The 144,179-nt window shown below is 37.0% G+C and overlaps 1 protein-coding gene across 3 annotated transcripts; it reads right to left on the minus strand.

Moving 5' to 3' along the window:
- Nucleotides 1-6,688: 6,688 nt before the first annotated feature.
- On the minus strand, nucleotides 6,689-120,741 carry LOC131067396 (uncharacterized protein At2g39910). 3 transcript variants are annotated; one of them, XR_009111804.2, is made up of 10 exons: nucleotides 120,584-120,741; nucleotides 120,257-120,501; nucleotides 117,596-118,139; nucleotides 91,153-91,239; nucleotides 58,511-58,701; nucleotides 8,863-9,058; nucleotides 8,083-8,147; nucleotides 7,730-7,831; nucleotides 7,336-7,564; nucleotides 6,689-7,209 (listed from the first exon to the last, which is right to left on the minus strand). XR_009111804.2 is itself a non-coding variant. In XM_058002380.2 (10 exons), the coding sequence occupies exons 2-10, from the start codon at nucleotides 120,346-120,348 to the stop codon at nucleotides 7,172-7,174; spliced, it is 1,434 nt and encodes a 477-aa protein (XP_057858363.1). In that variant the 5' UTR covers nucleotides 120,349-120,501; nucleotides 120,584-120,741; the 3' UTR covers nucleotides 6,689-7,171. The 3 variants fall into 3 exon arrangements, 2 of the variants coding, with proteins under 2 accessions (XP_057858363.1, XP_057858364.1); XM_058002380.2 differs by having other exon boundaries at nucleotides 7,446-7,564; XM_058002381.2 differs by having other exon boundaries at nucleotides 7,408-7,564.
- Nucleotides 120,742-144,179: the final 23,438 nt, after the last annotated feature.

Here is a 144,179-nt window from a genome sequence, read left to right on the forward strand (position 1 = left end):
ATGGGGGTCATGTAGCACAATTCCATCAACTATGTATAGGGGTTATTGAGGTGGTTTAAGTGTTCTTAGTCTAGTAATAGACTTTGGGACTAAGTCAATGAGATTGGTTTGGTTGTCAGTGCTTCACTATCAACTATATTTTATATGAGTTTAATACCTATTGAGGTATGTCCCTAGGAACACCCTCTCGAGTCTAAGCTAATCTCAAAGCATAGGTGATCTAACCCACTCTCATTGAGTTCTCTCAAAGTCCTGTATGGTTTTGTTGATGAACTAATTCCATTCATTTGTTGACACCATAGCCTTGTAAATGAAATTCCAACTCTAAGAAATGGAGCAATCATTTTGAGACCTGACAGATTCAATAGTTCGAAGTATACATTTCGGTTAAAAAATTTTGATGCTAAGAAAACATCCTTTATAGCATTCAAGATGTTTGTAATAGTGGATCATTGGTGGCAACATCTTAGTACACAATGTGATAGATAATATCAACCAATTTAGACCTAGGAAGCTTTTTCCAATGCTTTACAGGAAGAATATCATCTCCTTAGACATTATGAGGATGAAAAATAAATTTTAATAGTTAGACCAATGTATTGGCAAAATTATGGAATCCTACACAAATGAGTTCCATTACTACTTCACATTCCTCCATGAGGACACTCTTGACCATGTTAAAGTTCTTAAGTTTATTAGTAGAACATTGCCTTCATTTCACACCATAATATAGTTACTTATATCAAACAATTTAGGTTATGAATTTTCTATGCAACTAAAATAGAATCCATGGCAAAGAATTAGTTTAACCTATCTTCATGCAAGGGAAATCCTCCCTAAAGAATAATTTTAAGCCTTTTGCACAATAATTTTGTGCTCACTTGGTGGTTGTACCTCATGCCCATAATTTATTCTTGATTACGCTCATCTTTGAGAACATTTTTGGAGGCTCAATACAATCCCTTGCTCAAAGACATTTTTCTAGCTTGGAATTCCAAGAGTGGGGCACCTAGCAGCCCTGTCCTCCTAGACTAATGTGCCCAGCACTCCTGTTCAGGGATTTTGTTATGTAACTAGGGATATGATATTACAAGGTATTTACCTATGGATGGAGATGTCGACATGCAGCACACATCCTTTATGTTTTTTTATTAGCAAAGCAACGTTAACTAGGTCGTTGACCCTTAACATAGTCAAAGACTATCAACAACACATTTAACAATATCAAGCAGCAAAAACAAGGGTGTTGGCCCATAATACAACCTGCAAGTAGTGAGAGAATAACAAACCAAGGGAGAAAGCCCCCAAACAACAAGGTCGGACAAGCGAATAAGAAATCCTATCAAACCAAAAACAACCCAAACCCAACTCAAGGAGGGGTAGAGACACCCAAGCCTTGACAAGGAGCGGTTTGAGGGAGGGGGGAAGACTTCCCCTTCTGCTTGCAATAAACCACAGTCCAGACGATACTATCATTAGGGCCATCAAGAGAGAGATCAAATAGGGAGGACCCTGCAGGGTTACAGTCAGTAGTGGCAACAGAGTGTTGTTGTAGGACCGCAGCAAGCTGCAACAAAATAGCGCTAGGTTGCTGCAGAGGAACAACATCAAGAGTAGAGTTGGTAGGACTAGAATGAGGTTGTGAATCCTCAAGGGAAAAAGGAGTTGCAATAGCATGACAACAACAACATCAGTAGTAAGAGGCACATCATCTCGGGAGGAGGACTCATCATCATGAGAGGAGCCAACTGAATAAGAATCACAAGCATAGATAGTCAAGTGGTCAACTGTAGCATCTTTCCACCAAGTAGCAACACCCTTATGACATGAAATAGAGCAATTTGAAGCCAAATGACCCATGGAGAAGTATTTTTGGCAGTGAAAGGGGAGGCCCTCAAAATCCAACAGTTGTGTCCAAGGCTTGTCCCCTACCATGAGAACCACATCCCCTAGGAGAGGTGAAGAGATGTCAATGTCGACTAAGATACGAGCAAAGGTAGAGTGGCCCATTGAGGACGTGGCATCATCAACCTTCAATAAGCGGCCAATAGAGTTACTAATGGCCTCATAGCAAGAATGCTCCTAGAGATGGAGGGGAAGATTTGGAAGGCGAACCCAAACTAGACACACGTTAAGTAGTTCAATAAGAGGGTTGAAAGAAGTTATCCAGGGCTTAACAGAGAGAGGGTGAACTCCTCAAGCCCATAGCTTGCCCAAAACCAAATCTCGATCAGCCAAAGAAGCAAAGACAACAATGAAAAATCATTTAGCACAAGGAAAGAGCTCAATACTATATGTTAATTATATTGGGTCATGTGAATAAATTATGTAATTAATTAAATTAGTTGAGTATGCCTTAATTAGACTTTACCCTTCCATATTATTGGGAAGAGGCATATATAAAGGAAGGTGATTATCATTGTAAGATACATGTGTGAAGATGATATTGCATTTGGGATCTCCTAGAGAGTGGCTTTTTCCTTAAGAAGTATTGTATGGTGTTGCCCTATCTTAAGGGTTTACTACGTTCAACATATATTGGATATTAGGGCATATTGGCCTACATACATCTCATGTCATGTGAGTTATATATTCTGTAATTTATTATTTCCATTTTTATATATGAAGTTCTTATCGCATTTTGGCCCCAAAATCAAAAATTAAACTTGAAAAGGTATGAGTTGCATATAAATATAACTCCATCTCTCATTTGAACATCTATTAATTACGAATTCAATTCCAATTGAGCATTTAATCAAGCATCTTAAAGGCAATTGAGGAGAAGTTTGCAATCAAGCATTCAAGCATTCAATTTCAACAATCATGATCAAGTTTTATGTATTCTTCAATGAAGGCATGCATTAACATCCATCAAGAAACATCAAACTTTGTGTGAGGCTTCAAGGTAAGGAGTTTTGTATCAAAGGGTATCATTTCAATCATTTCCTTTAATATTATTAGCCTTTGCGCTACTAGAGGTAAGCTCTCTTTCATCCAACATTGCAATAGCGAAGGTGTAAACACCAACACAGTGTTTGATTTAGGCAAGCCCGTATACAACATAACATTTTTCCTTCTTCTATCCACACAAGTTACAAATCAAAAAATCAAAAAATTGAAAAATTGTATAGAGCAAACTATGACATACATTTTTAGACTTTGAACAACGTAAATATGTCTTGGCTTTGGAGTGTAGCTCTAGTGTTCAACATTTTTTTTGTTCGAATTTAGGAGAGATGAATCTATAGAGCCCTCTAATTCATAATCTAGAAAACTCAGTTGACAAAAGTACCTTTAGGACTAGGGTGCCTAGCTCTAGTGTCTAACACTTTCTGCTACAAGTTCCTCTCTACATCCCATCTACAAAGCTCTACTATTTTGTTGCATTATTGAATTGTATCTTACTAGCTATGCTAAATGTTGTCAATTTCCTATCACACTACCTAGATCTTGCATATTTCATATCAGATCAATCCCAAATAAAAAAGAGGAAGTAATCATACACAACATCTAGCTCTCCTTTAGTACATATTATATATTAGTGGTTTTTTCCTCCTATCGATTTCATCAATAAAAACTAAATTGGGATTTGAGGTCTTCAGCTAGAAGACCCCATTTTCCCATCCATTCATTTTGGTGAACCCAACAATTTTTGCATTACTTTTTATTTAAATGTTCAGATCTGAAATCATTTTCATAAAATTTTCAAATTTAGAGGCATTTAATTCTAAAATTCATCTTTCATGTGCTTGAATTCGTTAATCAATCATTATTTTAGTAGTATTATATTGATTAATCAATTGCATCATTGCTATAATTTCATATCATTGGTTAATTGATTGCAATTGGCATTTGCAATAAATTGTCAATCAATTAAGGGCATTGCAAGCACAATCCAATTCCCCTATCCTTGCCTCTACCTTTTGTTTCTTGCTTTCTAGGAACAATTAGGTGGTGTTGGAGCTTGTACTTGTTTATGAGTTTCATACCCCGCATTTTCGAACATGAGATTCTTGTGAGGACAAGTTATAGACTCGTGGCTTCCTTTGCTTTAAATAGCAATGATGTTGAGCTTGAGTTCCATGATAATTTATTCCAACCATGAAACTTAGGAGAGCCATCTTCCCATAATCCAACCACCTATCTTGCCTAGCATTATTGAAAATCATTCCCCCCATACTTCTCATGATGAAGATGACCAACACAAATTTCTAATGAACAATTGACAATACTTGACAAGGAATGGAAGGTTGTCAAGAACTTGTGAATAAAGAAGAATTGATTGGAGAGGCAATCCCCTTGATTGAGGAATCTAAGAAAGTTGATACAAGGTGATGAACACAGTGTGGATGTTCTACGTAGCATATCTCACACAATGGATAAACACTATGAAGATAGCTAGTTGCATAGAAGTGATTGGATATTCTGCTCCTAAAAACCCAAGTTAAGATACCAATGTCCATGCCTACAACAATACAAAATGTTCCCACATGCACATCCTATATCTGACTACCACTACATAGAATGGTAATTCCATCCATGTTAGTAATGGGACTAATCCTATCAATCAATATGCTTAATTTCCAGCTTCAACCAATCTTCCTTTTTTTTCCCAAAACATGCATCAACCATTTCCTCAACCAATATTCCTTTTGTTTCTCAAAACAAATTGTATGGAATTTATGAGTGTTGAGAAGATGAGATGGCTAAAACTTCATGTAAAAATAGAAGATAAAGTCCATAATATGTAGAAATAAAAAGAAATTTGTGTCCATGTATGTGTGCAATCAATAAAATAGTTTTCAAGTAAAATAAAACAACTCAAGTAAATAAAATAGCTCAAAACGGATAATTCTCAACATTTTTTAGATAGATGTATTTAAGATATATACGTTAGTTATATAATTAATAAAAGTATAGTTTTAACATTTTTTGTAATGTCTATTGTGAAGATTTTCAAAGACTATCATACTACACCTTGGCAAGGTAAGAGAAGGCAAACAATCGATTTGGAAAAGCATTTGGCTAGTATTGATGAACCTCGGTTTGGATTCAAAAATAGATAAATGTTTATAAAACCAAGCCAAAGTAGATTAGATAAATAAAATTGTATAATCATGGATCTCTGCATACTAGCAACAGTAATATGCAGACCACATTAAAAGAATATTTAGGGATATAATAATGATATTGGTTATGGAATAACAGATATCATTATCACCTCCAAGAAATAGTGTCCTTCTGTAATGTCCCCGATTTTGGCCTGGAATTGTTTGTATTAGATTTTTGGAGAAATAAGGGAAAAATATTTAATTTAATATTATATAAGTTGTCTCATTATATTCATTTAAAAACATACGTGAGATGACTTTTTATTTTATTAAATTAATAAAGTGACCGAGTATAAAATAAAAATAATTAAGTCACTTAAGAAATAAAATAGTGTACCTACCCAAATCTTCTACAAGGAATCTTATGATGGGTTATGAAAAGAACAAATAGAAGAGGGTAATTCATGGTTGAGCATAAGTTGTTTGTTATCTTCTCTTGTATTGGGGTTGTGGAGCCAAGGCTGTCCGCAGATTTGGTCTTAGAGAACGAAACCTCCCTTTGATCTGCATAACTGAGGGGGTGAAAGATCCTTAAAAGGGTTGCTTTTGAGAGGGGAGACACCTCAGTCTTCCTAATTGGGCTTAATGAGTTTGTTGTAGCTTTTTTCGTGGTGGATAGGGTATTTCATGGCATCTTCAGACTTTTTAGATTGAGTGCCCTTTTGTATCAATTTACCTTGAGGCTAATAGGCGATATTGTGAGTAGATGGTTGGACGTCGAATTGCTTGAGGAATTGGCTTATTTGAGGGTCTGATAAAAACCCGACTTCAGACCATACAACCACGATTTTGTCCATATCTCATCTTTGAGGCATTAAGAGCTTAGTTGGAGGACATCGATTTCATTGGAAGGTCCCAGTCGAGGCTTAGGTTGAAAGCTGAAGGCGATTTCCTTTGTGACAATTTGAGAAGGTTTTGTGGCATAATCGGCCTCATATCAGTTTGGAATCAAAATCGAACTTGTGCACTGTTAACCATCGATTTGGTTCATATCTCCCCGATTTGGCATCCAAACACATCAATAAGGGAAGTGCTCCACTCGAGGAATAAGAGCGATCAGTTCGGAGGTGGTTTGGAGTACATCCTGCAGTCCAACATTGATATCTCAGACCTTCCTTGCAGCAGCAGGGACGATATAGGAAGTGGATCAAACTGGCACATTGGAGGTTCTTTCACATATGATATTGCTTGCTTCATCACAGCGCTTACCCCAGGTTCATTTTCAAGTTAGACTTCATTGTAATTATCAGTTTGAATGCATGAGATTAGTTGCAGTCCATGTGTCCTCAGAATGTCTGAAAATTGACCTATAATGACAATCCATGTATTTGCTCTTTGGTTGCCTATGTAATGTTCTTTTAGATGGCCAAATGAAATAAATAAGAAAGGAGTTGGGATTGCATCTATATCACCTTTACATATATGAATGTCTGAGGATGTATGCCAAGTGTTGGTTATAATGTCAGCCTGTTGTAAGTCAAGATTTTGATAACTTAGAATCATAAATATCACCAATAAATTGTTGCTTATGCATCCCTAGTGATCTATAGATTAAGGAGAGTTATTGAGTCAATTGATTATTCATGAAATGTTCATATTTAATGATCCATATTACAAACTAAAGCGCTGTCAGCGTAACGCACAAAACTTCAGAACAGCATAACACGCAACTAGGACAACAAATATTCCTTGTTTTACAGTTAATAATAGCAGGGGATATTACACCTTCAAAGTAGTCAAGTCACTTAATGGCAATCTATGCCTTTTTTAATAAAAGAAAATAGACCATTCCCACCGCTTGTGGTCTAAGAGAGTATTTGCATATTGGCATTTTCTTCAGAAGGCCCAGAGCTCCACTACAGGTTATACCACTTGAATTCCATCTTTTATGCACTAACAGATCTGTTACAAAACCCCTCAACTGGAACCATCAAAAAGAACCTGTAAGCCAGAATTGTGCAGTCATATTCTGGAAAATCTGTTACGAATTTAAAGTTAAATCCTTGCACTTTCTCCACAGGCTGCAAAAAAACTGCAGGCAACACTTCTCTTTTCCCATCTTAACAAAGCTCAGAACCATGAATAAGAGCATGAAAAGCTGTACACAACATAAACAAGAACACTTATTATATTTTAAAATTTATGACCTCTTGTAGTTTAGGCTAGTTAAAGTTGATTAAATTAAGTCAAGATTTCTCAATATGTGAAACTGAACTATAATTACTAGGATATGGTTAGGCTAGTTCTAGGATATGGTTTCCAAACTCCCCAGAGAACTGATACTATGTGAAAACACCTTCTAAGCTGTGGGGCAGGTCTCATTCAAATGCACACCCTTCAAAATTTGGGCCTCATGACTACTGTGCAGAAAATGCTTGTTATCTGAGCTAGGCAGCGATATAGAATCATCCTTGTACTTTCTCCAGGCCTCTTCAAATTGCAAGCCTTTACACCTTAAAAAAGTTCAAAAACAAAAAAATGATATTGTTAACATGTGCACTCAAATACAAAATATATAAATATAATTATGGAAACACAATAAAAACAAGAAAAGAAGCTTGTAACTCTTTATTGATGTCCAAGAACCTCTTGCATCATATGTCTGAGAGAATGCTTACAATTTAAGTAGTTCCAAGATTTGAACTACTATGTCACGTAATTCAGAACCAGATTTCCGTGTCCATGAAGTCTTGTGTGCAAGTACCAATTCCTCTACCAGCCTACATGCAGACAAGTGTAATTAAATCATAATATCCACTGAGCACTTGCAACAAACAGTTGGAACCAAACTTAATTTGTGTTTTGTGTTTCATTCTATACAAGAATTTGTTTCCTTCACATACTACAATTTAATTGTATAATTCAAGGATTACAGGAAATAAACAGTGGTGGATGCCTATTGGGTTGCACCAGGTATAAGACCATCCAAACAGTTAACATTCGTATAAAATAATTTACAAGCAGAAATCACCTTTCTATGTATGGTGTTTTTCGAATCCATGTCAACTTAGTAATGGTAAGAACCCTTTTAAGAACCTGCATAAAATACTTACTATTTAGTTTTCTTCTAATGGATGGCACTCAAATATCAACATATCAATATCAGCAAAGTACTCCAGAATATATTTCATCTTGACGATTCTTATCATTTGAAGCCAAAGAGAAAGGCTGAAAATATTCATCACTCATACTTCCCATTACAATGAAGAAACACTGTTTTCCTGACCTTTATTCTTTCCTTAAAGGGTTACTGTGGCAAATTTTAAATTGCTTTATACAATGACGAGATGACAAATAAGCAGAGAATGCTGCTCAAATATAGCTAACGATCATTCATTCATTTATATGCTGCAAGGCTTTATATGCAACTCCGTGCATATGGCCCTGCCTTCTCTGAAGGTACCATGCACAAGTTTAACAGAGGGGCTTTACCATAAGTTGGAAGATATGCATCCATTGAGCACCAGAGGATGTAGCAGACAATTTGGAGATTTTCCAGATTGCAAAAACCAGAGACATGCATTATGGAGACAATCAAATGCATGTATGCAACTTAAAGAAAGACTGAACGAGGCAATAGCAATCAAATTCTGCATAGGTTTTTTATGTTTGAATATAGGAAGCTTAAATACATAAAAATTTAAACTTAAAGTCATAACAGAACTATAGTAACGTTAGGTGTTGTATGCTACCAACAAAAGGAAATGAAAAAAAAAACCAGCATTTATAAACATTAGGCCATAAATCATACCAGTATCACTGTGGCATCATCTTTTGCATGCAACCAATGAAAAAGAAGAGGAAATAGGCGCTTGAAAAAAGCTAGAATAACAAGTCCCATGGCCTTGAAAAGTGGTTCAATTTGCTGGAGCCATATAATGCGGCGTTCCTTATCTTCACTGTGCCGTTCCATCTCCCCAAGCATTGCACCCAAGAGTTCTCTATACCTGTGCACTAGGAAAATTTAATTATCAAATCAAAACAATAAGTTTGCAAGAAAAATAGAAACCCAATAGTTGATTTTATGCATCACAATATGCATCCTGAATTGCAAACAGCTACTGAACCCATTAACAATCAAAGCAGTAAGGAATATTGCAAAACATTGTCTGTAAACTTTGTTCCATTTTATTTTGCTCAGTAAACAGGTATAGTTATATTAGTGATGTGGCCCTAAGTCCAGAATAGTGTACACTGTGTATGCATGTGAAAAAAGCCCATTCCCTTACATGAAACATTTTTGAGCCATATCACCAATAGGACCTCAACTTCAAGCCTACTGATGTAGCACTTAAATCAAAAACCAAATACCAAAACTAGAAAGAAAAGTAGCCAATCAGAAATGCACAAAGCATCCATGAATGAACACAAAGAACAGGAATGACACCAGACTTCGGAGAAATTCAAGAGTTCAGAAAAGCAAAAAATCAAAGTCGGCATCAAAGTTTGTACAGGTTTGGCAAGAATCCAGAACTCGACCTTAAAAAGATTGATCCAGGTTGCCAAAAATATCCAGAAGGGCTTACAAGAAATTAGAAATGGATTATAATCAATCTCACAACCTCAGGAGTTGCTTCATCCTAAATTTCTATTTCAGTTCATCCCAAGCCATCTGTAAACATTTCCCTTGACTTCAGGTTCCCTGCTTCTATCTGATGTGTCACCCTAATCTGTACCACACTTTAACTGCTTCGCTGTCACTATGAATGTTAACCAATAGAACAACAAATGTAAGATATTTTGATACTACGCGTTAATTCAAATGTAGTCATGAATAAATAAATATTTGCACAAAGGCTAATATACTTGATGATTAAATTTTGATTTACTTGATGGGTTCGTAAAGTTGTGTATGCACAAATTGCAATCCAAAATTTCTACCTCGGGAGTCACTTCATTGACAGCATGCGTGCACCCCAAAATATCTTCACAAACAACAACATTTGGCTTCAAGTTCCTTACTGTCACCCGATGTCAATATTCCACACACAATTTCCTAGTTGTAAGCATAGATGCTGGCTAAGCTTGCAGGACAGATACAAAGTAGAACATGTTTTTACTAAAAGAATGATTGTACAAAGTGTACAGCCAGAGTACCATTTTCTTGGCAAAGTATCCAGCTTTCCATGCCAAAACAAAGCATGGAAGATGGAAAGGTAGAGTTGGAAAAGGTTGACACTTTGGTGAATGTTCTTGATGCACTGACTAAGACACTGAGCACAGAAAAGTCCAGATGGTGTGCCAGTTCAATGGGCTTTGAGACCTAAGCTGTGATACAGTGACTACTGTAAAATCTTTGACAAGTGGGAGAATGTTGGGTAATGTGTCTCCCGGGATATTTTATTTAATTAATTTAATGGTCCCTATGTTGCTGATTTTATTTATTAAATGCTAAAACATAAGTTTCCAAATTGCTAAGACACATTGTGGGGCCTGATGGCAAGTTGAGCTTCTACATGTAATATGCAGAGAGCAAAATTGTGACACTTGTCGCAAGGGCGCTCATTTGGAGAGAAGCATTTGTGAAAACTTACAAATGAGTGCTATGGTGACATGTGACAATGTTTTGGAGTGATCTCTTGGCATCAATTTGGAAAGATTCTTTGTGGGACCAATTTGACCACTCAGATAGACTTGAAGTTAAATAGGAAGTTCTAAAATGGCAGTTGGCTAGATTTTCTCTACTTAGATGCCTAGCATGTGAGAATTAAATATTATTTGCATTAAATAACATTTGGAATCTTGCATGTTACAAGATTGGCAGGCTGCCTTCTGGGTTGGCTTGGACCTAAGAAAATTGTCGGTTAGCAATTTGCAGGCAAGCAGAGACTGTGGAGATGACATGTGGCATCCTTGGGCACCTAGGAAGGAGATGTATAAAATGTTTATGACTTAGTCATTTTGCAAAGTTGATTTTGTATTGTTCAGAGAAGCTGTTATATAGTCGTATTCACTCTAGAATTTTGTATCACAGTTGGAAGACACTTGCAATAGCATAGACTATATGCATTGTATTGTAATAGATTTTTACAGTAGTACAAATAGATTTGTGCTTTGGTGTGGTAGGTTTTTCCCTGAAAGGATTTTCCCTCGCAAATTCTTTGTTATGGTTTTATATGTTAAATCTAAAAACTAATTGTATGTGCATCTTACGAATCTGTAAGTTGTTTGATGTTTGCAAAGAAACTTTTGCATTCTCTCCTATGAGATTTGCATTAGGAAGGTTGTTTCCAAACTTTGGTTTCCTTTCAGTTGGCATCAAAGCCTGACCAGCTTTGTTATGCTTGGTGGGTTGTTGGATGTTTTGTGTAGATCTTGTTTCAATGGGAGTTTTGTAGGGAGAAGTTTCTTGACCTTGTTGCAGTTCAAGATGGCAAGCACATTAAGAAGAATAGAGATTGATAAATTCAATGGCAGCAATTTTGAGTTGTCGAAACTCAAAATGGAGGACATGCTTGTAGACAAAGACCTATGGGCTGTGATAGCTCAATCAAAACCTCAAACCATAGCATAGGATGTTTAGGATACAATGGATCGGATAGCCAAGGGTCTGATAAGACTCTGTTTGGCTGACTCTGTACTCCTAAATGTTCATTAAGAGAAGATTGCAGCTGAGCTTTGGAAAAAGCTTGGTGACATTTATCAAGGGAAATCCTCGGCAAATAAGCTCTTTTTGAGAAAGAAGTTGTATTATTTGAGGATGGAGGACAGAGGATCCGTTGCAGGTCGTATGAGTGCATTCAACATGTTGGTTGCCCAACTAAACTCTATTGGTATCATGATTGATGATCAAGAAAGATGTATGTTCCTATTATGTTCTTTGTTGGACGTGTGGGATCATGTAATGTCCCTTCTCAAATGACAGCTCACAAGACGACAAATTCTAGCCTGCCATATTCCCTAGGCTAGAATAAATAATTAATAAAAGGAATAGTTGAAATATGGCCAAAAAGCTAAAGTACAATGATTAAATATTATAATTATTCATTATGACTAATAAAGTGGCCAAATTAAGTATTAAAGTTATTTCTCCTAGGCAAATTCAGCAAGGGAGCTATTTAATATTTAATGAAGTTGTATTTATTCTTCTAAGTCGCTTAGAAGGAAGCTTCTAGAGACATCGACTGCTTTTCTTGGCTGGAGTTTTTTATAAAAGGATCAATTGGAGTTGAGGATTATTATTGATTACTTATTTTTATCTTATCAAAGTCTTGTGGAGCTCTGCAAATTCTGATTACAGGACGAAACCCGTGTCTCAGGCTGGATGTCGCCCCAGGCCTGAGTTTAGCATTTCTCACAGCATTCATCTATATTTTGGAGCAGCGATTCATAGCATCATAGCATCCATCACTATCACTGTGTTTGGAGGAGACATTTCCAGCAATCAGCATTCAAAATCTGTGCCAAATATAAGAGGAATCTTGGGCGGCAGAATTCTGGAACTAATAACAACAGCCTTCATTGTCTTTCTTTTCCTTCATCACTGCAATCAACCTCACTGCTATTATCTGATCTTGAAGGGAAGATAATATTAAGAGTTTCAGATTGGGTATGAGACATTACATCAATGAGTTCTCTGAAAATTTGATACATGCAGATTAGAAAAGCAGGTTGTAATTGTTGTCTATTGTTCCTGTACACAATAATAATACTATGCATATAAGTTTGAGAAAATTAAAGAAAAATGTTAGTTAAACTGTTGCATGCATTCAATTCCCAATAATTAGAGGAAAATTCAATTTCTTAGGAGAAAAACAATAAAATTTCATACTTTTCAAGAGAATCCTAGTTAGAATATTTCAGATCACCTTGTGATGACCATTGGAAGCACAACAACCACTTTCAAGATGGAGGATAAGGTTGCTTCAAGAAAAGGACAAGAAACGCAAATTAAAGTCTCTAGGGAGATCTAAGTCTCCTAATAAAAAGTCCAAGGAAAAATGCTGCAACTACGGCAAATCCAGTCATTTCTGGAAAGATTGTAAAGAAAAGAAAAAGAAAAACAAGAAAGCCTCTGGTTCTAATTTCGATAGATCCTCTTAAGATGATGCAGATGATTTTGCCACAGCCTTGGCAACACATGGATTGATCATTGGAGAATGTGTGGTTGATTGAACAAGTGCTTCTTTCCACGTGACCTCTCACAAGGGTTGATTCTCGAAGTATGAAGAATATGATGGTGGGAAGGCGTATCTAAGTGATGACTCTCACCTGAAGATTGTTGGCCATGGAAGACTCAAGATCCAATTCCCTAATGGTAGAGTGAAAGGGATTGATATTGTACTGCACATTCCTAGTTTGGCATGAAATCTTCTTTCAATTAGCAAGTTGAGCAATGTGGGAGTGCAGATTGTTTTCTCGTAAGGTGGATACAAGATGACCAAAGGTTCTATGGTGCTTGCTAAGGTTGTCCGATTAGGCACTCTATATAAGCTCGAATGCATGGTTTAGTGCAATAGTGCTTCTGTATAGTCCTAGAAAAGGGCTTTGGATTCTTCATTTTCACTGTCTGATCAAGTAGAGAAGAAGACTATTGTATCTACATTTCATGGTCGTGCTTTCTAGGTACCTAAGGGTGCTAATGAGATGAAGCTCCCAGCTAAGAAGACAATGTTGTGGCACCAAAGACTTGGCCACATTAGTGAAAAGGGTCTACGAGCCCTCAAAATTAAGAGTCTTGTTGAAGGCCTTGATGATTGTAATCTCGAGTTCAATTTTTGCAAACATTGTATATATGGGAAACAACCTCATGCTTCTTTTTATTCCAATTCTCATAAGCCTTCTAGGGTTTTGGAATATATTCATACCAATGTATTTGGTCCTATTAATGTGCCTTCTTTATCTAGCGAATTTTGTACTTAAGGACGGATAATGACAGCGAATTTTGTTCTGCAGAGTTTGATAGATTATGTAAGAATCATGGGATTGAGAGACATAAGACAACTCCATACAGCCCACAACAAAATGGAGTTGCGGAGAAGATGAACAAGACGCTGATGGAGAGGACTAAAAGTATGATGAGTGGTGCTAGCCTTGGTTGAAATTCAGACAGGTAGGAAAATTAAGTACTTAAGGACGGATAATGACAGCGAATTTTGTTCTGCAGAGTTTGATAGATTATGTAAGAATCATGGGATTGAGAGACATAAGACAACTCCATACAACCCACAACAAAATGGGGTTGCAAAGAGGATGAACAAGATGCTGATGGAGAGGACTAAAAGTATGATGAGTGGTTCTAGCCTTGAACAAAAGTTATGGGCTGAGGCCATAGTCACTGCCTGTTATTTAATTAACAATTCTACTACTCCAGTGCTTGTTGAAAAGACCCCTATGGAAGCATGGTTTGGTAAATAGCCCTCAATGAGACATCTCATAGTCTTTGGCTGTGAGGCAAATGCTCATGTGCCTAATAAGAAAAGATCAAAATTGGAAAACATGGTGGTTAAATGTATCTTCATCAACTATGGTGTCAATGTAAAGGGGTACAAGCTTTGGGATTTGTTGCGAAGAAGGTGCTCTATAGTATGTGTAATCTTTCATGAGCTTAACCTTCCATAGTTGATTTGCAGCTAGAGAAGGAAGAGAAATAGGAAGTCGTTCAGGTTCCACCCACTCTAGAGAAAGATGAACTACATACTTGTAATGTCCCCTTTTGGGAGGACACTAAATCTTACCCAATATACTTGTAGAATTATTGCAGGTTATCTATTTTCAGTCTGTTGTGGTAATTTGGACGGATTTAATTCGATGTTCTTTCCCTCTTTAAATGCACAGGTCTGCTGCTTATATCAATCTGATCTGCTGCCTATACTCAGATATATGTGTGTGTGTGTGTGAGAATCCTTTCTATTCCATCACGTCTGATTCTCTGGTTATTGATTTAATATTTCCTCTTCTTTTCCTTTGATGCCTGCTTTATTATTGTTCGCAGATTTGTATTTGTGTTCTGATCTCTTTGATAATTGTTCATATCATTCTTCCAGATTTTCTTATAATTCGGACTTAGGTCTGCTCCTAAATCTGCTTCTAATGCTTTAGATATTTTGTTCTATTCCTTAGATCCTTCCTTCTCAAATGAAAACTTCTCCACTTTATACCCTCCAATGTGAGGGAGAGTCACACCTCTTCATCATGTATGCCCTTTGGCAAGAGACACACCCTTAGCACCCTCTAAAAGAGTTAGACTCTTTATTATTTCTGCCCTTTGAAAGGACACAACCTTTCACAATCAGTTTTGCACTCCTTATTTAAATCAGATCTGCACTTCTGATTCCCAAATTATCCCCTTTAAATGAGGTTCTCTTCTCCCTTTTATATCTCATGTTTGAGGGAGTCTCAACTTTTCATTTCATGTCCTTTGCCCATTCATTAACTTAATTAAAATTTAATTATATTAATTATATTCTTTTATATTTTTATTTTTATTTTATTATTATCATTTACCATTAAATTCTATTTCAAAGTGGGGACATTACAGTCCACCCTACTCAAGATTGCTTGTCCTCAAGCAATGATCATTTTAACTAAATTTTCCCAATGCAAGGATTCCTAACCAACCCCTGAAGATTTGTAATCTTAAGATAAGTTCTCTCTCATCAATTGTAATCATAAGAACTGTGTTTGGTTGTTTCCTTGAGACAAACAAAGGTGAAATCCTCAATCATTGAGAAGAGGATTAGAAGCATGGCACACATGTAAGACTTTAATTGTAATATTCTCTCCTAATTCCTAAATAAACTCATCTTTCTAGGTCAATAGAAAAACAGAATTCACAATGATAGAAATCAGTAATCATAAATATTCATGTAGTAAATATGCCCAACACGGAGTATACACATAAAGCACAGAGCATACGCATGAAAACGCGAAGTATACACGAAGTAGACCCATGGATATATTTAGATACAAGCATACACATGTACATAAAGTTCACTTGCTCCACAAGAAACAGAAATGTCTAACCAAGACTAGATTCATCCCTTGGGCCAATCAATCTATCATTTTACCCACGAGAGGCAGGAGCGTCCAACCAGGACCAGAACCATCTCTCGGAGTAACTAATCCACAAGAGGCAGGAGCGTCCGATCAGGACCAAAACCATCTCTTGGGCCAATTCACTTTATCCACAAGAGGCAGGAGTGTCCAACCAAGACCAGAACCATCTCTTGGGCCAATTCACTTTATCCACAAGAGGCAAGAGCGTCCAACCAAGACCAAAACCATCTCTTGGGCCAATTCACTTTATCCACAAGAGGCAGGAACGTCCAACCAGGACCAGAACCATCTCTTGGGCCAATTCACTTTATCCACAAGAGGTAGGAGCATCCAACCAAGACCAAAACCATCTCTTGGGCCAATTCACTTTATCCACAAGAGGCAGGAACGTCCAACCAGGACCAGAACAATCTCTTGGGCCAATTCAATTTATCCACAAGAGGCAGGAGCATCCAACCAGGATCAAAACCATCTCTTGGGCCAATTCACTTCATCCTCAAGAGGCAGAAGCGTCCAACTAGGACCAGAACCATCTCTTGGGCCAATTCACTTTATCCACAAGAGGGAGGAGCATCCAACCAAGACTAGAACCATCTCTTGGGGTAATCATTATTCCATAATAAATCTCTTCCATAAGTCTGCTATTAAGTTTTCCATAATCTGATCATAAGATTGTCATAAAGTATCCACAAACTCTTCTCAAAAGTCTGTTACAATCTCTTCATATACTTCACCTTAGATCTCCATAATATTCTCTCTTTATCTAGTGCATATATTATATACTTGATTGTCTTCTTCACACAATAAACGTATGTTTAACAATCTCTCACATTGTCTTGCCATTGTCATTTATTTGTTGCCATGTTGTTGGACAGAATTAATATATCCCCTTCTCATTGATTATATTGCATAATCGATTTATCCTTACCCTACAGGCTGGCAAGATCATACTCTGATACCACTTGTAATGTCCCCTTTTGGGAGGACACTAAATCTTACCCAATATACTTGTAGAATTATTGCAGGTTATCTATTTTTAGTCTGTTGTGGTAATTTGGACAGATTTAATTCGATGTTGTTTCCCTCTTTAAATGCACAGGTCTGTTGTTTATATCAATCTGATCTACTTCCTATACTCACATATATATATGTGTGTGTGTGTGTGTGTGAGAGAGAGAGAGAGAGAATCCTTTCTATTCCATCAGGTCTGATTCTCTGGTTATTGATTTAATATTTCCTCTTCTTTTCCTTCGATGTCTGCTTTATTATTGTTCGCAGATTTGCATTTGTGTTCTGATCTCTTTGATAATTGTTCATATCATTCTTCCAGATTTTCTTATAATTCGGACTTAGGTCTGCTCCTAAATCTGCTTCTAATGCTTCAGATATTTTGTTTTATTCCATGGATCCTTCCTTCTCAAATGAAAAATTCTCCACTTTATACCCTCCAATGTGAGGGAGAGTCACACCTCTTCGTCATGTATGCCTTTTGGCAAGAGACACACCCTTAGAACCCTCTAAAAGAGTCAAGACTCTTTATTATTTCTGCCCTTTGAAAGGACACAACCTTTCACAATCAGTTCTGCACTCCTTATTTAAATCAGATCTGCACTTCTGATTACCAAATTATCCTCCTCAAATGAGGTTCTCTTCTCCCTTCTATATCTCATATTTGAGGGAGTCACAACTTTTCATTTCATGTCCTTTGCCCATTCATTAACTTAATTAAAATTCAATTATATTTAATTATATTCTTTTATATTTTTATTTTTATTTTATTATTATTATTTACCATTAAATTCTATTTCAAAGTGGGGACATTACAATACTCTTGTTGGACCTAATGATGAAGAGAGCTCTAATAACTCGGAGAGTTTTGAAGAGGAACAAGATCCTCGACCTCAACCATTGAGGAGGTCTACATGAGTTAGGCAGCAAGTGGAAAGGTTTGGTTATTCACTATTAGATTCCAGTTGCATATTTGCTTTGATTGCTAACACTAGTGAGCCTAGGCTATGGCTATGCATAATGCAGATTTCTAAATGGAAGCCATGAATGAAGAGATGGCTGCATTGAAGAAGAATGCTATATGGGATCTAGTACCTTTGCTTGAGGAACAGAAACCCGTTGGTTGTAAACAGACGTTCTAGAAGAAACTAGGACTGGATGACAATGTTGAGAAGCACAAAGCATGGTTGAATGCCAAGGGATATTCCCAAGTGGAAGGAATTGATTGTGGGGAGTTATGCTATCCTGTAGCTAAGTTGACATCCATTCGGTTCCTATTATCACTTGCAACAGCTTATGACTTGAAAATTGAGCGAATGGATGAGAAGACAACTTTCCTTCGTGGTGACTAGGAGGAGATTACATGTCACAGCCAGAACACTTCATTGAGAAAGGTAAAGATGATTTGGTATGCAAGTTGAAGAATTCTCTTTATGGCTTAAAACGATCTCCTAGAATGTGGTACTAAATGTTTGACACCTATGTGTTGTCCTTGGGAATTCTGAGATCTAAATTTGATCATTCCGTTTATTAGAAATCCAAGAATGGTCACATTCTCATTATTGTTTTGTATGTGGATGATATGTTGTTAATTAGGAATGGTAAAAGAATGATTTCAAATTTGAAATCTCAATTGTCAGCATAGTTTGAGATGAAAGATCTAGGCGCAACAAGGTGTATTCTAGGAATGGAGATCATAAGAGATTGAGCTAACAAAAAGCTTTGGGTCAGCCAAAGCAAGTATGTGAACTCTGTATTGGAGAGGTTCAACATGACAACTTGCAAATAGTTAGTTGTTCCAATTGTTCAAGGAAAGAAGCTTTCTATAGAGGATTCTCCAAAATCTCCTACTGAGATGGAGGACATGACCAAAGTTCCTTATGTGCGTTGTTGGTAGCTTAATGTATGCTATGGTTTGTACGAGGCCAAACATTGCCCAAGCAATGGGAGTCATTAGTCGATTTATGGCTAATCCTGGATGGGTGCAAATATCTGTGAGGTACTTTAGAGTATTCCCTATGTTTCCATGGTAATCCTAGTGGAACTCGACATTCTTTGAGTATCCGTGGATATGTGGATTTTGACTAGGCGAGTAACATTGATAGCAGAAGATTCACCAATGGATATATTTTGATGATGTCTGGTGGTGCAATAAGTTGGATGAGTAAGCGTCAGGTTGTGGTTGCTTTGTCCACTACTGAAACAAAATACATGGCAGCTACTCGAGCTTGCAAAGAAGCCATTTGGATTAAGAGATTGTGTTTGGACATTGGTTTTGATGTTGGATAGATTATTATTTGCTGTGATAGCCAAAGTGTCGTTTCCTTGGCTTGGCATAGAATCCTAATTTCCATGCCACAACAAAGCACATTGATGTGCAATTTCACTTTGTTTGTGATATAGTGGAAGATGGAAAGGTGAATTTTGAAAAGGTTGACACTTTGGTGAATGTTGTTGACGCATTGACTAGGCTAATTAGCATAGAGAAGTTCAAAAGGTGCGTCGATTCAATGAGCCTTGGAGCCCAAGTTGTGATACAGTGACTCCTATAAGGCCTTCAACAAGTGGCAGAATGTTGGGATTAAGGCGTCTCAACCTTAGAGAGTCCCAAGATATTCTATTTAATTAATTTAATGGTCCCTCTGTTGCTCATTTCATGTATCAAATGCTAAAATATAAGTTTCCAAATTGCTAAGACACATTGTATGGCCCAATGGTATGTTGAGCTTCTACATGTAATGTGCAGAGAGCGAAATTGTGACATTTGTCACAAGGGTGCTCATTTGGAGATAAGCATTTGTGAATACTTTGCAAATGAGTGTTATGGTGACATGTGGCAATGTTTTGGAGTTCTTGACATGGATATGGAAATATTTTTTGTGACATCAACTTGAACACTCGGATAGACTTGGAGTAGAATAGAAAGTTCTAAAATGGCAATTAGCTAGATTTTCTCTACTTGGATGCCTAGCATGTGAGAGTTAAATATTATTTGCATTAAATAATATTTTGGAGCCTTGCATGTTGTTACAGGACTGGTAGGTTGCCTTATGGGTTGGTTTGGACCTATGAAAATTGTCGTTTACTAGTTTGCATGCATGAAACAATTGTGGAGATGACATGTGGCATCCTTGGGCGCCCAAGTGGGAGATGTATAAAATGTTTATGACTTAGTCATTTTGCAAATTTGATTTTGCATTGTTTAGAGACGTCGTTATGTTGTCAGACTCACTCTAGAATTTTGTATCACGGTTTGAAGACAACTGCACGAGCATAGATTATGTGCATTGTACTGTAATAGCTTTTTACAATAAAATAAATAGATATGTGCTTTGGTGTGGTGTGTTTTTTTTCCCAAAAGGGATTTTCCTACATAAATTATGTGTTATGGTTGTGTTAAATTTGAAATTTAATGTATGTGCATCTTATGAATCTGTAAGTTGTCTGAGGTTTGCAAAGAAATTTTTGAATTCACTCTCCTATGAGATTTGTATTAGGAAGCTTGTTTCTACACCCTTCTTTCCTTTCAAAAATAACATAAAGAACCAAAAGGTGCTGAAATTCTAGAAAGTTAAGTACATTAACAATTCACTAACTCCATAATCTATTTGACAAGCCAATCATCATAGGCATAAGATTTATATTGAGAGATGCCAGAAAAGGAAATGTAGAATCATGCATAGTACATAGGTTCATTGAGAAACAAGTTTAGAAATCAGACGTATCAACAAGTTTGGGGATTAGGGCTCAAATGCACACACAAAAAATATTGAGAAGGCCGAGGGGGAGGGGCGCTTAGAAATTCAATTACAAAACAAAAGCCCTACACATATCTCAACTCCAAACAACAATCCTTAACAAGTTACCTTCAGCACTATGAACATATATTTGACTTCATCATTCACCCTTCTCAACGTGTACTCCACTCTAATTTTTAATTCATACCATACATCACAAGCCAGAATTGAAAGTCTTAAAACTGATGCTTTATACCTTCAATGCTCATAGCAAGATAAGCTCACTTAACTTTTCCATCCCTTTAGGACTTCACGTTTCTCTACTCAGTTCTACCACTTGCACACCTCTATATCTTTTTGTATGCTACACAACCTATATGTATTATGCACTACACAGTTATAACTTAACACACACACATGATATTCAGCAACACCCTTTTTTAAAAACACTCGAGTGACTAATATAAAGAATCGGACCCACATCTCGGTACCACATCACTTCATAATATTCATTCAACGCATTCTTACTTAATACCTGCTCCACGCACACTATCCATATGCTTCATGCGTTAAAGCCTTACCAGAGGTAGACGTTTCACGAATAGGTGGAAGGCATATATTGAGTGCTATGCATCCACTAGACATGTATTGAGTTTACCTTATTAACGATCTCATTGCGTTCCGATTCTAGGTTGGGTAAAGATCTCACGCGGTTTAGCAGTTATGAACCTCTCACACATATTTTTGATTCACTAATTACTTTACTACTAACTACATCCTGCGTGTAGTATAAATATAGCACCCCACTTTTTCATATGCTACGCACCACACAATATATATTTATCACATGAAATACACATGTTTCATCAGTTCATCCAACCTTATATTACATTCGTTATATGATATTTGAACTTCATTTAAAAATTCTATGGATGATGTGTCACTTTGTAAAGGACAAGCAGGCAAGTGACTTGGACAAGCAACCAACTCAAACTGACAACCAAGTAGTTCAAACACAGCCAAGTAGCTCAACCAGACAACCAAGTAGCTCAACCAAACAATTGATGAAGATCTAATGAATAATCAGCAGCTTGATGAGCATCTCATTCCAAATAAAATCCAAAAAGCCAAGCATAGTTCCCTATTACTTTGAGTAATCCTCCAAAATTTAACAACATTGATCATCATCCTTTGACATCAATGACAAAATACCCAACAATCTCCCCCTTTGTCATTGATGGCAACTCCATCTGCAACCAACCTAAAACAAAGAAGCTCTAAAATAACACTGCTCCCCCTTTGACATAAATGGCTGATATCAACCTGCATAACTGAAATGGGGCTGAAAGAATATGAAAATGAAAATTCCCACCAAGTCAAAACAACAATTCAAAAGATGGAGTGGAATCACTCCCAATTTCTCACTTTTGATATCATCCAGAATGCACCAATTGTTAGCAGCCTTACTTGCATCAACAATAGGTTTACGATCTTCACTAACATCACAACAATCTGAATTGAAAACTAAATTGTCTAGAGTTTGCATTTTTTAACCTTGTCATCTCCTTCATATGTTTTTTGAAATTTCTCCCAAATGTCATGAGTTGTATCACACTACATAGCCTTTACAAATTTTGTCTCTGACAGACCACATAAGATTGCATTCATGGCTTTTGCATTATTTTCAAAATCCTTCTTCGCATCAGCATCTATTGGAGGATTTGTAGGAATCGTATAGCCAAACACCACACTTTGCCAAACATCAAAGCCAAGAGACATTAGATAAGTATGAATTCAAACACTCCAGAATGCATAGTTGGAGCCATCAAATAAGGGTTCTCTATTCATAGCAAGACCTTCATGAGAACCCATGTGTGCAAACAGGATCAACCTCCAAGCATTTAAGCTCTACTTTCGAAGGACCTACTCTGATACCAATTGAAATGCACACAAAAAATACTAAGAGGGGGAGGGGGGAGAGATGAATCAATATTTTAATTTTTAAAACATGAAACCACATAGAATGAACAGCATAGAGTAAACATAAACACAAGAAAACAAGGTTTCATTAGCCAAATGGGCACCAACCCAAATTACATAAGTGAGCACCAACTCAATGAGAGCACCAACCCTCCTTGAAGCACCAACTTCATTTAGTTGAAGAGCCAACTTCAATTTTCACTTACTCAAAAGCACCGGAAAATTTGAAAAGAATTTTGCATCATACGCTCAGAACTTCAATTACAAAACAAAAGCCATACACATATCTCAACTCCAGACAGCAATTCTTAACAAGTTCTCTTCAACACTATGAAGGAACATATATTCGACTTCATCATTCACCCTTCTCAATGTGTACTCCAATCTGATTTTTATTTCATACCATATATCATAAACCAGAACTGAAAGTCTTAAGATTGATGCTTCATACCTTCAACACTCATACCATGATAAGCTCGCTTAAATTTTTCATCCCTTTAGGACTTCACGTTTCTCTACTCAGTTCTGCTACTTGCACACCTCTATATCCTTTTGTATGCTGTATGCCCTGTATGTATTCTGCACTACACAGTTATAACTTAACACACACACACACAATATTTAGCAACACCCTTTTTAAAAACACTCGGGTGACTTATATAAAGCATTAGACTCACATCTTGGTATCGCATCACTTCATAATATTCATTCAATGCATTCTTACTTTATTGGATGCCAAGAAATCCTAAAAAGGAGCCTTAGGGATGTCCCCAAAACAATTCAAAAAAGAGCAGGAGGAGAGAAGAGTGTCCCCAAATCATTTGAGATATCGCTCAGACCTTGAGGACGCATTGTTGAGCACACTCGATATCATTTAATCCAGAATGTTTGGCTTTTGACCATGCATCTTGCAAAGTATGTGCAAGATTTTATATTATTCCTAATGAAATCCATATCTACTAGGTCCTCTTTCAGAAAAGTTTTAGAATAAATGACCAAGAACATAATTAATTGCTAATTCTGACAGCAAACCAAGAGAATCATTCAACTCACATCACATTTTCTTTTAGCATTCAGAATAAAATCAAAACTATAACAATGTATCATAACTAAATCATATACCAATTTGCATTCAACAAAATGTTACCTAATCACAACAGAAATTAAATCATCACACAATATGAAGTAAAACAAACCTAACTTCTGCCACCAATCCTCCCACGTAAGCCCTTTCTCAATCAAACTAATGTACAAAACACACCCAATCCTTTAAACTAGCACTTGAATTAATATAATAATGCCTTTCATTGATTAATTGTTGACCACTTGCACATACACTATTCTGAATGCTAGAGAATGTCTCCTGCTTGCTTATGACTCTATGTTTATATGGATACTAGGAAGTGGCAATCCTATTCTTAAGAAATTCTAAAACAGATTTCCACTTTTCTATTCCTAAAACATAACCTTTTTAGAATCTTATGCCCCTACTTTAAAGTGTTGTTATGCTGAAGTCATCATGTACTCTTGGTATCTTATTCCCTCGTCACCAGCAATTTAGATTGGACAGCTCAAAAATCCATCACATGGATGTTATTGTGTTACAAAACAAAACAAAGTGCTTGCACAGCAAAAGAATATGTTGAGCAGCAAAGAGACTGCTCGCGCAACAAAGATCACTTGCAGGGCAAAGTTATTCATTCTTTCAGTAACAGAAATAAGTAATGTAGCAAAGGCAATAACTTGCAAAGCAACACAAATGACTTGAGCCAAAGGAGTTGTCTTATACTTCTTTAAACGTTTGAAGCCCACAAATGCAATTGTGCAAAACAGCTTAATCATATAAAATACAATTCATTAGCCCTTTGCAACACTTTCTACTTAAAAAGCAATCAATTAATCTACAATAATTCTAACATAAAACATAAATCACTTCAAGGATATATTTAGATGAAATGGATTAAAAAAGTATTAGTCAAGTGTATTTTCAGGTTACAGAGGCATGTCCAAAGATGAAAAAATCAGATAGATTTCAAAGGCATATCATCACCTCCTACCTAAAGGCATTGCATGTCCTCATACAATGACATATGGCCTGTCATCTCTGAGAGACAGACTACTCTGAAACATAAGTTTTTATGTAGGGTTATCTTGTCTCAGTGTAATAACCTTGTTCTTGTGTAATTTCTACCCATCACAGTTTTCTACTTCAGAATCTATAGGTATCTTAGTAATCTATTCTGGGATGGGATACCATAGTGGTGAATAATGAAACCTCAACCTTATCCATTCATGCTCCTGTTCTTCTGAGGCATTATTGTACAACTCTACCTTTCCATTGTAGCTTGCAACATGCAAGTTAATAGAAAACAGACCTTTCCTCTTTAATTATGAATTTATGATGGAAGTTCGTTCCATCTCAACTGACATACTAAAAAGGCTTCATGTGAAATAATATGCAAGGTGTGGGATGCAATAGCACTTCAATAACTAATCTTATCTACCATCATTTCTAACAATATCTCATCATTATTTCATCTTCACTACTGAATACCAAGGTTTCCTAGGTGCAAATCCCCAACGGGTTTCAGGTATTTTGGGATGAGGGGACACTTAGCGGAAGGATTGTCTCCACCACATCATGCTTCTATCTTGCCACATTGTGATTCACATCACTTCAGATCTTCCACATCAATTGATAGACATATGATCCATAATTATTGTACCTAACGCAATATGCAGTCCTGTTTGTGCTTTGATTCTTTTGTTTTTTGGAATGTGTTTTGATTGTTTTTTGCAATGTTTTCAAATGAGTGCAGATGAATAGTTAATATTGCAACAACTATTCAATTCAGAAAATAGACAATATGCTAATGGTCCATGCCCATTGGGGATGAGGGGACACGGAGACGGATTTCAGGGACGGGGGGACAAAGGGCCTAAGTTTGGGGATGGCAAGGGTACAGTGGTGGGGGGGTGGTGCTGGTATACATAAAGTACTTGAAAAACTAGTTGCGAAAAGATGTATAAGAATCACATTTCAAATGAAACTATGGCAAATAGCAAAATTGCATATACTAAATACTAAAAATTCTTGAATGCTAAATAAAATTTGACAAATGAAATTAACAAATTAGAGAGTATTTTATTATATCGAAAATATCATAAAGGTGATTACATCATTACAATGAGTAGCACTAGCATTACAATGACTAGCATGATATCAAAATAAGTACAAATATCAAAATGTCAAAATGAAGTGAAGGAAGGCCTCTAATTTAATTGTCAAAATAAGAAATTTAATTTTTTTTGCGCTTTTTGATGTTGGTGACAAGAAACGTCCAGGTGTCTCTGAGACACTCCAGAGAGGCCTAGACGTTTTGTGGTCTTTGACGTTTCTGACGGCGGTGGCGAGACAGCGGGAGACGCCCCTGTCCCCACGTCTCGGAGACCTCCCCGTCTCCGGAATGTGGGGCTCAGGGGGGGAATGCGTCCTTGTGGTTCACTACAATATACACAAAATTACAAAGTTGAAAATTCTAAATTTTTATTTCTTATTTGGAAATACAATTTTCCACAAAATAAGAGCAACCCAATTCCAAAATATTCATATCTATTTCCAACATACCCAAATAATGCAACAAAGAAATAGACTGCACTGGCAATAAAATTGGCAAACTGGCAATAGGAAACTTGAACGCCAACCTTAACTGTCTATCCCAAAGGCTATATTGAGGATAGAAAAGGAGTTGCAGACCCAAAACTCCCACAAACAACAAAACATAGATCCTCAAAAACCCTAGACACGCAACAAGGAAGTGTACAGCCAACTTATGGAGGTGTACAGCCAGCAAAAACAAGAAATATTCAGCTCTTAACTTCCTCCTCGATCTCACAATCTGCAACTGATAATATCCTCTCCAAAATCTGCAGCTATGAACTGATTTAATGCATTAGTTGATTCATCATGAATCTCCAATGTGTTTTCTAAGTGAAAACACCAATAAATTCTCCAAATTATATCTTTCAATAACGTGGAGAATGTCGCCTGCAAGGGTTTTCAACCTCACAAACCAAAGAGAAGCAATCTCCTCCACAAGAAATAGCAATATCAATATCAAACTTAGCATGCCAAATGAGCTTCACCAAATTCCCTTGATAGCTCTCCCAAGCAAATTCAACCCCTTTAACTTTTGTATTTTATTTAATAGCAGTCATTTTTTTTAATCTCCTAATGTAGCTTAAATAATAAAGGCTCATCCACTAAAAACAATCACCTTTTATTTTATAACTGACCTCTATAGTCCCTTCATTAAATAAATTAAAATAACGATAAAGTTGTATTTTTATGTAATGTCCCCTTCTCATTAGTCCTCAGATTTTCACAGGTTTGGCCTATCATCCGACCCTCATAGGCCAAGAGGAGTGTTTTGGGGGTCGAGTTGCACTGATTTGAGGCTTCACATTTCATGATTTATGAGTCTAAAGGTGAAATAAGGAGTTTACACGTATTACAAGGCATGTGCACTTCTAATTTTTATATAATATTATTTTATAAAGTGCAATTAATTTAATGTGTAATAAATAATAATAAAGTGTACCAACCCTCATAAGGAGATCTTCTAGAAGGAATGAAATGATTGGATAAGAATGAAATAAAAGGGGGAAAGTAATTCATTGTTGATCATCAGTTGTCTTGTATCTTCTCTTGTATGTTGACTTGTGGAGCCGGAAGGTTGTCTGCAAAGAATCATTTGGGAACGGAAAATCCCGGTGATTGGCATAACTAAGGAAGTGAAAGACCTTCCGAGGAGTTGCGATTGGGAGGGAGACATTTTCAGTCTTCCTAATTGAGCATATCGAAGAGTTTTGCTGTTGCTCATGGTGGTTGCATTGAACATTTTCAGATTGGCCATTTAGTCATCATTTGCACATCAAATTTGACCAAGGAGAGATAGCCGAGCCTATTGAGGAGGTTCTTGGAGGAATTTCACATGCTGGATACTCATAGTCTCAGTCTGAAGTAAGGGCCAATCTGCACAATCCAACCACGATTTGCTCATTACATTTCATTGAAGCATTAAAGTCCCATTTGGAGGTCAGCGATTTTGATAAAGGACTTAGGCGATTCTCTTTATGATAATTTGGAGGTGTATTAATGAGGAATCGGCCACCTATTAATTGCAAATCAGAAAATCGAACTTGACTGCTGCTATCACCTTCATTTTGGCACCTAGCACGAGCATTGGGCTTCTAAACTTCACTTTGAGGAGGGCGATCTATCCTAGTCTACAAGCCGATCATTTTGGAGGAATCTTGAGGAGAATTTGGCTGCCTTATTTCGTGTTCTCAGTCCTCATTTCACAGCAGCAGCGACGGCTTCAAGGGTGATTCGATTTGGCACATTAAGGAGTCTTGTTGTGGATATTGCTTCCTTCTTCAAGGCGATTTGTTACTGTTGTGACGTATTCACACATCGCCCCATTGCAAATGGGGACCCCTACGTTTTTTCGCTTTGTGGGGTTTTGCTTTCTAGGTTTTAGAGTTTTGTCTGTTGGCCTTTGCTTTTCGAGTGTCGCCAGGGGGATCACTAGGATGGCAAGCTTTGCTTGAGCCAGGGTGAGTGTGCGGGGAGGTTTCTTTGAGAGTCTTCCTTAGGGCCTGGTTTTGCTCTTGTCGCTAATTGTGTCTTGCTTGGTGAGTGAGTATCATTCTTGAAGGTCCGAGCTAGGTCAAGTTGGTGAGTGATGAAGTCTGGAATGTCATCCTGATCTTCAAATGTCCTGAAATTTGGCTAAGTCTAGAATGTCCTGATCCTGAAATTTGACTAAGTCTGGAAAACTGAAGAATCCTCCAAAAACTAGATTTTGCAATATAACTCCTAGAGGTCCGAAACCACTCTCAAACATCCTGACAGTATATATGGAATATAACTTAAAGTATAAGAAAGAAGAAAGATATAAGGAAATGAAGAAAGATATAAGGAAATGTCATTCCATTAAATGATCTTGACGGAGAGACCAAAATGTCAAATTTCGCTCCTGACCCTTCCAAAGGGTCTAGAGCGAAATTCTTCATAAGACATTCTACTTTGACCAAAACCTAGAACTAACGCATTCCTAGGCTTGAATGAAGGTAAAAACGCTTGTTTGAATAAGGAAATGTGAAAATGAAGTCAGGATTTGAGCCCAAGGATGATTTTCGCTCCTGATCCTGAAATTTGGCTAAGTCTGGAATGCCCTGATCCTGAAATTTGACTGTCTGGAAAACTGAAGAATCCTCCAAAAACTAGATTTTGCAATATAACTCCTGGAGGTCTGAAACCACTCTCAAACATCCTGACAGTATATATGGAATATAACTTAAAGTATAAGAAAGAAGAAAGATATAAGGAAATGTCATTCCATAAAATGATCATGACGGAGAGACCAAAATGTCAAATTTCGCTCCTGACCCTTCCAAAGGGTCTAGAGCGAAATTCTCCATAAGACATTCTACTTTGACCAAAACCTAGAACTAACGCATTCCTAGGCTTGAATGAAGGTAAAAACGCTTGTTTGAATAAGGAAATGTGAAAATGAAGTCAGGATTTGAGCCCAAGGATGATTTTCGCTCCTGACCCTTCCAAAGGGTCCAGAGCGAAATTCATTTTTCTCCACTTTGCTCTTTGACATGACCAAGTTTGTTGACTTCTGGGGCGTGATGGGAAGGTTTTGATGCACATTTGTCTTTGAGAGGAGATTTGAGGTGACAAAATGATGGAAATTAGCCTAAAGTAGGAATTTCGCTCCTGACCCTTCCAAAGGGTCCAAAGCGAAATTCTTGAAAACCTCATTTTCTCCCTTGTTTAGACCAACATTCTAGTTTTGAGGTGATGGGATGTGAAAATGTGAAGGATTTTGGCCAAGATTAGGAATTTCGCTCCTGACCCTTCCAAAGGGTCCAGAGCGAAATTCTTGAAAACACTCATTTTTCTTTTAGCCAAAGTCAGGACCAAGGTGGAAATGAAAGGAAAGTAGTCTATGTTTGCCTCCCAAGGAAGATTAGAGTTTGAAAAATCAAGAATCAAAGTCAAAACATGATTTTCGCTCTTGACCCTTCCAAAGGGTCCAGAGCGAAAATCCTTATATCTCTTGTTTTCTTCCTTGTTTTGGCTAGGCATTGGCATGATGAAGGAGGAATTAGTATGTTCTTGCCCTGAGAGGGAGTGGGATGCTTTAGAAAATCAAGTTTTTGCCTAGGAGATGAATTTCGCTCCTGACCCTTCCAAAGGGTCTAGAGCGAAATTCATTATATACTTCATTTGCTCCCTTGTTTTAGCTTGAAACCTTGCTCCTTAGATGAAGAATGATCTATGTTTGCTCCCAAATGAGATTGAAAGTTTCAAAATTGAACAAACAAGCCCAAATCATGATTTTCGCTCCTAACCCTTCCAAAGGGTCTAGAGCGAAAATCTTCTTAGACCTCATTCCCTTCCTTGTTTGACCAAATTTTGACTTGCAAGGTATCTTGAAAGGAAGAGTGGACATGTTTGGCCTTTGGAAATGTTTGAAAGCATTGAAAAATGAAGGATTTTAGTCAGGAGGGTGATTTTCGCTCCTGACCCTTTCAAAGGGTCCAGAGCGAAATTCTTGGAAACTCATATTTTCTTCTTGGAGATGGTCAAATTCTTGAGTTTTACGGCATGGTTAGAAGGACTTTGATGTGTTCTTGCCTTTGAATATTGGATTGAGGTAATGGAGTAGTCAAAACAAGCTCAAAATAGGAAATTCGCTCTTGACCCTTCCAGAGGGTCCAGAGCAAAATTCCTAAAATCCCTTATTTTCCTAGCAAAGTCAAGTCAAACTTGGGTTTTTTTGTAGCTTGGATGGGTGAGGAGAAGTGTTTTCTTGCCTTTTCAGGTGGATTCAAGTTGAAATGATGGAGGAATGAGCCTAAAACAAGATTTTTGCTCCTGACCCTTCCAAAGGGTCCAGAGCGAAAATCCTAAAACCCATCATTTTCTCCAAAATTTGTGCCAAGCCATGCCTAGACTAAGGTGAGGGATGCCCTTGAGATTGCCCTTGAATTGATTGTTGTCTCCAAAAATGATGATTTTGGGCTAGAGGAAGAAATTCGCTCCTGACCCTTCTAAAGGGTCCATGGCGAAATTGTACCAAACCTATCTTTTCCCTTAAATTTATGCCAAATCTAGTGAGGATCAAGATCAAAGAAGGCCTTAAGAATGACTCTAAATTGCCAATGATTATCAAGTTTGAGAGAATTGAACCAAATGATGAAAATCGCTCCTGACCCTTCCAAAGGGTCCAGAGCGAAAATTCTACAATCACCCATTTTCCTTGCCAAATCAAGTCAAACTTAGGTTTTTATAGCTCGGGTGAGTGAGGAGAAGTGTTTTCTTGCTTTTTGAGGTTGATTCAAGATGAGGTGATGGAGGAATAAGCTCAAAACAAGATTTTCGCTCCCAACCCTTCCAAAGGGTCTAGAGCAAAAACCCTAAAAACCACCTTTTTCTTCAAGATTTGAGTGAAGTCAAGCCTAGACTAGAGTGGAAGAAGCTATTTGGAATTCCTTGGAAAGATTTTTGACCACCAAAGATGCAAATTTTGAGCTAAAATTGGAATTTTGCTCCTGACCCTTCCAAAGGGTTCAGAGCGAAATTCTGGATAGGCCCTGTCCCTGGCTAGGTTTTTGAGCGAATTCTCCTTTTTGGGCCTTGTGCAGATCAAACCAATGTTGCCAAGTTGAGAAGTGGATTCAATATGAGGGAGTCCAGATGAAGTGAAGTGAAGAAAGTAAAATTTGGTGCGAATAGGCAAGCAAAAAGTGAATTTCACTCCTGACCCTTCCAGAGGGTCCAGGGCGAAATTCTTATAGGGCTTGTCCCTGGGGAGAATCTTGAGCAAGCTTCATTTTAATTTCTTTTGTTGATGATTTAAGGTGTAAAATACTATGTTGAAATGAATTTATTATATGACCTTAATCATCTTTTGGTTTGTCTTGCAGATGAAAGACGACCAGGCCAGGGCAAGGACGACCTTCTCTAGTCCAACATCATCAAGGACAACCTCTTCCAGTCCAGCATTTCAAGGAAAGATGAAAGAAGACCAGGCCAGGGCAAGGACGACCTTCTCCAGTCCAGCATCATCAAGGACGACCTCTTCCAGTCCAGCATTTCAAGGAAAGGTACACCATCCATCCTACACATCAAAGACTAAGGGGGTTGAAGCAAGAGTTAATTAAAGTTAGCTTCTCAGCATCACCAAATTGAACATCAACCAAGTGTCAGACAAGGTGGCATCCCAGTCATCACTCCTCCAGTCGGATTGGTCCACTTAAGCATGTCCAGATTCAATGTACCTGACTCATCAAAGATGACACTAACTTCGATGTACCTACCCCGATTATCCATTGGTCGAATATTCCAAAGAAGACATGTGTCCAAATAATGCAATTATTTCATTGGCCAAAATTGTGTTGGTTGTAACAAACCCTAATTAGGGTTTTCATTGTAAAATCTTCGCCATTGATCTCAAATTGATCTGAGCCATTGAATTGTATTGAGAGCACTATATAAGCCGTGGCTCCTCATTTGTAAAGGATAATAGCTAGAAGGTTAATAGTTAGTCAATAGTTAATAGCCGGTGAATAGTTAGAAATAGTGAATAGTCAGCTGATAGAATAGCAATTAGAGTAAATTAGGAGGACAAGGCAAGAAATTGTTGCCAGTGATTGTAAACAAACTCCATTTTCATTGAAGTTATGGTGAAGTGTGTTGTTTCGTTGCAATATGCATGGCCTCTTGTTGAATCTTCATTTTAGATGATAGATAATTAAATTGAATGAAAGAAGTTGTTGAATGCACCTGTGTGGAATCCGTCTAGTCCATACCACTAGCCTCTTACTAATTGTAAGTGCGCCCTGCGTGGTCAACTGGCATAAAATGAGTTTAATCTTAAGTTGTTACACGTCTATTGTTCATGCATTATCTTGAATGGTGATCAGTGTCTGATGGTGTACGATTTGAATGTATTGGAAGCATCCCTTAGAAGATCGACTGAGTTGATGTCGGATTGTTCAAGCCTGCTGGTGAGACTCAGCCCAGTAGGACTCCACCTAGTCGTTCATCCATCTTCTCGCATTCTAGGTAGTAGAGTAGACTTCCTGAACCCTGCAATTTTTGCCATTTGTTTGTCTTCCAATTAGTAAATAGGACTTGTGATTCCAGCAAATCAGACGTTCAAGTCATCGAGTGTAAGTCCCCTTGTGATTCCAGCAAAATCACATCATACCACGAAGAGCTTATCCACGAGTAGAGATCCTACATAACAGAACCTTGGAGTTGCCTCAACTGATCCTTCGGCGATATCTTCAGCAGTCGGGAAACTTTACTCAAGAGAGGATAAGGTACCCTAGGTATTTTATTCTGTGTTCGCATGTGCATAAAAAACACATCAACAGTTACCAGGTTCTTCCATCTTCATTTCATGTACTATTTCTTGGTTATGTGTTAGTGTCCATGGCTGTCATGTGTACTCAAACTAGCTGGAAGTTGTAAAGATGATAACTAAGAGTCATGGTTATTATTATTCATTGTAATTAGACCTTTGAATCTGAATAAAAGAGATAGAAGCTTGCATTTGGTCTAAATTCCATTGTATGAAACATCTGAGGACGCATACCAAGTGTTTGTCAAAATGTCAGTTAGCTGAAAGTGTTATCTATGAGTCTAGTTTGGTATAGAAATCTTCAAGTTAGTTGTATGTGCATCCTAGATTATCCTCCAATCATTATAAGACACTTATAATTGTTCATTAGTAGCTGTTAGCTCATGTTCCAAATCTGAGACAAACATATCAGCAGCACATATAAACCAAAATCAGAAACCATTGGCAATATATTCTTTGTTTGCAGTCTTCAATTGGACGGGATATTTCATTTAATTTAACTTTATTAATTAAAACTTATTGTTATTTTATTTAAAACCACTAGACTATATAGAATGCTGAGATAATCATCAAAATTAAATCCACCAACATTATTAAAAATAGAAAACCTGTCAACTAGCTCAAATAGTGCTCGAAATTGACTTACTAAAAATAGTAAGTATTGGAAGACTAACCCAGATTCACTCTAGAAAAGTGCATTGTGCTCATAATAACATTGAAAACTCATCTAAACATCAAATACTGCCAAACTGTTGAACCAACTGTCTCCTAAGTTCCCCAACCCCAACACATTATCCTACGGGAACAAAACTGAATAGGCTCATATTCAGACCAGGAAACTAATTCAAAGTAGAAAGAGGAAAAGTCTTCAAAAAAGTCGAAGGAGAGTGAGGGCACTCTTACCCAACTCTATAGTTTCCAAAATAATGACTCATTCAAAGCACGTAGTCCTTGGAGGATACAATACATGGAAGACATTATATACCTTGCTACTCTCAAGTAGCTCTAGTTCGTATACCAACTCTCCAATCTCCAATCCTTTTGGAGATCTAAAATGGTCCATAAAAATGTAGCTTCAACTTGTTTGACCCACTCTTCATGAGAGTTGTTTATCCTTTAGGCTGCAAACACAATTAAACTAAGTCTTTGTTGTGACGTATTCACACATTGCCCCATTGCAAATGGGGACCCCCTGCTTTTTGCTTTCTTGGGTTTGCTTTCTAGGTCTTTTAGGGTTTTGTCTGTTAGCCTTTGGAGGATGAGTGCTGTCGAGGGGATTATTGAATGGCAGGCTCTGCTTGAGCCAGGGTGAGTCTGCAGGGTCCCAGAATTAGGGTTTCCTTGAGAGTCTTCCTTAGGGCCTGGTTTTGCTCTTGTTGTTAATTGTGTCTTGCTTGGTGAGCGAGTATCATTATTCGAGGTCCTGTTGTGACCATTTCACACATCGCCCCATTAAAATGGGGACCCCCTCTTTTTTTGCTTTTGTTTTGCCTGTTCTTCTCTCTACTTTTAGGATTTCGAGTAAGTGAGTGAGTCGTCTGGACTAGGGTTAAGCTTTAGGAGTTGCCTTTTGATATTTCCAAGCCGAGTCCAGTCTAATTCTGAAAGATAATTAAGCATCCTAACTGAGATTGCAACTTTGAAATAGCTTGAGTCTGTCAGGAAGTTGAGTATGTCTCAGGATGGGTCCAGTCAAGATTTTGAAGGCAAATTCCAGTTAGGTCTAGGGGTTAGCATTTTAATGATGGAATTATTCATTTTGTCTGGGCAAATTCTAGCCAAAATTTTGGAAGCAAGGTAACCGATTCCTGGACTTGAGGACAACCTAACCCTGCATGATAAAGTGATTTGAAGACCTAATATTTTGATATTTTGGCCTATAAGGGCAAAATCGCTCCTGTCCCTCTCTCAGGCACCAGGGCGAAATTGATATTTTGTGTATCTTGGTTATTGACTTGTTTTAATTGTTTTGTGCAGGGTCGCCAGGAGATACAATCGAACGTGAATTGAAGATTTTGAAGATTTTGAAGACTCAAAATGACAAGTTTTTTTAAGTTTAAGACAAGTTCGCTCCTGTCCCTCACTGAAGGACCGGAGCTTGTTTTTCAAAGTTGCACTGTCCTTGCAGGACCAAGACAATTTTTTGATTAGAAGAGATCAAGGAGGGCATGTTTTGTCCATTGAATATAATTTGAGTAATTGGCAAACAAGGAAATATGCTAAAATGACAAAATCGCTCCTGTCCCTCACTAAAGGACCGGAGCTTGAATTCCAAGTTTGCCTTATCCTTGCAAGATTTAAATGATTTCGTGATTTGGAAGAGATCAAGGAAAGTACATTTTGCTCATTGAATATAACTTGAATGGAACACAATGGAGAAAATCGATCCAAATTGGCTAAGGCGCTCCTGTCCCTCTCTCAGGGACCAAGGCGAATTTCAAAGGAAGCTCCTGTCCCTCTCCTAGGGACCAGAGCGATTTTCCCTCAAGACAGGTTTTTGGCAAAAGTGAAGCAAGTTTTACGTTTGGGATGAGTAAAGGAAGGCGTAATCGCTCTATTGAAGATAATTTTGAAAGATTGCAAAACACAAGTGGAGCCTATTTTGGCCAAGGCGCTCCTGTCCCTCACCCAGGGACCAGGGCGAAAAATGCATTTACAAGTCTTCCCTTCCAAATTTGGTCGAATCCAGGCCAAGGCACAATATGAAGATGATATTTGAAAAGCTTCAAGGGAAAACAAAGTTGCAAAGACCGCAAAACTGGACGAATAATGGCCAAAGCGCTCCTGTCCCTCACCAAGGGACCAGAGCGAAATAGTCAAGTATGCCTAATTTTTAAGTGCCACTTTCATTTCCAACATTCAAGATGGAGTAAGCAATGACGTTTTTCGCCTTGAAGGCAATTGGAAGTTGACACAATCAAGGGTTTGCACCAAGAACTAAATGGCGCTCCTGTCCCTCTCTCAAGGACCAAGGCGATTTTCATAAAAACAATCATTCCCTTCCAAAGCCACGCCAAAGCAAGGTTGTACAAAGTCAAAAATGTCTTTCGAAGGGCAATGAACAAGGAACCAACCTTAAAAAATTGACTAACTTAAGCACAAATGCAAAATCGCTCCTGTCCTTCACTGGAGGACCAGGGCGAAAATCCTAAGAAGGTCAATTTTGCCTTGAGAAAACAAGCGAAACGTGCATACAACGAGAGATGAGGATCATTGCCTACCTCACATCATGAATTGGCGATTTGGAGAATGAAGTCCAAAGATAAAAGGTAGAGCGCTCCTGTCCCTCACCAAGGGACCAGAGCGAAATCTTCAAATTTGCCTGATTGCCTAACATTTTGGAGTACTACTTTCGTTTGCAAGACTCAAGATGAATTAAGGAACAACGTTTCACGCCTTGAAGATAATTAGATATTGATATGATTAAGGATTTGTGCCATAAATGCAAAATCGCTCCTGTCCTTCACTGGAGGACTAGGGCGATTTCTATAGAATCAATCATTCCTTTCCAAAACCACGTCAAGGTGAGGTCATGCAAAGTCCAAAATGTCTTTAGGAAGGCGATGAATAAGGAGTTAACCTCAAAATTGACAATTTTAAGCTCAAAAGCAAAAAATCGCTCCTGTCCGAATATCCTTGAAAGAGCTCATTTGGTATTGAAGAAACGAGTTTGGCATGCATAGAACAAACGAGGAAGATCATTGATTACCCCCAAACTTGAATTGGCGATTTAGAAGATAAAGATCAAGGGCAAAAGTAGAAAATCGCTCCTGTCCCTCTCCAAGGGACCAGGGCGAAAATGTTCCAAGGTATGCCCCTTCCAAAGATCACATGGATCAAACTCAAGATTCCAAGAGAAAACGCCATTTCGAACATCAAGGATGAAGTTTCAAACGTAAAAAATGAAAGATGGAGGACCAAAATGCATGGGCATTCCTGTCCCTCTCCCAGGGACCAGAGCGATGTTGATAGATGTCCCTTATTCCTCCCATGCTTAGACGCCAAATTTTTTGAATTGCATTAAATGCTAAGTCTGCTAAAACTTTGGAATATTTTTAATTAAAATGGGCATTTAATGAGTTCGCATAAGGCATTTAATAATTAATTTAGCCTTTTAAAAGATCGAAATTTTAATTGAACAGGGATTTAAATTAATTATTATTAAATTAAATGAAGGGAGTGCGCTTGGGGTTTTATTTTAATATTTTATAAAGGTCAGCCTCCTCTTTATTTAATTTTTGTTTATTTTCGCCTATTTTCCAAGTTGGCCTATGGGCAATTGCAAAGCATAAGCGCCTATATATGGGAGGTACTTTGAGGCATTTTAATCCATCATTCAATCATTGTTTACATGCGATTTGGAGAAGCAATAGGAGGAGCAAAATCTCATCCAAGGAGAAGTGCAAATTTCAGTCCAAGAAGGAGTGCGAACTTTGTTAGAGGTGGAGCGAGTTTCCTTCAAGGCGTTGAAGACCCAAAGGGTGGTGAAGTTGATGAAGGAGGCACCTTTGCTAGAAGACTTCGATCTTCATTTTGCCTAGCAAATTTCTTAATTTTTGCATTGCTTTTTAGAGCTAGTTCTCAAAGAGAGGTATGGCAAGATCTCCCTTGTTTAAATTTTGAAATTTTGAATTTCCAATTGCATAATCGTATTTAGGAAATGATAATTCAAAGATTTATCATGAAGTTTCCTAAATTTAAAGCTTAAACTATATTTCTACGTTCCAAGGTATATTGCTCGTTATGAAATGTTGTGTAGGTGTCAAGATGGCGACCCCAAAGGCAGGAGCATCCACCAGTCGTCCAGCCCTTATGAAGGAAGATCAAAGGAATGAAGAAATGGAGACCAAGATCGTGTCAAAATGGAGCAACATTGGAGATACCAACTTGGGAAACTTCAGTGTGAAGAAGTTTTGAGAGGTCCCTTACATTGGAAAGCCATCACCTGTCGCAAGAAGAATAAATGAAAGTGGCATTATCAAGGCGGCCGGCTTCCCCCCAGCAGTCCAGTGCCATGAGCTGATGATCAAGTGTGCCCGCCATTATGACCCACAGTCAAGATCGATCGTGTCCAAGGAAGGAAACACTTTGGCTTATCTTTCAGATGAGGCTATCAGTGAAGCTCTTCATCTACCAAAACATAAAGATATGATTTACAAAAGCTTGGAAGGAGCTAGATCCATGTACGAAGATGATCCAGACACTTGCTTGAGCATCATCAACAAGAATTGGTTACTCAAAAGTCGTCCTCGCCTGAGCAAGATTCCCAACACACCACATAGGATCGACTTCCAGGAGGAGTACAAAGATTTGATAACCTTACTCAATCGAGTTACAGGGGCTCCTCAAGCCTTCTATTTTGAGAAGTGGATGTTCTTCTTCATCCAAGTGATAGTTCAAGGAAAAGGAACAATTCATTGGGCTAGAATTATTAGCCATTGCTTGGACGTGCAGTTGAGAAGACTGAAGGCTACCAAGTCATTCCACATGAGCTCATACATCATATATGCCTTGATCAGGAGTTTTGAGTATGCAGGACTACCTCACAGAGGAGCAATTGGAAGAGGACCTGGAGAGGTCAGAGTTTGTGACTCTTATGTTCATTTGCATCATCCACCAGGAAGCAACTACAAGTTAGTCAATGATACTTTCACGATGAACATCACCAGGACACTGCAAGGCGGGATTCACAATCGGCTATCTCAAGAGGCACAAGAACTTGTAAAGAGGTATGGTGCTTGGTTTATCCAATTCCAGAAGTTTACATATATCAGAGTTCATGGGTGTCCTTCACCTCCATATATGTTGCCAAGATATCCGACAGACAGGATAGTACTACTTGAGGTGACTAGGCAGTTGGCAGCTTATGCGAAGGCATTCAGACACAGGCATGGAAATGGGATTCCTGTACCTATCATACTAGGGAATTCAGTTGAGGTAGGTCCTAATGTTCCAGCTTTAGATGATGTAGAAAGGGAGTTGGCCTTATATTCATTTTCATTCTTTTCATTGAGGGAGAATTTTGATCCTCATGGATATATAGAAGAGACAGTTGGTAGGAAATACAAGCATGAATGTCAGGTAGAGGACTTTTGGATGAATCTCTCAGATGATTTAGAAGTGAAAAGAAAGATGCATTCCAAATTGCCTTTGGATTTCATCAGGAAATGCAAAGTTTACAGAGTGGCCGATCAAGCTCAGGACAGTGGCAGGCACCTCCAGTCATCATATGATAGAGAAGACAAGGCAATAAAGATAGATTGGAATGAACCTGAGGTTGTGGACTTAAAGGCTTTGATGGCCCCAGTTTTGTCCTGTACTCGCAGATGGGTTGATGTGCAACACCAAAAGTTGAGAGAGCAAAACATATCTATGACTTTTACTTTGGAGGAAAGGACGGCAGAAGGAGGAGCAAGCGCAAGTGAAGGCCATCCTCATCCTAGATGCACAAGCGAAGGCAATCCTCACCCCAGAAGCGTAAGTGAAGGCAATCCTCATCCTAGAGGTGCGAAGAGGAAGGAAAGACCTGAAAAAAGAGAATCTTCCAAGAAGAAGCAAGAAGCCAATCGAGATCGCTCATCCGGCACATCTTCTCGACAGGAGAAGAGGACACTTGAGGTGGAGGAATCTATGGAATCAATGGTTCAGAATGATCAACATGAAGGAGGACAGGCATCTCAACGTTCATCAAGTCAATCTCCCCAAGTCAATGAACTACATGAAGACCAGAATGACGATGAAGCGACGTCTCCTCTCCGGAAAGAAGAACCACTACCTAAAGAAGTTAGAGAGACAAGGTCTGCCATTCCAGATTGGTTGAAGGAGAGACTAACAAGGGTGATTGTGATCGAGGACGAAGATAATGTGATTGATTTAGATAGCCTTGTCGGAAATTCTCAGGGAGTAACAGAAAAGAAGAAGGCCGCCAAAATGTCCAAGATGATCAGAGACGAGACAGGGTCCAAGAAGTTGCAGATAGCTACACCGGCAGTGGACAAGTACGAGGGTGAAATCCTTGTAGAGGAATATGATGTAGAAACCGTTGAGCTTGGTCCACTCACCACCGAGCAGGCATTGGATGAGGCAATTGATTCATTTGAGGCACTTAAAGACAAGCTTAGAGGAGAAATGGAAAAGAATAGAAAACTTGAGAGAGAGGTCAGTGCTTGGAGAGGCTACTTTAGCCACCTCAGTCAGCCTTTGGGACGACAGGATCCAGCAGTATCTCCTGTGCAAGCACTTCCCCTTGAGTCAGTTGGTGAGGCAGAGAGAGTTAAGAGCTTGGTCCAGCTTATGAGCTCTTGGATTGACAAATCCCATACAGTTGTCGTTGAGTTTGCAACAAGAATGATGCAGACCATTCATCGGGCTATCCAAGTCCTTGAGATCATCCACAACCTAATGATAACAGTAGCTGCCTTTGCTCAGACTAAAGATGTTATCATTCCTGTTCTTCAAGTTATCAGGCAAACACCAAGGAAGACCTTAGCACAAGAAAAGATAATGGATGGAGGAGCTCATAATTTACTCCAGTGGTCTACTTTACTCCAGATGAAGGAAGTTCTTTTTGAGGATACCAGCGCCAAATGCAATCAAGTGGAGGAGGTTATCCATCCAATCCAGGACAAGGTGTTTGGGGTTTTATGCACTATTCTTGGTAGAAGGATCGAAGTTGAGACAGATGTGGATCTTCAAGAGTTGGAAGAAAGGGTCAAAGTCATCTTTTGCAAAGATGAGAATGTTATTTCAGATGAGCAAAGAGATCAAATGTTTGCTACTATGCTCCTGATTGAGAAAATCAAGGAACTCGAACCTGAATGGGACGCAGCTCTTCTCAAGGCCTTTAATCAGATTATTCACTTGGAAGAACGAATGAGGAATCTTCCCGAGATTCCTATTGCTGAGATTGAGGGAATCGTGTCCAGATTCATTGCATATGCTAAAAGGAGCATTGGAAAGGGAATAAGGTTCTAGAAGAGAGGTTGTTATAGATGACATGGCACCTTAATTATCATTGGTCTATGTTTCCTAGATTTTTGTGCCAAATTAAATATTTGGCTATGCATTTAATATTGTGCAATAAAAAGGGAACTTTTGTAATAAAATCCTAATTAGGGTTTAGGTGTCAGAATCTCAGCCGTTGATCTTCTTTTGATCTGGGTCGTTCATTGTAATTGAGGATGCTATATATAACCTCATTCATTTTCATTTTGTAATTAGAAATAGAGCAATAAGAAATAGTTAGAAGATTAGAGCTTTTGAAGAGAAGAAAGTTATTTTGTAGCAAGATTGAGTTTTGAAGAAAGAATTTCAAGCAATTGTTGTCTATGTTGGCTTGGAGATCAATAAAATATTGAAGTTATGGTGTTTTATTGCATTTCTTGTGGCTATCTTCATGGTTGTTTGTTTTCTTGAATCATTCTCAGTCGAAGTAGTATTTAAGTTTGAAGGACTAAGTGTTGGGCTTGATTTTGGTGAGATTCACGTTCCAAACCACTAGCTTCTTACTGATTGTAGGAACGCCTTGCGTGGTCAACTGGAGAGACTTGAATTGCTTAAACCTTCAATCGTCATTGAGCTTTGGATATGTGCCTTTGTGGTAGTTTCTATGATCCTTGATGAATTGAAAATCATTTGTTACCTTAGAAGATCGCATCGATTTCAGTTAGGTTGTTATTTCATGGCAATATTGAAATTGGTAGAATCTGGCCAAGTCTAGCCTACATTAGGTCATTCATAGGATTAGATTAGAATTTATCCCTTGCAAACTCTACCCTTTGATCTTTTTGAGAACTTATTAGTTTAGAGAAATCTTGTTCCTACAGCTTGGAGGACGTAAGGCCCCTTGATGAAACAGCATTCACAACGACCACTGGTGCTTATCCACACGTAGAGACCCTACATAAAAGAACATTGGAGTCACCCCGATTGATCCTTTTTTGCGACGTCTTCAGCAATCAGAGACTTTATTCAAGAGAGGATAAGGTACCCTTGGGTATTTTATTCTGTGTATGATTGTGTACAAAATACACGTCAACAGGTCCGAGCTAGGTCAAGCTGGTGAGTGATAAAGTCTGGAATGTCATCCTGATCTTCAAATGCCCTGAAATTTGGCTAAGTCTGGAATGTCCTGATCTTGAAATTTGACTAAGTCTGGAAAACTGATGAATCCTCCAAAAACTAGATTTTGCAATATAACTCCTGGAGGTCCGAAACCACTCTCAAACATCCTGAAAGTATATATGGAATATAACTTAAAGTATAGGTGACATTTCCTGTCACTTATACTTAAATGTTATATTCCATAAAATGATCCTGACAGAGAGTTCAAAAAGTCAAATTTCGCTCCTGACCCTTCCAAAGGGTCCAAAGCGAATTTCGCTCCTGACCCTTCCAAAGGGTCCAGAGCGAAATTTCTTGTAAGCCTATTTTTGAGCCTTTCTTGGACATGAGACTTTATTCCTAGCATGATGAAAGGTGAAATCCCACTAAGCAAAGAAGTTTCAAGGTAAAAAATGAAGGATTTTGGTCAAAAAAGGGAAATTCGCTCCTGACCCTTCCAAAGGGTCCAGAGCGAATTTTCTCAAAACACTTTTTGCTATCAAATTTTGCTAAGTCAAGTCTGAGAAAAGGTGAAACATAGAAGGAATTGCCCCTGGGAGTAAGTTGAGATTGGAAGAAATCATCAAAAGATGAAGGAATTTAACCAAATGGTGAATTTCGCTCCTGACCCTTCCAGAGGGTCCAGAGCGAAAATCTCAAAATCCCCCATTGCCTAGCTTTGAGTGAAGGATTCATGACAAAATGATGAAGGAGTAAGCTTAAGTTAAAAAAATCGCTACTAACCCTTCCAGAGGGTCCAGGGCGAAAAACCCTAAAATCACTTTTTTCCTCCTGATTTGAGTGAAACTAAGCCTGGAATTCAATGAAAGAACCTATTTGGAATGCCTTGAAAAGGTTTTGGACTTTCAAAGATGAGAATTTTGAGCTCAGGAGAGAATTTCGCTCCTGACCCTTCCAGAAGGTCCAAAGCGAAATTCCCGAAAATGCAATATTTCCTTCAAAGTTTTGATGAGCTAACCCAGTGATGGAAGGAAATGAACCCCGGAGATTGCCTTGGAGGAGTTTAATGATCAAGCTAAGGTGAATTTCGGCCTAAAATGAAAAAATCGCTCCTGACCCTTCCAGAGGGTCCAGGGCGAAATTCACATTTTCACCTAATTCCCTCATGAAAAATGATATAAATTCGAAATGCAAGACTTTGAGTAGGTCAAGGCACACATGAACTCACCTTCCAAGAGATTTTGGAGTCAAGGAATGAGGTATTCAAGACCTAATTTGAAAAATCGCTCCTGACCCTTCCAAAGGGTCCAGGGCGAAATCATCAAGAAACTTCATTAAGCCTCAATCAAAACCTAATATTCCCAAATTTTCTCCCAATTTGCCAAAATTAAGACATTTGGGGTGGTTAGATCAAATTCGCATGATTTGAGGCCTTTATAATTGAATTAATTAATCCACCTTGGAGGCCTTGAAATTAATTTTCAAATTTTAAATGATAGTGAGCGCTCAAAACACATTTATTGGCTTTTACAAGCATGTCGGCCTCCTTTTGAGTGGGATTTTATCCTATTTTATTACTAAATACCTAGGTCGGCCTTATGCTTAATTAGGGTGAGCGCCCTATATAAGGAAGGAGTATTGTTCCAAAATGCAAACCATTCATTCATTTTTCTAAGTGCGATTTTGAGGAGCAGATTGGAGGAGCGAAATCTAGTAGATTGGAGGCGAATTTTTGCTAAGTGTTGGAGGCTAGAGAAGGTGAAGCTCTTTTGAAGGTTAATCAAGACATAATTCATCCAAGGAGGGCCAGAAATTAAATCTTTATCCAACAAAAATCTGATCTTCTTTCTTCATTTTTCCAAGGTTGATAGTTAAGCTTTCAAAGGAGGTATGAAGAATCAAATTTTTGAAGTTTCTATTCAAGACTTATTTTGATTTCATAGCAATCTTTTAAAAATCTAAGTCTTGCAAAATCTAATTTCATTCATAATTAATTTGAAAATTTAGAATTCTGGATTTATCATATCATTTTCAAATTAATATCTTAAATCATTCCCTTGGAAGGTCCTAAATTCTATGCTTTAAGGTATGATGCTCAAAGACTAACTTTAATCTTTTGTGTAGGCATCAAATGGCGACCCTCAAAGCCGGAGGATCAACTACTTGGCAGATGAAAGAAGACCAGGCCAGGACAAGGACGATCTCCTCCAGTCCAGCATCAACAAGGACGACCTTCTCCAGCCCAACCTCATCAAGGACGACCTCTTCCAGTCCAACATTTGAAGGAAAGACAGGGTGGCATCCCAGTCATCACTCCTCCAGTCGGGTTGGTCCACTTCAACATGTCCAGATTCAATGTACCTGACTCATCAAAGATGGCACTAACTTCGATGTACCTACCCTGGCTATCCATTGGTCGAATATTCCAGAGAAGACATGTGTCCAAATAATGCAATTATTTCATTGGTCAGAATTAAGTTTGTTGTAACAAACCCTAATTAGGGTTTTCATTGTAAAATCTTAGCGATTGATCTCAAATTGATCTAAGCCATTGAATTGCATTGTGGGCACTATATAAGCTCTGGCTCTTCATTTGTAAAGGCCAATAGTTAGTCAATAGTCAAATAATAGTTAGTCATTAATAGTTAGAAGGTGAATAGTTAGTTCATAGAGGCCAGAATAGTAGAATAGCAATTAGAGTAGATTAAGAAGAGAAGGCAAGAAATTGTTGCCATTGATCGTAAATAAACTCCATTTTCATTGAAGTTATGGTGAAGTGTGTCGTTTCTTGCAATATGCATGGTTTCTTGTTGAATCTTCAATTCTAGATGGTAGATAATTAGATTGAATAAAGAAAATTGTTGAATGCACCTGTGTGGAATCCGTCTAATCCAAACCACTAGCCTCTTGCTGATGGTAAGTGCGCCTTGCATGGTCAACTGGAATAACGTGAGCTTAATCTTAAGTCGTTACACGTCTATTGTTCATGCATTATCTTGAATGGTGATCATTGTCAGATGGTGTACGATTTGAACATATTGGAAGCATCCCTTAGAAGATCGCACTGAGTTGGTGTTGAATTGTTCAGCCTGATGGTGAGACCCAGCCCAGTAGGACTCCACCTAGTCATCCATCCATTTTCTCGAATTCTAGGTAGTAGAGTAGACGTCCTGAACCCTGCATCTTTTGTCATTTGTTTGTCTTTAGTTAGTTAATAGGACTTGTGATTCCAGCAAATTGGACGTTTAGGTCATCAAGTGTAAGTCCCCTTGTGATTCCAGCAAAATCACATCATACCGCGAAGAGCTTATCCACGAGTAGAGATCCTACAAAGCAGAACCTTGGAGTTGCCTCAACTGATCCTTTAGCGAGATCTTCAGCAGTCGGGAACTTTGTTCAAGAGAGGATAAGGTACCTTTTAGGTATTTTATTCTGTGTTTGGTCATGTACAAAATACACATCAACAGTCTTCCACCTCAAATGGACACTCAACATGGTGCTGGTTTGCATACATCTTCTACTGATTATGAGCATGCTGGATGTTATCTCCTAAAGATCTCATAATATTCAGACTATCCTCCAACAAATCTTTGGCCTTAGATGCTTTGATATCCCCAAAAGGCAAATCAATGAAGCTAGGAGCTTCATAACTATATAATCCCACAGAGGGAGACATCCTAATGGTTATGTGGTAGATGGCCTTACAGCAATACTCCCCTAAATTTAGCCACTTCACCCACACCTTACATTGTCTTGAAACATAGTTGCGCAAGTATCCTTCCACCCATCTGTTGACTATTTCAGTTTCCCATCTATTTGTGGGAGGTAACTAATGCTAGGAGTCAATTTTGTCTCACGTAATTTAAACAAATCATGCCAAAACAAACTCATAAACTTGTTGTCCCTATCATTGACAATGTTTTAGGCAGCCCACGAAGCCTAAATACCTCCCTAAAGAATAAATCTGCCACCTAAACCACTATAAACACCATGGACATAGCATAAAAATGAGCAAATTTTGTCAATCTATCCACCAGCACATAAATGTGATCCTTCCCTTGCACCTTGGGAAGCCCTGTTATAAAATCTATAGAAATGTTTTCCCATTATTGAGTGGGAATGAGCAGGGGCTACAACAAACCAACAAGGTAAGTATGTTCATTTTTATTTGGGATATTATATATGAAAGGCAACTTATGTATTAGCATTAAAAATTTAAAGGTTGCTATGACTTCGGTCCACAAGCAATGTTTATTAAAAGAAAATTTTGACAACTTAAACTAGACTCAGCAGACCAAAATTTTGACTCAAACTTGAGACTCAGCATAGACTTGGCATAAAACTCAGCAAGGACTCGGCCAAAAAAAAAAATCATAAAATTACACAAAAAATAAATAAATAACTGCACTTAGAGAATATTAAAGCTTTATTTGACTATCAATTTGTCATAATTCAAATATTACACGTCATATAATATTCAAACTCTCAATATTTGAAATTTCACAATTCATACTCATAGTTTCAAACTTTCAATGTATAACAGCATCATAAGTTTGTAAATGATGACATGTCAAAATGAGAAAAACAACTAAATACAATCTACATCTTCCCCTTTCCCCTCATAATGTAACAATTTTTCAGGCCTCGAACTAAAGGTTCTACAATATCAAAATGATGATGGATTGTTTCTTCTAGAGTGTCTTTGCTCCCCTCTATTGCATCCAATTCTGTTGTTTCTACTTCTTTTGCTGCTCCTCTCTCCAATTCTGCAAGATCTTCATCAATAAGGAGGACATCATCATTGTTTTGGTCATCAACAGCCGATTCACCAAAAGGATCAATATCATCCAAGTCAATGGATTCATGTGAAATGCCCTCTAAATTTCTGGTTTGAAGGTGAAGGTTGTATCGAACAAAGGCAAGATCATTGAGGCGTTGGTGGCTCAACGTCTTTCTCTTCTTTGTGTGAATGTTCTATACTTTGCAAAGTGAAGAAGTGGCTAGCAAATTGTATCACTCCTAGTCACACAAGGTCCTTGCCATTTCTGTGTTTTCTCATCAAAAAAAGGACCCAAGTATGGTTGTAGAGAAATTTGGTAATTTGTTTAGCATCTTTGACCACACTTTTGACCCATCCAATCTTCCCAATGTCCTCAATGACAAATCCAAGCAATCCTTCCCTTGCACCTTGGAAAGTCGTGCAATAAAATCTATAGAGATGCTTTCCCATTTTTGAGTGCGAATGGGTCGGGGCTACAACAAACCGACAAGGTAAGTATGTTCATTTTTATTTGGGATGTTATATTTATAAAAGGTAACTTATTTTTTATTATTAAAAATTTAAAGGTTGCTATGACTTTGGTCCATAAGCAATGTTTATTAAAAGTAAAGTTTGAAAACTCGGTCTCAACTTAGTAGACCAAAAGTTTGACTCAAACTTGGGACTCGGCATAGCCTTGGCAAAAAACTTGGCCAACACAGCCAAAAAAACCATAGAATTACACAAAAAATAAATTAATTAACACATTTAGAGAACATAAAAGCCTAATGTAACTATCAATTTGTCATAATTCAAATATTACACGTCATATGATCTTCAAAATCTCAATATTTGAAATTTCACAATTCATACTCATAGTTTCAAACTTACAAATGTATAACAGCATCATAAGTTTATAAATGTTTATATATGATGACATGTCAAACTGAGAAAAACAACAAAATGTAATCTACATCTTCCCCTTTCCCCTCCTAATGTAACATAATTTTTGAGGCCTCAAACTAGAAGGTTCTACAGTATCAAAATGATGATGGATTGCTTCTTCTCTACAACACCGGGTTATGTTGTTTAAGCCTGAAATCAGGTCCTAGTCTGCTTCAAGTCCTAGTGCGGGTGTTTCCACACGCATGGGTGCCAAAAAATGAGGCCCATAACTTCTTTTTTTTTTAAAAACAATTTTTAAACATTTTAAAACATAGAAAACCCTAATTTCGCCCTATAGTTGCCTCTTTCTGCTCATTGCACTCATTCTTGATCACTATACTTGCATTGTTCACATTTTTTTCTCTCCAAGTTGTTGTGAAGGCGGTTGCATTTTTCTTCTAAAGTGAAGGCTACGAAGGTGTGAGACATGCATCAAAGGCTTAGGAATTGTTAGAGAATGAATATTTAGCCATCAAAGGTGAGTGAATCTTCATTTTTTCCAGTTTTTAAAAAAAATTACAAATTTCAAGTTTTCCTTTTTTTTCCAGTTTTTAAACCGAAATTTTTTTCAATTTTTTTCAATAATGTTTTCAATTTTCCATTTTAGCTTCATTATTCATACATAATGGCTGCAAGTAGAAGTTCTAGTTCAATTGCCCATGCCCAAACTGAAGAGCCCCCTTTTAAAATTGCTAACGATTCGCCACTTTGGCATTATACAACAATGGTCAAGCAAATGTCTAGTGGTGGGAGTATTCTTTGGTGGTGTAACCATTGTGGCACAGAGTATACCAGCTCATACTATTGAGTGAAAGGTCACTTATGCGCCATTCTTGGATGTGGAATAACAAAGGGATGCCAAAAGCTCTAATCCTGGCATATTAGAGAACAAGAGTAAGCTGACGGGAGAAGCAACAAACCAGAGAATGATCATCCTCTTGCCAAGGCAAGCTCAAAGAGGCCTCCTAGTGTATCCACAAGACCAAGTGGTCCACATCCTTTCATCCCAATGCCACCACCTTCTAAACTAGAGATTGTTGTGGTTACATGAAAAAGAGACTCATTGGATAGGACCTTCAAAATGAAATTAGAAAGGTTCCAAATCAAAGCATTGCTCGTTGCATTTATGGCAATGAGCTTCCTTTCAACATCATTAGATCACCTTATTGGTGGGCGATGGTGAATACCCTTTGTAATATACCTCCTGATTATGTTTGTCCCAGGTATGAAAAGGTGCAAACCACCTTATTGGCGAAGGAGAAATCTTTTGTAGAAACAATTGAGAGTGATCAAAGATACATGGCCGGAAACAAGTGTGTCCATCGTTTTTATATTAGTGCCCCATAAAGGGACAATGTTTTTGAAAGAAGTGGATCGTGAAGGGCAAGTGAAAGATCCAAGTTTCGTTGCCTCAAAATGTTGTCCAAGTCAATAGCATTTTAGGGCAGCTGGGCCTATAGTTGAGGCTACATATAATCACATTTTTTGGGACCATGTGAAGTCTAATCACTCAATTTAATCAAGCAAAAGATTGGCACACAAATTGATTGGGTCAAACAAGTTTACACAAAAAGCGAGGAGATTCAAATGTTTGTGACTAATCATCACATGTCATAAGCCATATTCAGGACCTTCTCCAAGTTGGAGTTGTTGAAGGTAATTTAAATTTTATTTTTTTATTTTTGTAGTTGCCATATGACGTGTATTTTTTTATGCCATGTTAGGTTGTCAAAACATGATTTGCATCTCACACACTCCTCTTAAGACAACTCGTGAAGGTGCAAAATGCCTTAAGTTCTATGGTCATCAACACCTTGTGGAGTGTATGGAAGTAATCAAACACAAAAAGAGCCCAAACAGTAAGAGCATTGATCCTTGACGATGATTGGTGGGATCATGTGGAATATGTTTTGAATTTCACCAAGTCCATCATGAGCATGATTAGGTATGTTGATACTAATTGCCCATGTGTGCATGAAATTTATGATGGCATGGACTCCGTGTTGGAGAAAGTAAGAGCAATAATAGAGGCCAAGGAACATGACCCAATAGAAACATTTTTCACAATTTTGCAACAAATCATAGTTGAAAAAATTGCAATAAACTTGCAAGACTCGCAAGTACTTGTGCACCATTCATGGCCACAAGTCACTTGCGACCTAGTTTTTGCTTAATCTCGATACAATTTTTTCGCCCAAACTTGCCATAAATCAATCAACAAATCAATAAATAAGTCGCTAAAATGCCACCGAATGTTTTATTGAAACGCAGAAGTGCAAGAATGCAAGTTTTGAGAGGGTAGTGCAACCTACTAACCCCCATCCACATGGACAAAGGCACCGTGAATGCCCACGCCAAACAAAACCCCATTCACGGCCACGAGTTGTGGTTCCTAGAGGAACACAAACTGAGGTTAGGAGTGTGTAGAGTGACCATCAGCAAATTGACTAGAGCATAAGTTTTTAGAGCAATAGTGAATTTATATATTTTATATTAATAAATAATATACATTATATTTATATAATATATATATTGGCAGATTACTCTTAAAAGGCATAAAATAATTTGAATATATTTTAAATATAGTCTACTTTTAAACATTTTTTTTTTAAATTGTTTTTAATTAATTGTGTGATTTAATTTCTATTTTATTTTTAATTTTGAAAAATAAACTAATTTGAATATCTTAAAGTTTATTATTTGAAATTTTGTATCTTTTTGTTAAATATCAAATCGATATTTTGTAAGTTTGAAAAAATGAAAATAATTGTTATAACTTATATTAATATCTTTCAAGAATTATACTTATCATCTAAGTCACCAGGTTCGGCCGAATTTCAACCTTGAAGTTCGAAATTCGTCGAACTTCAAACAGTTTATAAAATTCGTCAAAACTTCGATCAAATTCATACCAAAAATTAGGGATGACGTAATTTCTGGAAAAAAAAATTTCCTTGCGTTTTTAGGGTTTCATCGAGTTTTTTTAATAAATACGGGCCATGGCGGAAAACATAGCAAAGTTTAGGTCGCGGACGCATCAGTTCCAACTTTTAGTCGACGGACCTTCGACCGCCGTTGCAGACTTGGACGAACCTTCAACCGCCGTTGCAGAAGCTCCGGAACATTTCGTCGAAGCTCGAATTGTTGCCTCTGCCTCTGTCATCAGTCCGTCCTCCTGATTATGTGTATTTTTTTTTTAAAAAAATTAGGTTTCAATGTTTCATATTACATAATATATTATTATACAATATAATATTATAAAATACACATAATACACAATGTTTATTTATAATTTTTATAATGTTTATTTATAATGTTTAAAATACACATAATACACAATAGGCTTCTCGTGTATTTATAATGTTTATTTTTTATTTTTTTATTTTATACACATAATATAAAATAGTGTTAAACTATTTATCAATATTAAACTATTTAGGCAATTTCATAGATATAATACATATATTTATTAAAAAAATTAAAAAATTACATATGGCGAATTTAATTCGAATTTTATACATTTCGAATTTTTTACTCATCGAACTTCATTCGAATTTCAAAGCTGTCGAACTTCGAATTCGAATTCGAACCTAGTGACTTAGCTTATCATCACTAATGTATATGTAAATGGTATCTAATTTTGATTTATATACGATGGATATCGGTCATATGTTCTATAAATCCAATAATATGTATTTTTTTGAAGACCATTTTAAAAACTTTATATATTCTCATTAGTTTGATAAATTTGTTGAGTTATTGTCAAGTTTCTCCCAGAGTTTTTAAATTTTTTGAGGACTACCAAGTCATTGCCAAGTCCAAGTTTTTCAACTATGGAACAAATTATTGTTGACCATTGGAACAAGATGACCACCCCTTTACATCTCTTAGCATTTACTTTGATGCCAAAGTTTTATAGCACAAAGATATTTGCATTGCCAGGGAGGGTGCCACCATATAGAGATGTAGTGGTTGCTACTAGCTATAGGGCTGCATTTAGAAAGATATATTTAGATGATGTAACTTGAAATATTGTCTCGAGCGAGTTTGGCAAATTTGTATCTTTGAAACATCATGATACTACAGCTCTTCAAGCCAGATATAGGATGGATGTCGATGAGTGATGGTATCTACATGGTCTAGGCTTCGTTTTCTTTTAGTCTCTTGCAATTACAATTCTCTCCTAAGTATGTATCTTTTCATTTTTTATTGTTATCGTTTTCCATCCAATGTTATCATATTAAAATATTTTTGTTTTATAATTTGTGTTTTCAGTTTTTAACTAAATGTTGTATGCAAACTCAATTGTTTGCAATTTCTTCTTCCTCTGAGAGAAATCAGAGTACATTCTCCTTCATCCAATCAGTCAAACGCAATCATTTGGGAGCAAAAAATGCAGATAAAACGTTATTTCAACAACTCAGATGAATTATTGAGCTTTAATTTATTTATTTCACTAAGGTTGCATAATTTTGTAATATTATTTTAAAAAGCACCTTAGTGTTAAAAAGTTTTAAATCAAGGATGCTTGATAAAGTGACTAAAGTGTTGAGAATATTTAGATAATGAAATAAATTAGTTTTCAGGGTAATAAGGCTTGTTTAAAATATAAAGTGATTTTTAAATCATTTTTTGGAGGCTTTCCAAGAAAGGTCATAAAAGAGGGTTGGAGGTCTCATTTGACACATTCATTGAAAAGCTTGTTTATTTCTCCATAAAGATTTGGAGATTTGTGCCTGTGGCCAAACTCTTACTAGAGTGATGAAAACCCTTATGGTTTCTTGAAGTTGAGGATGAAAACCCTTTATCTTCCATTGAACAGTTCAACCTAGGGATTGACAATGTGTTTCAAGGTTTTTGAAAATTGCTAGGCATATGGATTGAAGGCGAATTTGAGAATTGCATGGGGATAAGGATGGAAACTTGTTAAGTGACCGATATTTGAGATGAGTTTGCAGCGTTTGCATCCCATTTCAGCGGTCGCTTGTACCTTCTTAACTTGGCATGACAGATTAGGAGCAGTTTGATAGCCTTGTGGCTATATTAAGTGACCAAGAAAAGAGGCCACTGGGAATTTGGGAGCAAATCAACATGTTGCAGAAGTTGGACATTAGCCTAAGCTGGCAAATTGGAGATACCTGTGATCAGTGATTGTTGTTAGGTTACAGGAATCTTCTAAAAGGGTTGCTGAGTCTTTACCTTAGCAGTTGAAATGATTGGTGTAGCCTGGCTGGGTGATCAACTCTTACTTTCCTGAGTGCCATAACTTCGGAAGGGTACGAGAGTGTTCTCCAACACCAATCCTTGGCATGGTGAGCTCACATGCCTCATTTGAAGCTTTTTCATTTGCTGGCGACACTTTGGTTTATCACTTGTGAAGGATGTGATATCTTTGATCTATTGCAAAGCTTTATCTCTTTAAGTGTTTTGGTCAGAAAATTATTTTTTGTTACCTCTGTTATGAGCAGCAAACTGTGTAGATGATTTATGCTGTTTCAATTCTATTCACTGGATGAACATCATCATCATGTATAATGATTGAAAACAAGTATTATGCAACCAAATCTGTTCTAAACAAAGGTTAAATCAATTACAATTATAACTCCTTTCTTAAGACATTGCAGACCAAGTGTTTGAAATATGCAAACTGTTTGACAATATATTCAGTGAGAACGTAAAAAAATTTGGTGATAAATCAAGGGGGATCTTACATGCATGCACTTCTACCTCTACACACAACTATACACTAACCCATCGTCCATGTGTCTAGAAAATTTTAAAACATTTTCATTCCATTTGATAAGTCTGAACAAAAAGAAGGGGGAAATTTCCATTCCATTTCTTCCTTGAAGTTTGAAATTCGCCAAACTTAAAACAGTCTATAAAATTCGCCAAAAATTCGGTCAAATTCGCATCAAATTCGTACAGAAAAATAGGGATGCCATGTTTGCAGAAACCTTTTTTTTTTCTTGCGTTTTTTAGGGTTTCATCATATTTTTTTAATAATTACGGTGGCAAACATAGCAACACACATCAGTTGCTCGATTTGCAGTCGTTTTTTCTGCAGTCACAAGTTGCATTGAAGTCGCCAGTTGCATTTAGGTCGCGCGGACGCATCAGTTCCAGTCTTGCAGCCCGACCTTCAACCGCCATTGCAGCTTCAACCCGACCTTGGACCGCCATCGAAGCTGCCACACATTGTCTTGTTGGCTGTTGCAAAAGCTCCGGAAGCTTCCGTTGAAGCTCGAGCTGTTGCAGAAGTTGTCGCAAAAGACCAAGCTCTGCCTCTGTCGTCGGTCTGCCTCTTCCGCTAGTGCCAGTTCATCCTCCCGACTTGCATAGATAGGCTTCTACTCTGCTTGCGTGAGTGTTTTTTTTCATAATATAATATTATAATGTTTATTTTTTAGTTTTTAATTTAATACACAATATAAAATAATGTTGTTTAATATTATATAATTTATATTAATAGTTTTTTATTATATTGTTTAATATTATATTATTTGATTTTAGTGTTTAATTTTAGTATTTTATTTGTTTGGTAAAGTTAAAAAACATTAATACATTTTTATACTTTAAAAAAAAAAAAATGGTAGTGTAGTAATTTTATAAAGTTTAATAACCAAAAATAAAAACTAGTATTTTTTATTTTTTTGTTAAAAAATGAATATATTAAATTATTAATAAACTTTTATTATTCTTAGTATTTTTATTTTGAAATTTTGAAATAAATGTGATGTTTATTTTGTTTTTTAATTTAAAACTAAAAATGTATTAAATTTTTGTTTTTATGTTTATTAAACAAGAATGTAGTATTTATTTTGTTTTTGAAAGGTTCAAGCCGAATAAATTTTTTACATTGTTTTTAAGAGGTCATTTGTGAAATTGTTAAAAGTATTTCTATTTTGAAAGGTTAAAATAAATGTAGTGTTTATTTTTTTTATTTTTTTTTTCATTCCAAACATGCAGATTTTCATTTAATGGCCCCTCCCAAATCAACTTCTGAGGCATGGAAGCATGTGACCCGAAATGGAACTCACATCAAATGTAACCTATGTGAGGGTACTATGATTGGAACTTTAACAAGGCTTAGGGACCACTTCCTTGCTAATACAAGGGGTCCAAGTGGAGGTGTTCAAGCATGTAAAGATGCGACTCCAGAACTTAAAGCTATTCTAGAGAAAGAGTTGGTTGCTTCAATGGTAGGGAAAATGAAGAAGGCACAAAAGAAAAAGAGAATTGAAGAAGATATATCTAGATTCATATCTATCATGTCTTCCTCTTTTGTGCAATCCAAACCGGTGAGGGTATCAAAAGAGAGTGGAACACTGAACAACTTTTGGAAACCAGTAGAGAAACAGCAAGTGGATGATACAGTTGTTGATTTGTTTTACACAAGTGCTATTCCATTCAATGTTGCGAGAAGTCCACATTTTTGTAATGCAATTCACAAAATTGCAGAGTTTGGCAAAGGGTACACACCCCCAAGTTCAAAGGCTATCAGGACAACTCTTTTGCAAAGGTCAAAAGATAGAGTGACTGAGAAATTAGCTGTCAAAGCCACTTGGAAGGAAACAGGTTGCACTATATTGAGTGATGGATGGTCAAATATGTGTCAAAGGCCATTGATTAACGTTTGAGTGTCTTGTCCTGATGGTGTTGTGTTTTTGAAAGTCATTGACACCATGAACCACACGAAAACTTCAGAGTATATTTCCAAATATTAGAGGAAGCCATTCTTGAAGTAGGGGTGGAAAATGTGGTTCAAGTGGTAACTGATAATGCAGCAAATTGTGTGGGAGATGGGAGGCTGATCGTAGAGAAGTACCCATAGATATATTGGAACCCATGTGCAGCTCATTGTCTCGATTTGTTGCTTCATGACTTGGCTAAATTTCCATAGGTAAATGAAGCTATTCATAGAGGGAGAGCAATTGCAAATTTCATACAGAATCATCCTCTCACATTGAGTATTTATAGGCAGCATGCATCAAAGGAATTGTTGAGGCCTTGTGAAACAAGATTTGCTTCATTTTATATCACTTTGAAAAAAGTGGTTGAAGAAAAAGCAGCTTTGAGATCTGTTATTTGTTCCAATCAGTGGGAAAGTTCAGTGCTTTCTAAAAGAAGCTTTGAGATCTGTTATTTGCTTATATGTGAACCAATTGTTGAAGTGCTTCATATGGTTGATGGTGACACTCCTTGCCTTGGCATGCTTTATGAAAGCATGGACCGGTGTAAGGAATCTATTCAAAAAGCACTAAATAATGAAGAAGCGGAATATATGCAAATATAGGAGACAGATGATTGTAGATGGAAAATGATGCACACACCTTTACATGCAGCAACTTGCTTTTTGGAGCCTAAGTTGTTTGCTATTGATAGAAGGGGTGATAATGAAATCATGGCAGGGCTTTACCAAGACATTAGCTAGTATGTACCAGATCCAGAAATTGCAGCACTAATCAGAGAACAAAGTTGGCAATACAAGAGAGGAGAAAGGATGTTTAGATGGGCAGAAGCCAAATATGACTCGCCACGTATGCCTGGATATAGATGGTGAATCGCTTATGGATCATCAACTCTTGAACTGCAAGAGTTCGCTATTCGAATTTTGAGTCAGGGAGCAAGTTCATCAACTTGTGAGAGGAAATGGAGTTGCTTTGACCACATCCATTCCAAAAAGAGGAACAAATTGTTGATTGGAAAGTTGGGATATCTTGTCTATGGTTGCAGCGATTTGAAATTGTTGATGAACAAATCAGCAAAGAACACTTCTTTAGAACAAACTCTTGAAGGCATAGCAATGCCAGATACAGATGAGCCTAACTTTGTAGATGCTCAACTGAGTAGTGATACAGATGATGATGATTTGGCATCTTAGCAAAGTGCTCTTGATGACTTAAAGAGTTATTTTAAAGTTCTAAAGTCTTTGACTGTTATTGTACCTTTTTTACAAAAGAACATCTTTGCAATCGTGAAAGCATATGTTTCCTATGGTTTAGATTTTATAAATGTGTCATCATTTTGTAATTATTTCAAATCTATTTATCAATGTTAAACTATTTACGCAATTTAAAAAGATATATTACATATATTTATTAAAAATTTAAAAAAATTACATAAGGCGAATTTAATTCGAATTTTATACATTTCGAAATTTTTCCAAGTCGAACTTCATTTGAATTTCAAAGTTGTCGAACTTCAAATTTGAATTCGAACTTGGAGACTTAGGTGGAGACTATTTGTTCTAGCACATGCAAGAACTCTCACACATGCTTCTAGTGGAGTCTGAAGAAATAGATGTTTTGTATTAGCCCTCCCCATTGCCTATATATTGGACTCAATTTCCTTCAAAAACTCCTACTCTTTAATGAGGCATTGAGTTGAGTCGAACTGGTTTTGTATCTTTCAAAAATACACCTCCTTTACAATAGCACATCTGATTTCCCAAGCACAGCTTCAAATTAGCAATACCTTTAGCACAATACGTTCAATTCTTTATGATCTTGTGAGGATCATAAAAGAACTGAAAAAATGGTGCAAAGTAGGCAAGATTCCAAAACATCTTAAGGATGAATAACAAATTTTAGTTTAAAACTTGACACAATATGAAAGTTTTGTATGGGTACAACAGCTTCTAATGCCAATCTGTTATGTAGATTTATAGCTCTCTTGAACCAACCCATTGATACATAAGCTAGTTGGAGAAGCTATATGAGGTCCTAAAAAACAACCAAAACAGTATCAAACTTTTTAATAAATCATTAAAATTTTCAGACAATAGTTAACCCAAGATTTGTGTTAAGCTCAGCATTGTCGTACTGCATGCTCAAAGTTACAATACTGTTACTAAATACTTCTTAAGTAATTTGTGATTTATTTAATGCCATTAAATCTAAAATACACAGTAAAACTCACATGTGCACTGCATCCCTGAAACGAAAAAGATGCACTTATGCAACATGACGAGCAAAAGGACTTCTATCTCTCAGGATGTGTCCACTCCAAAAAAAATTAAAATATGAGATTTCATGCATATCACAAAACTCATAATCATCACTGCAACCGAACATATGAAAAGATACTCAAAATGTAGGAGGATTGGTGATGTTGAGTCATGATAATTAAGGTTCTGTAGCCTCTTCGGAATGTTTCAGGACTGTAGGTTTTCTATTATGAGTAACCTTGTTTTACCCATGAATAATAACTTAGTTGTATATTATATCTTGCAAGCAGTTGGACTATTGCTTATCAGTGTGTAATCTGAGTGTACTCTTGTATAGAAAGCTTGATTGGCTTGGCCATCTGGAAAGCAGGAAGGAAAATAGGTTTCAATCCATAGCCAGAAAACTTGACATATGTTACGATATTTAGATACTCATCTAAATGAGTTATTTCACCTAGAGAAAAGAATGATTCCATTAAATATAAGGAAATACAAGGACCTGTCATATTTACCAGTGTGCACGTGGATTCTTTCCCTCAATGCAAATTACAAGTGTCACAGAGATTTCCATTACTGATTGCCAAAATTGTTCACTGCCAGGTATGCTCCGACAAGATGCATCAAGAATTGCATCCTTGTACCATCCAAGCTCAGTAGAATTTAGATTATTTGCTAAATGTACAAAGGAACTCATTGCTTGTACCTGGTATACACAAAGAACATAACATACAAAACAAACATTCAATCTCTAAATGAATATTTGGGAAACCATTGACTAAAGGAATAATCGTATCCAAGTGATTATATTATAGTACTAGTTATTGCATGTACACATGTTTAAGAGTTTCACATGAACAGTCACAAATTTGCTATTGAATGGTAAAGATTACTTTTTGCTTATCGTAGGGAGTAATATTCAGTTTATGACACTCTGAGTTCTCTCTTGTAAAGTTGCAATAGTTAGAGATTCTACCAAGCATAGACCCCAAAACTATTCAAGCTAATTAAAATTATCATGACAATAACAATCCCTACCATAGATAAAACCAGCATCTGTACTAAGTAGCAACCACTGAAAAAGGAAGGTTAACAACAATGATGTATTAGAACTTACAATGATGTTCTAGGTCTGTTTTAATGGTTCAATAACACAATGAAACCAAGTATAGAAATTGGCACTCTTGAGTATTCAATCAATATGACGAGGCAATTTTAACAAAATGGATTTGATTTTTAGATTTACCAATAGGACGAGTACATCTCTTTGAGAGTGAGAGCTTTTCCAGGTGTCAAAATCTGAGTCTCTTAGTAAATAACCTATTGTATTTGAACCGTCATTTTGTTGGGGTAGCCCACACATTCATTTCTTAATATCTTATACACTCAATTACACCGAAATACTTGTTTGAATGGAACTGCAATTCATTAATGATCACTAATATGTTTCTATTCTACAACAGACAACTCAAAGCATTACAATTATTGTATGAAATCATACATTATAGAAAAAAAGTGTTTCATATGGAGATTCACAAAAAAATATGCAAGGACAATAAACAATGTACAAATATAAGAACAAAAGGAGTTCTTGCATAATTCGCTACAAGACTTCATTCTGTGTAGAGAAATCTGAAGCTGTTTGAACATTTCAGATGTAATTACCCAGCTAAATTATTCTTCCACAGCAGATTTTGACATACTGAACTGATCCAATAAAAATGGATTCTTAATTCCTGGAGAGGAGTTTTGAACAGGTACCAACTTTACCTTCCTTCCAAAGAGCTATTTGTTCTTGAACTTTGATAAGATAAGCTCAGTCAAAGTTCTGTGATAAGGAACATGATTTGGGGGCGAGGTGCAGGATTACCCATTAAACATTGAGTGTGGGTACCTGTTGTGACCATTTCACACATCGCCCCATTGCAAATGGGGACCCCCCCCCCTTTTTTTTTTTTTTTTTTTTTGCTTGTTTTTCGCTCGCCTTTCGCTTCGTTTTTAGGGTTTTGTTAGTCAGTCAGTTGTCTGGATTTAGGGTCAAGCCTTAGGGTTTTAATTGTCGTCTTTTCAGGTCAGAATCCAGTCAATTTTGAGAGCTTTTGAGCTTCTTTGTAGAATGCAAAATTTGAATGCAATGATTTCGCCAAAGTGGTCTATTTTCAATTGGAATTTTTGAGTGCTGAGCTTAAATTTGTCTAAGTATTGATGATGAAATGTGATTTTTGTCCAATTGAGTATTTTTTGACCAAATTTTGAGTTTTTTGATTTTGATCCCGGGCATGGGGAATGATTTGTTTTCGCCTTGCGAAGAGATTAAATGTGCAAAATCATGATATTTTGGCCTGTAGGAGCAAAATCGCTCCTGTCCCTCAGTGAAGGACCGGAGCTCGTTTTCAAATATCTTACCATCCCTGCAGAGTCAAGATGAATTTTGAATTGCAAGTGATAAAGAATGGCGTGATCTTTCCGTTGAATATAAATTGAAGAATTTCACGAACACGGAAGTACCTCCAGGAAGCAAAATCGCTCCTGTCCCTCAGTGAAGGACCGGAGCTACAAATCAAATATTGCTTTGTCCTTGCAGGATTTTGACGACTTGACAATTTGAAGATGTCCGAGGAGATATGTTTTATCAAATGAATATAACTTGAAGTGTCGACATGAAGGAGAGTGGTCCAGAATGCCAAAATCGCTCCTGTCCCTCAGGAAGGGACCAGGGCGAAGTACATTGTAGCTCCCGTCCCTCTCCCAGGGACCAGAGCGATATTCTTCATAGGGCATGTTCTGGACGAAAATCAAGCAAGTTATAAGTTTGAAGGCAAGAAACAGGGTGAAATGAACTCATTGAAGATAAATTGAAGATTACCAAATGTCAACAAAAGACCTAAATGCCTAAGTTCGCTCCTGTCCCTCTCCAAGGGACCAGAGCGATTTTTGTCTAAGACAAATTTCTTGCTAAGTTACAATCAAACCCAAGGCATGGATGAATGGAATGGAATGTTACGAATCCGTTGAAGATAGTTTTCGAAGATGATAAAGTGAAATAAAGCCCACAAGAGCAAGATCACTCCTGTCCCTCTTCAAGGGACCAGGGCGATATAATGGTTATATTGCCCTTCCTCCAAGTTCAGGACACTCCAAGGCGAAGAACAAGGTGGTGTGGACATTTTAAGACATCTCCATCAAGCACAAAGTTACAAAGGTCGCCAAGTTAAAGAATTTGCATCAAGACACTTAATTCGCTCCTGTCCCTCAGGAAGGGACCAGAGCGAAATTTGCATAAAGGCATAGATTTCGAAAGATTAACAAACACCAAGTGATTAAGGAAGATCAAGGGATCACGTTTTACCCGATGAAGACAATTGCAAGTTGAAGAAAGCAAAGACAAGTCCAAAACCTTGAAGTTCGCTCCTGTCCCTCAGGAAGGGACCAGAGCGATGTCTATTATATTGGCCAAATCTCTCAAAAATCACGTAAGGTCAAGGTTTTGCAAGGTCGTAAGGGGTCCAAGACATGATTAGAAGGTGATATACAAAGACTTCAAACGTTAAAAGATCCTCAAATTGAACAAGGAAGCTATATCGCTCCTGTCCCTCTCCAAGGGACCAGGGCGATTTGTATGGGATCCTTCATTTTCCTTCAAATTCATGCCAAGTCAAGGTTTTTCGAGATCACACAAGGTATAAGGTGTCTTTTGAAGATGATATGCAAGAATTTTGAACGTCAAAGTGTTACCAATTTGTGCAAGGAACTCATATCGCTCCTGTCCTTTGGACAAGGACCAAGGCGATTTCATTAAAACACTCATGATCCTTTAAATGCATGTCAAGGCAAGTGCACGTGAGATCAAGGACGTCCTTCAAGAGGCAATGAACGAAGAATCAAGGTTGAAAGATCACACATTTTGGCTAGAGCTTCCAGGTCGCTCCTGTCCCTCTCCAAGGGACAAGGGCGATAATTTTTCTAAAGTCTAAATGCCTTGTAAAAATCAAGTGGAACCAGCATGGAATGAACAAACAATGTTATTATTCGCCCTACAATGAAGATTAGAGATTAAAGATGCCAGGTCAAGGAGAAATTATTAAGTTCGCTCCTGTCCCTCTCCAAGGGACCAGGGCGATATTTGCCAAAACACATGTTATCCTTTAAAGATCACCGCAAAATAAAGTTGCACAAGGTTTGAAACGTCTTCTAAAAGGTGATGAAGGAGGAGTTGATATCAAAAATGGAGAATTTCAAGTGAAAATATTTGGATCGCTCCTGTCCCTCTCCAAGGGACCAGGGCGATAATACATCCAAAGGCACTCATGCACACATGCAAGTCGATCTAGTTTGAAGGACCTAGCGAAAATGGTAAATCCAACGTGGGGATGGAGACCTTGGACATAAAAATTGCAAGAATCAAGACAAAAGTGATGGATCGCTCCTGTCCCTCAGTCAGGGACCAGGGCGATAAGGTTAGTATTTTCCATATTCAAAAAATTTGGTGCTCAAGCAAACATTTTTTTAATTTATTTTAAATGCTAAGATCGATAAGTTTGAAAATCCTATTAAATTAGCATTTAAATATTGCGCTTAACATTTATTAATTATTTTGCCTTTAAAAAATCGAATTTGATAATTTAAAAACAAAGGCATTTAATTAATTATTGATTAATTAATAAAAAATCAAAAGGAGCGCTAAGATATGGAGGTCGGCCTTTATTACTTATTTAAAAAGGTCGTTTAAAAATTGCTTTATTTCACAAAAGTCGGCCTTGGGGTGAATGGTGAGATGAGCGCTATAAAGGGAGAGGTGAAAATCATTATTTTCACATTATCATTTTTCCGTCTCATATGCGATCAAAGGGAGAAGTGCGAATTTATATCCAAGGAAGTGCGAAATTGTGTTTGAAAGTGCGATTTGGAGTTTACAAAGCTAGGTGGTGCGAACTACTATCCAAAGTGGTGCGAGTCCAAGTTTCCATTTGTGCGAACTTGTCAAATCCATTGGAGATCACGTCAAAAACTTGAAGGGTGGCGAACTCGATAAGAGGAACGTGGCTTTGAAGATCACATCGAGGACATATCAAAAGGTGGTGAAATTGATATTTTAAAGGAGAGATTGCGTTGAAGACTATTTATACGTCAATTTTGCCTAAGCGAATCCTTTTTATTTTGCATTCTAGAGTTAGCTCTCGGTTTGAGGTATGGCGATGTTGGTTTTATTGTTTTAATTTTAGATCGTCATAGTCTAGATTTTGAAATTTTGAATTTTGAATTCCTAGCTCAATCGTTTTATTTTAGGAAATGATAACTCAAAGACTTATCATGAAGTTTCCTAAAATACTCTCTAATCCATGTTATTTATTGCAAAATCTAGCTTCTCATTATGAAATGTTGTGTAGGTATGGCAACCCCGAAGGCAGGAGCATCCACCAGTCGTTCAGCTCTCATGAAAGAAGATCAGAAGACCGAAGAAGTGGAGACCAAGATCGTGTCGAAGTGGAGCAACATTGGAGATACTAACTTAGGCAACTTCAGCACGAAGAAGTTTCGAGATGTCCCTTACATTGGTAAGCCATCCCCTGTCGCCTAGAGAATAATCGAGAGTGGCATCATTAAGGCGGCCGGCTTTCCTCCAGCTATTCAGTGCCATGAGTTGATGATCGAGTGTGCTCGTCATTATGATCCACAGTCCAGAACAATCGTGTCCAATGAGGGAAACACTTTGGCATACCTTTCAGAGGAAGCTATAAGTGAAGCTTTCCATCTTCCAGAGCACAGGGACATGATATACAAGAGCATAGAAGGAGCCAGATCAATGTACGAAGATGATCCAGATGCTTGTCTAAGCATTATTAATAAGAACTGGCTACTTAAGAGTCGTCCCCGTCTGAGCAAGGTCCCGAACACACCGCACAGGATTGATTTCCAGGAGGAGTACAGAGATTTGATTACCATGCTCAACCGAGTTACAGGAGCCCCTCACGCCTTCTATTTTGAGAAGTGGATGTTCTACTTCATCCAGGTGATCGTTCAAGGGAAAGGTACGATACATTGGGCTAGGATGATTAGCCATTGCTTGGACGTACAGTTGAGAAGACTCAAGGCTACTAAGTCCTTCCACATGAGTTCATATGTCATCTATGCCTTGATCAGGAGTGTTGAGTACGCAGGACTACCTCACAGAGGAGTGATTGGAAGAGGACCCAGCGAGGTCAGAGCCTGTGATTCCTATGCCTACTTGCATCATCCGCCAGGGAGCAACTATAAGTTGGTTAATGATACTTTCACGATGAACATCACCAGGACGTTGCAAGGTGGAATTCACAACAGGTTATCTCAGGATGCCCAGGAATTCATAAAGAGGTACGGTGCTTGGTTCATTCAGTTTCCCAAGTTCACTTATATTAGAGTGCATGGATGTCCTTTACCTCCATACATGTTGCCGAGATATCCGACAGACAGAATTGTGTTACTTGAAGTAACGAGACAGTTGGCAGCATATGTGAAGGCATTCAGACACAGACATCAGAATGGAGTTCCAGTACCTATCATTTTGGGCAATTCAGTTGAGGTATGTCCTAATGCTTTAGCCATGGATGACGCAGAGAAGGAGTTAGCCTTGTATTCTTTTTCATCTTTTGCTTTGAGAGAAAGCTTTGATCCACATGGACATTTAGAGGAGACAGTCGGCAGAAAGTTTAAACATGAGTACCAAATTGAAGATTTTATGATGAATCTCTTAGATGATCTTGAAGTGAAACGGAAAATGCATTCTAGATTGCCTTTGGATTTCATCAGGAAATGCAGGATTTACAGAGTGGCCGACCAAGCTCAGAACAGTGGCAGACATATCCAGTCTTCCTATGATCGAGAAAGCAAAACAATAAGGTTGGATTGGAATGAGCCTGAGGTCGTGGATCTAGATACTTTAATGGCTCCAGTTTTGTCTTGTACTCGCAGATGGGTTGACATACAACATCAGAAGTTGAGAGGACAAGACATAGCTATGACTTTCACTTTGGAAGAGAAACCAGCCGAAGGTGGAGCTAGTGTGAGTGAAGGCAATCCTAATCCTAGAAATTCAGGTGAAGGAAACCTTCGATGTGCCAGTGAGGGCAATCTCCATTCAAGAGGTTCGAAGAGAAAAGAGAGACCTGGAAAGAGAGAATCTTCCAAGAAGAAACAAGAGGCTAACAGAGATCGATCATCCGGTACTTCTTCTAGACCTGAGAAGAGAACAATTCAAGTGGAAGAATCCATGGAGTCTATGGTACAGAATGACAGGCAGGAAGAAGGACAGGCACAGCATGGTTCACCAAATGGATCTCTCCAAGATTATGATTTAGATGAAGATAAAGAAGACAATGAAATGACATCTCCTCCCAGACAAGAGGAAATAGTGCACAAAGAGATTCAAGTTCAAGAAACAAGATCGATTATCCCAGATTGGTTGAAGGAAAGATTAACCAAGGTGATCGTAGTTGAGGACGAGGATAATGCAATTGATTTAGAGAGCCTTGTTGGACATTCCCAGGAAGTGATCGAGAAGAGAAAGGCTACCAAGATGTCCAAGATGATTCGAGATGAGACTAGATCCAGAAAACTGCAGATAGCTACACCGGCAGCAGACAAATATGAAGGTGAGATCCTAGCAAAGGAATATGATATACAGACATTTGAGCTAGGACCATCCACAGCAGAGCAGACTTTAGACGATGCTACCGACTCATTTGAGGCATTGAAGGACAAGCTTAGAGAAGAAATGGAGAAGAATAGAAAGCTTGAGAGAGAGGTCGGTGCATGGAGGACTTATTTCAATCACATCAATGAACCTTTGGGACGTCAGGATCCAGCTAGATCACCAGTGCAAGCACTTCCACTTCAATCAATCAGTGAGGCAGAAAGATTCAGGAACATGGTTCAACGTACAAGTAATTGGATGGATAGATCTCATACAGTGGCCATAGAATTTGTAACAAGGATGATGAAGATTATTCATCAAGCTATCCAGGTTCTTGAGATAATCCACAATTTGATGATAACAGTAGCTGCATTCGCCCATACCAAGGATGTTATCATTCCTGTTTTGAAAGTTATTAGACACACATCAAGAAAAGTTTTAGCGCAAGAGAAGATCTTGGATGGGGAATCTCACAGTTTGTTTTAGTGGTCAACCTTACTCCATATGAAGAGTGTTTTCTTCGAAGACATCAGTGTTAGATGTGGCCAAGTTGAGGAGGTGATCAATCCGATCCAGGACAGAGTATTTGAGGTACTTCGTACCATTCTTGGCAGAAGGATCGAGGTCGAGACAGATGTGGATATGCAGGAGTTAGAGGATAGAATTAAGGTTATCTTTTGCAAGGACGCAAATGTTACAGATGAGCAATATGATCAAATGTTTGCCACTATGCTCCTGATTGAAAGAACAAAGGAACTTGAATCTACTTGGGACGCAGCTCTTCTAGATGCATTCGATCAGGTCATCCACTTGGAAGAGAGTATGAAGAATCTTCCCGAGATTCCAATTGCAGAAATCGAAGGAATCGTGACAAGATTCATTGCATATGCAAAAAAAAACATTGGAAAGGGAATAAGGTTCTAGATGAAAGGTTGTTATAGATGACATGGCATCTTATTTGTCATTGGTTTATGTCTCCTAGATTTTTGTGCCAAATTTAATATTTGGCTATGTATTTAATATTGTTCAGTAAAAAGGAGGCCATTTGTAACAAAACCTAATTAGGGTTTAGGTGTCATGATCTTGACCGTTGATCTACTTTCGATCTGGACCTTTCATTGTAACTGGGGATGCTATTTATACCCCCATTTTTCATTTCATTTAGTAATAGTCAATAGTTAGATTTCAGAGAGTTTATTGTATTAGAGAGATTAGAGTTAGAAGCAATTTTATTTTGTAGCAAGATTGAGTTTTGAAGAGAGGAATTCAAGCAATTGTTGTACATGATGACTTGGAAATCAATGAAATATTGAAGTTATGGTGTTTTGTTGCAACTTTCTTGGTTATCTTCATGGTTGTTTAATTTACTTGAATCATGCTCAATCAAAGTAGTGTGTTAATTTGAAGGACATAGTATGAGACTTGATCTTTGGTAGGATTCGTAATCCAAACCACTAGCTTCTTGCTGATTGTAGGAACGCCTTGCGTGGTCAACTGGAGAATACTTTGAGTCCCTTAATCTTCAATCATTATTGTATCTTGGATATGTACCTTTGTGGTAGTATCTTTGACCTTTGATGTATTGAATATCATTTTATTACCTTAGAAGATCGCATCAATTTCAATTGAGTTCTTATCTTATGGCAAAATTGAAGTTGGTTGAACCTTGCCAAGTCTTGTCCATACGAAGTCATTCTTAGGGTTAGGTTAGATTAGACCTCTTTCAAACCCTACTCCTTTGTTATTTTTGAAAAGTTTCTTTAGTTTAGTAAAACCTTGAACTTTCGGAATATGTAAGACCCCTTGAAGGAAACAGCAAATCACATCATACCGCTGGAAGCTTGTCCACACGTAGAGACCCTACTAACAGAACCTTGGAGTCTTCCTAACTGATCCTTTATGCGAATCTTCAGCAGTTAGAGACTATTTTCTCAAGAGAGGATAAGATGCCTATTGGTATTTTATTCTGTGTATGATGGTGTATAAAATACACGTCAACAGTACCAAAAGAAATGGCTCTTGATTTGAATTGAAAGGCATTGTATCAGCCTCCGGACAGTTAACGAAGTATTCAGAGGTAGAAAATGCAGAGATCACTGTCATGTTGTCATGGCTTATTCGATTATCAAGAAAATATTAAAGAACTATCATAATATCAGAGAACTACTTACCTAACAAAGAATTTTTCCAAGCAAAATGTAGTCCGCTAAAAAGTAAATCCTTTGCTCAAAGCACTAAGAAAGGGCTAGACAAGACATTATGGGAGATTGTCCATGAATCGGAATAATAACTCCTAAACATAAGGGAGATATGCAAAAATATTTGTGAGAAAGGAAAAATAAATATAGACACTGAAGTTATTGAAATGACTACGTTCGATGACTAGAAACAAGAGATTACTTTTACATCAATGGACATGGTAGGTTCAATCACTGAGTCTTGTTTCAGACAATTTGAGAGTGCACCTGCAGCATAGTAAAAACGGCAAAGCAAAGAAAATTGACTTCTAATTTACAATCCAAACACCATGTCAAGTATTCTTATTGTCATAAGTTTGGACAAATTGAAAAAAATAATGCCAAAAACGACAACATCATTCTTCTCATAAGAAACCATGAGCTCAAGCAATAGTGGTAATAGTGGTAGAGCAAGACACCAAAGAAGAGCAGACTTTTATGGTGTCTTCCCAAGATAATGGTAATGAAACCAATTGTTAGTTATTTGACTCTAGGGCATCTCAAAGATGTCAAATTTACTATGATTCAAGTTCTATGCAATAACCCTTACCTAGTTATCCAATTTGCTACAGAAATTACTACCAAACACTCACTCTACAGGCATGTGCATTATATCAGACAAATTGCACTTCATTACAACACTCAGCTGGTAAGGAATTTCATCAAACAGTTTCCCTTCATTCACTGGAGAAGATCATTAATTTACTGCTTATAAAAAATTTAGTTGCTGTTGATTTTATAGTTTATTTCAGACTTGCAATGGTTGCCAGAAAAACAGTTTACATATATCTTCGTTGGAGTACAATTTTGATTATATGCTTCTCAAAACAGATTCAAAGTTCATGGCAATTATTTAACAGTTAACATCATCTAATGACTATAAGTTACAACAGAGCATAGAAGTAAGAAATTTCTATTCTGGCCTTGATAAATCAAGCTGAATTACATTGGCAATGGAATTTGACTCCAAGGTTGCACAGTCCAGATAACTCAGAGTTCCAGGATCTATCCCAAATCAGCACCACTCCTCCAAACTGCTCGTATACCTTTACAATGGCTGCACCAATGTTCACAAGCTCTGACATAAAATTGGTGCCATTCTGTATAATTCCCAGGCCTCCTTTAGTGACTGAGGGTGTTCAATAAAGGAGTCTAAAAGCCTTAGAATATGCTAACAAATTCCATTCTCTTCTTTCCCAGACCTGTGTCTTACCAGGAAAGCATATCGACTCAGCACTTGAAGACTAATAAGCCATGACTTAGAAAAAAGGCTTCCATTATGAAGAAGAAACTCACACCAGGCAATGACTTCAACAGACAGCCATACAAAGAAGCCACTCAACAGTTTGGTGATCACACGGTAAGGAAAAGAAAGCCCAAGACCTCACACTATAATCAAATGCTCACAACTCGAAAGAGAAAGATCACACTTCCATCAGCAGGGAGAGGAAATGCCTAAAACAGCCCACAAATTGGTTCCTCTGAACTATGACAAGAGCCACAACCAGTGAAGGAACTCTTGATGCTGATAAACTCACACCAAGATACAAACAATCATCTGTCATTACCGCATTCAAGAATGAAGTCTTGATGGGAAATGGAATGCCCATTCGCTTCAGCATTTCACTTTAATCTCAGATGATTAGATAAAAACTTCCATTTGCTTCAACATTTCACTTCAATCTCATATGATAAAATCAAAACTTCCATTTGCCAAGAAAATTATATTCCTCCAGCAAAATAATAGTCACCAATCCTTTATGAAACCATACCCAAAAATAATATTTTTATTCCAAACTAATTGAAGTGTCACGTCAATATAGGCACCCAAACTTTGAATTAAAATATATTTGCAAAAGCTATCCATAAAAATTACAGCCTTATTTTTAACGATACCTTATTTTTTATTCCAATAAAACCTTCAGACCAACCCAAGCTACAAATAAAGCAATAAATCTCACAAACTGCAAATTTGTCTCAAATTGAAACTTCAAAAATTTGCTAAACTTATGTGTGAAATCTTTGGTGAGATTCCTGCATGAAACCTCGAGCCTGAATTGGGTTTTTCTCTAATTCCAAGAAATCCTAAGGGTTTTCGTCCTCGAAATCTGAATCTGTACACAAGCTCCTCTTTTCCAATAAAATAATTCCCAATAAATTCAATGCTTGTCTTTACTACTTTTATAATATTCTTTTGGCAACTATTTTTAAAATATAAATATTAAATTAAAATAATTTAATATTTACATCACAAAGTGACTTAAATAATATTTTGATTTTTAACTTTTAAAGTCACATTTTATTAAATAATTAATTAAATATTAATTTCCTCAAAATTATGTAAAGACAAATTAATAATTTAATTAATTATTTATTTAATTTTCAGGCTAGCAAAAAAACGACATTAAAAGCCCTCCCACCTAAGATTGCTTGACCTCAAGCAATCCAGCACCAAGACCACATATCAATCTTGGAGTCCAATATGATCTCCCGTTGCAAGTACTATGTTGCAAGATACCTGCAACTGTTAACCACTTATCCATCCCGGAAATCAATTGAATAATCATATGTATCATTCGGCCAAACTCATCAACCTATTTCAAGACCTTACCCAATGTCCGTTGTGCCACTTTGATACTGAAATTTGCAACACTATTTATCTACATTATTCTATGAAGACCTCCATCAATGATGCGAATCCCTAGATCCTGTTGTGACGTTTTCTCACATCGCCCCATTGCAAATGGGGACCCCCACTATTTCACTTGTTAGGGTAGATGTTTTGCCTAGTTTCCTACTTTTAGCCTTTGCTTATGAGAGGGTGTCATGTCAAAATGCAAAAGATGTTAAAATGATCCTAGGTGTCAAGTTGCCTTAGAGTTTGGATTTATTCTTGCGAAGTGCTGAGTTTCAATTTGGACTTGAAATGAGAGTGTAAAATGAAAAAAGTGTTGCAAATTAGTGTGATTTTTGTGTGGAGGTGCTAAAGGTCCCTATAGAAGTCATTTTTTCACTCCTAGGAGGTAAAACAAGTCAAAAATGCACAAAATCCCGATGGATCCCTATTTTCCCCCACAAAATCCCAAAAGTCTCGATGGAAATAGAATTTGCACCGAGCAAAAAGGCAAAATATGATAAGTTTGGGACTTTACAGTGTGGAAATCATCAAGGTTCCGATGCAAGACATTTTTCCCAAATGAAATTAAGGCATAAAAGTCAGTTGTCCTGATGGGAGGCGTTTTTCCATTGAGTTTTGAAAACATATATGGACTTTGTCCTGATGAAGCGTGATTTTCCACTACATTTTGAGCAAAAAGAAGTAATTTTTATGATGAAAAAGGTGTCTGTGCCGATGAGGTGCATTTTTTCCCTCGTGGACAGTATTTTTGGGAAAATCTCGATGCATCTGGATTCTCCACTAAGGTTGTCCCAATGGAGGTCATTTTTCCACTCACGGCGAATGAAGTGTCCTGATGAACCATGTTTTTCCACCAGGCTAGTATTTTATAATATTTATCCCACATTCATTGTGGAGTGGAACAAAATGGGGTAAGGATGAATAAACATGCAAGGACTTGAACAAGTTTATGTGTCTTGATGGAGGTCAATTCTCCACTAGGGATAAAATGATGGAAAATGATCAAATTTATTTGTCCAGATGGGGTTCGATTCCCCCCCAGAGGATATTTTGATGGAATTTGACAAGTTTTAATGGGATTTTGAGTCCCAATGAAGGGCGAATTTCCACCAGGGGGTATGTTTACATGAAATGATCAAATTTATTTGTCTAGATGGTCATCGATTTTCCCATAGAGTGAATTTGGGGATGCAAATGAATTAAGTGATGGAATTAATTTGTCTAGATGAGGGTTGATTTTCCCCTCAAGGTTATAATGTGCAAATTGGATGAATTTAAATGAAAATTTTTTGTCCCAATGAGGTTCGAATTTCCCCAAGTGGTTGAAAATTGAATTCAAGTGAGATTTTCACAGTCAATGTGTCCCAATGAAGACCAATTCTCCCCCACCACATATATTTAATGATCAAGCAAACGAAAATGTGCCAAGTGTTGAATTCCAATGCATATTGATTTTCCCTTGTGGCTGGTAAAAGGGCAAATTTTAATCCCACATTGGTTGTCTGGTGAATTTCCAAGGTAAAAACTAAGAAACACAAAAAAACACTAAGAGGGGGGAGGGGGAGTCGTGAATCAATGTTTTAAACTTTTTCGCAAACTCAAAAACCAATCAACATATTGAAATGAAATTGTGAATATAACACAAGACAAGAGGTTAGATTTTTCTCGTGGAAAACCCTTTCGGGTGAAAAACCATGGTAAATCACATTCTTATTAGTCTGCAAAATGGGCACCAACCCAGCCATACAAAAGTGAGCTACAACTCACAAAGGGCACCAACCCTTTCAAAACACCAACTAAACTATCTTGAAGCACCAACTTCAAATCAATCCTCAAAAGAAAAACAAACTGCCAGTTACCATGCAATCAAGAACTCAAAGCTTGAACATTTCAGCGTCTAATCAGCTCATACACACAGCTCTTTTTCTGAGTACTCAGCAACATCTTCCTTTGAGCATCACATATAATCTTCACTGCCTCATACCATAGACTCAAAAGATAACTAAACCACATTCAGCAAAGATACATAGTATCTCAGAATCTGTCTAGGTTTTAAGTGTTGAAATTAGCCTTTCAGATTAATATAAGAACCCAGAAATCAGAATTAGTTCCTAATTAGATTGTTTGCTGATAAATAGAGATAAACAAAATGAACACAGAGACACAAATACCCTGGGAAAACCTCCCTCTTGAAGGAAAAACCCAGCAACAACAGATCCTCAGATCTGATTATGTTATAGTGAATTGTAAGTACAATAACAACCCAGCTAGGGCACAATTATCAGCTGAAAACAAACTTATCTCACAACAGCAGATTTCTGTGCGATTCAAGGGCTTCAACTTGTTTGCTATCTTTGCAGCAGAATGTAGTATTTCGCACCACCAACATAAGTATTCGCACTACAGTAGAAGTATTTCGCAGCACCAAAAAATGATAATTCTTTCCCTTCAATTGAATGCGCATATATATGAGGCATCGCCTTATTTTGGTCTGACCTTAGGTCGGCCATTTATTGTTTTGGTTCCAACATAAAATGCAAATAAGTCCACACCTTACATTAAGGTGTGTGTTTCACACGTTTCATGTGGAGGAATACATAATGTGTTGCGTGTGAACATTTATGGGTCCACACGTTAGGAAATGGTCCTGTCATAATACAACGTATGGTTATTGGGCCCAGCTCATTACAAATGAACAATACATAACTAATTCACACGCCTGTTGTGACGTTTTCACACATCGCCCCATTGCAAATGGGGACCCTTGCTTTTTTTGCTTTTTAGGGTTTGTTTGTTTTTGGGTCTTTTAGGGTTTTGTTAGTTGGCTTTTGCATTTTTGAGTGCTGTCGGGGAGATCAATAGGATAGCAAGTCCGGCTTGAGTGATGTCCTGATCCTGAAATTTGGCTAAGTCTGAAAGTCCTGATCCTAAAATTTGGCTAAGTCTGGAATGTCTTGATCCTGAAATTTGACTAAGTCTGGAAATTGAAAAACCTCAAAAAACTAGATTTTGCAATATAACTCCTGGAGGTCTGAAACCACTCTCAAACATCCTGAAAGTATATATGGAATATAACTTAAAGTATAAGCACTTATACTTAAATGTTATATTCCATAAAAATTATCCTGATAGAGAGTTCAAAAAGTCAAATTTCGCTCCTGTCCTTCACTGAGGATCCAGAGCGAATTTCGCTCCTGTCCCTCTCCAAGGGACCAGGGCGAAAGGGGCTTATTTGAGTCATTCCTGGCCTTGTTTGGTCAGATTGAAACATCAAAGGCATGGTGAAGGACGAAATGAACGTGATAGAGCATCCAGACTTGATCAAAGACAACGAAATGATGGAGTTTTTGTCTACAAAGGTAAAAGCGCTCCTGTCCCTCACCAAGAGACCAGAGCGATTTTTTAAAAGATGCTCCTGTCCCTCTCCAAGGGACCAGAGCGATTTTCTCACAAGACAAACTTTTGGCAAAGGAAAAGCAAGTTTCATGTTTGAGATGAATAAAGGAGGACGTAATCAATCCATTGAAGATAATTTTGGAAAGTTAGCAAAACACAAGTGAGCTTATAATGGCCAAAGCGCTCCTGTCCCTCTCCAAGGGACCAGGGCGAAAAACACATTATCAAGTCTTCCCCTCCAAATTTGGACGAATCCAGGCCAAGGCACAAGATGGCGATGATATTTAAAATGCTTCAAGGAAGAATGAAGTTGCAAGGATCACAAAACTTGATGAAAATTGGCTAGGGCGCTCCTATCCCTCACCAAGGGACCAGAGCGAAATCTTCAAATTTGCCTAATAGCCTAACATTTTGGAATGCTACCTTCGTTTCCAAGACTCAAGATGGAATAAGGAATGATGTTTTACGCCTTGAAGGTAATTAAATATTGATATGGTTAAGAATTTGTGCTATGGACTAAAAATCGCTCCTGTCCTTCACTGGAGGACCAGGGCGATTTCTATAAAATCAACCATTTTCTTCCAAAGCCAACGCAAGACAAGGTGATACAAGATGAGAAATGTCTTTCGAAAAATGATGGACGAAGAATTGACCCCAAGAATCAACAATCTTAAGCTCAAATGCAAAAATCGCTCATGTCCTTCATTGGAGGACCAGGGCGAAAATCTTGAGAGGGTCAATTTTGTCTTGAGAAGGCGAGTGAAACATGCATTGAAGGGACGAATGAAGATCATTATTTACCCCCAAACATGAATTGGCGATTTGGAAGACAAGGACCAAGGACAAAAGGTAAGATCGCTCCTGTCCCTCACCAAGGGACCAGGGCGAAAGTGCTTTAAGGCACACTCCTTCCAAAGAAGGAATGAATTAAACTCAAAATTCCAAGCAAGAGTGCCATTTTGAACATCAAGGATGGGATTTTGAACGTAAAAAACTAGAAATACAAGGCCAAAAATGAATAGGCGCTCCTGTCCCTCTCCCAGGGACCAAAGCGAGGTTCTTAACAAAGTGATATTTTTACCATGCCTAGGCGCCAATGTCCTCTAAGACGCACTAGATGCCAAGTTCGCCCAAAACTTCGAAATATTTTTTTTTTTTTAAAAATTTAATTAAATTGGCATTTAATGAAAAGCGCATAGCATTTAATAATTAATTTTGAGCCTTGGAAAATCGGTTTTTTTTTTTTTATTAATTAAGGCATTTCGAAATTAATTATTATTAAATTAAAATTTAAAAAGAAGAGCGCTTGAGGTATCATTTTTTATTGCTTAATTAAGTCGGCCTTCTCCTTTTATTAATCTTTGTTTATTTTTTCCACCAAGTCGGCCTATGGAGAGATGTAGAAGGTGAGCGCTCTATATATTGGAGGTGTTGTTTCACAATTCAAATCATTCAATCATCCTTTCAAGTGCGAAATTGGAGAGCAATTTGAGGAGCGAAATCCAGAGGAGTGGAGCGAATTTCTACTAAGTGTGGAAGAAGCTAGTGGAGGGCGAAATTCATCTTGAAAGCTATTGGAGAGGCGAATTTCTTGCTAGATTGGAGGATAATTTCCAGATTTTTGAAGACATTTGAAGGCGAATTTCCAGATCTTGAAGAAGCTAGTGGAAGATGGAGTTCTTTTCCAAGCTAAAGGGGGCGCATTTTGCTAAAGGGAGTCTTGATCTACATTTTGCCTAGCGAATTCTCCTATTTTTGCATCATTTTTTAGAATTAATTCCCAAGTGAAGGTATTTTTTAAAAGCGCTCCTGTCCCTCACCAAGAGACCAGAGCGATAATTTTCCTTCTAGAACAGTTGTAAGGATTAGTTTCCAATACATCATTACTGAAATAAAACAACAAGATCAAAAGTTTTAACTTAAGGATGGATCAACAAACCAATAGATCAAAAGAGGAAATCTTCACGATTGTGGGGATTTGATACTTCATTTATGTTTGCATCTTCTTGCTCGTCCCGAGTTTGACAATCCCTTGCAAAGTGGCCAAGCTTGTTGCATCGGAAGCATCAGATGTGAGATAAGTCTCTTGGTCTCTTCCTTGAATGAGGGGTAGAAGAGCTGAAATCTCTATTTCTCTTGAGATCATTCTTCTTCCAATGGCTGCCTTCCTTCTTAGCCAAGAGGACATGTTGCTCATCATAAGGGTTCTTAATTTTTCCTTTCGCAGCCAGCCGAGACTCTTCTTGAATGCAATCTCCCATTAATTGATCAAACTTAGGAAGATCAACTCTGGCACTAATTCCTTGAACAAACGGTTCCCAAGAGGGAGGAAGACCATTTAGGGCAGTCATAGATAAGTCACTGTCTTCAACGCTCTTCCCAACGGTAGCAAGTTGATCCCTTAGCTCAGAGATTCTCATGAAGTAAGCAGCAACATTCTTTCTCTAATTTGATGTAAGAGAGTTGATTCCTTAAAGCAAGTATGTAGCTGGTATTGTTGACTTCGTACATCTTTTCCAATGTGGTTAACGTCTCCCTAGCGGTCTTCTTCATGGAGATGGATGGCACCAAGTGATTTTTGACGGAGTCTATTATCATCCTTTGAGCTTGGAAGTTCTTCTTCTTCCAATCTTCTTTCTCACTTTCATCCTCAGGTTCCTTAGCATTCTTGCCAACATATTCAGCAAGATCATTCAATGCCATCATTATCCTGACCTTCCAAGAAGAGTAATTTGTGTGACCTTCCAACCTATCTTCAACCCTGATATAAGAAGCCATGAGGATTAAACCTTTGAACAGCAGATTAGATAGGAGCACAAATCTGATCACGACCTCTATACGAACCTAGAGCTTTGATACCATGTTGAAATTAGCCTTTTAGATTAATATAAGAACCCAGAAATAAGAATTAGCTCCTAATTAGATTGTTTGCTGATAAATAGAGATAAACAAAATGAACACAAAGACACAAATACCCTGGGAAAACCTCCCTCTTGGAGAAAAAACCCAACAACAACAGATCCTCAGATCTGATTATGTTATAGTGAATTGTAAGTACAATAACAACCCAGCTAGGGCACAATTATCAGCTGAAAACAAACTTATCTCACAACAACAGAATTGTGTGTGATTCAAGGGCTTCAACTTGTTTGCTATCTTTGCAGCAGACTGTAGTATTTCGCACCACCAACATAAGTATTCGCACTACAACAGAAGTATTTCACAGCACCAAAAAATGATAATTCTTTCCCTTCAATTGAATGCGCATATATATGAGGCATCGCCTTATTTTGGTCTGACCTTAGGTCGGCCATTTATTGTTTTGGCGCCAACATAAAATGCAAATAAGTCCACACCTTACATTAAGGTGTGTGTTTCACACGTTTCATGTGGACGAATACATAATGTGTTGCGTGTGAACATTTATGGGTCCACGCATTAGGAAATGGTCCTATCATAATACAACGTATGGTTATTGGGCCCAGCTCATTACAAATGAACAATACATAACTAATTCACACACCACATAGTAAGAATGGGTCCACACGTTAGGGGGTGCGCCTTCTTACCTTTTATCATGATTGGGCCCAGCCCTATTACTTAAGTTGAATTCTAATGTTGCCTTCGGCAATCAGAATTCAACTTTTATTTTTCTACCTAGTTACAAAAACCAACATTAAGGAGATACATATGTGAACCATTCAACATGCAATAATAGAGACCCCAATTATAACTCAAACGCACAGCACCATGTATCAATTTTTCAACACCTTGGAGTAAAAATACCCGCAGAAATTTGCACGGAAGCTTCAGGACACTCCCTGACTACTCTTAAGACCCGAACAGTAGTTTTACGATATCAACCCACACCAATAGAAGTCGCAGAGAACAACTTTAAACAGAACACCTCACAGCAGGTCAAATTGCATTCACTTAAAAAAATTTTTTTTTTTTTTTGAATCAATCTCAAATCACCAAAAAATTGACTTGCGTCTCCACAAAACCATAAAATACCTGGCCCATGACTTCTGCAGAAAATAATAATGGCGGCGCTAACTGTCACTGCACAATTAAAGCTCCAGTCAAAAAGAATGGAACCAAAGTTAAAAAAATTTAAAAACACAGCATTAAAATTTGTATCTGCAAAATACGCACATTGACCCTTCTTCCAAAAAAAAACGCTACAAGTGATTACTCTTCTTTTTATTATCACCATTACAATCATAGTTGAAAGAATAGACCAATCAAATCATTCATCTTTCAACAGTCATTTTTAATTTTTTTGGTTCAGACCATGTTCACCACTCCAGCCAGCACATCGTATTTTTAATCTCACAGCACCACCAGTAGTATTCTGTAGCACCATAAGCCGAAAACAAGGAATCCAATTATTTGCCCACTCAGCCCAAAAATTAAAGGCAATTCTCCTCATACTTCTATGCATTCTTCTAGAAACAGTTACTCCTGCCATTAAAAAAGAAACACGACACCCTCTTAGAAGTCCACAAAACACGACTAAGAATAGCAATGGGAATCAACACGACTCTCATCAATGAGGTGCATAGAGATTCAAAAAAAATTCCTTCAAAAAGTAAACGGCACACACACGACTGCAGCATTTAGAAAATTAAATTTCAAAGCACTGCCAACAGTCCACAATGTGCACACCCAGAATTCATATGAAAATAACTTTGTAACCTCTGCCAAGACGTTACAAAGAATCTGAACCCGAGACTTGTGAATTTCCAAAAGAAAATGACAGCTTGTTTACTGACCATTAAATTCCTTTATTAAATGCACATGCTAAGACTTAAGAAATGGTCAAACACATGACTTGGCAAAACAAAAATCTGATTTGGCACATAGAATGACAGAGCTGCTGACTTGAGAATCGTAGGCACATGGAATACTGATGCAAACACACAAGTACCTCAAAAACAACCAAGCAAGTAGCTCAAGCTGCTCAACCGAGTAGGCCGATAAGAAGCAACTACCAAAAGACAATCAACCAAGCACCTTTAATCAGAACCTTAATTAATTCTGGAAAATCATTTGTGAGGATTGATCCGTCCCTACAAGAATCGGTTTCCCACCAAGGTTGAAACAAGGTTTATCACATAGGTGTTTGATTCAATATTTGTTTGTTTTGCAGGTCTGCTACAAAGAAGGGACACAAGATGATTGAGGCTTGATGTGAAAGAGGATTGCCCAAGACAGGGAGGAGACTTGACAAAGATATTATTCGATGAGGAAGATTAACATTTCAAGGATTAGAAGAGGATTTCAAAGCCAAGGGTGTGGACTAGATCAAACATGGAGAAGACTTCACTATGATGGTGAACAAATGAAGGAAAGCAAGTTCGAAACATAAGAACAAAGGATTTCACATCAAGAAATCAGTAGCTACATCAAGGAATTCCAAATATCATGAAAAATGTTCAAGGCAAGTTGAGGTGGCATCCTTGTCAACATTCGTCCAATCAAAGGGTTCCAAGTCAACATTCATTCAACGAGGGAATAGGTGACACGTAGCGCTACATAAAATATTATTTATCTTACCTACCCTCATCTCTCATTGGCCAATGTTATGGTGGTTGTAACAAACACTGATTAGGGTTTCTATCTTTCGATCTTTGTAATGTCCTCTTTTTCGCTCTAGTTTGTTGTTGGGACCATTAGCCTATTTCAGAGACCCGTAGGCTAGTCAGAAGTAGAAATTAGGGTTTCCTACCTCTGGGAGGATGTTTCTGGAGTTTCGAAGGCTTGCATGTTGGAATTTGTCTGTTTGGATTCTGGATTCCTTTTGGGTTTTTAGAAAGCTTCGTTGTGAGGGTACATGCATAGCAAGTTATGTAGTTTGACCAACTTACTATTTTTAGTAAGTGGAGGCAGAAGCAATTGAGTTCTCTGGGTTTTTCTGGGTTTTCTGAGAGCTCTGTGATGGTATAACATGCAAACCAATTTGAGGACCTTTTCAAGATTTACTATTTTTAGTAAGTTTGGCAGCAGCGCAAAATGTGGTAAAAATCACTTTGGAAACACTTACTATGTTTAGCAATATGCTATTTATAGTCAATACTATTTTTGGTAGTGCTATTTTTGGCAGGGATTCTGCAGCTCAGCTCAGTGGCTATTTCTAGCAGTATTATTTTGGCAGAATCCTGTATTCACTCAGATAACTATTTTTAGCAGTTCAGTTCAGAGCCCCAGCTCAGTTCAATTTTGGTGATTTCCAACACTTCAGTCTCCGGCTCAATTTGGCAATAATCAGTATTTGAGGAGGAGGTATTTTTAATATATTAATACCTTAGGCATGAGGTATTAATAGTTGATTATTTTATGGATGGACGACTTAGGAAGGGAGAAAATATTAATTTTATCCTAAGTCTATTTGGGCGAAATTTGCATGACTTCAAGGGGGTCGTCATGGTGTTAATAATTAAATTATAACTCAAAGCAAATGGGGAGATTTTCTAAGTATATCACCTTAATAATATTTTTTATTTGGAAGTCATAGTTGGACGCCCACTTTACACTTATATTTATTAAAAAGGGCGATTTTGGGTGAATGGGAATTTGGCGAACTTGTGCAAGGAAATGAAATGAAATGCAACACCAAATGTGGATGAAATGGAATGGCATTTGGTTTGGGCATATTTGCAGTGCATTTGAATTTGAATTTGGTTGGCAAAAAGTTATAAATAAGTGACTTGGGCTCTCATTTTGGTATCCAAGAATTTTTATAATGAAATGCTGCCGAAATGTAGAGTGAAAACTTCAAGGAATGCTTACCTCCTAGCCATAGCTAGATTTCTTGCTTGCAATACAGCAGCTAGTTGATCCAAATACTGCTCTTCATTCAGAGGAGTGGGTTGAAGAACAACGTTGCAGAATTTGTGTCAGTTTCAAATGTTTTGGTGTGTTTTCTTGAGTGTTCATGTTGCTGGTCGCAGTGTGTGTTGAAGGTGTTTTTTGCTCATGGCTCCCTGTGTGCTTGACGTCTGGTTCTGGGTATCGGCTCCATCTCTTTCTATACCTTGGCCGATATAGTTCGCCATTTTGCGGATCTTGAAAAGCTGATTTGGATTTTATGTAGCAAGTCGAACTTCCTAGCAAAGTCGTCCCCTTTCCTTGGCTGCCTCAGGTTGCATGCTGAATGTTTGTGGTGTTCGAGGTGCAGGTTTGAAGTTTTATTTGTGTTGTCTATGTTATATCTTTCATTTGCTTTTGGTTTGGTGCAATTCAAAGTTGATTTGGGGAAGTTGTGCGGATTTTAGTGTGTTCGTAGCTTGCTGGTCTGCGTATTTTCAGTGTGTTACTGTTAATTTCAGGATTTGAAGTTCGCTATGTGAAGAGCTTTCTTGGTGTGTCTTGATCTTTTGGTGTTGGGAGTTGTTTTTTGGGGTGTGTAAGTTCGTTGGTGTGGAAAGAAGGAACTTGGTTATTATTTGTAGTTGTTGGTTCTCCATTCTTACTTCTATGATTCATGTTGTAAAGCTGGTAGTAGTACTAACAACAGTTCCTATTGTTCTTTCCTGTCCTACTACATAAGTGGAAGAGGCTGGCCATGCCGCCTATCTTGGAATAGTGATTTCTCTTAGTTTGTAATCCATATTATGCATTGTAAGCTGGTTAGTAGTACTAACAGCCATCTGATTGGATTATTGCTTTAAGATCCACTACATAAGTGGAAGAGGCTGGCTTTGCCGCCCATTTTGGATACTATAATACTATCCTCCCGTTGCATAAGCGATAGAGTTGATTTGAATTTCATTTCTAGTCCTCCCGTTGAACAAGCGGTTGAGTGATTGCATTCTTCAGTTCTTTGGCTTGTCCTTGGTTGGTTTACTGCCAAGTGATTACATTGTTTTAATATCCCGTTGTATAAGCGAAAGGGGTTGGCTTGCCGCCCGAAGATTGTAACCATTTTCAGTTATTGGCATCTAACGATCCCCTCGACATTGTATGCTCTCACCCTCCCAGATTGGACTCCCGGTGATCAAAAAGTGGAGGGTTACTTTCAGCAACATTTGATTTTCATTTCCTAACATTAACAAGTGTTGTGTTGAATGTAACTTTGTGATAAAATCAGAAAAAATTAAGGGGGATATTACAATCTTAGCCATTGATCTTGAATCAATCTGAGCCATTCGTTGTAATGAGAAGTCTATCTAAGGCTAAGTGCTCTCATTTGTAAAGGTTCAAAGTTAGCAGTACAAGAGTAGAAGATACTTAGTAGTTACATCATTAGAAGTTAGAGTAGAGTAGAGTAGGAGAAGAAGAAATTGTTGCTAAGGCTTGTAAATGAATATATTCTTTTCATTGAAGACATGGTGAAATGTGTTGTTCAACAAGTTGCATGGTTTCCAGTTCTCATTTGCTTTCATATTGATTAGATGAATGAAAGGAATTGAAAATGATTAATGGTGAAATTTGTTTATCTATACCACTAGCTTCTTGTTGATTGTAAGTTTGCCATGTGTGGTCAACTAGAATTGAAATTGAACTTAACTTCAATTATTGCTCGTCCATTGGTATGCATTGCCTTGATGGTATTGATGTTGATGGTAGTAATTTGAACATCTATAAATTTACCTTAGAAAATTGCACTAGCTTTGTGGCATTGTTCATTGATAGCGAAGCAGAGCTTAGTTAAGTTTTACCCAATCATTCATTGTCCCTCACATTCCTAGGAGATGATTAGTCTTCCTAAATCCTTTCCCTTTTGTCCTTTTTTCAAATTCAAGTTAGTTTAGGAGAGAAAGCATCACAAGATTGCAATATCAGATGATCAAGATCTAATATCATTCAAACATCCAAGTATTCAACATAAGTCCCCTTGTGATTCCAGCAATATCACATCAACCATTGAGGTTATCCACGAGTCAAGACGTAACATTTCAGAACCTTAATCAAGATGGAAACCCTAATCAAGGTTTGTTACAAGTCCCCTTTAGGCCAATGAGAAAATTACATTTAGATTCAATATTGAATGTGAACCAATGAAATATGAGGGCAGGTAGCTCAACGTTTGTGTTTCCATAAAATGAGTCAAGTACATTGCATCTGGACATGCTGACGTGGAGCCCTTGATTGGTTGAGTGATGACTAGGATGACACCTCAATTTGCACTTGTAGATTTGATTCATCATCATGAATGAGTATTGAGTAATATCTCTTGATACTCAACATTATTCAATTTGGTCAATGTGGCGATGATGATTGATCTTCCATTATCCATGGTCTTCTTGATAAATGATACACCCAGTTGGGGTTAACTCCTCAATGTACTAACTTTTATTCTTGGATTCTCTTCTTTCAAACAAAACCGTGTTAAAACCTTGATGAACTTTCACCTTCGAAGAATGAAGAAAAAAAAATGAGAGGAGAAGCTGCCACACTCAGAAAATCAGTGGGTTTTGCCTTCCAGCCAATCAGAAATTCTCAAAATCTGAGTATAATTTGATGAACAAAATGTAAAAAACTAAGGCTTATACTTAAAACTTCTTCAAAAACACCTTCAATCTGCAAAAAGCACTTCAAAATAAGCTTCAACCTGCAAAAGAAATCACAAACTTGCTCTCAATATGCTCAGGACTTCGAACTTCCTCGCACCTCAACTCTCCACTCATGGCAGACTTTGTTAAACTTGGGAACCTTTCACATGGCATTTCTAAATCCCTTGGGCGGATTTCACTAACTTTTGACACCATGGCAAGGGCGGACTTCATCAATCTTGGGCACCACTTACCATCTCCTTCAAGATGGACTTTATCAACCTTAGGCACCATCTTCATGGGCGGGGTTCAGCTCATTCAAGGCAAGGCGGACTTCAACATTTGCTTGCACTTCTAGCTCATGGTAGGGCGGACTTCTCCAATATCATGACCCACCTCACCTTTCCCAAGGCAGACTTTGCTAACTTTGTGCACTAACACCAAGGCAGACTTGGTGGATCTCAGGAACCACAACCTTGACTAAGGGCGGACTTTCTTGATTGTCAGGAACCACATGATCAAAGCTCGAAATCTCCATAACTTGTGCATTTTTTACCGGATCGCCTTGAAATTTGAAAACTGTGCTTCAATCATTCACTGAATTCCTCGCTCGAGATTCCTAAAATTTAGGAGATTAGCTTTTTGGGTCAGAACTTGGATTTTAGGAGGAATTTGTTGATCATTTTAGTGTATCTCAGTGTGAACAGTGCAAACCCTAGATCCACTTTCTAAAAATTAAAAAAGCAAGGTTCCCTAAAAAATAGGAAAAACTTTCTAAAATAGACATTTCAGGGATCGTGCTCAAAATGCCAAAAAACGAAACTTCCTAAAAAATAGGAAAAAGCAAACTTTCCAAAAATAGAAAGTTGTCTAAATTAGCTCAAATCAATTGTGATCTTCGTCCTTTGGGCATTCTAGACACAATGACAATGTCTAGACTTTGTTCTAACCATGGCTTGCACACACTAACTCATAATGTTCAAAACTCAAGTCGCTCAAAACTGACAACTTGGCTATAACGACGCGGGAAGGTCACAAGGCTCTAACAAAAACCCTAGAAAGCAAGAAAAAGGGAGGGTCCCCATTTGCAATTGGGTGATGTGTGAAAACGTCACAACAGGTCCGAAGTCATCCTAGGAGATCTGTAATACCATCTTTTGTAAACACTATCTTGCAAAGTACCCAAACAAGTGACCTCTTGAAGACCTCCTAAATGAAAAGCAATCAAATACTGCACCAACTCTATCAACTCCTCAAGAAACTGCTCTCCGAAAGAACTAAACTGAAACAACGTAGGAACAAACTCAAGGAAGTCAACATTGACTCTCCCATTTCCAACAATTGGCTCACTATAAATCAAAGTGATCTTAGGGTTCCAAGTCAATCTTAGAAAGGAACCACCATGCTAACCTTGTGCCACTTTGATTACGACATGAAACATCTCTTGCTTAGGCAACCCAATAAGATCCATCACTACAATCCCTATAATTAACATGATCCTATGCAACTTCAAGAAATATCTCCTCAACTCAAAACCACAATCATCAATATATCTCCTCATGAAGTCCCAAAGAAGAAACTAATCTATCATTGTCAAGGGAATGGTAATGAAGATGTTAGCATATCCAGCTCTAAAATCGGCTAACCAGGTAGTGTCTCGATGATCACCAAAACTTAATCTCCAAGTCTCAATGGAAGAAACTAGTGTATGCTAAAAAACCCAACTCGTTGCGATCAACCAATCATCATCTAGAAGCATGCATGCTAACATCATGAAGTGGCTATAGTGGCCTATATCGCAAGTGGAAGTGGAAAATAATTGAAATGTACCCAGAAAATCTCCCACAATTGATTGCACTGAAATCTGCAAAGCTCAAAATCAATCTACCCATAGACAGAAGCCACCATAAACAATGTAGAAAGGCAAGGGCAGTGGTAACGAATCTGAAATCTCACTGAAAATATAGGAGATTTGAGTATGAAAGTAGCTGAAGAATCATCTCCCATGATGAAAACACCTCTACTAACCAGCCACGTCCATAAAGCACTCAACTGTTGATCAAAAGAAGCCATCCAACTCATCTCCTAGTCAAAGACTGAAGTCATGCATAGGCTGATTGGAAAGTGGACAGCAGTGCTAACACTCATCATAACAACTCCAAGGGCCTCTAAAAGATGAACCATAACAAACAGAAGTTTGCTGTCCCAATTTAACTGAGGGTATACTATCAAAGCTTACAACACAAACCTTCATAAGATGAACTCCTTGAGTTTAGAAGGTCTAAAATAAACAATAACTACTGTTATTCATGACTAAAATCAGCAAAGTACAATCTGACTTTAGTGATCTACACAAATGACAACAGCAGTAATAGTGAATTCCTCAAGTATAAGCATGAATGAAAAACATAGGGCTGCACCAAATCATCTCAGAAGTGCTTGAAAAACATCTCAAAACAATCACCAACTGAATATTCTCACTACCTTTACAAAGAATAGTGTGCCAACTCCCCTAAATGAGAACAAACGATGATGTAAAGTGACTGACCTGCAACCAATCAGCAACCTCAAAATTGAAAATCTGATCCATTCTTTACCAAGGAACACACCCAAGAGTGTCCATTTTTTCATTGATTCAATCCCTACTTAAAATCTCTTTCCATTCCATTTGAAAATGATCATATGGAATCACAAGATGGCTGGTAAGGAAAAGAACAACACTATCAATTCTGCAATTTTGATCCTTATCCCTCCAAAGATCACTCCTACCATTCCTAATAAATTCCATCAATTCTTGTTGAAGATCCCAAGCATGGATACCAACCAAGAATGGTTTCCAACATACCTAGAAAGGCAAAATCATAACTCCAAATGCCATCTAAAACATCATACTCAACATGAAAGTTCATGACCCTTTTGGTGATCTCATGTAACTCAGCCATGAAAGTATCAACAACTAAGGTGCAAGGAGCAATTGTTGTTTTCAAAAATAACCCCAAAGAAAGACTACAATAGAATAAAACATCACTCAATCCCAGAGATAGATTACCTAACCTGTAGATGTCGTGTTTAGGTTCTTTCTCCACAGCTACATAAGTGTCAACCTTGTAACCACCTTTCCTTGCTATTGTTCTGAAAACTCCAGCAAACTTAAAAGCAATGTTTGGAAACTTTTCAAAATCAGAAATGAAAAAGTCCCAATGAACCCATGAAGTAACTGCATCTCCAACTACATATGATGGGCATACAATACTACTCATCAACTCAAACAGGGCATGAAATGTCCCACTTGCTGGCCACTTGAAAGGTATTTAGTGTTGATCATCAAAAGTTGATTTTAAGTTGATTTGTTTCTACCATGCTCTTTATTAACAAAGATAGTAGTGAACTCATCACAAGGAAAATCATGGAACTCTGTAGTTTTTGAAACATCACCGAAAAAATCTGAAATTGAACACGAGGCTACTGTAATGTCCTTTCATTTATGCACCAATTCATCTAAATGTTCTGTTATGAACCTCTCTCTTTTCCTAATTCTCATTAGTTCTTGCACTAGAAGAGACATTTAGTTTACTTTTGCTTTCTTTTTAAAGATAGATCTTAACCACTTAGGATGCTCACATACTTATGAAATTGCTTTAAACTTTCGCCATAATTTTGCCAACTCTCACAATAATTTTGATAACTTTGCTTCAATTCAATTAGCCCTTCTAGTAGTTGCTAGTGAAAAGTCTTCATCTTTCTCATTGTACCCTTCAAGATGGCAAGATACATAGCTCTGATACACTGTAATATGCTGCCATGTTTTCCCTTGAATTTTTTTTGTTTTTGGTTTGAGTTTTGCGATTGTTTTGAATGATATAGAAAGTGCAGAAAATATAAATGTTTGCAGCAATTAAACAACTCGAGAAAATAGCAATATATAGAAACCCACAAGGCCGAAATATTCCAGATTTCATTTTTTATTTGAGATTACAATATTCTTCAAAATATGAACAACCCAGTTCATTAAATAGCACTACAAATAAATTTCAAAAATACCAAAAAAATGTAGCTATGAAATAGACTGAACCGGTAATGAAATCAGCTAACTAGCACTTGTAGTTTGGACGACAACCTTCAAGAGCTTCTCCAAAGGTCATGAAATAGATAGAAATGGTGGTGCAGACCTTAATAGCCTTCAAACTTCAATGGAAACCTCTTCAAACCCAATGCACCACCTTCCTCTATGCTCACGCCACTCCCTAGGCTGTATGACCAGCAACTAAAAGAAATAAACCTGCAAATAATTCTTTCAATTTGCTCCTTCAAGACTGTAAATACAACTAAAGTCTTTTGTGATGAAGCCCGATTGTGATCTCTATGTGAAATCACTAAATAATCCTACAAAATTGGATCTTTCGCCAATGTAGAAGATGTTCCTTGCAAGGGTTTTCGTCCTCACAAAACCTGAGCTGAACCAAATCCAACTCAAGAAACCACACAAGGTTTTCTCAAACAGATATATTACACATAATAAACTCAACATACCCTATGACCTCTCAATTCCCTTTGATCTAAGCCTTTTAGGAAACTTTCCATAAACTACCCTTTAAAATGAATTTATTAATTTATTAAGCCTTTTAACTCCAAAAAGGTGATTTAATTTACTTTTAAAACATTTCCAATATTTATAGTCACTTTAAAGTGTCCCATCATTTAAAACTTTCCATTCTATTTCCAACGAGTTGTGGCACTGAGGTGCTTAATAAGTAAATTTGATTCAAATGGCAACCTTAGTGAAAATAATTAAATTATGGCTCTATAATGCACCCCATAGTTTTAAAACTCAGGGACTCGCCACGGACTCGCGAGTCCATGTGAGCCACGAGTCGACTCGCCAAGGACTCGCGAGGCGAGTCCATCTGAAAGACTCGCGAGTCTTTTGCAAGGACTCGCGCGAGTCTTTTGCACGGACTCGCAAGTCTTTCAAATGGACTCGCACAACCCAGAAAAAAAGTCATGCAAGCTTTAAAATTGAGTTTTTTTTAAATTTTTTTGCCTTCATTTGGCATAACTGAGGGAATGAAAAATAAAAGAAAAAATAACAGGGAGCGTGCAAGGGGCGCTGCCCCCAAACCCCCGTTGGAAAATATAGGGGGAAACTACGCCGATGGAAGTAGGGAAAATTTAACCTCCGAGTCTGATTAGGCTCCATATAACAGCATAATTAGCTTTGAAGAAATCTTGGTATTATACATTTTAGAGTTGAAAGTTTGAAAACTATGAGTATGTGACATGTGTAATGTTTCAATTATGGCTCTTATGTTCTCTAAATGCATTAATTTCTTTATGTTTTTTTGGAAAACTATGGATTTTTTTTTTGCCGAGTCTTTCACGAGTCCAAATTTTTGGTTTGGCGAGTCCGAGTTTTTAAACTTCGATGCACCCTATTAAGCAACAATGGTCGAAATGCATTGAAATTGAAATCTGACTGTGTAGGAGCGATTTCAATGATAAATGATGATAAATGGACCTGACTAGGTGACTTACTAAAAATAGACACTCTCTCCAAGAGTCTTGGAGCCCAAACCAGAAGTTGGAAATAACATCTAAATGCATCATATGACTCCTCTAAACCATATGAGCTCACCAATAACATTAAATTACCCCTCTCAACAAGCTGACACAAACCCGGAAAGTCGTCAACAATCAATCCCACCAGCCCATTCATGCAATGGTTTACTACCTCAACCTCAACCACAATTTTTTCTTCTCTATTGACTTCACAAACATTAACGAGGAAGTTAATGAGACCTTCTCAACATGCATTGAAAGGATGAAATCTAAAGTTGAAGTGAAAGACATTACCATTTAGAAGTTGTATGATTACAAACAGGCTGGAGGGAGGCTCTTTTCCTAACTACTAGCTTTTTGAGGGAGATCCACCCAAACAACAAGGAACACAAAATTTGAATCTTTACGTATATTTTATAGTTATTTGCTTACAAGTAACAAATATGGCTTACTTAAAAACTTTTAAATATCTTATTTGCAAGTTCTTGGTGGGAATATATGGTTGAAATGCCTCAAATCTTCAAAAGCTAAACGTCTGCATTTTGTCTCAACCTAAACCTCTGCATTTTGTCTCAACCTTGTAGACCATTCACACGAAGAACTGCAATAAGTTGTCTCAATGACTTAGTTTTTTGTGTAATACAACCTTTGTCTTTGCACGAGAAAGATGGAAACAATTGCTCAAGAGCTTATTGACTTGGATGAGATTGATCCATACAAAAACTGAAACCATACAAGATGAGGACACCCCCTTGTTTACATAAGACAAGATAGTTGATTTTGGGAGGCAATCTATGGAGAATGTAGCTAAAATAGAAGCAAGAGACATTGGATTGGATGTCATCATTGTAGGTAATGTTGAAAATAAGGCAAGAGAAGTCATTTCCATCTAATTCTAGGGTGGAGACACAACCTTCTAGTACAAAAGTGGAGGTGCAACTAACTACAAAGAGTAGATCCTCACCCCACCCCAAGTTTTCAATATAATGGTGAAGAAGAAATTGTAAATTGTTGTATTATGATAATGATTTTCAATGCAACCAACATTAGTTCATAATGTATATTATGATTATCAGTTGGTCAGTATAGTCACATATGATAAGATGTTGTACTTGATTGTACTCAGTACTAATAGAAAACACTTCCCCAATGTTTTCATTAAAAAAATTTAAGTAATTTAAGCATCTATTAATTTATGTTGTTAAATGTTAGATTATACTTTATACACAAGCATTTACTGCTTATGCTAATGATGCAATAACACCTCATTAGTTATATCTAAAATAGTAACTTACAATTAAGTTTGAACCACCTAGTAAATTCTCTATTTAATAAGAAATACGTACCACATTCATTGAAGTGTGTGCAATCCAACTCTCTCAAACTCCCTGCATTCATTCTTCCAACAAGTCATACATATCTTCTCAGAGATAATTATACATAGCTCTCATATCAGTAAAGAAGCCAATTCACTTATTCACATCTTGCTCTTTTGTGCATGTTTTTTATCTTCATTCATTCATGATACATTGTCACCAAATGCTTCCACCTGTAACACCTCTAAGAACCAACAATTCAACGTGTTTGCTTACTTTTCATTAATTACAGTCCTCTTACCCTAGTACTACTTCAAAACTTTGTTACTTTCTAAACCCATTGACCTATTATGGTGATTTGTGAACATTAATCCTTCCCTCTTGTTCTTTCTTTCGCATCTCAAACTCTTAACTATGACATGCAATCATTAACTTGACACAAATCTGATTACTCCATATTCATGTTGTTTGTCCTTGTCATCAAAAAATCTTTACTTTTATATATTATTCTTTCAATCTTAGGCTTCCAAGAAATTATATTCTTTTAACAGGAACAATAAACAAAGATTTAATATACTCCATCATTTGCTAGTAACCTATATCATAAATTTGTGGTAGCAATTACACTGTGGTGGAATGTCCAAGTTAAATATGCATGCACCTGTAACTGTAACAAGTTTAGATGCCATTGAGACAGGTGTAGTTTAGATTTTTCTAAATGTGTTTTTACTAAATCAACTTCTAGCATATATCAAAACTACAGAGATGATATTAGGTGATACTAAAATCACTACAATAACAAAATATAATAAGCCTAACCAGCCAATTTAGAATTTAACAATGCTAACCTTCACATCAGGAGACCAATGATCTAAGGCTGTTAATGCACAGGGAATAATGAGCGCACATGATGGTCCAAGATATGGATGTTTAACCTGTAAGGATCAAAAAAAGAACATTGCTTCTTTATATTCAGAACAAGGGGGGCCCTTCCACATAAGAAAAAAATAAATTTGTCTGTTGCTCATTACAATCTTTATCCAGAAGCAATCTCAATGCCCACATAGAAGCTTACAAATATAACACAGAGAAAGAAAGAAAATATAACATTGTTCGCAAAGCATAATGCTTAATACATTTATGAAAAGTTTTCTATTCAAATAAAATAAAAACAGAATCATATCCTATGAAAGCAACCAAAGAAATCAATCTAACCTCGCAAGTGTCCATGGTTGGTCATTAGATACCATCAAAATCACACATAACATAAAAAGAGAATGGTATGGGATTACGAACCATCTAATCATTGATAAAAAATTGACCTTGGAGAACCTAGTTTTCTAGCCCTCAAAAAGTGCAAGGGTTTGAAACAAAGACAGAAATAACTAAGTGGTAAATCCATACAATTATATATACTCTGATTTGTTTGTAGATTAAATGATGAATTGATTTCTCTCTTTTTCATCTGCAGTTCACACTAGATTTTTATTTATAGTTTGCGTTATTTTGGCCGTTGAATTGATCATATGACATGCAAAGTTCTTTGGTACTAGATAATAGTATCATAACTTTGCAAGTCACCTGATCATTTCAACAGCCTAAGTAACACAAACTATAAATAAAAGTATCGTCCCCACAGCAGATGAAAACGAAAAAAACCAATCCATCATTAAATGAGAAAATCTACTAGATTTGCCAGCATCTCAATCACTCTGGGATCACTTGAGTCAATCATCACTCAGTTATGAACCTACTATTGGAAAAAAAAATTGGAGATCTCATGTCTATAACACCAGAAGCTAAACAATCATCTAGAATATGAACTGAACGGTCATTTCATATTGCTAAATGTATGCATTTTGATTGAGTGGAAGCACTTACCGAATATTTTTCTGGTTGTCTCATTCCTGTGCATTTCATTTGTCATTTTTCTGCATTACAATCCCAGGCTCGACATTGGTATTAAAGCAGTTATTTTCCATTTTATGTTATTCATTAACAACCCTCTAAATCTCTATTCATTATACATCATTATTGTTCATTTTTAAAAGCCACACATTGCCAAACAACTGGGTCAAATAAAAAAAGTGGATTCCTGTAGCGATAAGGTGGACGAGATGGGCCAGAGGCACTCCACAACTTGCTGTAAGTGTAGATGATAGAGCAGTTTCTTCAACATCTTGTAATGAAAAATTAATAACTTCAATTTCAGTTGTGTATTATAGTTCACAGCATAGCAAAAGAGTAGAGGACAAACAGTTTGCTGATTTCATTTATCGATTTAAAAATAGAGCTTCTATTATTGGTTTGCTTTTTGTAGCTTTAAATTTTTTGTAGAAGGAAAGAATCATACCGGGTCAAGCTGAATGGTGATTGAGAATTTTCAACATCCATTTTCTGTCGAATTCTGCTTCTTGTTCATCATTGTTTTTTACATAATCCAACAATTCATTTGCTTGCCAATACTCACCAAATATAAATTCTGATTTTTCTATGAGTCCTCTAAATATCAGCATAGAAGGGATACCCTTTTTGAGTAAAGAAAATCTTTCAAAGAACATTTTCATTATTGCAATATACAGTAGAATTGCCATTGAGGGTTTGGGCAAATTGAAGGTGGCTGAACCCATGTCTCGATCCATGACCTGCAAAAGAATGAAAAGTTGTTACTTTAACACACTACTCATGCCCCTTCCATTTCATGTCTTTCATAGCCACTACATCACACAACTTTCAGATAAATCAAAGCATGGCCACTTTGTTCTACAGTTGTCGACCCTATTTCTCTTGGTTTCAAGTTTCAATCTTGTCTTGCATAATTTCTTTGTTGCTACCACCTCAGTTCTCCCTGTACATTTGTTACGCCTTCAACCTCTACCACCATCCTGGACTCTTCCAACAATGTTGTTGTGGATCTTCACATGTTGAACAGTTCATTTCTGCTCTAAAACTCCCCTTCTGCTCAAAGTAGTTATATTCTATGAACTTTGGGTTTTACTTTTAGGTTTTGAAATAGTATTTTAAGTTTGACGGTCAAAATATAGTTCAATGCTTTTTAGTTTTGAGGCATTACTTCAATATAGCAATGTGATGTTTTAAAAATAGTCGAATAGGTGAAAAATTTACTTAGTGGAGGTTAATTTACCAATTTTGGTATATTTTAGAAGGGTAGATATCTCAAGCAATATTTAAAATTTTGAAGTCAAAAACTCAAAATAAACTTAACAAACTCAAAATAGTCACAATAATCAGTATTCAAGGTACCTCTGGTTCACATATACAAGTCAAGTTGTCGAGATTGAACATTGTACCCATTGCCCAATAAATCTACAACAATGGCATTTGTGGCTTTGTCCCTGTAAATCGCCAAGGAGAAATAACGACATTGTCATTTTCATTTGCATTTCGCTTTGTTACCTATCCATCACTATCATAAGACATAAATCTAGATTGAAAGAAGTTTCAATATAATTCTAAGCAAATGTTATTGATAGGGTGATTCCATTTCAGATGCTACCTAAGTGCCACATACCTCTGCTCTCGTGTTTTAATGTCACTTTCACGTACTAACAATATATCAGAAGGGTGGGTTTCTTCCATGTAACAATGTGTATATCAATCTAGAAAGCATGTAGAAAAGAAAAACTTCAAAAGTAATACAAAACCAATCCATCTCCACTTGATATCCAAAGTCATTGGGTATTATGAATTGTATTGCCTTTGAGCAATATCAATGGAACCCAACTAATACATGTGTAATCTATGTAACCATGTCCACTTTATACACCAATGCTGCTGATTTATAGCTAGGTCGGATTCCTAGCTTGGGCCGACCTAGCTCTCTAAATTGGCCTTTTAGCCTTAGCAATTTGTCATCGTGTTGACTGGGCCCTATTTGGGCGATTTATGTTAAATACATATGTATAACATGTAAACATTATATGGCTTGGCACCAAAATTATGTAACTTGTAAATAGTGTTGGTTTTTAATTAGGGTGAAGAACGGATTCCAATTGCCTAAGGCAACATTGGAATCCACCCTTTAGGGATGGGCCCTTTTCCTCGCACACCACTCTCTAGGGCTGGGCCCTTTTCCCACACGCCATCCTCAAATAGGGTTGGGCCCCTTCTCACACACCACCCTCAAATAGGGCCAGCCTCCTAAAAGGACACGCTACATCCTTGGCGCCAAATACCTCATTCAAAGGCCGACCTAATTAAGTATGAGATGGGTATAAATAAAGATGCAAAGTGAAACATTAGATACTTGCAAAATACATATCATTTGTGAAATTCAGTATGCCATCAGCTAATGCGAAATACATCAGAAAGGTGCGAATTTATCTCCAGTCAATTGCGAACTTTGTAGCTCCTCCTTCATTATGCGCGATCTCCATTCAAGTAGAGGTGTTGGCCCTGCATATAATCTCAGAACTGTAGCAGACCTATGAATAATGAAAGAACAGATTTGATTGTTGATTCACCCACTAAGGGGAAGTGCAGACTCAAACAACAGACTACAGACCTATTGGAGACAACCTAAGAAGCAGCATGTGTGCTGACCTATTTGCTAAGTGAACTCCTTCATCAAAGCCCTAAGAGATAAGTTGTAATCAGAAAATTATGCTTAATTCATAATCAGATCCGAGGATCTTTCTAGCTGGGTTTTTCCTCCTAGGAGGTTTTCCCAGGGTACTTGTGTATTGTGAGTTCATTTTGTTTATTTCTCTACTTATGCTTAATTCTGGAAAATCCTAACAGCATTCAACATTAATCTAAAATTTAGATAGATTTCTATTTTCTGAACATTGTATTAATCTGAAAGTCTAAAAACTAACATGGCATCAGAGCTATAGGCTAGATCAACTTTCCGATTTCAATATTTAGTACTCCTTTATTTCCAGATTGTTGTCTCATTCACAGGTCAGGTCAACGGGGCTGAAAGTTGAAGATAGGTTTGATGGAAATCTCAACTTTGTTGCATGGAAGGTTCGCATCATGGTTGCCCTTGAGGAAGAAGATCTTCTTCACTTCATAGAAGAGAAAGAGCTAACTGAAGCTACAAATGCAGCTGAGCTAAAGCAATTCAAAAGGAATGTCGTCAAGGCCAGAAAGCCACTTATTGATTCAATTAAAGACCACCTAGTCACCTCCATTGCCTCATTCACTACTACAAGAGAAATATTCAATCATCTACAAGGTACTTATGAAATTAACAATCTCAGTAGGGCAATTACTTTAAGGCAGCAATTACTTAATGTCAAGATGTCAAAAGAAGATTCTGTTATGTCTTATTTTATGAGAATTTCAAAACTAAAGAATCAACTAGGTACAATTGGACATAACATGGAAGACAAGGATCTTGTTATGATTGCCCTAAATGGTCTACCACACTCATGGCAGTCCTTTATTCAAACCATAAGTGGAAGAACTGAGTTACTTACTCTTGATCGCCTTAAGAATGATTGCATTCAAGAAGAGTCGCGTCTTATCACAAGGGGGCAACTCAAAAGTCCTCAAGTAGATGATCAACACGTGCTCGCAGCACAATGCAAGAAAGGTGGTAATTGGAAGAAGTATTATCCCAATCCCAAGAGGAATAGAGATTTCAGACCACCTAGTTCTCAACATTCTTGGAAGAAGCCAAGAGATATCTCTCGTGTTCGATGTTTCAAATGTGACAAATTTGGTCACTGTGCTAAAGAATGTCAGAATGATCCCACGCAAAGAGAAGCCAACCTAAATGAAGTCTCAGAACAAAATGATGACTTCTTATTCATCTCTGCCCTATCAAGCAACATACCCACAGACAGTGACACATTGTTGATTGACAATGGTGCTTCCAAACACATCACAGGCTACCGTGATCACCTTTGAGACTTAGTAGAAAAGGATACCAATCTACATGTGGTAATTGGTGACGATGCTCGATATTCGGTAAGAGGTTTTGGCACTACTTCCTTAAATTTAGACTCTAGTATTTCACTTCACCTTAGTGATATCTTATTTGTTCCCGGAATTAAAAAAAACCTAATTTCCATTTCTGCTCTAGAAGATAAAGGTTATCAAATTGCATTTTATGAGGGTAAAGTACTTGCTTGGCCTAAGAAATCTAGTTTTAAATATGCTCATGTAATTGGAAATAGATATGATAGTTTATATAAGCTTTCTACTAACCCTATTCAAGCCTTCATTAATGAGGCTCCCGAATCTTGTGAGCTATGGCATAGAAGACTTGGACACTTACACTATCAAGCACTTCCCTCCCTTGGAAAGTTGGTCAAAGGCATGCCTAAACTCAGTCAAATTCATGACGATACATGCAAAGGTTGTGCTATAGGTAAAAATGTTAAAAGCCCTTTTCATAAAAGTGAAAATAGAGCTAAAGATAAACTAGAACTTGTTCACTCTGATTTATGTGGTCCTATGTCTATAGCATCTCCTAGTGGATTTCTTTATTATGTAATCTTCATAGATGATTTCTCTAGGAAAACTTGGATCTACTTCTTGAAATCTAAAAAATCTGATGAAGTCTTAAGTAGATTTGAAGAGTTTAAGGCATTGGCTGAAAACACCTCTGGTAAAAGAATTAAATGTTTAAGATCTGACAATGGAGGTGGGTATACCTCTGGTAGCTTTCATGATTTTTGTGTTGAGACAGGAATTAAGAGGGAGTTATGTGTTCCATACAATCCTCAGCAATATGGAGTTGCTGAAAGGAAGAATAGAACAATTGGTGGGGCTGCAAAGGCTATGATTCTGCAAAGGCTATGATTCATGATCAGGATTTGCAAACCTTTCTATGGGCTGAGGCTTCCAGAACAGCAGTATATATTCAGAATAGATGTCCTCACCGTGTTCTAAAGAATATGACTCCTAAAGAAGCCTTCACAAGATCCAAACCTTACATCAGTCACTTAAGAATTTTTGGAAGTCCTGTATATGTTCATGTGCCCAAGGAAAAGCGAACCAAGTTGGAGCCCTCTGAGAAGAAAGGCATGCTAGTTGGATACAGTGAATCCTCCAAGGCCTTCAGGATCTATATTCCAGGTCAAAGGTATGTTGAGGTAAGTAAGGATGTTACTTTTGAAGAAGATATTGCCTTTAAGAAATCAAAAGGTTCTTTTGTTATTGATGAAGTTAATGACAATCAAGATATGAATGTTGATACTAACCCTAAGATTCAGAGGGAGCCTGTGGAACCTCCACCTCAAGAAGAACATAATGATCCACCAGAGCCTATGAATCCCACTAATATACCTAGTGACATTGTTGTTACCAAAAAGAGGCCACTTTGGGTAAGAAACACCATTCAAGAAGCCGAAAGATTTGCTGCTCCCAGTGGCACTTTCCGAGAGACCAAGAGACCTCAAGTATTCTCCAACTACGTTGCATTGATGTGCAATCTCATTGAGTCTGAGCCATGCAATGTTGAAGAAGCCTTGAACCATCATTCCTGGAAGCTAGCTATGGATGAAGAGTATCAATCAATCATCAAGAATGATGTTTGGGACATTGTGCCTAGACCCAAAGGTAAATCTGTTGTTTCCTCTAAATGGTTATTTAAAATTTAACATAATGCTGATGGTAGTATTGAAAAATATAAAGCTAGATTTGTAGCTCGTGGTTTTTCTCAAAAGGAAGGCATAGACTATGAAAAAACATTTGCTCCTGTTGCTAGATATACCTCTATTAGAACTATAATAGCTATTGTTGCAGCTAGAGGTTGGAAGCTACATCAAATGGATGTTAAGATTGCCTTCCTTAATGGTGTCATTGAAGAAGAAATCTATATTGAACAGCCTGAGGGTTATGAGATTCAGGATAGAGAAACTCATGTGTGCAGATTGAAGAAAGCTCTATATGGCCTCAAACAGGCTCCTCGTGCTTGGTATGAAAGAATTGATAAGTACTTGTTAAGTCTAAGGTTTTGTAAAAATGATGTTGACTCTAACATTTACTTTAAGATATCTAATGATTAAATGCTAATTCTAGTTCTATATGTGGATGATTTATTTCTTACTGGTAAAGATGAACTTATCATTAAATGTAAGAAAGAATTAGCTTCAGAATTTGAAATGAAGGACTTAGGTCTAATGCATTATTTTCTAGGCCTAGACGTATGGCAAAGATCTAACGAAATTTTTCTAAGTCAAGGAAAGTATACTATTGATATTTTGAAAAGATTTAGAATGATGGATTGTAAACCTATGTCTACCCCTATGGAATCTAACTTAAAGAAGTTGAGTGTTTCTATAGCTAACTCTGATTCTGGAGATCCATCCATTGGAGTACAGGCAGTTGATTGGATCATTGATGTATCTAGATAACACTAGACCAGACATATGCTATGCAGTGAATGCCCTCAGCCAGTTCATGAGCATGCCCAAACATGTTCATCTTGTTGCAGCCAAGCACATCCTAAGATACTTGCGAGGCACAGTTGGTTATGGGCTGAAGTATCCACTTGACACTTCAATAACATTGGAAGGTTATTCAGATGCAGATTGGGCTAGGAGTGTCAAAGACAGGAAAAGCACTTCTGGTATTTGTTTCAGCTTAGGATCCGCAGTGATCTCTTGGGCTTGCAGAAAACAATCCTCTATTGCACTAAGTATTACTGAAGCTGAGTATATTGCAGCAAGTGTTGCTTCTAGAGAAGCAGTGTGGCTTCATAAGCTTCTTGTTGGGTTGTTTGGACAACCTTGGGCACCTACAATTATACATTGTGATAATCAGAGTTGTATCAAGATGTTTGTCAATCCAGTGTTTCATGACAGGTCAAAACATGTGGAAACTCATTATCACTTCATTCGAGATATGGTGCAAAGAGGTGCTATTCAGCTGAAGTATGTCAGCACTGATGATCAGACTGCAGATATCCTCACCAAGCCTCTATCCAAGGTGAAGTTTGTGTACTTCAGAAACAGGCTTGGGATTTCAGAAAATGAGACCTTGGTTGAGAAGGAGTCTCATCTCCAATGATGCATTGTGTTGCATCAACCACCCTCTGCGGGCAATGTAAGGTAGTAGTCTTCTCAAGGAGAAGAATAATTGTTACCATCCTCTGCGGACAATGTAAGATGGTAGAAAAGATCCTCACCACCCTATGCAGGCAATGTAAGGTGGCTTCAGTCTTTGCTTGTGTGCAAGATGAAAAGATCTTTTGTCATGTAATTCCAAATCTTTGTTTGTGTGCAAGATGGAAGACCTCTGATTATGTAATTCCATTCTATGCTTGTGTGCAAGATGGAAGTCTACTATGTTCTGATTATGTAATCCATTCTTTGCTTGTGTGCAAGATAGAAGATAGCGATTTTCTGATTATATTCTCTTCCCCCTAATTAAGAGGGAGTGTTGGTTTTTAATTAGGGTGAAGAACGGATTCCAATTGCCTAAGGCAACATTGGAATCCACCCTTAGGGATGGGCCCTTTTCCTCACACGCCACTCTCTAGGGCTGGGCCCTTTTCCCACACGCCATCCTCAAATAGGGTTGGGCCCCTTCTCACACACCACCGTCAAATAGGGCCAGCCTCCTAAAAGGACACACTACATCCTTAGCACCAAATACCTCATTCAAAGGCCGACCTAATTAAGTATGAGATGGGTATAAATAAAGATGCAAAGTGAAACATTAGATACTTGCAAAATACATATCATTTGTGAAATTCAGTATGCCATCAGCTAATGCAAAATACATCAGAAACGTGCGAATTTATCTCCAGTCAACTGCGAACTTTGTAGCTCCTCCTTCATTATCATCTCTACTACTGAAAGTGCGATCTCCATTCAAGTAGAGGTGTTGGCCCTACATATAATCTCAGAACTGTAGCAGACCTACGAATATTGAAATAACAGATCTGATTGTTGATTCACCCACTAAGGGGAAATGCAGACTTAAACAGTAGACTACAGACCTATTGGAGACAACCTAAGAAGCAGCTTGTGTGCTGACCTATTTGCTAAGTGAACTCCTTCATCAAAGCCCTAAGAGATAAGTTGTAATCAGAAAATTATGCTTAATTCATAATCAGATCCGAGGATCTTTCTGTTGATTATAACTAGGTAGAATGCGGATTCCAATTGCCTTAAGGAACATTGAAATCCGCCAAGGGCTGGACCCTTCTCCTCTCACACGCTACTCATAGGGCTAGGCCCTTCTCATCCCACACGCCACTCTTAGGGCTGGGCCTTATACATCACGACACTCCTTAACACCACGCTACATGCAAGATAACATGCTTACATGAATAGGGCCGACCCTATCTAATAAAGCATTTCGGTTAAAGTGATGCAAATAAATTAAAGGTTATTAATTCATCATAGGCCGACATAAATGGATCTTGCATCACATATAAATAAAGACACATTCACCTCATTCAAACATACAATCAACATATCCTTCATGCAAATTACACATCTGCCTAAATGCAAAGTTTGAAGAAGGAATGATCAGAATTATCTCTGCCATTGAAGGTGCTAACATTAAGGGCAAACACCATCATCAAGGAAGCCGAATTATCTCTGCCATTGAAGGTGCTAACATTAAGGGCAAACACCATCATCAAGGAAGCCGAACTATTCCAGAATCAAGGCGCTAAAGTTGCAGCCCAGTCTCAAGCAAAAAGTGCAGACTTAAGATGCACTAAATGTGCAGATCTAGGGTATGAGCCTGACTGCTGGTTGGTGTGTTTAAGGGGCAGACCTAATGCTCATGAAAGTGCAGACCTGTTGCCCTAAGAGCAGACATTCCAGACATCTTCAAGTACTTGAGATAAGTGTTGCAACCTGTTGTGACCATTTCACACATCGCCCCATCGCAAATGGGGACCCCCTCTTTTTGCTGGTCTTTCGCTCGTTTTCGCTTTCGTTTTTAGGATTTTGTTAGTCAGTTAGTTGTCTGGATTTAGGGCCAAGCCTTGGGGTTTTAAATTTTGTCTTTTCAAGCCAAAATCCAGTCGTTTTTGAGAGCTTTTGAGCTTCCTTTTCTAGGATGCAAATTTTGAATGCAATGAGTTCGCCAAAATGGTCTAATTTTCAATTGGAATGTTGATGCAGAGCTTAAATTTGTCTAAGTATTGAAAGTGAAATGTGAATTTTTGTCCGGTTGAATATTTTGACCAAATTTTGACTTTTTTTATTTTGATCCTGGGCATTGGAATTGATTTGTTTTCACCTCGTGAAGTGTTAAAATGTGAAAAATCATGTTATTTTGGCCTGTAGGAGCAAAATCGCTCCTGTCCCTCAGTGAAGGACGGGAGCTCATTTTCAAATATCTCATTGTCCCTGCAGAGTCCAGACAAATTTCGAGTTCGAAGTGATGGGGAACGACGAGATCTTTCCATTGAATATAAATTGAAGATTTTCATGAGCACAGAAGCGCCTCCAGGAGGAAAATCGCTCCTGTCCCTCAGTGAAGGACCGGAGCTACAATTCAAATTTCGCCTTGTCCTTGCAAGATTTTGATGACTTAATGATTTGAGGACGTCCAAAGGAAGATGCTTTGCCAAATGAATATAATTTGAGATGCAAAAACGAAGGAGAATGACCTATATTGACAAAATCGCTCCTGTCCCTCTCCAAGGGACCAGGGCGAAATACCTTATAGCTCCCGTCCCTCTCCCAGGGACCAGAGCGATTTCCTTCATTATGCAAAATCCAGACAAAGGTCAAGGCAAGTTTACGTTCAAAAACAAGGAAAAACATGAGATAAATGCGTTGAATATAAATTGAAGATTTTTGGGACGTTCACAAAGGTTCTAAATGCCTAGTTCGCTCCTGTCCCTCAGGAAGGGACCAGAGCGATTTTTGATATAATTGATTTTCTTGCAAAGTTACAAACAATGTCAAGGCATGAACGAATAGAGTGAAGAAGGACGAGTTCGTTGAATATAAACTCGGAACCTGGCAAGGTGAGATAAAGGCTACAAAAGGAGGATCGCTCCTGTCCCTCTCCAAGGGACAAGGGCGATACAAGGATGATGTTGCTTCCTACGCAAGTTCAAAGACGATCCAAGTTAAGTCAAGGTGGCGAGGGACACTTCAAGACTTTTTCAGCAAGCACAAACATTCAAAGGTCGTCGCAATGATGAAATTCGCACCCTATAGCCTAGTTCGCTCCTGTCCCTCAGGAAGGGACCAGGGCGATGTTGAATGCATTGGCCATTTCATGCAAAATTTACGTAAGGACAAGACTTCGCAATGTTTTAGAGGGTTCAAGGCATCGTATGAAGATAATTCGCAAGGGTTTTCAACGTCCAAACATCGCCAAACAATGTAAAAGCCTCACATCGCTCCTGTCCTTTGGACAAGGACCAGGGCGATCTTATCAAAACACTTACGTTCCTTCAAGATCAAAGCAAAGCAAGGTTAGGAAGAGCGAAGGACAGCGTCTAGAGGACATTGCAAAGGAGATCAAAGTGTAAAGTTGCCAAGGTCAAGGAAAAGGACATGGATCGCTCCTGTCCCTCTCCAAGGGACAAGGGCGATGACCCCTTAAAATGACCAAACACATAATGAAGACAAATGAATCAAGCGCAAAAAGAACAAGTAAAGTGTGTTATTCGCCAACAATGAAAGATCGAAATTAAAAGATGCAAGATGAACGTGGAAACAAGAAGATCGCTCCTGTCCTTTGGACAAGGACCAGGGCGATATGCACTTAAAAGACACCCATATGCGCACACAAGGCAATCAAATTCGAAAGACCATCGAGATGATCGATTTTCAACATGGAGATGAAGGAGTTGGACGTAAGAAATGCAAAAATCGAGGACAAAAATGTTGAATCGCTCCTGTCCCTCTCCAAGGGACCAGAGCGATGAGGTACGTCCCTTTGTTTTCCAGTTTTGGCGTCAAAATAAACAATTCGAATTTTCCTCAAATGCTAAATCGATTCAAAAATTGAATATCCATTTTATTTAGCATTTAATATGGCGTTATCTTTTATTAATTATTTTTTGCCTTTATTTAAAAATCGAAATTCACATTTAAAAAACGCAAGGCATTTATAATTAATTAATTAATTAATAAAAATCGATTTGGAGCGCTCAATTAAGCAAGTCGGCCTTGTTATTTTATTGAAAATCATTTAAAAAATGGTTTTATTTATTCAAGTCGGCCAAAGTGGGTAAAAGGTGTGAAGCGCTATATAAGGGGAGTGGAAATTTTCATTTTCACATAATCATTTTTACCTTTCTTCATGCGAATCGAGGAGAGGCGAATATAGTGCGAAGTGTGTTCAAAGGTGGTGCGAATTCAAACCAAGGGTGGCGCTTAGTTATCAAAGGGTGGTGCGAATTTGAAGACCACACCAAATGCGAACTTGAGGATACATTAAGGCGAATTTGCTAAAGACTTGGAGGATTTGTTTGAGCGATTTGTCAAGGGCAAATTTGAAGATCATTTAAGACCACGTCTAAGGCGATACTTGAAGATCACGTTCACTCCAAAGGTGGCAAAGTCAATTTTGAGGAGATCATATTGAAGATTATTTTATACCTCAATTTTGCCTAGGCGAATTTTGTTTTTGCATTCTAGAGTTAGCTCTCTATTGAGGTATGGCGATTTAATTATTATTGCTTTATTTATTCGTCGTCATATTTCAAATTTTGAAATTTTGAATTTTGAATTTCTAAGCTCAATCGTTTATTTTAGGAAATGATAACTCTAAAGACTTATCATGAGGTTTCCTAAAAGCTTTTCTCTCTTATTTACGCTATTTATTGCAAAATATAGTTCTTATAATGAAATGTTGTGTAGGTATGGCGACCCCAAAGGCGGGGGCATCCACCAGCCGCTCGGCTCTCATGAAAGAAGATCAGAAGACCGAAGAAGTGGAGACCAAGATCGTGTCGAAGTGGAGCAACATTGGAGATACAAACTTGGGGAACTTTAGCACAAAGAAGTTTCGGGAGGTCCCTTACATTGGCAAGCCATCACCTGTCGCCCGGAGAATAATAGAGAGTGGCATCATCAAGGCGGCCGGTTTTCCTCCAGCTATTCAGTGCCACGAGTTGATGATCGAGTGTGCCCGTCACTACAATCCACAGTCCAGGACAATTGTGTCCAACGAGGGAAACACTTTGGCGTACCTTTCAGAGGAAGCCATAAGTGAGGCTTTCCATCTTCCAGAGCACAGGGACATGATATATAAGAGCATTGAAGGAGTCAGATCAGTGTACGATGATGATCCAGATGCTTGCCTAAGCATAATCAACAAGAACTGGCTACTTAAGAGTCGTCCCCGTCTGAGCAAAGTACCGAACACACCGCATAGAATTGATTTCCAGGAGGAGTACAGAGATTTGATTACCATGCTCAACAGAGTTACAGGAGCACCTCATGCCTTCTATTTTGAGAAATGGATGTTTTACTTCATCCAGGTGATTGTTCAAGGAAAGGGTACGATACATTGGGCTAGGATAATTAGCCATTGCTTAGACGTACAGTTGAGAAGACTCAGGGCTACTAAGTCCTTCCACATGAGTTCATACGTCATCTATGCGTTGATCAGAAGTATTGAGTACGCAGGACTACCTCACAGAGGAATGATTGGAAGAGGACCCGGCGAGGTCAGAGCTTGTGAATCCTATACCTACTTGCATCATCCACCAGGGAAAAACTACAAGTTAGTCAATGATACTTTCACGATGAACATCACAAGGACGTTGCAAGGAGGGATTCACAACAGATTATCTCAGGATGCCCAGGAATTCATCAAGAGGTACGGTGCTTGGTTCATTCAGTTTCCCAAGTTCACTTACATTAGAGTGCATGGATGTCCTTTACCTCCATACATGTTGCCGAGGTACCCGACAGACAGAATTGTGTTACTTGAGGTAACAAGGCAGTTGGCAGCATATGTGAAGGCATTCAGACACAGACATCATAATGGAGTTCAGGTACCTATTATTTTGGGTAATTCAGTTGAGGTATGTCCTAATGTCTTAGCCATGGATGACGCAGAGAAGGAGTTAGCCTTGTATTCTTTTTCATCTTTTGCTTGGAGGAATAGCTTTGATCCCCATGGATATTTAGAGGAGACGGTCGGTAGAAGATTTAAACATGAGCACCAAATTGAAGATTTTATGATGAATCTCCTAGATGATCTCGAAGTGAAACGAAAGATACATTCTAGATTGCCTTTGGATTTCATCAGGAAATGCAGGATTTACAGAGTGGCCGACCAAGCTCAGGACAACGGCAGGCACATCCAGTCTTCATATGATAGAGAAAGCAAAACGATAAGTTTGAATTGGAATGAGCCCGAGGTCGTGGATTTAGATGATTTGATGGCACCAGTCTTGTCTTGTACTCGTAGATGGGTAGACGTTCAGCATCAGAAGTTGAGAGAACAAGGCGTAGCTATGTCTTTTACTTTGGAAGAAAAACCAGCCGAAGGTGGAGCAAGTGTTAGTGAAGGCAATCCTAATCCTAGGAATTCAGGTGAAGGTAACCTTCGGTGTGCCAGTGAGGGCAATCTCCATTCGAGAGGTTCGAAGAGAAAGGAAAGATCAGAAAAGAAAGAGTCTTCCAAGAAAAAGCAAGGTACCAACAAAGATCAAACACCAAGTACTTCTTCCAGACCGGAAAATAGAACAGTTCGAGTGGAAGAGTCCATGGAGTCGATGGTACAGAATGACAGACAAGAGGAAGGACAGGCACAGCATGTTTCGTCAGATGGATCTCTCCAAGACTATGATTTAGAAGAAGATAATGAAGTAACATCTCCTCCCAGACAAGGAGAAATAGTACATAAAGAAATTCAAGTTCAAGAGACAAGATCGAATATCCCAGATTGGTTGAAGGAAAGATTAACCAAGGTGATCGTAATTGAGGACGAGGACAATGCAATTGATTTAGAGAGCCTTGTTAGACGTTCACATGTGATAATAGAAAAGAAGAAGGCTACAAAGATGTCCAAGATGATTCGAGATGAGACTGGATCTAGAAAACTGCAGATAGCTACACCGGCAGCAGATAAATATGAGGGTGAGATCCTAGCAGAGGATTACGATGTACAGACTTTTGAGTTAGGACCATCCACAGCAGAGCAGACTTTAGATGATGCCACCGACACATTTGAGGCATTGAAGGACAAGTTTAGAGAAGAAGTAGAAAAGAATAGAAAGCTGGAGAGAGAGGTCGGTGCATGGAGGACATATTTCAGTCACATCAATGAACCTTTGGGACGTCAGGATCCAGTTAGATCACCAGTGCAGGCATTGCCCCTTCAATCGATCAATGAGGCAGAAAGATTCAGGAACCTGGTCCAGCGTACATGCAGTTGGATGGATAGATCTCACACAGTGGCCACAGAGTTTGTTTCAAGGATGGCGAAGATCACCCATCAGGCTATCCAAGTTCTTGAGATAATCCACAGATTGATGGCAACAGTAGCTGCATTCGCCCATACCAAGGACGTTGTCATCCCTGTCTTGAAAGTAATAAGACACACATCCAGAAGAATTTTAGCGCAGGAGAGGATCTTAGAAGGTGATTCTCACAGTTTGTTTCAGTGGTCAACCTTACTCCATATAAAGAGTGTTCTCTTCGAGGACATCAGTGTTAGATGTGGTCAAGTTGAGGAGGTGATCAATCCGATCCAGGACAGAGTATTTGAGGTACTTCGTACCATTCTTGGCAGAAGGATCGAGGTCGAGACAGATGTGGATATACAAGAATTTGAGGATAGAATCAAGATCATCTTTCGCAAGGATGCAGATGTTACAGATGAGCAGTATGATCAGATGTATGCCACCATGCTCCTGATTGATAGAACAAAGGAACTTGAACCTACTTGGGACACAGCTCTTCTCGATGCATTCGATCAGGTCATCCACTTAGAAGAGAGTATCAAGAATCTTCCCGAGATTCCAATCACAGAAATCGAAGAAATCGTGACAAAATTCATTGCATATGCTAAGAAAGAGAATTGGAAAGGGAATAAGATTCTAGATGAAAGGTTGTTACAGATGACATGACATCTTATTTCTCATTGGTTGATACCTCCTAGATTTTTGTGCCAAATTTAATATTTGGCTATGTATTTAATATTGTTCAGTAAAAAGGAGGTCATTTGTAACAAACCCTAATTAGGGTTTAGGTGTCATGATCTTGTCCATTGATTTGTTTTCAATCTGGACCTTTCATTGTAACTGGGGATGCTATTTATACCCCCATTTTTTCATTTCGTTTGATAAGAGGAAAATAGTTAATAGTCGAATAGTCAGATAAGAGTGAAATAGAGAGATTAGAGTTAAAAGCAATTTTTATTTTGTAGCAAGATTGAGTCTTGAAGAGAGAAATTCAAGCAATTGTTGTATATGATGACTTGGAAATCAATAAAATATTGAAGTTATGGTGTTTTGTTGCAAATTTCTTAAGTTATCTTCATGGTTGTTGGATGTACTTGAATCACGCTCAATCAAAGTAGTTTGTTAATTTGAAAGACTAAGTGTGGGATTTGATATTTGGTGGGATTCGCAATCCAAACCACTAGCTTCTTGCTGATTGTAGGAACGCCTTGCGTGGTCGACTGGAGAACATTTTGAGTCCTTAACCCTCAAGCATTTTCGTATCTAGGATATGTACCTTCGTAGTAGTGTCCTTGGTCTTTGATGCATTGAACATCATTATTACCTTAGAAGATCGCACTAATTTCAATTGAGTTGTTATCTTATGGCAAAATTGAAGTTGGTTGAGTCTTGCCAAATCTCATTCATGCTAAGTCGTTCATAGGGTTAGGCTAGATTAGACTTCCTTAAACCCTATCCTTTTGCTTTTTTTTTGAAAGTTCCTTTTAGATTAGTAAAATCTTCGAGCTTTGAATACGTAAGACCCCTTGGAGGAAACAGCAAATCACATCATACCACTAAAAAGCTTGTCCACACGTGGAGACCCCACTAAAAGAACCTTGGAGTCTATCTAACTGATCCATTACGCGAATCTTCAGCAGTTAGAGACTATTTTCTCAAGAGAGGATAAGATGCCTATTGGTATTTTATTCTGTGTATGATTGTGTACAAAATACACGTCAACACAACCATTATATGAATATAATCCATAATCAGATCTGAGGATCTTTTCTAGCTGGGTTTTTCCTCCTGAGAGGTTTTCCCAGGGTAATTGTGTTTTGTTCTTATTTGTTCATTTCTATGCTATACCTAGATCTAGAAATCTCTAAATTTTAACAACAAACAAATTAATTAGAAACTAAATTCTGATTTCTAAGTTTTACATTAATCTGAAAGTATAAAATCAACATGGTATCAGAGCTATAGGCTAGATCAACTTTCAATTTTCAGAATTTAGTACTCCTTTATTTCCAAATTGTTGTCTCATTCACTGGTTAGGTTAATGGGGCTGGAAGTTGAAGATAGGCTTGATGGAAATATCAGAGATAGGTTCGTACTAACCAACGATCAGATTTAATCATGTAATTTCAGTCTCTTGTCCTTTCCTTCTTTGGTGACATGTTAGTAAATATAAGAATCTCTCAATAAGATGACTTTGATAACAATGAAAACATTAAATGTTAAATGAACGAATCTTCTATTTTAGTCCTTGTTAAACCAAATATTATAAGAGGATGCTTGGTTAATTAAGGTTGTTGTTAAGGGCTTATTATTTTGGGCTGCAACTTTATGTAGTGGTTAAGATCTGATTTAAATAAGAGTTGCAGATCTAAGTGTGAAAGGGTGTGTCTCTTGCCAAAGAACATACATGATGAGGAGGTGTGACCTCTCCCTCATATTGAGAGACATAAAGGAAAGAAATCAAAGCATCCAGTGATATCACCTCGGATCAGATCGGATCATAACTATTTTTAAGTTACAGGTAGTAACATCTTTGTTCTAGGTGGTATGCATGGGGATGTGCTTAGTGCATGCTTAATATATGATACCTGATAATGTTCTTATGCAGAATTTAATAATAACATTAATATGGACTGCAATATGTATGACAGTTATACTTAATTTCATATATATTCATAACACATGACAAGTTAGTATACTTATAGCCTAATACTTGTTACTATTGTCAGTATTTCAAAAAGTTGAGAATGGAGTTGTTTCCAAAGAGGGGCAGTCTAAATCCAATCAATAGGATGATTCCCAAGATAGGGTAAGGATCAGCATCCCGTAAACTTTGAGGGTATGGTCCCAAGATAGGGTAAGGGCTTGGAACTGTAAACCTTGAGGGAGCCTATTGTATCTTGGTCTCTGAGCGCTTTGGTAACATAGCCATCCCCTTCTTCCTTAGAACTGAAGTAGTAACGTAGGTTGACACTTGCATTAAGAATTATGGATGATAAAATTAATTATCTAGTATAATATAATTAGTTCTCTAGTATGGTAAATGAACAATTTACTCATCAATAATTGATAAATTAATTTAGAATATCACAAATTGATTCATGTTAAGATAGATTTTGTCTTCTAATCAATTTAGTTGAAGTCATAAGTATTTTGAAATAGATTAAATTATGGTTAAAACAGACCTAAACCTAGTAGGGGAAATCTTGTGTACGTGCATGTCTGTGACCTGATCAATTAAATACTAAAATTAAATATGGAAGTATGCCCACATTAAATATCTAGTGCTTAATTGTTCCAATGAGTGAGATCAAAACAAAGAAGAAAAGTTGAACTTCATATATGTGTAAAGACATTGCGAACTTGAATATTTCCTCTCTGTTTTGAACTTCGTTTAATTTGTGTGTGCCTTTATCTATGTGCATAAGGGAAAATAAGCCAGTTACATAAGTATCGCTGCTAATTGAGTAAATGAAGTATTCATTAAATAAGTGAGTTAGGAATTTATTGTTCAATGCTTGTATTTGCTGTTGGATATATAGAGGTTGATCTGAAACCTTTTATCAGAATTATTTTATTATATGTTGTAGCTTACTAATTCATGGAAGTATAGGCTCTCACTATCGTTGCTTGGTTAGTATCTTCATTGGTAAGTATACTTCTTGTAAACATTCTATTAGTACTTCCTCACCTATTATTTGATTGAGTTTTGACTATCAATTGAATGATTCTATAATAGTTACATAAAACTGACTTTTCAGTTGAGTATTTACCATCATGAAGTGTGAAGTATGGTGATGTACAAGTTTTCAAGGTTATGTGTTACAGGTTGGCTCTTTTAATTTGTGTCACATAAGTATTGTCTCAGCATTCTATGGATCATTGGTTATACTGTTAAAAGAACGCATCTAACTTATCATGAATGTTGTGATCCTCACCCAAGGTCATTTTTATATAACCTCATATAGTAGGTGATGTATGTCGAGGGGCAAGGCCTTACTGACATCAAAAATCCATAAGCTTGGATTGATGTGACTTCAGAGGGAGCTTTAAAGTAAGGCATAAGGATCTTCTCACTCAATTAGAAGAAGTTTGAGGATATGTCCTGATCATAATTGCACCATGGGTCCAACTCATAAAAGGTGAAGTTGGCATTTCTCATCCTTGTTTATGAATAATTATGATCTATGATGCTTGGCTAGCAGTCTGATATTGAGGATTAAGAGGGAGCCCTATGACCTTCAATAAAACTCTTGTTATGAAAGAGTATTTGATAAGCCTAGGGTTTTTGTAAAGATTCTAACCTGTTCCTTAAAGTATTTGAAATGTTAATTCTGATGATCAAACTCTGACATAAAGATAGTCTCATGATTTGATATAAGCTTGAGATAGACTTGGAGCTATGGAGAACACCGCCTTGGTTGAGAGGGAGTCTCAACCCATGTGATACATTGTGTTGTATCAACCACCCTCTGCGGGTAATGTAAGGTGGTAGTGTAATCTTCTCAAGGAGAAGTGTAATTGTTAACCATCCTCTGTGGGCAATGTAAGATGGTATTGTAATCTTCTCAGGAAGAAGTGTAATTGGTAACCATCCTCTGCGGGCAATGTAAGATGGTATTGTAATCTTCTCAGGGAGAAGTATAATTGTTAACCATCCTCTGCGGGCAATGTAAGATGGTAGAAAAGATCCTCTCCACCCTCTGCGGGCAATGTAAGGTGGATCCAGTCTATGCTTGTGTGCGAGCTGGAAAATTATGTTATGTAGTTCCATTCTATGCTTGTGTGCAAGATGGAAGACTAAAATATTTCGATTATGTTTATTCCATTCTTTGCTTGTGTGCAAGATGGAGGACTATGTTTTCATTCTATGCTTATTGTGATGTCCCCTTCTAGCTAGAGATATCACTCTAGCTTGTGATTAGCCTACCAAAGACCCTCGTAGGCTAGTAGGATTGGATAGAGGGTCACCTTGGCGTGGAGATCTTCCGGGGACAGAGCAGAGTACACTTCTGGGTTGCCAGAGTTTGTTTATGATGAGTTTTGCTTTGAGTTTGGCTTGGTTAGGCTATTTTTAGCAGTTGGAGATGGACCCCTGCCATTTTTAGCAGACATCACGGTCATATGGGTGGTCAACTGGTGAGCTCCAATTTCAGACTGCATAGCTAAATTGAAAGTATTCATGGAGTTAGACAAGTTTGAATAACTTAGCATTTATTATTAAGTGATTTAATAATAAAGTTATAAAGTGACTATATTATAATCACTTAACTTGAGGGTCAACTCATCATTAGACGGGGCCATGTTTTTAATTAAATTATCTGAGCCAGACTATTGAAATATTAAAATTAAATGCCCATTTAATGATTAAAATCGTTTTGACACCCAAAGTGAAATTAAATGAAACTACAAGCAAAATTGTAATTAAGAGGATTACGATTTGCAAAAAGGATATATAGCGTTGAGTTTGGAAAGAAGGGGATAGATTGCTATTTTGCTATTTTGACATTGTGAAATTGAAAGGGTTTTGCTCTGGAGACTAGGGTTTTCAGCCACCATTGGAGGACGTAGTTGCTTCAATGTTCACCATTTGAGCTGATGAAATATTCAGTGATATTTGGTTTCAGAAAGACTTCATTCAGAGGTCTTATTTGCATCTAATTGTGCAGAATTGAAGAATAAATTCATGGGAAATTATTGCAGATTTATTGAAGAAATTTTGGTGATTAACAAGTACGGTATAGATTGCTATAGTACCGCCGTACGGACTGGTACAGTACCGCGTGAACAGTAAAAAAATTTAAGATTAAAGTTTGCAGTTTGTAGATTTTCATCTACTGGGACAGCAAAAATCAGGTTTTTATCTTACATTGTAATGAATTTGTTTTTCAGGCATATTGGCCATAGAACAGAACAAACATTCCCTTGATAGTCTCATAAATTAATCCCAGCAGTAATATTATTGTTTCAAAATTATTTTAAGCATAGGAGTTTATTTCAGTATTGTATCATTGCTCATTATTACCAAAAAAAACACAAAAAAAATCCATAAACATTCAAAAACCAAAACAAATTCAAATCAACTGCATTCAAAAGAAACAGTCAGCAGAGGAGAGCCAAGTTGGGTTCTTACACTTATGGAGAGCAATGATTATGTATCTCCACTCTATGCTTGGGTGCAAGATGGAAGATTATGATGTTACATTCTTCTTTGGGAGAAGACTGAGGTAAAGACAATGTATGATGGATATACGCAATTGATGGCATGGAAAGACTCCATGATGTGCATAAATAATTGTGTATGTATTCATGACTTGCAAGTGTGCATCCACTCTCCACAGGCAGTACAAGGTGGATACTATGGGCTACTATTTGTGGCTACTTGTTGTGATCCTCTCTCAGGAATATTTGAAGTTGACAGCTAAGTTCAAATTACAATTTAAACATTGTATGTATTACTTAGGGCTGGGCCCTAATCTTGTAACCAGGTTGTAAGGTTATCTTTCTCCCTAGTTAAGAGGGAGTGTTGATTGTAACTAGGTAGAATGCGGATTCCAATTGCCTTAAGGCAACATTGGAATCCGCCAAGGGCTGGGACCTTCTCCTCTCACACGCTACTCTTAGGGCTGGGCCCTTCTCATCCCACACGCCACTCTTAGGGTTGGGTCCTATACATCACGACACTCCTTAACACCACGCTACATGCAAGATAACATGCTCACATGAATAGGGCCGACCCTATCTAATAAAGCATTTCGGTTAAAGTGATGCAAATAAATTAAAGGTTATTAATTCATCATAGGCCGACATAAATGGATCTTGCATCACATATAAATAAAGACACATTCACCTCATTCAAACATACAATCAACATATCCTTCATGCGAATTACACATCTGCCTAAATGCAAAGTTTGAAGAAGGAATGATCAGAATTATCTCTGCCATTGAAGGTGCTAACATTAAGGGCAAACACCATCATCAAGGAAGCCGAATTATCTCTGCCATTGAAGGTGCTAACATTAAGGGCAAACACCATCATAAAGGAAGCCGAACTATTCCAGAATCAAGGCGCTAAAGTTGCAGCCCAGTCTCAAGCAAAAAGTGCAGACTTAAGATGCACTAAATGTGCAGATCTAGGGTATGAGCCTGACTGCTGGTTGGTGTGTTTAAGGGGCAGACCTGATTCTCATGAAAGTGCAGACCTGTTGCCCTAAGAGCAGACATTCCAGACATCTTCAAGTACTTGAGATAAGTGTTGCAACCATTATATGAATATAATCCATAATCAGATCTGAGGATCTTTTCTGGCTGGGTTTTTCCTCCTAAGAGGTTTTCCCAAGGTAATTGTGTTTTGTTCTTATTTGTTCATTTCTATGCTATGCCTAGATCTAGAAATCTCTAAATTTTAACAACAAACAAATTAATTAGAAACTAAATTCTGATTTCTAAGTTTTACATTAATCTGAAAGTATAAAATCAACAGTAAAGACATATAAATGGAGATTGCAAATGAAGGAATGGAACAAGAGACAATAGGAAGAGCAATTGGGCAAGAAGCCGCAAGAGCTTCAGATTTACTAATAATAATTGGCCGGTTCAGATATATTTACAGATATTGGGTATGATGCATAAGGCATTGACTATGATTTTACTGATTTGTTATATTGTCTTCCATGTAGAAATGAATGTATTGAACATATTATTGTTAATATTTATTTATATAATCCTATCCTGCCATTATGATATACATAATAGAGTATATATATGTAAGATTCTTTAATACTTAAAACAACAAACTAGCCCATTATGGAGGAGAGAAGGTATATATGAGGGATGCAAGTAGCTAGGGATCCATTCAAGTAGAGACACCCCAAGTGGGGCTGGGAGTCTGAATGGCGGGTGTCATTCCGTGCTCCTGGGCTTGATAGAATGGCTTGAGGCACCTTGTATGATCTCCCAAGGGCTCCATAATGTGGATGGGTCGTTAGGGAAAGTATTATTGAATCCCTTGTGCTCTCTATCATAAGAGGATGGATAATAAAACATGGATAGGTAGTGCAGATACAAGCATTCCACTATATAGACCATTCCATGCTGGATGTCCAATGTGCCTACCACTCGGAGCCAAGAGGGTGAGTGTCCGCTCTTGGGCTTAGTGTCAAGATTGCTTCAGGCCGATCCTATCATGCTCCTTCATTCCAAACTCTATCGTGATTAGACCTCTCTAATGAATTATGATAGTTATATGTGTTTGTACTTATATGTGTAATTACTAACCCTAATGGAAATAATTAAAATTTATGAATTATATATTTTATATTGTTTAATATGGTTGCAGGACTTAAATCAGGGTTTATCACATTAAAAGGGCATTTCTAAATTTCTTCCATCTCTTAGTTGAATGGAATTTGTGATTCTAGGGAAAATTATCCTAAATTTATTCCATCTCTTATTTGAATGGAATCTGTGATTCTAGGGCAAATTCTAGGGTAATCCCAAAAGGGGGACATTACAGATGTCAATAAATCAGATTTCTGTTATGATTTGATAACTTTTTCTGTTGTTCATACTCAGAAATCTGCCTTTGGAATGGACTGAGATATCCTACTTTCTGCATTTAGTTGATCTGATTAATGCAATTCTCTTTGATTGACTTCCTTTTCAACTCCTCCTTATCTTCTCTATATACCTCTTTCAAGGGAGGCAACTCTTCACAAGGGTCGGCCTTCTATTAAAATAAATTTGATTTAATTTAATTTCCCTTAAGGACAAAAACTTCAAAGGGTTCGGCCATGGTTTGATTATGATTTAAATTTTTGCACTTGTAATGTTTTTAAATATAATGTTATTATTCCAATCTGGGTCAGCGTCTCCCAAGGGAACATAATTATTTTATTTTCATTGCCTAGGTTTTATTTATAGAGCTGTCATTTGTATTAACCCTAGGCAGGGCATGACAAAGAGGGCGGAGCTTATCCATAAAGTAAAATTTGTGAATTCAGATGATCCCTCCTGCCAGGAGAATATGAAAATGAAATCATTTGTTGTGGCTTCTCGATGTTCGACGGCACATTCATATAACAGGATGTCTGAGGAGGTGGTTCAGTAAGGTGTTGGGAATAGGGAAATACCTGAACTCCTGTGATATCTTTTGTGTTTCAATGTTTTCCTTTTCAGATGCTTTGTTTGTTAATGTTTTTCGCTTCTACTTTACACCTGCTGCACTCCTGTGCGGGTTGCCAACAGCCATTTTGGGATGGTCTGTAGGTATGTTGCTCTTATTCATTCAGTAGGCTGTGGCCATTGATGTGGCTGCTCGAGGTTGGGTAGCAAAAACATTTAACAGGATGTCCAAGGAGGTGGCTGAATAAGGTGTTGGGCATTGGAAAGCCTCTGAATTACCATCAACTCCCATGATGTGCCTTTTTTGTTAGTGCTTTTGGCTTCTGCTTTAAGCCTGCTGCATCACTGCATGAGCTGTCAACACAGCCATTTTGGTATAGTTTGTAGTTATGTTTCTCTTGTTCACTCGTTGGCTGTGGACATTGTTGTGGCTGCAAGAGGTTGGGCAGCAAAATCATATAATAGGATGTCCAAGGAGGTAGTGAAGTAAGGTGTTGGGCATTAGGAAACCCCTGAACACCCATTATATTGTTTGTGATTTCCAGCTTTCTTTCTGTATGCTTTGCTGGTTAGCATTTTTCGCTTCTGCTTTAGGCCTGCTCCACCCTGTAGAGCTGTCAATGCAGGCCATTTTGGTATGGTTTATAATTATGTTCCTCTTGTTCATTCACTGGGCTGGGGCCCATTAATAGACTCCCAAAAATCGAACCAAACAGAATATAAGGAATGATTCAAATTAGCACTGACAACAAAGAATTGAATATTCAATCTTCAAAAAGTAAAGGGATTCCGAAATGTAGGCAAAACAAAGAAGTTGATTCCATCTGCAATATCTGCCAACAGATGTAAAATAGGAACAAAATAATACTGCAAATAGAGAGATATCAGTGACTGTCTTGAAGAATGAGAACTCCAAACCCTTCTTCTTTTTGGTTCTCAATAAACAATGGCCAGAATCAGACAAACTAAAAGAAAAAGTGGGCACCACATCATGATCAAAATGATCTAGCAGAATCTGTACTCTTGTTGCATGTTGTTACCTTTGTGCATCTGAGATTCAAATGCCTTAGACATCTTCTATCTAAGCCTGAGGTATAATAATCTCTAATTTGAAGAATATGTTGCATTTGTTTATTAATTAGCATTTTGAGGTTTATAAGCTACTTGACACGAAGTCAGCTGGCATTCAACCAATCCTTAAAGTAATCTGTAGAACTGCAACAATATTTATCAGATATCTTAATCTAACATTAAAAAATATTAAAATATCCAGATTCATGCTTAGTACAAAGAATTACGTAATCACAGCATGTTTTTTCTGAGTTATATGGGAAAAGGAGCAAGAAGGAAAAGAGACCTGTACTAACAATGCTATTCCATGTAATAACTATTACATCCAACTTTAACCAAAAACAAGGAGTTTGGAGGGATTAAAGGGTTTGCAGTTCCAGTTGAATTTGTTCTCAATAATGTTTCCAGTGTGACAACACCGCTGATGTCACATAGAATAAGTTTTGTAGCATCTTTTTCAATAAGATCACTGAGATGAGTCATATCTGAATTTAAGTGTTCCTTTGTTGTTAAGGAGACTAAGTACTTCAGAATATCAAGAAAGGTACTTCACATGGGCAGTATTCAAATAAAACTGTTGAAAACAAATGCTCATCGTATTTTTATCTTGAACATGAGATATCCAAATTTTCTGATTAAATTATATATTTATTTATTATTAAAATAGATTTGAGATCACAAAAGGCTCTAGTATAGGTATGAGTATTTATTCATTACAATGTGCAGAAATAAAGTTTAAAGCATAATTACTTATAAGTGACAGAAAAGCTTTACCTGTTTCAAGCACCAACGCATCTGGTGTGATGCTATGATTGCAGAAGATTTTGATGCACTGGGAATAAATTCATCCAATCCATCATCTTTGTAGTTACTGCAAGTACTTTTAATTGCATCTTTCAACAAGGGCAATGTTATGGGCATTAATTCTAGGATTAATCTCTTATCATAACTTATTTTTGTCAAATCCAAACCCTTATCATGATATGAGATTTGGTAACTGGAAGAAACTTTAATTAGATTTTGCTCCTGATCAGAATAAACAGTTTTTGATAAATCCGTGATTGCCTTTGCTGCAAAATCAGACAAATCATTTGGTACCCATGACATCATTACCCCAGCATCATCATCAGCAGATGCAAGTGCCACACAGCATAAGAAGAAGTTTGTAATGTCTTGTAATTCTACACAGTCGTTCACCAACCACTTCCCATCATTTGCCGGCAAGAGAAGATTGAGAGCAGACTTTATTTCTGCAGTTTTTTCGTCAACAATATTATGTTGAGCTGTTGCCAACATCTCCAATAATTGACTGGATAACCTGATGCGTGAGAAATTGTGAGTTAGGAGCCAGAGAAGAAGAGGAACAGCTTATGAAAAATTATTTTACCAACCAGAATTCTCACTCTAAAATGACAATGACATAGGACTTCAAAATTCAACCTATTGCATGACAGAATCTGTCATAAATTACGTTCTCATCATTTGCTGTGCAATGGAGTAAAAACTGATGTTTTAAGAAACAGTTGCTCTTAGTTTCGGGCCATAACTAATTTTTAGACATTATTTATAAAGTACCTTATTTATGGTAGAAATCAATATTTATATTCTGATAATTCCATAGCTCTTGAACTAATCATATCAATAGGCATGTTTGTATCTCCAGGTTTTTTGGGGAATAAGGGTGACTCCAAAAATGCTGTTCATCCATCATTCACAGGGCAATCTGGAATTGGCAGCTACAAACCAAATGTTAAAAATGTGCATCTTTGTACCACTGATAAAGAATTGGTAGCTCTGGTGTCATTTAAGATTTCTGCAAAGTTCAAACAATAGATGTCTATCGGAATAAACCCGAATTTTCTGTAGAAGTAAAAGTTAATCTCCTAACTTTTTCCCTCCCAATTGCTCCCTCATCTAGGAAGACTTCTTATATATGCAGTTGCAACTAATTAGCAATTCAAACAAAAATTGGGAAAAAAGTCAAGAAATTAAAACGTCTAAATAATACTGCTCTACATGCCCTGATCTGGATACAGTAATATTGGTAAATAGATCCCAACGCATGGATCCATTGATTCTCCTGGAGACCTCTTCCTCACCCACACTTCCCTGAAACTTATATTGCAGGGTAATACATAGAGAAGTGACAAAGTATAAAATATGCTCAGACAAGAGGGTGAAAGAGGAAAAAAATAGCTCAGAAAACATGTGTTCTTACCTAACTTCTATTATTATCCAATTAGGATAGGCAGCAGTGATACTTGTGAGAATCAACCTTTTGGATCGCTCTCATGCTGCATAGATCCTTCTTCTAATAAAGAACTAATGCGGTTTATAGCTGTTGATAAAAAATGTGGCTTCTACAAATTTTAAGAATAATTAATACTAAATGGAATCTATAATCTCTGGTGATAACGTCTCTCCACGAGCAAACTCTTCCATGTGGCTTTTGATGCATAAGGACCATAATAAATTGTTGACTAATAATTCTAATCTGCTGAAGAGAGGCTCTATGTACCCTCCATCTAGATCTTTGAGTTAAATGAACTGGGCAACTCATGCAATTACGTTTTTAACATTTCCATCAATAAGGACCATAATACATTGTTGACAGATTATAACCTGCAGAAGAGAGGCTCTATGTACCCTCCATCTAGATTTTAAGTTAAGCAAGCAGGCAACTCGTATAATTAGCTTTTAAACATTGCCATTTTCCAAAACCTGTGAAGAATAAACTCTCTCCTGAATTGTTTTTTAATCCTATCATTTTTCTCTCTATGAAGAATATGATTGTCTTTGGATCCTAGCAGGGTTGACCTCTTTCTTCAACCCTCTTCAGGATTGATGAGCATGAGAATTTTTTTGCCAACATATTCAAGCGGATGATGGTTGCCTACTTCACCATGTTTTGGGAACCATATTGCTTTTTGCCAATGATGATATCCTCCTCTCTTACTCCCCTGACAGCTTACAGAGACAGCTCGATGCCCTTTCTAAGTTTTATGACTTTTGCCAACATGTGGTGAACCTTAATTTTAACCTCGTGACCAAGCTGAGAAATAAACTCGAACTTGCCAATCCACCTAACACCCCACATCCCATATATACCTTTATTTTATTAAAAATTCGGCACAACAAACTAGTGGGTTGCAATGATAACCCCAGTAATCAAAAACGCTCCTATTAAAAAAAATGAAGCGTGTGGAAGAACAAAAAACAATTCAGCAGAAATTTAAAAAATGAAATCCAGATAGAAAGAGTAACAAAAATTAATTTCTAATATGAACAGTAAAAACAAACAAATTACACCCATTCTTCACTAGTCAAAAGACTAAAATTAGAATTAGCTGGAATATGAACATCCAAGAAGTAGGCATGCATGTAATCAAATATTATAGTAATTTGCAGAGCCCCTTGATTAAAGAGTTTACTGACCGTATAAGATTTTGTCGTAGTTTTGTACGGGCATCTATTCCTTTCTCTTCTTCGATTTCCAACTGCTCGGCTGAATAGATTATTTTCTCCATTATTCACCACCCCTCTGTGTAGTTCGGATGTTGAATTGTCCGTCGCCGGAAAACACTCAGGGCAATATTTACCAAATCCAACAGTCGATTCGTCAAAACTGATGCCCTAATTTGTCCATGTCGCCACAGAAAGAGTTTGGTTGTTCCACCGCCCTTCAATGCATCATAAAATTATTTTCTCTACGATCTTGAACTTCGGCAAAATTACAATTAGAAAGAAGAATATAAAACTTACGTATTCGTAGCCGTTGGTTTTACAGCGAAGAAAGCAAAGAAATTTTGAAATTTGCTTCTACCAAATCGAATTTTCCCAGTGCAGCGCTGTGTATTTTACCGCGACAATAAGTCGGTGAGGCTTAACCGGATATTGTAATTTTTTTTAAATATAATAATTAAGGCTTGCATCAAAAAGAGGTGTAGTGGTAATATATTGGAGGGCATCAAGAAAGAGTGATCATAATTTATAGAATGATATAGTAAACATTAAATCTTCTCTAGAATCTTTCATTGTACGTAACTTTTTTATAAAATAAAGAAATAATTAATTAATGAAATATATTATATTGTAAATTTAAGTAAAAAAAAAATGGTGCATGAGGAACTTAGGTGAGAAGAGCAGAGGAGAGAGGATTTCATGCGAGCGGGCTAGAGAAGTGAAGTGTAGAGGAGCAATTCCCGTGGATTGAGAGCTTAGTAATATGAGGGACAACCAGGAGACTATTGGAGTAGGCGAGAGACATGGAATCAAAAGTAGGGTGTTGAGAGATGGGGTGAAGAAATGGATTTTGTGGTCCCAATAGAGAACCTTTAGGCAAGGATTAACAATGGTTGGCTGCCCTATGGGGATGGTCAGAATGAAAACCAGGGGGTGGAAGCGGCTCACATTCAGCAATGAGTATTTGAAAACGGAAGGTGGGTAGATAAATGCAAACCACTTGTGTAGCCATCAAGGAACTCTCAATTTCCATGGCAATCAAAAAGGATGGTGGAGGTAAGATCAAGGGGTAGATCCAGGCAGTATCAACCTCGCTTTCATAGAGGTAGAAGGAGGAACCCTGTGCATGGAAACCTAGGGAATAGGCAACCAACATCCCATAAATTTAGAAGACAAAGGTATGGGTAGTTTTGGCAAAATAATCAGATCAATGCGGATTTATCTGAGAATTGGAGGGGAAAAAACCCTAACGGGTGGATTGGACAAACAAGCAATTCTTGGGACTTAAGGATTCAAAATCTCAGCCAAAGAATGCTCCACCAATCTTGGAAAATATTTTTGGTAAGTCATCTCAACTACCAATCTCATGCTTGCCTATCCATTTAAACATAGGTTGCATTAAGGATGCAATAGTTAGCTACAAGGAGGTTGGCTTGCTAAATGGGGAGAGGGGCAAAATGATGTAATGAAATTGTATGAGTGGTGCATATTCCAATGGAGAAAACAAACACAAATGTAGATTTTGCCAAATAATTACTATATGGTAGTCCTGCCTTTAGAGGTGGATAGGAAAAATGTTTCAGAGCAGGGGTCATATTTCCTAGGAGGACAACAATTACAAATGGAGGAAAGGACACCAAATTTTGATCTGTGGAAGGAAGCAGACAACTCAAATGGGTCAGGATCTACAATTTGCCAGTAGAATACCGGGATCGTGACACTTTGATAGATAATGGTAAAAACATGGGAGATCTCATTAAATTGGAAGGAATTGTGTTAGATGATCTCAATGGCCAATACGCTAGAGTGTTTTTTAGGGTCCACATAGATTATTCAATCCCTCGGGAGATTGAAATACACATAGAATGGGGTGTATGGAAACAGAAAGTGGAGATTGAAGAATGCATGGATAGATGTCCAAACTATAGCCAAGTGAAGTACAAGGATTGCCAAGGCATGAGTAAGGAGGCGATAGAGGATCCAGGAGCCAAGGATCAACCAATTATCCCAAGTAACAGGGTAAGCAGACAATATTATCAGGAACCTTCCAGCAAGGTTATAACAAAAGCAGAAGGACAAGATTAAATTGGTAGAAGAATTCCACAGGTCCCTACAATAGTTAAGACTAGTCAAATTGCTACAATGGCAAAGCATAATAGGACAGAGAAAAATGTATCAGAAGTGTCAGTTGTGGAATATCAGCCAATTCCCCCATACTCAACAAATGCAACAGGAGCTTATTGGGTCTAAGACTCTAGGTTTAGATCAAATTAGGACCTTTAATGATGAACTTCAATTTGACATGTGGTCGGGATTGATATCAGGAGACATTGGTAACTTGATCATGAGGCCAAGCAGGCATAACTCTAATTTGAACACACACAAGGATAAGGTCTTTGATCCTCAGTATGTCTCCCCTCCCCAAGCTCCAGAGATGAATTATATAGGAGATTATGAGGATGAAGAAATCCTGGAAGGAAAATATCTTCAATTAGATCTTGAGGCAGTGAATGACTTTCTTGGAATAACCCCTCCCTAGTAAGAGTGCCTCTTCTAGTTAGTCTGCTATGATCTGCCCCTTGATGGCCTTTCTATCAACATACTCTATGTTGAATTCACTCAATATCATGACCCACTATCATGTCCCCTCTTTAGCTCTGTCTAGCAGAGACATGTGAGTCAGCTTATTATGGGGTCTTGTAGGCTAACAACGATGGATAGAGACTCAATGTGGTTATACAGTGTCTAGGACTTGGTGTTCTGGCAGTAGTTGATCAGTTTGGAGCAGTTTCTTATTTTTAGGAGATAGTTCCTACATTTATGGAGGATATCCCTACTATTTAGGAGGTTATGACCATACCCAGGGTTGGGTCTCCTTGAGATTATTCTTTGGGTTCAGTTTCAGAGGATTTGGGTTTGTTTCCTAGTTTCTAGGAGCATCCCTAGATTTCAGGGATGAGACTGCCAGTGGATCCTTGATTTCCGACTTCAGTCACAAACAGGTGGCAGGTTGACTTTCTGGTTTGTGGTGTCATTTGAGCATTTTGCAGCTATTTGGGTTATATTTTTAATATTTCCTAAGTTAGCGTTTATTATTTAAATAAGGCTATTTTTATAGCCATTTTGGAGTAATAAGGGGTTTTTGGCCTCATCTAGATGTGTATCCCTTGGTGTAATAGCTCGTTGGAAAGGTCTTGGACTTTTCTAAATATTTCTCTTTTGACTCAGATCCTTTCGGTGAACGGATTTCTTTATATTTGAAAAAAGGTCATTTTTCTATACACCTGGCAACTTAAAAAGAGAAATATAACATTTTAACCCTAAACGCCCCATTGAGTCACTTTTAGGGTTCGAGCTAAGTGGGAAGGTCTTATAAGGAAGTTGTGACCTAACTCTTGGATATCTTTTACACATTCAAAACTTGCTTCTTGCGAATTTGCTCTGGTAGAGCGATTCTTCATCTGGGACGCAAACCCTAGGTTGGATACTGGCTGGGACATAGCCCCCAGCAGTAGTTTGTCAGTAGATACTTTAGGGTGTTGGGCATTGGTTGACAGAGATTGGGTGTGCTATTGATTGCAGAGGATTCAGATTGCATTCAAAGGGTTTCATCAAGGCAACTAACCTTATTCAGCTAGCACGTGACTACAGCTGCAACCCATTGGGAGTTATGGTGGCATCATTCTTCCTTGTTGTCCACGTTTGGTTTGTTGCTAGTGTGAAGAGCTGGAAATCTGCATATTGTATATTGCTTATTCATTGCTGGTCAATTCATTTTGTAGCAGCTCCAAATTGGTAAATGATAATTGTTGGAATACAAGGAAATCATATTATTGTCCTGGTACGAGTTGTAGTATTTTAGATTGTAAGTGTTCTAATTTATGAACATTGTTTCCATTCTTATTTCGCACTCTTATTGTTTACTGTTTCTTTATATATATATATATATCTTCAAAACTCCAAAACAAAAAGAAACAAACCCCCTTTCTGTACTTCTGTCTATTCTATAAGATCACCAGAAAATTACAAAAAACCTAGTTTATTAAATAAAAATTATAGTAGATCAGAAAACGGATCCATTAGGGATCTTTCACCCACCTGGCAAGCCTTCCCGTTAATGCTACTCTATTCAACAGGTACTTGAGTGGATCAAAATGTGCAATGAGGTGGACTTTGTGACTCAACATATAGTGTCTTGGCTTCTGAGATGCAAAGATCACTGCGAGACATGCTCGTTCTATTGGCGTGTAGTCGAGTTCATATCCTATGAGTGTTCTACTAATGTAGTAGATAGCTCTCTCTTTTCCTTGCTCATCATACTGTGCTAGGAGAGCACCTAAAGAGGAATTTGTTGTTGTACAAGAGTAATGGTTTCCCATGTACTAGTGGAATCAAGATTGGTGTGGACAAAAGATATTCTTTCAAAGTTTGAAATCCCTCTTGGCATTGTTCTATCCATTTGAATGTGACACCTTTCTTCAAAAGATGTTGAAATGGTTGGCACTTGTTTGCCAATTGTGCAATGAAGCGTCTTATGGATTGTAGTCTCCCTTGCACACTTCTTAATTGCTTGAGTGTGGTGGGTGATGACATGTCTAGTATAGCTTTTACCTTTTATGGATCTATTTCTATGTCATGGTTTGACACAATGAATCCCAAGAGTTTACCAGATGTTACTCCAAACACACACTTTTTGGGATTGAGACGGACATTGTATTGCTCAAGTCTGTCAAATATTTTAGCTAAGACATCTAGATGATCATCTCTTGTTGTGGATTCAATTGGTAAATCATCTACATAGTCTTCCATGATTTTGTGTATCATGTCATGAAACAAGGTGGTCATTGCCCTTTGATAAGTAGCACCAACATCTTTAAGGCCAAATGGTATCACATTCCAGTAATATGTTCCCCATAGACAGGTGAAAGCTATTTTATGTTGGTCTTCTGGTGCAATCCTAATTTGATTATAACCAAAAAAACCATCCATGAGTGATAGCATTTTGTTTCCAGCTATCAAGTCCACTATCATGTCTATGTTAGGTAGTGGAAAATCATCCTTTGGGCAAGCCTTGTTGAGGTCTTTGAAGTTAGTGCATACTCTGATACCTCCAGTATGTTTGGTTATTGGTACTAAATTTGAGATCCATTTGGCATAATCTATGGGTCTAATGAAACCCACATCTAACAATTTCTGTAATTCAATTATGACAAATAGAGTTATGTGAGGATGCATCTTCCTAAGCCTCTGTTTGTATGGTTTCACTCCTAGAAGTAATGGCAGATGATGTGAGACTAACTCTGGATCTAACCCTGGCATATCAGAATAAGACCATACAAAGTTGATTGGCCTTTGTGTAGAAAATTGAATGAACTTTTCTTTTTCCATTGGATTCAGAGATTTTGCCAGGTGCATCTTATGCACTGTTTCAGCATCTCTGATGTTGATGTCTTCAATTTCTTCAACTAGTAATGTTGATTGTTCTTTGTCTATGGGAAGGGTGTCCAATCTATTGCAAACCATACGTTCTACTTCATTTTCATCATCTGGATTGGAAGAGGAGCTTGCTTCTCCAAAGTATGCAGTTCTATCTAGATCTATGGTAAAGCTAGCTTTATGATCATCATAAGGAAGTCCATCCCTTGCACCCAAGAATTCAATTATAGCTTGATCATTTTGAAACCAATCTAATTATGGTTGTCCTTCTTGCCCCCAGTCTATTAGGTGAGGATACATGAGACAAAGATCTCTTTCTTCAGCAGGAGGAGATGTTGTTGAGATCATGCAGATTTTGTTGTTAAAAACATACTTGACTGATGGTGGGTTGATTGGTATGTCTTTATATTCAATGTCGTCATGCACAATTGATTGGTTGTCATAAGCTCTAAATGCTGAAAATGTGTTGCAACTTTGTAGAGATAGAAATTTGTAATCATGTGAATTAGTTATTCTCTATATATAGGTTTCTCTATCTGATTCATATTCATAAATTTATTCATTGGAGAAAGAAGATTTTTCAATCGTATTGATGATGAATGGGAGAGTATCCTGACTGGCAGGCCCTTCTTCTATAATAGAGGCTTCATTGAGTGCTTGAATAAGAGATAGGGGTAATATTGAATTACCATCTCTTGTTGGTGCTATCCTCATTTTTGTTGATGCACTAGTTGGTGATGATGATGTGGAAGTATCTGATGCTAGTGCAATTCTTGTTTCCATCACTATATTTACATTAGATGTTGGCTAGAAGATCGTTTATAATGTGTTATTTGGTCTCAGTGATTTAGGATCATGATTTTCACTTGTTACTAGTAAGTTTTGAATAATTGAGGTATATGGTCGAGTTGTTATTCTCTTTCTTGTCAAGCCAGTGTACCCCAATCCCCAATTTTTTGGATTCTCTGAAGGTAACATGGGCTCTATGATGCCCTATGCAAGTGCCCCCAAACTTGTGGTTCCATCATAACCATGTTGATGTAACATCTTGAAACCATTACCATATTGTTCTAAAGGGAGTTTGATGTTTGTAGTGTCATTTTCTTATTTATACAACCATCCATTGACATCTTCATCTATAGATTATTCATTAAGCTATCCCCACTTGGTAAAAGAACAAGAATAGAAAAAATGGACAGTTTCCTTCCCTTTATCTTTGTTTGTTAGATTTGGTTTTTGTCCTCCCAAAGGACCTGGGAGATAGTTGTCCTATTGACAATGTTTTGGAACATGAATAATTGCCACACCCTTCATCTTTGATTTGAAGAGGAGGTGTTGTAGGTGTGTGAGATGATGATGTTGGTGTTTCTGCAATCTTTAGAGATTCCATTTGTATGTGGAGTGGAGTTGTCTGATTTATAGGTATTTGATTATCTATGCTTGCTCTTAAGTAATTGCAGTGTTGAAAAGGGTTTGGATCGCCATGTATGGTGATCTCAATGCCATTGTAAGGGAACTTAACACATTGTTGAAAGTTGATGGCATTTCCCACATGTCATGTATCCAGGGGCATCCTAATAGCATGTTGTACCCCAACTTTCTCTCTAAGACTTGAAAGATGATGTTTGTGGTGACTGGTCCTATTTACACTGGTAAGGTTACTACACCCTTAGAGGGGCGTTCTTCATCATCATAAGCTATGATATTGATTGTCTTGGTGGGATCAATATGATGTTTAGAGTAACCTAGAGATCTGATCAGATGTAAAGTGCATTTATTGAGTCGGGCTCCGCCATCTATGAGCACTCTTCGAACTTTATTTATGTGAATAAGAGCTGCTAAGTGTAGGGGATCATTGTGCATGCGTCTATTTGTTGGTACATCCTGCTTAGTGAATGCTACCTTGGAAGCTGCCAAGTTTTCAACCATGGATTGAAATGTATTCTCATCTATATCTCTAGCAACAACATATTATTCTTTTAATGCTTTGTCTAGGATTGCCTTGTGGGCTAGTGAGATGCAAAGCAACTCAAACAATAAAATCTGGGTTGGAGTCCTTTTTAGTTGGTCAACCATATTGTAATTGCTTGTCGGTGGAGGGGGGTTTGATGGTACCCCTTGCAATGTGACCTTGGATCTTCGAGTGATAACAACACAATCTCTGCTCCTTGGATTTACTATAATTATGACCACTATGTCATCTCATGCACTGATTGCACTGATTGCATAATCATATGCAACATTGGTATAATTTGCATTGTTATTTTGTGCACCTAAAATAGAAGCTTTCCCTTTATCATGCTTAACAAAAGGGTCTTTGAATATGGTATGGTCTGTATTAGTTGATCCCTTATTGGCATCCACAGTAATATCCCCTTGATCAATAAGGTCTTCAATCAAGTTCTTGAGTTTGTAATAGCTTTCTATTTTGTGGCCTTTGGAACGACAATATTCACTAAAATCATTGTCGTTCCACCAAGCAAGCTTGAATGGACTAGGTTTGTAGGGTCGAGCCTCTAGCAAAGTTATGGCATTATTTTGTATGAACGTCTTGAGTTCTAACTCAAATGGTTCCCCCAATGGTGTGAAATTTCTTTTGGGTGCATTGATCCTTGGGGGTCTTGGATTGCTTGACTGAGCTGCATTGGCATTTGTATTGTAGTTTTGATTTTGATTCTTATTCAAATTATCAACTAGTCCTTGAAGTGATACCACTAGTTGAGCTCTATTAACAACATGGGCATCTACAACCCTGTCATTTGTAACATTCTTGTTTTTAGACCAAAACTTTGGCTTTTCATTGCTTGTATATATTGTTGGTCCATTATCCCTGTGATGTTTCAATATTCCTTGTTCTAACAAGCCCTTCTCACACTTTATGCCTTTTTCTTTGATTTCTTTGAAAGTGACTAACATTGCATTTGCAATGGATATTTCACTTGAGGAACAAGGTTCTCAGTAAAAATGTCTACTTGCTCAACTTCGGGAATGTGACTGAGACATCTACAGTATAGAGCTCCCCATCTTTGCAAGAATGTAGCGAACGCTTCACCTTCCTTTTGTCTAGTTGCACACATATCCATTAGGATAACTAGATTGTCTATGTTGTGTGAAATTTTTGTGATGAATAGCTCAACCAACTCACCCCATGAAGAAATCTTAGGTGGTAGATGTGAAAACCATTCTAATGCGGTCCCTCTAAGACTTTTGGGGAATAGGCGCATTAAGTATGTGTCTTCATGGGCCACTTTTATACATGTTGTGAAGAATTCTCTGACATGATCCTAGGGATCACCTTTCCCTCTATACTTGTCAAATCTTGGAGTCTCAAAATATGGCAGAAAAGGTGGCATGTACAAATTCCTATCAAAAGGATAAGGACAAAGATCCTCCATAGTATAGCTCTTCTTGTAATTAATTGTTTGCATGTTGGTCATCTGTTTTTAGAGATTCTCTACTTGTTGAGCCAAGATCTATGTTTGGGTCAAAGGTGCACTAACCCTATAAGTATTTCCCACAAAAGGAATAGTGTTTGAGTACCTTGCAACTTGTTGAAATGTTGATTTACCATGTAATTGTATGCCTTGAATTCCACCAGGTGGTGTGCAATATGCAAATTGTGTATTGACATTTGGCTAACTGGAGCTATTCATTCATGTTGATCTTTGGTTCACATTTTGACAATTGTATGTGGATCCAATAACAACTAACATTGTAGGTTGAGATATACTTGCAGAAATACTATTTTGAGTCATGGTTGTTGTATCTTGGGTTGAAGTATTCAACATGCTTGACATTGTAACACTTGGTGTGGTTTGAGATGTGAGACTAGTTCTTGAAGATGCAACTGTTGATTGAGCATGAGTTGTTGTTACTTGAGTTTGTGCCATACTAGCTACTTGAGTTACATTTTGGGTCGATGTTACTCTTGGTGGCAAGATTGTCGAAACGTCAACACCTAGAGGCAACTTGTCCCTATTTTGAATTAAAAGTGAGAGATATCAATCTCTATCATTACTGATGAGTGCATTCAAAACCATGAGAAGTGTTGGATCTTGTTGGGTTGCCTCTAATTTCTCTTGTGTTAGATTATGTTGGATTTCATCTATGGAAGGCATCCTTTTGGTGTTTGTTGGTAACATTGCAGGTCTTCTACCTTGTGATTGTTGATTCGCGGATAAATCCATATTCCAAGTGGGATTGACCAAGGGGTCATTGTTTGGATCCATCTTAGCTTTTTGTGATCTTGTTAATGGCATCAATGTATTTCCAAAGTGATCTTGACTCTCTATGACTTGCTATGACTCTCTAAAATGCAAATGGTATACTAAAATGCAAGACTTATGTAAGGACTAGCTATGTATGCAATCCATAGATGACGACAATCTAATGATGACTCTGACGATGAATTGGACTATTTGTCATGATTTTTTCAACAAATTGTCAAAATTCTTCTTGTTCTCTTTGTTCCTTGATCTCTTTTTCTAGTTTTTCATCAAGGCAGATAGATTTTCAAATTTCTTCATCTATGACAACTTTGACTTCATCATATTGGGGAAGATCAATTCTCACTTCCCAAGCAAGATTATCCAAATCATCAATTATTTCTAATTTATCATTGTCTAACCCAAGATTGGGTTGTTCAAATGGGAAATCGTCGTCACCTTTTAGACCCATGCAAAGGATATGTTCTTAAGACTTCAATTTAGTGATGAACCAAAATGCAAACTATGCAAGGGTTAACTTTGAAACTAAGATGGTAGATGTGGATTCTAATGCACCATATTGTGATATGCACGACCAAGGTGGATCCTAAGATGAACTTAGATGATGGTAATTCAATGGATAAACATATGCAATATTTGACAAAGATTGAAGCTATTTCTACGTGAAGTGAGGACTTGTGCAAGGAATTTGTGTAATATGAGGACACTAAAGAGACTATGTATGGACTGAATGCCTAGGACCTAAGATCACAAAATATATAATATTCTCCATTTTTTTTAATGTGACAATGTTTGATTTTGATTTTGATTTTGATGTTGATACTTGGGATTTTCTTTGAATTTTTGAGATTCGTGTTGATGTTTTTGATAAAACTTGGTTGATATTCCATTTTGTAAAGTTTGATCATGTATCAAAGACACAACAACAAAGTAAGAAAACCAATTTGACATAAAGAGACTATTGTTCAAATGGTTTTTTCAAACCCCAATGAGTGTTGGAATCTTTTTCAAGACCCCATTTTGTTTTCGATAAATTTTGGTCATTTTGATCATGCAACAATCAGACTCTACTAAGGTTAAAAGGTCACAAATAATATCACAACCCACATCTTGATACCCCGTCAACTCAAACAACCCTATCACACCCTAAGGTGCATCTATTTTTTTGCCTTTGTCTAGAAATTAAACCAAAGAGGATTGCTCCTCAATTGGCTCGTTATCTTGGGAGATATATGGTGAGTGCCTTGGGGGCAGATTCTTCCCCACCCTTGCACTGTGATACTATAAGTGTCTCGTTATCGACTTGGATTGGCCTCTAATTTCCTAAAGATATTAATCAAGGTTCCATTCGAGTGGTCATAATCAATAGCATTTTCCACTTCGTTAAGGACGTCTCCCAGTCTATAGAGGTTACACTCTACATATTTTCTCATACCATATAGGCACCGAGGGAGGAATGACGCCATTATGACAACATGTAAGACTCGTTGCTTACAATTTTCATTGCAAACATATTTATTTATAGTGGCTTGGATTACTTGGCTTTAGTCGTTGCCACTTAGGTCGTTCTCTCTCACTTGGCCCTATGGGCTACTCAGGAGGCAGACCTTCTAAAGGTTTTATCCTAATGCGGAATTGACAGAAAGCATGAAAAATGTGGGTCTGGCTTTTTGATCACCCGGTTAAGAAGAGAGCACATACCTATCACCTTGAAGAAACACGAAGAGCAAAAGTTCTTTTTAAAACTTCATCACAAAATTGTCTATACTACTTGGAGATGTTTCTCCAAAAGGCATGGCCTTCATTTTAACTGATATAGTAATGATGGAATTGGTGTTTTTCTTTTTAAGAGCACCAAAAGAAAGATTAGCTAAACTAAGTCCAACTATCCCTACAAGAAACCATGAGAATTGTTAGCACATTGTGGGCTCACAAGCCTAATTCAACTTTTAGTTACAATTTTGACTTCTTTGTCTGTGGATACAAAACATTTTAATGACAAAGAGTGAAGAAAATCCAGAACATGAATGCTCTATGGATTCCCAACAATTGTAAATCAACCATTGAACAATTGTAAACTATCTTCAACAAAATTGTGATTTTCTATCAGAACAAGTGCGAATTTTTGTCAGCACAAGTGCGAACAAAAGTTTGAGCAAGTGCGAATTGATTAATCACAGAATAAAAAGACAAGAGATAGAAGTCAGATTTGGAAGAAATCATCCAAAATGAGGCGGCTTAGGACATCAATGTTGTCATAAACGTTAAACTTCTTCAGAATTTTGTGTATGGTTTGGTAGCATTGATTCATGGCTTCTTCTTCTTCCAAAATTCAGAGTTTCTCTTTTGCCTTTTTGATGTGCTGGTAGGATTTTTGTTGTCTTTTGTGTTCTTTTCTCCTCCTGACATCTAAAATTTTGAAGGTTACTCTTCCTGCCATGGGGTTAGACACATTTCATGCATAAAAAATAAATTTCCCATAATTGAAAGAAATTTATGGGTTTCCGTCGCAAAGGAACGAAAAGCAGAAATGATAAATAAATTGAAATTTTGACCAATCCCTGCAAATGTGAATTAGTTAATACAATTGTGAATTACTATCATAACAATTGTGAACTAATATGTGAACAATTGTGCATCAATTAGAACAAGTGCGAATTTTTGTGATAACAACTATGAAATCAGATTTTTCTGGTTTCATATAACACCTGCAAATCATGAGAAAACAACATCAGAAAGTTAGTTCATGTCAGGTTCACCATTGTTTTCATGCTTAAAATATGTTAGGTTAAACATAGCTAATTAGACTAAAAGGACGAATCACAAAATCCTTAACTAATTTAGCAACCTTAAACATAAATTAATGAAATAAAATGCATAAACAAGAGAATTAAACAATCAAACTAATTGAAAACTCCCTTAGTTGCATTGTGGCTTCCATTGTTCTTCTCCAAATTGTGGATGTAGGATGGATCTCAGATGTTGTACTAAAATTCCTGCATAGATTAGACAATTGCTTTGAAGACTGTGATTCTAGATTGAATTGAGGAAATGATCTTGTATTTATAGATTTTTGAGACAAATTGGGGAGATATTGAACTGAAGTGTTGATTGATAGACAACTGATTTAGATTGATCAATGAACTCATTTTGATTAATCTGTTAACTCAACTGATTGAGTAGTCAAATAGATTGATTGGATAGTGGGCTGAATAGATTAGCTAGTTGACTAAGTCAATTGAAAAGATGATTGAATTGATTGATTAGTCAGAAAAAGTGATTTGGAGTGAAAAGGGGAGATTGGAGAGTTAACTGATTTGATCAATCAGTTAGGATTTTCAACATGTGCTATAGGAGATTGAATTTGAAATTCAATTTCATTATTATTTGGATTTGAATTTTGATTTTCGAATGCTGAAATGCACATGAAATTTATTGAAATTCAGATTTGATGAAACGTTAATGAAATTAGATGAAATTATTTGAAATTCCAATTTGGGGATTTGGAGGAATGAATTAATTAATTAAATAATTTAAATGAAATTATTTAATTATTAGAAATAGGATCAATTAAATAATGAAGATTATTTAATTAAGGGAATTAATCGTAATTAATTAAATAAATAATATTTAATTAATATTTGAATGAGGATTAAATGATTAATTGATTAATAGATAGAAATTGAATGATTAATAGTGTTGAAGGGTGATGCCCAAATTGGAGGAATGAATGAATTAATTAAATAATTTAAATGAAATTATTTAATTATTAGAAATATGATCAATTAAATAATGAAGATTATTTAATTAAGGGAATTAATCGTAATTAATTAAATAAATAATATTTAATTAATATTTAAATGAGGGTTAAATGATTAATTGATTAATAGATAGAAATTGAATGATTAATAGTGTTGAAGGGTGATGATTTAGTTAATTGAATAATTATCTTAATTAAATAATTAAAGAAAAACTTAATTAATTAGGATGAATAATTAGTGTGTGATCGATGAGACATTTTTAGGTGTCTAAACTTACATTAGATTGAGGACTGTAATAAAATAATTTTATAAATTTTCAAATCAATTTGTATTGCAAAATAATTTTTCAAATCATTTAAATCTTATAAAAATTAAAATATGTAATAATTCATTTTTAAATGCTACAATAAATTATTAAATAGGGGTTCACCTTGCAGCGTGACGGTGGTCACGAGCCCTGTTGATAGGGTGGTTCTATGTTCGATTCCCATCCCGGTTTGGCGTGTTGTGCAGGTTCTTCTCATGGCAGTTGGTCGTGCGGATGTTGGTGTGTTGTTCGTGTTGGTGTACTTGTTGACCGTCTGGTGGAAGGGTGTTCATGCCTATCTATTGTGGTTGTTGATGATGTTGGTCGGTGATCTCCTCTGATGGTCTGCGTTGGTCTTCCTCACCAGGTGCTGAACCTTGATGCCTCGCTAGGTGTCCATGTTGCCCCGTCAGAACATGTGATGGACTCAACGAAGCCCTGTCATAAGGTAGCGGAGCGATAAGGGGGTCAATGATATGGAGTGATAAGGAGTTGTGGAGATGCAGTGGAGTGATAAGGAGACGAAGTGGAGCGATAAGGAGATGGATTGGAGTGATAAAGAGTCTAAGTGGAGCAATAAGGAGAGATGGAAGGATAAAAGGAATTTCAAGGAACAATGCAACTAATAATTGGAGGTATTAATACCTCACATTTGTAATCACGGGGAGGGGGTCCCCCAAATGTGGCCCTCACTGGTTAGAAACTCTAGTATAAAAAAGACATTACGGATAAAAAAATAAATAAAAATAAATAAATAAATAAATTATTAAATACTACATATAAATAAAAAGTTTTCTAAAATGACAACAAATAATATATCAAAAACAAATTTCATTAGAATAGAATTACAATTATTATTCATATATAAGTTTAAATCAAGAAGATAATAATCTAAAATCATTGTTATATATATATATATATATATATATATATATATATATATAAGGCAATTGAAATATTGTAAAGATGAACATAAATAATTGTATTGACTAAAAAGGGAACATTATATATTTTCAAAATTTTAAATATTTGTACATTTTTTATTATTTATTTTAGATGAAAAACATTCAAACATTGTTATAATACTTTAAAACTAAAAAAATATTATTTTTAATATAACAATTAATTTAAATTTAAACAATACTAATTCTTACTCAAATTGAACCCTAATACTAAGTGTAACTCAAGTTTTATCTTTCAATGGAACCCTAACCTTAAGCTAACCTTAACCCTAACCCTAGCTACAATTAAAAGATGGTAGATTTTATTTAATTTTGGTATATATTATTTATTATTTACATTAGATTAAGGATTGTAAATCAAATCACAAAATTTGGTAATCTACATATTGTAATAAAAAAAATTTATAAATTTTCTAGTCAATTTTTATCGCAAATGATGTTGACATTTATTTCAAAATATTATGCATCCTATAATGAATAATTGATCTAGGATTCAATGTTTTTTGTTAGTAGGATGCATATTTTTCAATTGGTTTCAAATGGGAAGTAGTTTGATAAATTTCTAAGACGAGTTTTGTTGGTTGAAAATTTTGCAAACCAAATGAGTTTACAAAATTATGGTTTCATGCACAATGTGTGAGATTAAATCTCTCCTAGTTTGTAAGGGAAGCCCCCACCTTTGACTTACTACTCTATCTTTCTAGAACAACATACAACTTTTAGTTTCTAATCTAAACTTGGGTGGTGCATCATCCTATATATCCTCTTTTTTAAGAATAGATGTTATTCTCTCCTTTTTCTTCAGGAAATAATTTACAATATAGAGAAGCAATAATTCTTACAATTTCATTGTTACAAATTAACTTAGAATGAAAGAATGATTGAAATATGGATAAGAAAAGAATCAAAGTTTCTATAACGACACAAATTCCTCTGTTGCCTCTCCGGGACAAGAAAACAATGTTCAAGCTCAAAGTCTTGTAGTCATTATAATCCTATCAACATTTTACAAATGACTTCTATAACCCATGGTATGTACTAAGATAACAAGGTAAAGCGCAAAGTCTCTATCTTGATATCTTGTCACAACTTTGATAATCTTTTCTTGGAATAACAATATGAAGCTCAAAGTCTTCAAGTTATTATCTCCTTCCATTAATTACTAATCCTAATAAACAAAAGCTGAAATATGACACAAAGTCCACAAACCAACAATTGTTTCTACTCTTTAACAATATTTCCTCAACAACACCTTTACTTGAGCAAAATAATAATTTACAACAAGAATGAAATAAGAACACTCTCACCATAAACCACAAATGAATCAAACACAAAGTCTGGATGCCAACAACTTTCTTCTAATTTGTTCAAATTTATAAATCACAGTAGGAATGCAAAGTTTCACTTTTGCTCTTCACTTCGAAAAAGTTTTAGCATATAGATTAAAGATTCCTCATAGAAATTACAATGAACAACCTCATATATATAGAGGAGAGGTGCAACATGAAACTAGGAAAGTTACAACTAATTTATGACCAAAAGTTAAAGGTAGAGTTCGATTGACTTAAGACACTTGCAAGTTTTGGATGCGAAAACTTGAATACAAAATGACACTTAAGGTGTCAAAGTCTTATTACAAAATGACACTAGGCTAGAGATGAATAAAAATGACTAAGCATTTGGAGCCTCGTCTTGTTCATATTTGTCTCCCTTTTTCTTCAAGAAAGCTTCACATTGTCACAAGGTAGCCTGTATTTCACAATCATCTAGTCCCAATGTGTTGAATCTGGCATCTAGAGTGGAGTTGCAGAAATGGATTTGAAGGATTCCTAAAGTTGGATAAAAAAGATCGAAAATGTGGTTCATGAATTACATTTCGGACTTATAAGTCTGATTTGCATTTAAGAAGGAGTCGACAATCATATAGCTGCATATTGAACTTATAAGTCTAAAATGCATTTATGCAAAAGATAGGAAATAAAAATGGTCTTTGGTGCGAATCGGGGTTATAACCCCAATTTACACCTACTCTTAGCACTTGGAAAAGGAAAATGGTGTGGGTCGGGGTTATAACTACAACTTGCACTGTGATGGGGAGACTTGGTGTAGATTGGGGATACAAACTCGATATGCACCATTTTCGGGGGACTTGGTGTAAGTTGGGGTTGTAACTCTGACTTGCACACCAAAATGGGAGGACTTGGTGTAAGTTAGGGTTGTAACCCCGACATGCACCAAAAACAGGACTTGGTTATGAAGTGGTGTAAATCAGGGTAATAGACCTGATTTGCACCAAACTAAAATTTTGAAGGGGAAGTGTAATTGGCGTTTATAACCTCGATTTACACTTGTGTGCATAAAAGAAGTGTAATTTAGGTTTGTGAACCCGATTTACACCAAGACACAAAAACTAATTTAAAGGACTTGAAAAAGGACTAGAACCTCTGAAACAAGAATCGAGGGTCCTAAATCACATGAGACCTTGAAAAGTGTGCTTAGAGCACACAGACTACAAATTGGAAAAAAATTGTAGGTGTTATCCTCTTTTTGTGACATAGCCAAAAATTAGAACAACACCTAGCTCTGATTGGGGAACCTCCTTTGATCATTGGGACGATTGGAGAGAGGAGAGTACAAAAATCTAAGTGCCTTTATTATCCATTGGGCTACAAGATCAAAAAGAAAAAAAGACATAAAAGACAAAAGGATGACAAGACTTAACTAAAACCAACCTACTGAGATAAGACTCAACTTTGTGCAACTGCACTAATTGAAAAGGGAAACTAACCTAACCTAAAGGCTAACCAACAACAAGATATCCTTCAAATGAATCCATTAACTAGTACTCCAAAGCAGTTGTCCTTCTCTAATAAGGGGCCATGTTTGACACGATCATAGGCTGCCATGTGTAAATTAAGAACGAACAATAGTACAATGAGATAATGCACTACTTCTTGAAATAAATGGACAAATGCACTTGCTTCCTCAATTTGATCATATGTACTTGCTGCTCCAAAGTGAATCAATGAACTGGGACTACTCCTTCTCAACGACCAATGGATCTTTGATCTCACTCTCAATTGTATCTTCATGTTCAAGAACAAGTGTGACTTTTGACATCTTGTTGGCTTCCAACCAAGCTAGATGTCATATAGGACATCCCCTTGATAGGAAAAACTCTGAGCTCTTCTTGCTTATTGTGCCTTTACTGGCTGCTTCTTAAACCACAACCTCATGTTGAGTGAAATGAGTTTCCTCATGTGATTAAAATGAAAACACGACTGCACTACTTGCTTCATAATTCTATTCACAAACTTCAGATTTGGGAGAATTGCCATCAAGACTTCATCAAAACTCCTCTATTATGCTTTTGAAAAGGTCTTCATTAGGTTCTCTGGTAGTTATCCCATGCATAATATGATCAAGATACAACTTTTGATTTCTAATCTAAACATGGGTGGTGCATCATCCTATCCTCTTTTTTCTGAATAGATGTTATTCTCTCCTCTTTCTCTAGGAAAGAATTTACAATATAGAGCAACAATAATTTTTACAATTTCATTGTTACAAATTAACATAGAATGCAAGAATGATTGAAATATAGATAGGAAAAGAAGAAAAGTTTCTATAAAGGCACAAAGTCCCCCATTGCTTCTCTGGGATGGGAAAACAATGTTCAAATTCAAATTCTTGTAGTCATCATAATCCTATCAACCTTTTACAAATTACTTATGTAGCCCACAATATGTACTAAGATAACAAGGTAAAGCACAAAGTCTCTATCTTGATATCTTGTTACAACTTTGATAATATTTTCTTGGAATAACAATATGAAGCTCAAAGTCTTCAAGTTATTATCTCCTTACACTAATTACTAATCCTAATAAATAAAAGCTGAAATATAACACAAAGTCCACAAACCAACAGTTGTTTCTACTCTTTAATAATATCTCCTCAACAACACCTTTACTTGAGCAAAATAAGAACTTACAACAAGAATGACACAAGAACACTTTCACCATAAAGCACAAATGAATCCGACACAAAGTCTAGATGCGAAAAGATTTCTTCTAATTTGATCAAATTTGTAAATCATAATAGAAACACAAAGTTTCACTTTTTCTCTTTAATTCGACAGAGTTTTGACATATAGATTAAAGATTCCTCGTAGAAATTACAATGAACAACCTCATATATACAGAGGAGAGGTGCAACATGAAACTAGGAAAGTTACAACTAATTTGTGACCAAGTCAAAGGTAGAGTTTGGTTTGATTTAGGACACGTGCAAGTTCTGGATGCAAAAATTGAATACAAAATGACACTTAAGGTGTCAAAGTCTTATTACAAAATGACACTAAGCTAAAGATGCATAAAAATGATAAAGTGTTTGGAACCTCATCTTGTTCATCTTTGTCTCCCCTTTTCTTCAAGAAAGATTCACATTGTCACAAGGTAGCCTATATTTCACAATCATCTGGTCCTAATGTGCTGAATCTGGCATCTACAGTGGAGTTGCAAAAATGGATTTGCAGAATTCCTGAAGTTGGACAGAAAAGACCAAAAATGTGGTTTGTGAATTGCATTTCAGACTTATAAGTCTGATTTGCATTTGAGAAGGGTTTGAAAATTATATAGATGCATATCGAGCTTATAAGTCTGAAATGCACTTATGCAAAAGACGAGAAATAAAAATGGTCTTTGGTGCAAATTGGGGTTATAACCTCAATTTACACCTACTCTTAGCACTTGGAAAAGAAAAATGGTGTGGATCAGGGTTATAATCCCAACTTGCACCATGATGGGGAGACTTGGTGTAGATAAGGGGTACAACCCCGATCTACATTATTTTTACGGGACTTAGTGTAGGTCGAAGTTACAACCCCTATCTACACCAAAATGGGCACTAATTGATGCAAGTCAGGGTTATAACCCCCCTTGCACCAGAAAGGGAGAACTTGGTGTAAGTCGGGGTTGCAACTTTGACTTTCCCCAAAATGGGAGGACTTGGTGTAAGTCGGGGTTGTAACCTCGACATGCACCAAAAACAGGACTTGGTTACGAAGTGGTGTAAATCGAGGTTACAAACTCAATTTGCACTAGACTAAAATTTTGAAGGGGAAGTGTAATTTAGGTTTGTAACCCCGATTTACACTTGTGTGCATAAAAGAGGTGTAATTTGGGTTTGTGAACCTGATTTACACCAAGACATAAAAACTAACTTGAAAGACCAAAAAAAGGACTAGAACCTTTGAAACAAGAATCAAGGGTCCTAAATCACACAATACCTCGAAAAGTGTGCTTAGAGAAAATAAACTACAAATTGGACATAATTTGTAGGGGTTATCCTATTTTTGTGACATAGCAAAAAACAAGGACAACAACTGGCTTTGACTAGGGAAGTTCCTTCAATCACTGGGACAATTGAAGGGAGAAGAATCCAGAACTCTAAGTGCTTTTATTATCCATTGGGATACAGGGTCAAAAAGACAAAAGACATAAAATACAAAAGGATGACAAGACTTAACTAAAAATAACCTACTGAAGCAAGACTCAACTTTGTGCAACTTCACTTATTGGAAAGGGAAACTAACCTAACCTAAAGATTAACCAACAACAAGAAAGCCTTCAAATGAATCCAGTAATCGGTACTCCAAAGTAGCTTCCCTTCTTCAATAAGGGGCCATGTTTTACATGATCATAGGATGCCATGCGTAAGTGAAGCACAAATAGTAGTAACATCAATCATAATAATAAATAGCACTATAATCATCAAGAAATAAATAACATTATAGTCACACAATCAAAATCAATAAATATAATATTATGATATATTTTCTTTTTCTATATAAATTAAAATATTAATAATTATGTTGAATCAAAGTTTATAAAATTGAAGTGAATAATCAAGTCTAATTATTCTAACAAGATATCAAGTCACTTTAATTTTTTTATTTTAAATATTCAAAGAATACAATATTTCTACTTAACCAATCAAATATAATCCATGATGAAATATAATTATTATTGTTGTTCTAAATCAGTGAAATGAATAAACATTTTCATGATAGCTGAATAAATAATGATTTCTAGCTACAAAACCAGAGAATAACATTCACAATGAGAACAATATTTGGTTAGCCATTCAAATCAAGCATGAATTTGTATTGAACTATGTGAGTGTGTGAATAGATTCCATCATGCTGACCTTTACTAGAAGACTAGACAACCTCTACCTCAACCATGTTCTCGTCTTCACACCTGCCATCAAATCAAGAAATCCAATTTTACATTGGCATATCTGTATACAAAAATCAATATTCATCATAAAAAAAATTATGTATTTCTAAATAAACATAATGAGTAATTGATCCATAATCCAAATTCAGAATAAATATAAAGTCATTAGTCAATATATTAATTACTATTTTAGTTATATCACCTTATGTCCAAAATACTAATAATAATTATGTCTGATAAAATTCAAGGTAGTGACAAGAAACTATGTTTAGCTATGTTTACTCTTCTAAAAAAATAAGGTGCATTATATGTTAAATTTTTATTAACCGTATACAATGAAATTTAAAATGATTAAACTATTATAAAACCAACAAAGATCCAACCACATAAACCCTAATTCTACAATTAAGAATCCACAATACATGAATGAAGAACCTAAAACATGCAAAACACCAAAATATGAAATATTATACCATTCACATGCTTAGTTGGGTTTGATCTCCATTGTTTCTTATCTCCATTAATCTTGTTTGATATGATTGTTGTTAGATTTTGTATTGTGCACAAAAGATCAACAAATAACAGATTGTGGTTGTGAAGTTGCTTGATCACATGAAGATTTGATATACACATTACTTAGGGTTGTGAAAGGATGAATGAATCCTCTTATATAAAGAACACCTTAGAAAATGAAGGGATAGGATTATGAGGTGAAAGGATAAATGGTCGACTAGGATTAAAGGGTAGGTAGGGAAAATGATAAAATATTAGAAAGGTGGTTAGGACAAAATCAAGAGATAAATGAAGAATGTCATGGAAGGGAAAAGCTAATTAATTAATTAAATAAATGAAGATATATTTAATTAATAGAAGAAGTGGGACCAATTAAATGAATAAAATATTTATTTAATTTAGGGAAAGGATAATTTAAATAAATAAAAATATCTATTTAAATAAGGAAAGGCTAGAAGAGGATGAATTAATTAATTAAATAAACAAAAATCTATCTAATTAATAGAAGGCTTAAGATAAAATAATTAAATAAATAAAAAATATATAAAAATCAAGTTGTAGTTGATCAAATAGTTGAAACACCATGTGTAACTAATGTATGTATTAGTACATCATTTATTGATGAATATATTAATTGTATATAGTAAAATTGAAAAATAAGAAATATAAAGACTAAAAAACGTAAACAAAGAAAAAAATCAAATTCTACTTTAATCAACCTCATTGATTAACCTCAAATAGAAAGTATTGATTCACCTTGAATGTTTGTGGATGTGAATTGCTAGCACAAAACTTTGATTTGAGGATAGAAACACCGTGTGTAGCTAATGTATGTATTAGTACACCATTTATTGATGAATATATTAATTGTATATAGTAAAATTGAAAAATAAGAAATATAAAGACTAAAAAACGTAAACAAAGAAAAAAATCAAATTCTACTTTAATCAACCTCATTGATTAACCTCAAGTAGAAAGTATTGATTCACCTTGAATGTTTGTGGGTGTGAATTGCTAGCATAAAACTTTGATGTGATATTTTTGAAATGATGAAGAAAGGGTCATATTTATAGACTTCTTGGTGAAAAATCAACTAGGAGTTAAGGATGATGAAGGAGGAGGATGACCTAAGTTAACTAGAGAATCTATAAAGTGAATTCAACTATAAATTGAAAATTTGTCATTTTGAGTTAAGGAGAAGATAAAATTGGATCTTATTAACATTTGATTGAAGGATAATCGTACACATCAAGTTTCTATTTAAAGATTGAGTTAACTAATGAGATAAGAATGAGTTTCTAAAACAAACCATAATTAACTAACGAGAGAATATTGACTTTCCAAGTGAAGACTAAGTTAACTAATTAGTGATGATCAAGATGACTAAGAGACAAAAATTGAATTTATTTGAAAGTGGATAACTAGAATTACTTAATTAAATAATTAAATATTATTAATTAAGTAGATAATTAAAAATTAGAAATTATTAATAATTAATAATGTTATGTGAGAACAACTTCTTACGGATAAAAAAAATGCACTGTGAGATAAACAATCAATTTGTGATTATTGATGAATGGTAAATGATAATGATGATAATCAAGGATCAACTATTAGGAGAATGATTAAGTGGATATTTTTAGTGTCTACATTAACATAGTCATTCTACTTCTTTATAGACCGAGTTCTTTGATGGCTCCCAATCTCAAATGGGTTTGGGGGTAGGTGTTATTCTATTTATTCATAAAGAAGACCTAATTCCAAATTATCATTCTACATTTATTTTCAATGCACAAAGAACATTTAATCTGTGAAGTGAATTCATCATGGGCCTTTAAGCCACTACTACTTAAATTGTGCATTCACCATGGTAAATAGATTATTCATCATGATGTTCATAAATTTTCTATGGTGATTATACAATTACCAACTATTAAAACTAACAATTTGGTATCAGAGGGGAAAAACTAACTTTACACTATAATTCAAACTTGTTGTCCTCGTTTTTTGTTGTCACAAAAAGAGGATAACCCCTACAAATTTTGTCCAATTTGTAGTATGTGTTCTCTAAGAACACTTTTTGACATCTCATGTGATTTAGGACCCTCAATTCTTGTTTCAGAGGTTCTAGTCCTTTTTCGGGTCTTTTAAGTTAGTTTTTGTGTCTTGGTGTGAATAGGGTTCACAAACTCGAATTACACCTTTTATGCACACAAGTGTAAATTAGGGTTACAAACCCGAATTACACTTCCTCTTCAAAATTTTAGTTTGGTGCAAATTGGGTTTGTAACCCTGATTTACACCACTTCATAACCAAGTCATGTTTTTGGCACAAGTCGGGGTTACAACCCCGACTTATCAAGTCCTCTCATTTTGGTGCAAGTCAGAGTTACAACCCCGACTTACACCAAGTTATCCCTTTCTGGTGCAATGTAGGGTTATAACCCTAACT

Source organism: Cryptomeria japonica, chromosome 5, assembly GCF_030272615.1.
Source record: "Cryptomeria japonica chromosome 5, Sugi_1.0, whole genome shotgun sequence".
Taxonomy (NCBI): domain Eukaryota; kingdom Viridiplantae; phylum Streptophyta; class Pinopsida; order Cupressales; family Cupressaceae; genus Cryptomeria; species Cryptomeria japonica.

Excerpts from the sequence above, each read along its gene's own strand:
- LOC131067396 (XM_058002380.2), bottom strand. The coding sequence starts at position 120,348 with ATGGAGAAAATAATCTATTCAGCCGAGCAGTTGGAAATCGAAGAAGAG. Across the intron at positions 7,832-8,082 it reads AAAACACCATACATAGAAAG|GCTGGTAGAGGAATTGGTAC; the intron begins GTGATTTCTGCT and ends GTCTGCATGTAG. Across the intron at positions 7,565-7,729 it reads ATCTTGGAACTACTTAAATT|GTGTAAAGGCTTGCAATTTG; the intron begins GTAAGCATTCTC and ends AACTTTTTTAAG.